Source organism: Pteronotus mesoamericanus, unplaced genomic scaffold (genome assembly GCF_021234165.1).
Source record: "Pteronotus mesoamericanus isolate MK-2021 breed Mesoamerican mustached bat unplaced genomic scaffold, CSHL_Meso_final contig_2, whole genome shotgun sequence".
Lineage (NCBI taxonomy): Eukaryota > Metazoa > Chordata > Mammalia > Chiroptera > Mormoopidae > Pteronotus > Pteronotus mesoamericanus.
In genome coordinates this window covers 14,519,401-14,644,210 of record NW_026555084.1, presented here as the reverse complement: position 1 = coordinate 14,644,210, position 124,810 = coordinate 14,519,401, and the positions used below count along the sequence as shown (strand labels likewise).

The 124,810-nt window shown below is 50.2% G+C and overlaps 3 protein-coding genes across 4 annotated transcripts; 1 reads left to right on the top strand and 2 right to left on the bottom strand.

The window, feature by feature from the left end:
- Positions 1–13,085: 13,085 nt before the first annotated feature.
- On the bottom strand, positions 13,086–61,310 carry ANXA6 (annexin A6). Of its 2 annotated transcripts, XM_054568153.1 has the most exons (26): positions 61,178–61,310; positions 50,346–50,389; positions 45,533–45,623; positions 44,798–44,892; positions 44,148–44,261; positions 43,068–43,158; positions 41,500–41,579; positions 39,705–39,761; positions 38,792–38,885; positions 38,269–38,364; positions 37,666–37,724; positions 36,143–36,265; positions 34,740–34,798; positions 33,399–33,477; positions 31,452–31,533; positions 30,041–30,135; positions 29,281–29,394; positions 26,313–26,403; positions 25,417–25,496; positions 24,782–24,835; positions 19,875–19,892; positions 19,135–19,231; positions 17,890–17,985; positions 16,049–16,107; positions 14,593–14,715; positions 13,086–13,502 (listed from the first exon to the last, which is right to left on the bottom strand). In XM_054568153.1, the coding sequence occupies exons 2-26, from the start codon at positions 50,361–50,363 to the stop codon at positions 13,443–13,445; spliced, it is 2,025 nt and encodes a 674-aa protein (XP_054424128.1). In that variant the 5' UTR covers positions 50,364–50,389; positions 61,178–61,310; the 3' UTR covers positions 13,086–13,442. The 2 variants fall into 2 exon arrangements, with proteins under 2 accessions (XP_054424128.1, XP_054424131.1); XM_054568156.1 differs by lacking the exon at positions 19,875–19,892.
- A 9,686-nt stretch (positions 61,311–70,996) lies between these two features.
- Positions 70,997–81,675, top strand: LOC129066378 (platelet-derived growth factor receptor-like protein). The gene is made up of 6 exons (XM_054567915.1): positions 70,997–71,054; positions 74,757–75,099; positions 75,676–75,827; positions 77,303–77,596; positions 78,049–78,188; positions 81,336–81,675. The coding sequence occupies exons 1-6, from the start codon at positions 70,997–70,999 to the stop codon at positions 81,549–81,551; spliced, it is 1,203 nt and encodes a 400-aa protein (XP_054423890.1). The 3' UTR covers positions 81,552–81,675.
- A 555-nt stretch (positions 81,676–82,230) lies between these two features.
- Positions 82,231–104,430, bottom strand: CCDC69 (coiled-coil domain containing 69). Its single transcript, XM_054568152.1, has 9 exons — positions 104,284–104,430; positions 96,646–96,715; positions 94,266–94,372; positions 93,672–93,759; positions 87,567–87,640; positions 86,407–86,508; positions 85,779–85,898; positions 84,790–84,887; positions 82,231–84,068 (listed from the first exon to the last, which is right to left on the bottom strand). Exons 1-9 carry the CDS (start codon positions 104,302–104,304, stop codon positions 83,891–83,893), a joined length of 858 nt encoding a protein of 285 aa, XP_054424127.1. The 5' UTR covers positions 104,305–104,430; the 3' UTR covers positions 82,231–83,890.
- Between the last annotated feature and the right edge of the window lie 20,380 nt (positions 104,431–124,810).

The window sequence follows — 124,810 nt, the reverse complement described above, 5'->3', positions numbered from 1 at the left end:
CAGCGATAGTTAAATGAGAAATGCGTGTCAAACATGAGATGTTGACTGAAGTTGTGCTCGGTAATCGTGTTTTGTTTGTTGTTTGTTTTTTGTTTTTTTGGGGTTTTTTTGTTTTTTTTTTTTTGGTAAGAAGCAACTAAGCAAGCAGAGTCTATGTTCCTTGCTTCCCACCCTCAGCCTGAGGTCCCGTTTTTAGTTCTCTTTACCTACCTCTCAAATAACTGAATGAGGGTGTAGATGGATAGAATGGCGGTAAGGCAGCCACAGCTGTGCACGTTTATTCATTCGGCACCCCGAGGTGAATTAAACCATATACCCACAATAGCCCTTCCTCCGAGAGGCAAGTCCCGCAAGGGTTAGGGTGTGGGCTCTGGATCAGACAGATCCAGGCCTAGATCCCAGCCCTTGTGATCGTTCTGCGCCTGTTTCCGCTTCCATGATGTGAAGGCTAGAACTGTGCCCAGTGCACAGGGCGGGGCACGGGAAACGCCACAGGGCCTGGCACGAATGAAGCAGCAATGATAACTGTGGTCATCAATCCTATTGGGTGGCAGGGGCTGTTTATCTCCTATTTCCTGCGAGGACCCCACGGCCTAGAGCGGTAGAGGAACCTTACAAACTGTGTGCTCGGAACTGCCTGGCCTAAAAGGTCTTTCCTGGTTTCCTCTTTCCCCATCCCAACTATTTCTCCTGAGTGCCTGGACCTGCCTGTTACTTTAGGGTTTCTCGGGCACCACTGGAAGAGAGCAAAGGGCAAAGTGACACTGGGGGACATTCCCGGCCTATGTGGCCTCGCCAGGCCCCTCCCACAGTTTCCAGGAGCCCCGGCCTCCCCTGCGCCAGCTCTTCTCCTTCTGACCTCCCTGTCTCCAGGTCAGGAGGTCAAGCCCATCTGGGTTTAGATCCAACCCTGCCCCTTGTTGTCCTCCTGGCGTGGGAAGAGGTCAGCTGGCCGGGCGCAGCCCCGGAGGGAGGCAGACCCATGGGGACCCGAGCGTTTTCTAATCCTGGGAAACCCTGACCAGCCCCGAGAGCAACCCTCCTCCAGCGGCCCCCCATGCCCTCTCCCGCTCCCTCTTCCCGGGCCCCTCCTACTTCTCCCACCCAGAAGCCACTGTCAGTGACTTGGCCTCCACTCCCTGCCACTCCTAGCCAGGGACTTCCCTGGGCTGGGCCCCTGACCGGCTTTGGAAAATCTGGACTGTGTGTGATCAAAGAGGAGGCCGCATCAGTGCTGTCTGCCAGCCCTTCACCCACTCCTAGCGCCCCAGGCCCTCGGTTACAGGTTCAGCCACAGGAAAGCCTCGGCAGCCCCAGGAGTAACGCAGGCGGGGGAGCGCTCGGGAGCCCCGCTTGCTCCAGCGCTAGAGGGTCCCAGCCTTCCATCCCGTCCTCAGGAAAGGCGGGGGTGGACTCCTACCTGGTCGCTTCCTGTCTAGCCTTAGATCACTAAAGTTCCCAACACACCCACACGCTCCCTCTCACACAGACACACACATACTCACTCACGTAATGACCCAGACACTCACAGACACTCTCACAAACACACCCACACGCTCCCTCTCACACAGACACACACACTTACATAGTGACCCAGACACACACCGCACACTCCCCTCACACACACATTCACACACACAATGACCCAGACACCCAGAGACACATACAAACACAAAAACATGCTTGCACACCTCTGCTCACACAGACACACACATAGACACCTCAGAAGATCTGACACACACTCACAAACACAGACACACATCCTCACACACACCAACATCCACGTTCATACTTATGTATCTACTTTCTTTTCATGGGGACAGAATGAGACGAAAATAGCCCTTTCTTTTCCTTCCCTTTGGAAACACTGGAGGCGACTAGAGAGAAAAGACTGGCTGAGAAGGCTCGGGGAGAAGAGGAGGGCAGGAAGAGGAAATAAAAGGAGGGAGAGAAGCGAGAAGAGAGCCCGGCCAGGCAAGGAGGTGGAGAGGCCAGAGCCCGAGCCCCCGGGCGAGTGGGGAGAGGGAGCTGGGCTTGGAGCAGCTGACCCCAGCTGGCAGGAAAGCAGAGAGCTCTTGGCCCAGAGGCCAGCGGGTCCGGGGGCTCCCACACGCTTGTGCAGGGAGCCCTTCCCCTGTCCCACTGGCTCACCGCTCCCAGCCTGGGTCACTCACCTGGAGAAGGGCAGCCGAAGGCAAGGGCGTACGCAGAGGGGGCTGCCGGCCCTGTGAAGGCTCCTCCGCTCGCTGTGCTTCTGCAGGAAGGAGGGCTGGGCTGGGCTGACTTTTAGGCAGGAGGGGAATTCCCCGAGATGGAGGAGCGAGGCAGCCACACAAGGTTAAGCGGAGGCCCCTTCCCACCCTGCTGGCAGAACACAGGGCCCTTCTTTATCAGTCCCTACCTGTCACTTCCCAGACTGCCTGCTGCTTGCTAGGAATTCGAGGGAGGCGAGAGGGCTCCAGGGAAGAGCTGGAAGCCTGCTGATGCTGTGGCTGGTCTGAGAGCTGGCACAGGGCAGGGTTCCACCTGGCCGCCCCCCTCCCCACCCGGGTTCACCCAATGACCTCTATTTCCTCCTTTGCCTAAGGTGGGGGATTCCAGTGCCAGGGACCCTGAGGACATCGCCAGGTACCCAGCCCACAACCTCCTGCCCTCCGTTCTACCCCGTCTGTTCCCACTTAGTCCCTGTGGACTCTCCACAGGGAAGGGAAGTTTGCTTCTTCCCTCTGCACCAAATCTCATTCATCTGTCGAGTGGGGCCCTAGGGACCTACCCACCAAGGAACAACCCAGCTCTGCAAGAACCAGCAGGCGCTCTGGAGCCTCACTTCCCTACCCTAAGCCTCAGGGAGCCCGGCTGTAAAATGGGGATGATAAGTTCTGCTTTGCCTGCCTCCTGCGATGGTAATTCAAAGAAAATGAAGGTTTGCAGACATCCTTCGTAAACCATTAACTACTTCACAAACAGAAGGACTCGGTTCACTCTCTGCTGACGAATGGGGAGGGGGCAGGAGGGGGCCACCTGGATGAGCTGGTCTTTCTTGCTCTTTCCTGGTTCTAGAGTTTCTTCACTCTTACAGTTTCTTCAGACCACTTACAGTCTTACAGACCACTGAGGATACAGGAACGGACAAGTCAGACCTGCTTCCTGCCTGCTCAGAACTCACAGATTTGGGGGTTGCCCTGTCCAGTACAGTAACCATTAACCACATGCAGCTATTTACGTACAACTTAGTTAAAATTAAATAAAATCGGTAATTCAGTTCCTCAGTAGCACTAGCCACATTTTAAGTGCTCAACAGTCACATGTATAGAACTGCACACGTACAGAACATTTCCCTCATTGCAGAGAGTTCTGTTGGAGAGCCTTGCTCCAGAGACTGTAGGCAAGAGCGTGGGTAATTACACTAAGGTGTGGTAAGGATGTGTCCCGGCAGGAGAAACACAGGGAACTACCGGAGCCTGGACGAGGGAGTGTCTGGTGAGGACTGGGGGGTCTGGGAAGTCGTCCTGGAGGAAGTGACTCCTTAGCTGAGATCTGAAAGTGGCCAAGCAAGAGCATAAGAAAGAGTGTTCTTGGCAAAGGGAATAGACCCTGCAAAGGGAAGAGGACTTTCAGGGAACTGAAAATTGTTCACTCTGAGTGGACCATGGAGTTCGAAGCAGGCAAGGGGGAAGTAACATAGGTAGGGCCTGGGGAAACAGGCAGGCCAGGTCACAAGGGGCCACATTCGGCCCTGGACGGGGAATGTGAAGGGGGGCTAGGAGGTGAGGGAGGGGGAGAGTTCACTGAATCCAACCCTCAACTGCTTCCACGCGCTGTCAGATTGGGATCCTGGGGGGAAGGCTAGAGGCACTCCTGGCTCAATGGCCTCACTTTACAGATGAGGAAGTGACAGCCAGACGAGGGAAGTGACTGTCCGAGTGAGTAAAAGGAGGGACTTCCTGACTCTTACTAGTCCAGTGCTCTGTCCCATACCACACTCAGCCCCTTGATGGCAGATGCCACTTTTTGAATGTTCCAATAGCCACATGTGACTAGTGGCTACCAGCCCAGGCTGTGCAGATATCGCCAACATCCCAGAAAATTCTAAAGACACCAGTCCTTGAGTTAGACCAGGTGCTAAGGATGATATGCTTCCCTCCACGTAGACCCTTTCCTCTGCTGGGAGGAAAATACACCCTCCCACACGCACGCTGTCCGACGCCCCGCTCTGCCCTCTGACACCAGACTAAAGGGCCGCCCTCACAGCTCAGGAGCAGGCGTGTGGGCTGGTGGCAGGACCCGTCTTGGAGAGACATCTTATCTCTGGCGGCCTTTGTGAAATCTGCTGGTGACCTGGGTCAGTCAGAGCCTTCCGGGAAATTGAGGAATGGGCCTTCCTCAAGGAAATGGAATTTTAGATTCCTCATCAGCAGAATGCGTCATTCAGCCTGATGTTCTTAGATTGGGACATTCCCTCTAAACACGATGTTTTCTCTCCAGCAACCACAGTAATCTAGGTCTTCGGAGAATTCACAAAGCCCAGCTTAGACCGGTTCCTGCTCGTGGAGCCTTAAACAGCAGGGGGACCCTGAAGAAACAGCAGTGGCTGAAGAAGCTGGACCCACCTGAGCTGAAAGGTCCAGTTAGGAATACTTGGCTTGAATGTTCTAGGGAAGGATTAGCCCTGGGTTTCTCTCCCTGCTGAAATGCTGAGAGCAATTAGCTTCCCATACTTTCTCTCTCCCCTCTTCCTTCCTCCAGCAGTGAATTCCCTGCAACCGCTTTCCCCGTTCAGGCCACGGGATAGACACTGAGGGAGAAGAGGCCCTTCTGGGCAGGGCAGCAGAAGAGCTGAGCCTGAGTCCTGGCTTTGCCGTGTGGTCCCCAGCAAGCCGTCTCCCCCTCTCATCCTCAGTTTCCGCTTCTATCATGGAAAGGAGTCAGACCAGGTCATCACCAAGGGACCTTCCATTCTGACACTGTGAAGACATCCAAAAGTTCCGGAGAAGGAGAAATCAGGGCTGGCCAGGATGGTCAGGAATTAATAACACTAACAGCTTATATTTTAAGATTAACATGTATCAGGCTTGGTACTAAATGCTCTTAGATGAATTATTGCATGCGTTCCTCAACAGAACCCTATGAGATGGGTACTACTATTTGACAGGTGAGGAAACTGAGGCTCATAGTGATTTAAACCAACAGTTAATAAGTGGCATAGCTGGAGTTCGGAGTCAGTTCATGTCTCCAGAGCTTACCCAGAGGGGATGAGAGCTCTCTGCTGGACCTCAAAAGATGAGTGAAGTTTGGGTAAACATGAGACACTCTCACAGGACCATGCCTTTGGTGCTTCATTATCCACCCCGCCTCTCCCACCCTGACATCTCTGGTCTTCTTGTTGACATGTGGGAACAGCACTGGGCCAGCCTCATAGCAGTCCACCAATCAAGATCTGTTCAGTGCATGAATGGACTGGACCCCACGGGTTTCCTGATTCACCAGTTTTATTGAACGCTCCCCAAGGATGGGGATTCCTCATGCCGTTAGGGCCTAGCCTCAGACTCTGGGCATGATATCTGGGCCCCACCGTAGGCCTAGGAAATCAGACTGTTTGGAAGGGGGTGGGCCCGGAGGGCAGCATTTTTAATAATCTCCCAGGGGTGACCTTAGTATTTAGTAGCGTTTGGGAAACCCAAGCTCCTGAAGCTGAGTCTTCCAACTCCAAAGTGAGAATTATCTGTGTGTAAACAGGCAGCCAAGGAGAACTCACCGTCATGAGCTGTGAGGAGGTACTTCTCTTGGTCCCCAAAACATCCAGTCCATGGATTTTGCAAAAACACTTTGAATCTCTGAGCATCCGCTGGGTGCTAGGCCCACGGCCATCCCTGGGCTCACCGTGTGACCTCAACAAGTAGTTTCCTCTCTCTGTCCCTCACTTTCCTCTTCTGTGAAATGGGGTCAACTCTTATTGCCCATCTATAATCCTGGGTAGAGCTATGTGCCTAGAAGTGGTACCCGTTAGGATAATTTCATAAAGAATGGCATAGGTCAGAATGCCGTCAGCTTAGGTGTGCGTCAGAATCACCTGATCCATTTGGTCTTGGGTGGGTCCTTAGACCCGCGGGTGTACTGTAGCATCACCTGGCCAGCTTTGTAAAAATACAGATGCCCAGGTTCCACCCCAGGTTAATTACAGCAGAATCTCAGAGGGTATGGCCTGGGATTGCTATTTTAAAAGCTCCTCGAGTGATTCAAAGTTGTGACTCCTGCCCTCGAAGCTGCCACTCTAACAGTTGGTTCTGCTGCAGGTGGTCCCAGGGCCTCACTGTTTCAGGTGGTCTCGCCTCATCTGTTTCCCTTTTTGTACCAGGGAAGGTGCCTTCTCAGTACCAGGGGTCAGAGACTGTGAGAACGACAGATTTTAGAATCTGGAGACGAGAGAACTCTATCCCACCTTTTGTGGGTCATAGAACATTATGCATGGTGGAGGTGGAAAGAAAAATTCAAACTCAAACCAAGTACGATGAGGAGAACTGGCACACGTAACTCTATCAGCATCTGAAAAATGGGATTTGGGGATGCATTTTGCAAAATTGTGCTCTCCAAGGAAACAAATATAGGGCAGTATGTTGCAAGATTTTGGCAAAGGAAGATGCTCCAAGGACGAGTGTTGCAAGACTGTGCTGCGAAAGGAAGTGGCTTCTTGGCCCATCAGATCTGGAGCAAAGCTTAGAGATTGTCTTAACCAATCCCCTGGCTGGACAGAAGAGGAAACTGAGAACATGGGATCGGGAGGAACGTGCCCAGAGTCAGGCAGGGAGTTGTTGATGAGCTAGCATCACAATCCCGGCTTTGCGACCACCTTCTGCCTGCTGCCCTTTCCTCTGTTCCTCAAGTATCTACCATGTCTATTTTTGCCCCAGGTCCCCAGCCCACCCTCTACACCCACACTCTCTTGAACAGCACCCAAAGTCAAAGGACGGGTCTAAATCTATGAGCCTGGATGTACACCTGCCAGATGACAGGGACCAAAGCCAGCAGGAGGCTGGGGCGCGCTAGAGAGGAAGGAGCAGTGTCTGATGATGTGGCCTGACCTCAGAAAGGAAGCCTGGTCACCAGGGGGAATTTCCCCGGGTGAGGCCTTTTGTCTATGCAAATATTGTACTCCAATTAACCTGGACCCCAGAATGGGAGAGGGGCGAGGGGAGAGAGGACCCTGGGAGAGACGCAAAGACGTGGGGAAGGCAAGGGATAGGGTCTGAGCCTCCCAGGGTTTCCAGATTGTTCCAGACTCCTTTGTAATCTCATTTTGCCCCTGAGACGTTCTCCTAAGTAGGAAGGCATCCTGAGGCCAGTGAGTGGAGGGTAACTTGGCCCAAGAAAACCAGTACATTCCAACCCCAGAGGGAGACCAGGCCTCAGGAAGCGGCAACAATGATGATGGCATCGGTGCTGCTGCCGCTGCTGCTGCTGACAAGGGTGACAGTAATGAGGCTGGAGTCCGAGAAGTCTGACAAAGTTTCATTTTGGGTTTCCATCTCACTCACTGGGGAGTTTTATCCTGGGAACAGCTAAAAGGCATCTGGTGGGGAGGTAGTGACCCTGACTCCCTTTGGGCAAATCCCAGCTGTTGCTCAGAATGCTAGGGGTGTGGCAGCTGGTGCCATTAACCCTTTCACCGCCGGCTTCCAGAACATTCCTAGAAACATGAACAGAATAGGAACGATGTTTTTGAAGGAAAATCTCTCTCTCTCCTGACTCTTTACATTCCACACATCTTGAGCCCCCCTGCCCCCAAAAGCCTTCCCCAGGGATCCTGCTCCCTTCCAAGCCTGGTCTCATTACTGCCTGATTCTCCAGGGAGCTGGTCTTGTCTCCCCAGGGCAGGGCAGGGCAGGGCAGGTAGGCCTGTGTCTGCCCTCCACTGAGCCTGGTTGTTTCTCCTCCTATCGAAGAACATACACAGGAACAGGGGACTCTCTGATTTCTGGAGCTGTGTGTCGAGAGTGAGTGTGTGAAAAGCAAGTTTGTGTACCTGTGTGAGGCATTTCCTGTGTGGTCAGTAATACATATATGGACCACAAGGTCTGTCTTTCTGTCTGTTACCAGCAGTGTATTTGTCGACCTAATCATTTTATGCTTTTCTATATGGCCACGAATGTGTGTTTCTGAGTCTGGATGTACATAGTGTGTGTCCCTGTGGGTGTGACTGGCAGTGATTTGGAATCCGATGTGTCCCATAAGTAGGATTTATAGGCTTCGAGTGAACACCAGCTCTGTGGGGAAGTGGGAGTGGAAAGGACTGGCCCAGCCCAGGCTTAGCGTCTCTAAGTCCATCCCCCAGGCTCCAGCAGCTACCAGGCCCTCCCATCTCTGCCCCTGGCTGTCTCCATCTAGGTCAAGGCCGTCTCCATGGCCAACTCAACTGGCTGCAGCCGGTGGCACAGTAGGCAACTGGTGGCAGCTGGAAGGGTTGGGACCCTCCCGTGGAAGGAAATGTATTCTCTGGGAACTGGGCCTGGGGGAGGGCTCGTTCCTGGGAGGCTCTGATCGAGGGCTTCCTTGGCCCTTGCTTAGCTCAGAGCGCGGTGGGACGGCCTGTACCAGGCACCTCAGGCCTCACGTCCCGCCTTTAAAAGCACTTCCCGCCTCTGGGTTCCCCGGTGATGACTCCTGGCCGCCCCTCCACCTCCATCTCCCCTTCACTCCCCATGACCGGTCGGGCACTTCCCTTGGTTCCTTGCTCCCCCACGCCTTTCTTTTCTTTCTCCACGTCTACTTCCTCCATGTGGGCTTAGACCCTCATTCCTCCACATCCAGGGAATAACTGCAAGCCTGTCCAAAGGCTCCCGGGCGCTGGGCCCACCTCCTCCACAGGGGCGTCGTCTTTCTAAAGGACATCTCTACTCATACTGCTCTCGCCCCTAGCACATTCGGGGGCTGGCCAGAGCCTGGCGGGTCAGGCCCACAGTGTAGCCTGGACTCTCTGTGCCCCCCAGATGGTGTTCTCACACTGGGTATGGGGTAAGGGGCCCTGCCCATTGCCTCTACTTCCCGCCCCTGTGCCCCGCTCAGGCTGCTGCCTCTGCCTGGAACTGCCTCCCACCTGCAATAGCTTCCATTGTTGAAAGCGTTATCTACCCACCTTTCGAGTGATTAATCTGTGGCCTCCGCACTTGGTACCACTTGCCGCCGTGTGCTTGGTTGACTTTTGCTAATAACATTCTTCCCCACCTTAGCTCTCTGAGGGTTAGTGGCGCAGTGTAGGGACTCAGGAGTCCTCAGAGGCTGTTGAAAGAAACTCCCCCAACCCTTTCTCCTCCACGGAATGGAATCTGGCCTAGTCAGTCATAACAAAGAGCTACTATTTACTGAGTCCTTATTATGTTTTGAGCAGTGTGGTGAGACACACGTGCATTGCCTTATTTAATCTTTGCAACACTGTGATATAGAAACCTTTATCATTCCCATTTTACAGGTGAGGAAATCAAGGCATAGCGGGGTCAAGTGACTTATCTATGTCCAAGCGGCAGACTGGGGTTCGAGGCCAGCCTGCCTCTGCAGACCTAGTTAGACAACTAGAATTTCCCACTGGTCTAACTTCAACTGTAAAGTGGGGGAAGTCTGCCTTGGGAAACCTGAGGTCTGAGGGGAGTGGAGAGGCCTGTGAGAGCACTGATTTACCGCTTTTGGGTGCTGTCACTTGGGTTGAGCAACTTGACACTTTTCCCTCCTGTCGTGAGCTTGGTCTGGCTTCCGCATCATGAGGAAGAGAACAGGTCAGCAGAGAGAGCACAGCAGGAGTCAGGAGCCCCAAGTGCTGGCCTCAGACCTTAGCCCTGGTCACAGTCCTGCTCTCTGGGCCTCAGTTTCCTAACTTACAAGACAAGGGGGCTGCTTTGGATGACCTCCAGCACCATTTCCAGCTCCGCCAATCCGTGATGTGTTCCCCCAGGACTGTCGGCACCCTCATTAAAGGGGTCTCGCGCCCCTGCGCTACCCCGAAGGGAGAAATGGTGTCCCTCTGGCAGCAACTCGTAGCTCTTGGCAAAGCTGGGGCACAGTGACTACCGGGGGGTTTTACAACGCCAGCAGTTCCCACACTGCTCTCCAATGGCAGGAAATGTGACAGTGGCAATTCCCAAACAGCTGCTCTGTGCCCCCATTAAAGGGCAACCCCCTCCCAACCAGCCACTTCCTTCAGACATTTCCTTGTGGCTCCAAAGACCAAGGTTGGCATATTTCAGTCCAGAGCTTCTGAAAAGGGTTTGCCCTGACGGGAAGCTGCATAGCTCAAAGGAGGAGGGGAGCAGCGAGGAGTTAGAGAGATGACTCCAGGTGAATGAAGAAGGTGGGAGAATGTTCAGGGCATTTACATAAAAGCACTGAGCCCAGCTGAGCCAGGACTGCAGGGTTCCTGTTCTGTCTGCTGCTCAATTGCTGGGACCCTGGGCCCGTTGCTTCCTCTCTGTGGAAGAGGCAGTTGTCTTTCTGTAACAGAGGGAGGGAGGTGAGAATTTCTTGAGGGCCCCTTCCACACTCAGAATACTCACAACCATCATCCTCCTCTCCCACTTTGAGACAGCCGCGGTTTGGGCTTCTGCTTTCTCTTTCCTTTTAGCTTCAGTTTAGTCCCCACTTCTCTCCCTTGAACTCTGGCCGCAGAAGCAATCTCCGGCGCGTTATCAGTTATCAGTTGATACAGGTGTTTTGGAGGCGGCTGGGTGGGACACTTGAATGGAAGCTCTTAAGGGTTAGGACCATGACGGTCTAACTGTACATCTTTAGGATCAAGCCCACAGCATGGCACATAGGAGCCATTCGATAAGTATAAGCTGCATGAATGAATGAGTGAATGAACGAGGCACCCCAGATTCAGAATAGTAGCCACTCCTCCCTCTGCTGTAGCTCCAGGGAAACAATGTGGTTTGTCCTGTAGGCGCCTGAGTCTTCACAGGATTGTTGCAATAGACTTCCAATCAGCCACCCTCCCTCCATGTCTTTCTTAAAGGCATGGCTGGATGCACACTTTCCTTACCCAAGAAAGGCTCCCCCTGGGTTATAAGATGGAATCTGGACATACAAGGTCCTCTGCCATTGGATGCGAATACCTATTCCTAATCGGGTCTACTTTACACCACAAACCCCGAGGGTCCTCTACTACTAACAAATCTCAGAACACAACACACCCAACTGAATGAAAATTAAGTGAAAAATGCACATTGGGAGATTAGAATAGTATCTTGTCCAGCACAAGTGCTCAGTTGGTGCTTTCCTCATTCCTAGTTTCTAGGAATTCTCGATTTCCTAGTTTCTCTGTGTGTGAGTTCTCCTTGGCCTCATTGGGGCCGCTGGGCTTCTATTCCCTCAGGTCCCATCGCTCTTTCCTTCCCACTTCCTGGCAATTCCCACCCCTCCCCCACCCCATACCTATTTTTAAGGAAATCTCATAGTTATCTTTGGCTGCCTCTGTGATTTGCAGCTGACTTGAGAACAAAGTCCAGAGAACATCCTGGGACCCATTTTGCAGCTCCTATGGTGGGGCCTGGCGCAGGGCAGGTGGTGTCGGCAGGTGAGTCCAAGCCAGCTAGGACCCCACTCCGCACTTCCATGCATCATCTTTCACCCCACAAAGGCTACAAGATAAGCAGAACCAGGGGACCTGTTTTACAGGTAAGGAAACTGAGGCTCAGAGATGACATGCCCATAGTCAGCTAATGGCAATGGCCGGACTCCACAGCTCTGAACCATTCTGTTCAGTTCTTTTGGTAACAGTTAAATTAAGTTGGGCAAATACCCAAAAGAGCTCAGCTGACTCTCATGGGGATTGGGCTCACAGGCTGGTGGAAGGCAGGAAGTGGAGAAGACACAAAGTAAATTGTCTTTTAGACTCGTTTTGTCAGAGATGAGAAAGGGCTCTTTAAAGGTGTTGGGTCCAACCCCTCATTGTAGAAATGAAGAAACTGAGGCCCCGGTGAGTCCAAGGTCACACACTGAGGGAGGGTCAAGACCGGACCCAATGAGTGTCCCAACTACCCACGGTCCCTGCACAGCTACTATGATAAAGTGTGTGGCCAATGCATAAGCATACAAGAAACTTTCAGGCCAGGCCAGGATGGCCAGGACAGGGCGCAGAGCCCTCTGGCCAGCAGGCACCCGCGTGCCACGTCACTGGACAACTTCAGATCCAAGTCTCGGAGTAGAAGCAGAGCTGGGGGAAGGGAGACTGAGAAATTGCAGTTGAGTCTACCACTTATCAGAAATCTTCACCAAGTGGAAACTTTCCACGGGCCTCCCCAGATCACGATCACATCTGTGCCCTTGAAGAGTTCAAAAGAGGAAGTTTGGGTTTGGTCGTGATGGATGAAGAGCACACAGACAGACATCGATGCAGCAGGAGATGGGGCCCACGACCCAGGGCTCAGACCCACTCCTGGGCAGGCTCCCGTGAGGATGCTCCGGGCTGCAGTGTCTAAGTCAAATCCACAGACCCTTGCTGGGCATGTGTTTATGCGTGTCTTTTCGTTTAAAGGGAGACGTGTACAGAAAATGATTCCGAGGCACATCCTAAATGTCAATGTCAGAAGAAAAAGCCAAGATCTTTTTGCCCAACTCTCATTTGTGGATGAGAAAAGAGAGACTCGGGAAGGGAAAGAGATCGACACAGGGTCAATTGTCTTTCAGCCTCCTTTTGTCAGAGATGTGTGTGTATTTAACACATTTAAAATGGTGAGGTCCAACTGTCATCGTAAAAATGAAGAAACTGAGGCCGGATGAGGGCACTGGCTAGTCCAAGATCACACACTGAGGAAGGGTTAAGATTAGACCCACTAGGTCTCCTAACAACCCACAATCCCTGCACAGCTACTATGATAAAGTGTGTGGCCGATACAAATTTGAACCCAGGGATCCAGACTCCCGGTTGGGTGCTCTAGCACAACCACCCGGATGGAGGTAGGAGGCGAAAAGGTGGCAGACCCCACAGTTGGCCGGAAGACATTTACTCTTCCCCCATCTCCCCTGCACCGCCCCCCAATCCCAAGAACACGCAATTGGCACCTGCTATCACACCCCGCCATTCAAAGCACAGACATTACTCATTTCCTAGACAGAGGCTCAGCATGTGTTTGGATTTGACAAAGCCCAAACCAGGGCAGGGGCTGTGGCGGGGACAGAAGGGTACAGGAGGCGGGTGGGGAGGGGAGATGGGGAGGACAGAACCTACGGCTACAGTTTCTCAGCCGCTCAGATGTGAGGAGTGACCATACTGAGCCTTCAATGGCCCCTGGGAGTAGGGACCTTTCTTAGGCCCCGGTTGATGACAAGAGCCCACCCCTGCCCTCTTCCCCCACCCCCGACCCCTCCTCAGTCTCTGAAGTTGGAGCGATCAGGCTCGGTCACGGCGGCTGGTGCTGATGACCATTACTCGGCCGAGGTGCCTGCCGAAGCCGGTGGCCCTAGTCCTCGCCACCACAGATAGCCAGCAAGGCCTTCATGAAGTCTCCAGAGGTGTCGCCCTGGCAGAGGCAGAGGGAGAGCTGAGTAAGTGACAATTTTGATGGTCTCCATGCCTCCTCCCCCAGCTGCCCATTTTCCAGAACAGCCTGTGCGCATACAGATATATGTGTGTATGTATTTAACATCCCTCTTCTACACAAAAATGGACATGCAACAGTCACACTAGTGTGAACCACACTTTTCTGAATCAAGAGATTTCAAACCAGCACACAGAGCCTTCCCATGCTTTTTCATGGCTGTATCGTATTCTAACGCAAGGATACATCATCATTTATTTAACAGTCCTCTATGGAGGGCTTCCACTCTTGCTCCTATAAACAATGCTGGCACAGATATTCCTGTATGCTTTCAGGAATATGTATGGCTATGTTTGCAGGATAAATCCCTACACACAGAAATATCAAGTCCAAAGGATACATGTTTAAATTTTGAAATCTCCAAACTCCCCTGTAAAGACGTACTACCAAGCTACCCCCCGCCCCCAAGCCTGCATGAAACTGCCCAGGAGATTTCCCAGTCTTGTCACCCAAGGACAGTGTCAAACTTTAAGATCTTGGCCAGTGTCAAAGACAAGAAAATGGGCTCCACAGTAAAAAAAAGTCGACGCAAAGGGATCACGTTCCATGATTCCATGTATATGAAATGCCCAGAAAGGCACATCTACAGAGGTAAAGTGGCTTGGTGGGGGCCTGGGGCTAGAAACCGGTGAACAGGTACAAGGATCGCAGGGGTGTGATGCAATGTTTTAGGCTGGATTGCGGTTGCACAACTTGCTACATTTACTAATGTTTTTAAAAATTATACCCTTAAACAGGTGAATTTTATGGTATGTAAATTATACTTCAATAAAATTTTTTAAAAAGAAAGGCTCCTGTTTTATCTGGAAATCTTTAATTATAAACCTTTGCCCCATCTGGAATTTATTTTGGTATAAACAATGAGGCAGGTCTTTCATTTAGCAACATCCTGGCTGTCCTGAGAGGTAACTCATTGGGAAAAAGATTGTGGGAATGAAAAGGACTTTGATGTTTATTTTCAGGGACCCGACACCTACCCTCTTCCCCGCTGACCCCCGGCCCCACCCCTCACCTCAATGGCTTTGTGTAGAGACTTGTCATATTTCTCAATGAACTCCCGCCGGATGTTGAGCAGGTCCATCTCACTCCGGGAGACCATGATCCTGGTGAGAGTCTTCTCATCTGTGCCAGCACCCTGTGGGGGAGGGGCAGGCATGGGGGAGACACAGGGCAGAAGAAACAGGGCCATCAGGCAAGGACTAGCGGGTGTCCCTCTGCCTCTCTCCCCTTTCCCTCTAAAACCAGGGTGGGATGTTCTGTTTGTCATGAATAGTCCCAACCCAAACTCCCCTGGGCCTAAAGACTGGCCAGGCAGGCAAAAACGGCTTGTATGAGTTGGAGCATGCGCCCCCTAAATTCATGCCCACCTGGAACCTTACAATGTGACCTAATTTGTAAATAGGGTCTTTGTACATGTAATTAGTCGAGGTCCTACTGGATTAGGGTTGGCCCTGCATCCAGTGACTGGTGTCCTTATAAGAAGAGGACACATGGACGTGTACACAGAGAAGGCAGAGGCTAGAGGGATTCGCCACAAGCCAAGGACGCCAGGATTCCTGGCAACCACCAGAAGCTGGAGAGAGACTCAAGCGAGTCTCTCCCTCAGAACCTCCCGAGGAAACCAATCTTGCCAACTCCTTCCCTTTGCACTTCTGGCCTCTAGAACCGTGAGAGGATAAATTCTGCAGTCACTCGGTGTGTGGTCATTTGTTGCAGCAGCCCTAGGAAGCTAATACAGGGCACAAGGAGCAGGCCCAGGACAGGGAGAGTGGGCAGCCAGAGCCCACGTCTGCCCCCAGGGAGCTCGGGTCACCAGCTGAGGAGGCAGAGTGGGCACAGGGTGAGTGCTTGATAAATGGGGTCACGTGCGGGGACTGCAGGCTGAGAGGCGTCTCCGGCTTGCTCCCACCATGCAGGCTGCCCAGGCTGCCAGCGGCTGAGACGCCACTTGTTGGGCTGAGAGCGTGGCCAGGGTGGCCTGGTGTTCAGGCAGCCAGGGGCCTGACCCAGAGCTGAGCACTTGTTAGCTTTTGTGATCAGTAGTCATAGGAGGCACTGGGTCACCTGCTAGAATGTGAGTTCTGAGAGGCCAGAGACTGTGTCCCTCTCACTCAGCTCTGGGTCTCCAGGGCAAGATTCTCAACCTTGGCCTTTGAAACCAGCTCATCCTTTGTTGTGGGGATCTTTCCTGTGCGTTGAAGACTGTTAGCAGAATCCCTGCCCTTGACCCACCAGGCACAAGCAGGGGTCACTCTCCAAGCTCTGACAACCAAAATGTGTCAGAACATTGCTAAATGTTCCCTGGGGGGGCAAGGCCACCTCCCCATCCCCAGGCTGAGAATGACAACCCTAGAGCCAGACACAGGACAGACGCCGGTAAGTATCAAGTGGGGGCACGGCTGTCACAAGTCCTGACCTGAGGGGCGGCGAAGTGCTGGAAGGGAAAGGAGCAAACCAGCAAGTCTTACCTTCATGGACTTGTACAGTTTGTCGGCAAAGAAGAGAGGCTTGTTCTTGACACTTTGAACTGGCAGGAAGAGGAGAGGGATGCAGGGAACTGGTCAGAGGAGCTGTGCCCAGACTGTGGGCGTGGCTTTCTGCCCCACCTCCTCTCCCCAAAACCTGGGCCTGCAGGTCACTGCCAACCCCAGGGTCATACTCAGGGCCTGACACACTCACTGCCCCTTCCTGATGCCATCTCCTCTGGGTCAGCCCTAGGCCTGGCTTTCACTGGTTTGCAAGTCACTCCCAGCTGAGGTGCTTGCAGCTCACCAAGGTGAGTAAAGGGCTCAAAGAGAAGAAACCCTCAGGAACCTAAGGCACAGGGCCTCAGACTTCCAAGTGCATGAGTATCGCCAGAGACCTTGTTCAAAACTCAAGTGTTAGGCTCTGGCTGGTGTGGCTCAGTGGATTAAGAGCCAACTTGTAAACCAAAAGGTCGCTGGTTCATTCCCTGGTCAGGGCACATGCCTGGGTTTCAGGCCAGGTCCCCAGTTGGGGGCGTGCAAGAGGTAGCCAATTGATATTTCTCTTTTCTTTCTCCTTCCCTTCCCGTCTGTCTAAAAATAAATAAATAAAATGTTTTTAAAAATTAAAATAAAATGCAGGTGTTAGGCTTTACCCCAGGGACTCAGATTCCAGGAATACTCCATGCAGCAGGTCTCAGAGCCTGGCTCCTGGACAGCTGCAGCAGCAGCATCTGGGGGCCTCGCTACAAATGCAAATTCTCGAGCCCCATCCCAGGTGTGCTGAAGCTGCAGCTCTGAAGGCGGGCGACCAACTCATCTCGCTTCGCCTGGGACAGCCCTGGTGCTGGGGTGGCAGCCCCTGATCTCTCCCACCCTCGCACGAGCGTGCCTGTCTGGCTGTACTAACCCAGCCCTTTCTCAAGGCCTGGCGCTCTAGCCCTCAGCAGCTGGTGGATTTCAAGGCTCTAGAGCTGACATGGGGGAGTCTCGGCTTAAGGAGGAGGACTCAGACGCCAGACCCAGAAAGCCAGATAGATGACTGCATGAAAGCATTTCTGTGAGGCGGGCAGGAGGCAGAGGCCGTGCACCCTGAGGGCACAGTCACACAGAGACAGTCAGGCACTCTCCCCTGTGACAGGCTCAGGAACCCATGGGAACAACTGCATCATACGCCGACCTCCCCAGCTCCTTGGCCCGAAAGTCAAACTTCCTACCTCCCTTTGCTCCCCTTTCTCCAAACACTCTGTCAATTCCTTTTACCTTTGTCCTCCTCATATGGAAGCGTTTCCCGTTCGCCCTCCACTACTTCACCTTACCAAATCCCACCCCCATCTTGCAAGGTTGTACTGCAGTTGTGCAGTTGTGCAGTTGTGCCACCTCCTCCAGGAAGCCTGCCCGGACTCCAGGCCCAGGATGCAGTCAATCTGGTTAAGGAGGAGAGATTGGGCAGAAACTTCCCTCCTCTGCAACCAACCCAGAAACCTAAAGCCTGCTTCAGACAACCCGGGGCTTGCCATGGGTGGAGTGATGCGGTGTGCGCGCATGTGTGCGTGTCCCCGTCCTGCAGGGCACTGCACCTGTCCTCAGCTTTCCTATTGCCCTCCTTTCTTCCCCAGGGGGAGCCATTTCCTGTTCCTGCCCTGCAGCCTGGAACTAGCCCTCACATTACTCCACCAACCACACATCGGCAGGGCCCCCGGAGCCAGTAAGGGGCAGTGTTGATTTTCCAGCACTAATTCGAAAGCTGCTACAGCCACTGTTCAGGGAGCCTGCCCATGTTTCCAATGCCCCTGGTCTTTGCCCTTGACCTCCAGCCCCTTCCTTTGGTCCCTGCCAGTTACCAATGGCCACAAACGCGTCCTTGACGTCCCCAGACATTTCCTTCTTGATGACATGCTCCACGTCATAGTTGGTCATCTTGATGAACTCCTGGAAGACTGGCCCCAAGAGAAGCCCCAGAGGTAGGGGGTGAGCTTCAGTTCAGAGGGAGGGAGTAGATCACCCGTCCTGCCCACCCAGCTCCACCCACAGGCTGTGCCTGGGAAAGTGGAAAGATGCAGCAGGTAAGGCTGTGCCCAGGTCTAAATGCCCTGGGCTCAGAGCCTCACCCATATCAAGTCAGACACTCCCCCAGGGCCTTGGACAAGTTCTAGGAACCGGGGCTGGGGCAGTCGATGAGTGTGGGTCCCAGTCACCGCTCTGTCCGAACTTACTGAATCACCCTGGAGAACCCCCTCCTCGTATTTGGGCGCCCCTTCCGCCCGTGTCAGGCTGGGATAGAGATTACCCTAAGTACTCGTAATGACAACACTAAAGTTCCTATGTGCCGGGCATTGTGCTAAGTGCTTTTCATGAATTGTATTTTTTCTATCTTCACAGCAATCATGTGTGACAGAAGTAAAATCCCAAGTTATAGCTAAGGGACTTAAGACACAGATATTCATTAACTTGCCCAAGGCTTCAGGGCTGGTAAGTGGGAGATTAGAATCAAGACAGTCCAGCTCCTAGACTTCTTCCTTTAACCACTGTGCTGAAGCACTTTACATATTTTACTGAACAGTGTCAGGCAAAGGCATGTTTAAAGGTCTCAGTGGAAAGGACACCTCATGATCACCTAATGTCAGGGCCACCAGGAGCCATATATAGGTGTGCCCTGTGCATGTGGCAGCCTGTGGCTCAAAGGCCTTGAAGTCCTTATGTCATCGCCACCCCTCATTGCTTTGCTCCTGGCAGACGCCCCAGTGGATCATGACGCAGAACCTCTGAATGCTTCTCAACACAGAATCACAGGTGGCCACCGCCAACCCACCAGGCTGGCTGGCAGTGGAGGCAAAAACCATCTGCTTCCCCTGATCCCGGGAGTCCTGCCTGCTTCCCAAAAGAAGTGAAAGGAGTTGGCCCAAGGCTGAAAGATACCGGGGCTAGACCCTGTGGCTCCCAAGTCCCGATCAGCCACCATACTCCATTGCTGGGGGAGGGAGTGGGTGGGCGGGCAACTGGCTCCTCTGGTCACAGAGGCCTAACAGATTCTCAACAGATTTGATGGTCTTCCTGCTAAACTGGAAAGGGGAGGGCCGAGGCCTCACCTCTCCGGAGGTGAGCATAGCTCCGCGTACACAGGATGGTCATGAAGCGCGTCTCCAGGGAAGCTTTGTCTCCACCACTGGACGTGTCTGCTATTTCCTGCAGAGCCCAGGTAGAGACAAGGATTTGGGAGGGAAGACACAAGAAAGCCTTGGTTTTTACTCACTTTCAATGAAGTTGCCCTGACCCAGCCACCCAGGAACACGGACACCAGCCCCTTCTTCCTTCCTCGGCCTCCTCAACCCCCTCCAGCTCCCAGGAACCCTGTGGACTGACACACAAGCGCTGCGCCTCACGACCACAGGACTGTGACCCAGGGGAGGGGCACACAGGCACTGGGCGTGGGGAAGCCTGTCTGTGCACATGGGCTAGGAAAAATGGCCTAGCCAGTGTTTCCTCAGGTGTCAGCAATGTCGCATGTATTTTAACACACCACACATATGTTTCCACAATGCTCTTCTCGCCAGCTACCTGTTCTATTTACACTGATTTTAAATTTCCCTTTAAAAGAACTGATTTCAGGTTGAAAAAAGAAAAAGTCATGCAGGAAGTGAGTGGCTAATGTCTGGGAAACACTTTGGCTCATTTTTACCCAGTGGGGTTCTTAGAGGAGAGAGAGAAGCTGTGGGGCAAACCCCAAGTCACTGCCTGACTCTGCCCCGCTCAGCTCCTCCCAGAGGCACGGCCAGAATCAGACTCCACTCAGAGGCCTTAAAATCCACGGGGACACCATGACACTCACCAAGATCTCAGCCGCCACCTGAGAGCAGGGAGGAGAGAGAGGGGGAGGAAAGAGTCAGAGGTGGCCCAGAGAGGGTGGCTCTGGGCTGCCAGGGGAGGGGCTCGCTCCAGGTGGCCCCCAGGGGACTTGGGACCACAGTGGGAGCAGGGAGGAGGCAAACCACCTTTCCCAGACCTTTGGGCTGGAGCTTGAAATGGGGGACAGGCCTGGGAATGAATGATAAAAATGTCCATCCAAGAAGTAAGGGGAGGACACAGAACAAAGCATTCTGCCCTTCCTCATCTCGGGCGACCTAGGGTGACGCCAGACCTCGTGTGCCCATCTCCAAGGCCACTGGGACGTCAGAGTGTGAGAAGTGTTGAGTCTCCTACCCGCTTCACCATTTTCAGAGTTGGAGGGTCCTCAGGAGACCTGTCACTGTACTCCCTCAGGTGACAGAGAGGAGACGGGAAGCTGAGGCCTGGAGGGGAGGGGACTTACAAGGGGCACAGAGCCAATCAGGTGGGACTAGGCCAGCTGGTCAGTCATTTTACAAGGGTCTGTTTTAATGGCTGTCTTATCCCAAGCACACAATTTTGTTGTGACATGACTTTGTTAGGCGAATACTGTGACTTGGAGTGCCTGGGGACATATAGCCAGCCTTGTGCACTCCAGAATGAGTTTTGGCTTTGTTTATGTCCCCAAAACTCTGCCGACCACTTTAGTGCTGGATGGACTAAAAACATCCTCTTCCTCACTTCCCAATAGTTTTATGCTTTAGAAAACTCCTTTTCATTCTATAAGTTGGCGATGTCTATCAAAATTTAAAATGCACATGCCGTTTGATTGCACAGTTGTGTAGCTACGACTTTGCCTTACAGAGAGACTGGCAGAGTCTTCCAAGATATAACGCCAGGGCGTTCGCTGCAGCAGTCTTTGTAACAGAGAAAAGCTGGAAATTGCTAACAGATAACTTGTTAAACAGGCCATGTAAATCGTTCATTTACTACTAAAAATGAGATCCACACAGCCATTAAAAAAGAATGAGACTAGTCTGCAGTGCTGACGAGGAGAATCTCCCTTTAAATTAAGCAAAAAACTAAGGTATAACATGAGAGCGTACAATTGAGTATAACAGTGTTTCTTTTATCTAGCTAGGAAAAGATGAATTCCAGTTTCTGCTTCTTATGTTTTCTGAAATTTTATGTTTACATTTTCTCAATAAGCAACTACGTTTTTATTTTTTATTTAAATGTCTAATTGGAGTTATTAGGGCTCCTAGGATTATGGGATGCTTCTTGGTTTTTATTTATAATTTTCTACATTAAAATCACCCTAGCTGAACCCTGAGCCCAGCATGCTCAGTGAAATGAGCCAGTTACAGAAGGACAAACACTGCAAGACGGCGACCACACAGGGGACCCAGAGCAGTTACATTCAGAGACAGGAAGTAGAACGGTGGTTGCCCAGGGCTGGGGAGAGGGAAACGGGCAGTTACCACTTCGTGGGCGCTGGGCTGCAGCTTTATAAGGATGGAAAGAGTTCAGGGGACGGATGACAGCGATGGCGGCCTAACAGCGTGAATGTGCTTAATGACACTGAATGGCACACTTAAAAATGGGCAAGGTGATAAAATGTATGTTACCATTACGCACACTTTTATTGTGCTACTGTGTTACAATTTTAAAAAATAATTATGCTAAAAAATGTCTAGTATTTTTTTTTAAAGGTAGATGTTTTCAAAGTTGAACAAAAAAGAATTAAGGCATCAAACTTTTTCACTTATTTGGGTCAAAGAACCCCGGACATATGTTTTTTCAAAGCACCTTGCAGACAATAATATTTGTAATATGGAAAATGCAGTGGGCTACTAAAATAATTTTCTAGATAGTCAACACAAAAGCTGCTCCTTATCAGCTCAGCAACTTCATGCAAAAATTAATCTGGGCGGTTCCTCCAAAAGTTAAACAGTTTTATCCACTCCTAGATATAAGCCCCCCCCCAAATGAAAACATACATGTGCACCAAAACTTGTACACAAATATTCATAGCAAGCATCATTATTCATAGAGCGCTCAAAAGTGGAAACAACCCAAATATCTTTTAGCTGATAAGTGGATTTTTAAAAAGTGATATATTCATACAATGAAATATTATTTGGCAATGAAAAAACGAAGGAATGTATATGGTATTAATATGGATGCACTGTGAAAATATCCTAAGTGGAAGAAACCGATCACAGACGACCACACACAACATGCTTCCATGTATATGAGATGCCAGAATAGGCGAATCCATAGAGACGGAAAGCAGATCAGTGGTTGCCCGGGGCTGGGGGTTGGGAGGGAATGAGGAGGAACTGCAATATGTACAGGGTTTCTTTCTGGGATGATGAAATGTTCTGAGTTGACTATGGTGATGGTTGTGCAAGGCTGTGAAGACACTAAAAACCACTGAAATGTACCTTTTAAATGAGCTGATATATGGTATATGAATTATGTTTCAATAAAGCTGTTATATTAAAAAATAATAATCTGGGGACTGAATTATCTAAAACTGGCCACAATTCTTCATTTCACTCTGGATAATAATTAGATTATCCATTTGATTTATTGCTCAAACTGGAACACTCAGAGAGAAAGCGAAGCTATTAGCAACTACTGTTGGGCAAGAGGTGAACACTGAACATATTTCACCTTGTTCATAGCAGACCCAGACTTCCAAGAGCCGGAGAGTGTGCCAGCTGCCCAGGGCGAGGGCAAGGGGAGGGCAGACAAACACCACCGGATACTAATGTGCATTATTTAGAATTCTTAGGAGGGAACCTGGCTCTCCATAACAAATGCCTTCCATTTTTGGATACATTTTCCAGCATTCCCATTTCACCCCTAGAAAATGATTCTAAGGCAAAAATCACGCATGTGATACAAGTGATTACTAGGGAGAGGGCTGGTTAAATAAAGTTTGGTAAATTCTTAAATGGAATAGTCTATAACTATTAAAGGATGTTGATTTTTAAAAATAATATGCAAGTTTTAACAGACTATTAACTCAACTATTATATATCAGGAATTTTATATATATATATATGACAACTAGAATGATATATTCTGAAGTATTAACAATGGTTATTAATAGCAAGTTATGGATTTTTTTTTTTTTGCTTGTCTCTATTTTCTAAAGTTTCTACAAAGGAATACATATTCCTTTTCTAATTATAAGAAAATGAACCCACACTAAGATCAGAGTCTAGCATCTGTGAATCCGGAAAGGCAGCTGAGTTGGGCAGGGCTCTTGGCTCCTTTGGTGGTTTCCACCCAGGTTCTCTCTCACCTTCTTTTCTGTAAAGGCTGCCGGCAAGGTTCACCACCGCCCCCTGCTGGTAGCAACTGGAAGCACAGCCTCATAGACCAGGCACCAGGTGAAAGCAATGGGGTGGAAGGTGGATTTTAGGATGACCTTTAAGGAGCAAGCCAGGTTCGAAGACCCTCAACAGCACAATAGGGCCACTCTATTGAATGAGTGAATGAAATACTGCCTCAAATAGCCACTCGAGGGGGCTGGGTTCCCAGGCTAGCCCCCCCTCCAAATATACCCATAATGCAGCTGAAATAGCCATGAATGGAACCCTGAAGCTTCTGACGGCTGAATTCCAAACCAGGGGCTGGACAACTGGACAACTGGTGTGGAAGCTGTAAGGAAATAACTATACTGGGTCTTGGAGGCTATTAGATGGTGTTAAATGTGGGCTTTGGAGCCAGGCAGGCCGGGGTTCAAATCACACTGAGGGCACTTAGAAATTGTACCCTCGGATAGGTATGGAGCTTCATTTACCTCAGTGAGAAACAAGAGGGGCAGCCTAAAAAAGTATAAAACAGTCTTAATCATGCTCAGTACTTAGTCAGCATCCCCACAGTTTTATAATTGTCAGGTTGCAGCTAAGGACCCTTCCAGCTCATCCCACACCTCTGCTGGTGGAGCTGGGAATAGCTGCTGCCTTGACTCCTCATCCATCAGCCCTCTTTTCAACCCAGCAGCTGTAAAAGAAGAGGGCTGCGTCCGCAGGCTGCGGCGTCGGTGCCAACTCCCAGACCCGGAGTATCGGGGGAACTGGGGGCGGGTCAGGCAGGAGAGACAGACACCCGGACCTAGGCCAGGCCACAAGGTGCAGGGAGTAAGGCGCAGGTGAGGGGGACAGTGCAGGTGGCCTCAGCAGGGACTGCCCAGGCACAGGGACACTTAGGGACAAAGGATTTGGGCTTGTCTAGCCTCCATGAGAAGCCATGCCCAGACCTCAAGCTCCCCAGCCTCAGGAGCAAGGCAGAAGCCGAGGAGCCAGAGACCCTAGAGGACCCTTGGTCCCCTTATTCATTCAATAGCAACTATATATTGAGTTCTGACCACGTGCCACTTCGGACACATCAGTGAGCAAAACAAAAATCCCAGCCCTTGGTAAACTCACTTTCTAGGTTCTCCCAGGATGTACCCTTTACTTAGTGCCATTTCTTAGATAAACTGGGAGCTGTAGCACTCAGGCTCCCTCCCCAGCAACCCCTGGGCCTGTTCCCTCTGGTTAATTTCACCCAGGCTACGGATGTGCTGTGTGGCTTTCGGCGGTCATTCATCCTCTCTGGGCCTCTGTTTCCCACGGTAACAGGAGGAGTTTGACCTGGATGATCCGTAGTCCCTTCAGCTCTGAAGGTCCAGGGCTCTCAGCCTAACGCTTCTCACAGGAAACACCAGTAAGACCAGCACTACCTTCTTGAACATCACTCTGAAAGCTCTGAGAACCTTCAAAGTCTCACTTGCAAGGGTGGAGAGGTGCAAGGGGCCGAGAGTCTAAGTGTCCCCTGCCGGGAGCCCCCCACCTCCCCGAGCGCTAGGGCCTGCCATGGACGGGTGTCAGCGGGAGCTGCTGGCGGCCTCACCTGGGCATCTTCCCGGGCCTGGTCCCGATTTTCTCCTCCCTCCTCACGGTTCCCCTGCAGCAGAGCCAGTGAGAAAAGTCAGTCCCCAAACGGCCACCCACTCTGTCCCCCAGCAGCCACAGGACCTTGCTTGGCCACCCTGCCCCCCAGAACCCCTTTTCTCAGTTGTAATGTGGGGACAATGGCCCTGCCTTCACAGGGCAGGCTTCATGAGCATTAAATGTGAACCTTCGGAAGGCACTTGCCCAGGGCCTGACGCAGACGCACTGAGCTTGCATCAGGGTCTGGCACCTGGGTTGTGAGAATTCAAGAGATGGTGGTGGCAGCTCTGGGTAACACCGCAGGGAAAGGACGCCCACATGGCTTTGTCCTGCCAGCTGGGTGCCCAAAAGGCCAGACTGAGGGCCATCAGGGGAAGGCTGCCCAGAGAAGGTGGCACCAAAGGAGAAGTGAACAATGGAGAAGGCACTGCCTGAGGCAGTAACTACCTCGCAGGGGGACTGAGTTGGCAAGCCGGGAAGACACCTTCCCTTCCAGGGCTGGGCTCCTGTCCCCTCCCCCCAGGCAGCAACCTGCCTGCCTTCCTCCCAGGGCCCCAGGAGGCCTAGTAGGCCTGGGGCCAAGAATTCACCCACCGTAGCCAGAGAGATGAGGATCCTTTTGAAGTGGCCAGACGTGTCTGAGCTCAGAGCATCCTCCAGAGACTTGTGATAGTCTGAGACAAAGAAAGGGGGTGTGGGCAGCTCCAGGCCAAGGGAACTGCTGGGTGGGGGTCAGGGGGGACCTGGAGGCTCAGACTTGGTCCAGAGCAGTGTCGAGGGCAGGGGTGGTGGTGTTGTGGAGATTAAGGAGTTTGCAGTTGGTTCTCGAGGGCATCCAACCATCTGCTGATGTTGACACTGATACGCCTATCGGTCCTTCCCCTCCCTCTGCTCCTGCCCTTGGCGAGGTCTCCCTCTCCCAGGTAGCAGCCTCCCTGCCTGCATTTTCCCTTCCACCTTCCCTCCTGCAGGACAGTGGCAGGGCCCACAAGCACAGCTCTGGGCGTGTCACTCCCCAGCTCACAAATCTTAACCATTTTAAAGCTGCTTACAAGAGAAAAAACTTAAATGCCTGTGATCAGTACTCAAGGTTCTTCAGAATAATATGGGGTCAGTGGTGAAAAAATTAGTAAGAATTTCAGGACGGCGATGGTGTGGCATGCCATCGAGCACGTGCCTTCTGAACACAGCCCCGTGTGGCGGCCCAGGCCGCCCCGCCCTGGCGCTACCCCGCCCCCCGCCCGATCCGGCAGCCTGGGTGCTCTCTCTCCCCTCGCTCCCAGACAAACTCTCTTCTATCTCCAGCCCTTTGCCAGGCTGGGACTCTGTCTGGGGTGCCCCTTTTCCCAGACACAGGGCTGGGATCGCCCAGGCACTTATCAAAGCCTCATGGCCCGAGAGCTGCAGGCGAGGCTGGAAGCTGGGGGACCTAACTGTTCGCTCACCCGCGTCCCAGTGGGGCTGGGCCCCAGGCCTTCCCGCGGACTCACCTTCCTTATAGGCTTCATTGATGGCCTGGATTTCAGCGTTGGTCCGCGTGGCTAGGATTTCGATGAGAGCCTTTTCATCGGTGCCGGCTCCCTAGAAGGTCAAGGCAGAGCTTCTGATGACAGCCCTGGCCCGCGTGCCCCAAGAAACCACCCAGGAGGGGAACACTCAGGCCACCAAGCCCTCCTGGATCATCTCCTCCTGCCCGGATGAGGCCCCCAGACCACAGACCATGGTCCAAGCAAGGCCACACATGCCGGCTTGTTAAGACTTCTGGAACGTCCCACAAAAACGGCTTTGGACCAAAAATTAAAAAGAAAAGAACACATGGTCTATGCGTACGCATCAGAACTACATTTATACCTCACTGCATTAAAAAGAGCAGAGGACACGCGTCACAGCCTCAATGACTGTGGTCTCTGGGTGGGTGAGGGGTCACGGATGATTTCTATTTTCTTCTCTTGGGCTCTGTGCCTATTTTCTCAAGTTTTCACAGTGAACACATAGGATTTTGTCTGAAGAAAAAGTCTGGTGCTTGGAGGAAAAACTATGCTCTATTTGTTTATACTTGGCTGTGATGACTGAGCCACTAGGTCTTCTAGACTGAGGCAGCTTGGGGAACCCTCTACTCAGAGATCCCCACTTTGAGGGAGGTGGACAAGACTGACTGACTGACTCATTGGTAGGTTCAAATGTCTGTTAAATGTGCCTCTCACCATGCAAGCTGCTGGGGCTATGACTATAAGGACAGGGAAGCCGTGTTCTCTGTCCTGAGAGGCTACTGCCCAGTGGCCAGCTGGTCCCTGGGCTCTCTGCCCGGAAGCAGATTGAGGCTGATTGAGATCTTTAACAGCCTCTTCATTAAAAGCTGGCATGTGGTGAGAAGACAGCTTGTTCCTCAGAGTGTCCTGCGACCCAGCGTCCAGCCCCATCCTTCTCCTACTTCGACGTTTTTAAGTCATTTGCTTTTTTCATCTCGGAATTTCAAAAGGACAATAATCTCAACTTGCTTTGCCCAGGGAACGTCTGTTCTCCTCGAAATCCTTCAGAGACCAAGGCCCTTAGCGATTTTGAGGCAGGATATTGAAAGCTTGGAAAATTCCCCGGCAAGTGGAATGAGGGAAACCGAGACAAGATAGTTAAACAAGGCTGAGCAATTAACAGCCTGTGAACAAATTGCCAAGATCTTTACCTTCCCCAACCAAGGGCACTTAGGAGGAGGTGGTTTACACCTCTCCACCCTAGCCAGGGGGTGGGTAGTTTAAATCGCCCAAGCCAGGGAGATAGATAACAGAGACCTCAGTGCTAGCCAAACCCCAGATCAAGTCAGGGGAATAAACAACAAAAAAGCCAGTGAGAGCCAGACAAATCCAGGATAAAAGCAAGGCAGTGAAGCTGACTAGAGCGCAATCCCAAACTCCCTTTTATGCTCATTTTGATGCATCATGTTAAAGGACATGCCCAGAATGCTACTGAATAGTCTCTTGAGGATCTCCCCTGAGAGCTCCCCTAAAACTCTCACCTTTACAAAACCCAGTAAGAACCCTCAAGACAAAGGACCCAGGGCGCACTCTCTCAAGCATGCCCGCGGACCCCCTTTCCTCAAGTGTGTACTTTTGCTTGGTTTCGCCTAAACTGTAAGGGTCCCGATGAGACATGGAACCAGGGGAGCGGTGGTCTGCGGCAGCTTGTCCCGGGCTGACCCCCCAAACTTGCCTCTAAGGGCCCTCCTTTTGCCGCTGTAACTTCCTTTCCTGTGTCCACACAGCCCAGTCTAGACTCACTCCTGTTGCTGTGGTCTTGCCTCTTCTATCTTAAGCCCTTCCCTTATTCCACTGTCCCCAGTTTTAATAAATGTACTCTCAAAATGACATGGACTTGTGTAGTGAAATCTTTCCTGCAAGAAGCCAAGAACCCACACATTCCAGACCATGCTAGGGCAGACCCGCCGAGGTCCTGGTCCCTTTCTGGGGATAATGTAATGCAGTTGTCAAGCCAAGCTCTAGAGCTAGACAGACTTGATCCAAATCCCAGCTCTGCCACTTCATAGCACTTTGACTGTAACCAAGCAACTTAACCTCTGAGCCTCAGTTCCCTCATCTGTAAAATGGGGACAAAAGAAAAGCCTTGCCTTGTGGGTCAATGAGACATGTCACTGGGCTAAAACATGTAGCCCAAGCTAGGTTACTGTACACTCTTACTGAAGGACAGTAGCCCCTGGCACAACTGGAGCCTTGGGAAGCAAAGCAGTCCCAGGAGCAGCGCGGCCAGGAAATAACACCCTTTCCTGCTAATTGCAGGGCCAGGTCTTCAGAGTTAAGTGCTTGTCATTCCTGTGACCCCGTTTCACCCTCCCCCACGTTTGGAGGGCAGGAATGACTATTCCCACTTTACACCTGAAAGCACACAGGATTGGAGATGTAAGTGGCCCAAAGGCACAAAGTACACATGTGGCAGGGCCAGAGTAGAATACACACTCCACCTGCTACTGCTGTTCCTTCCAGGTCCAACCTGCTTCCTCTCGCTGTTCCATGAGACCGCTCTGACCCCTCTGGTTACTGGGTATGTGACCCCAGTTGGATCAACCTCAGTAAAAGCCAAGACGTTGGCAGAAGTCCTGGGAGGAAGGAACTCTTCACCCTGGAGGTGCAAGCTGCTAGGAGGTACACAGGCCACCGTGCCACCACAGGGAGAAAGGCTGGCTGAGAGTGCGGAGCCGCAGGAAAGGAGAACCACCGTGGGGGAGAGACAAAAGTCCCCGTAACATGTTTTTCAACCCTGGATTCAGCCATGTCTAACACCAGACAGAGTCCTGTACTCTTCAGTTACAGGAGGCGCCGTTCCCTTCTGAGTTTAGGACAGCTTGAATTGAGTGTTGAAGGGGCTCTCCCAAGGAGTTACAGCCAGCCCATCTAGACCCTGAGGAGCACCTGCAGACCAGACCCCAGCCATGTGGTGCCCGCACTGTACCTCCATGGCCTTCTTTAACTGCTTGGCATCATAATGGTCCGGGGGCATCATCAGCCCCAGAATCAGCCTCGCCAGGTCTCCAGAGAGCTCAGACTTTAGGTCAGCCATCAAGTCCTGCAAAGGGCAGAGCCAAAGTCACACCAACATCAGCACTTGCCCACACGTGACCCGGGTTGGGGAGGATATATGGACTGAGGAACCAGGGGCTCCACGTGGATGCAGGGAATGGTAGGAGCCAGCCTGTCTTTGCTGATGTTGGGTTTACAGTTTAGAGGAAGCCAAAATGGCTGGGAGAGAGGAAGGCCTTCTCTCCTTGTAGGCAGCAGACAGGGGAGGAAAGGGCCGTGCCATTTCAACCTTGGGGGAAACTTGTCAGCTGAATATTTGGCGCCACTAAGGCACAGTGATGACTGACGCTCAGCCTTGAGGCCTTGAAGCCTCTCTGTGCAGGGGGACCTGGGGGGCGCCCAAAGCACTGTGTGAAAACAATTCACATCCTTGATCTCACCCCAAGCTGAGCCTCCAGCAATGCCGAGCCATTCACACAGGTGTTGCTGATCACAGGGACTGGGGGAGTGGGGGGGACGTGTCTGCAGACAGCCCACACCCAATAATGGAGACACTCTCGGAACACGTGACCACGTGGGGGCCCGCTGCCGGGAAGACCCAGCTGCCCCACTGTGCAGAGCTGGCTGTGACAGGCCAAGCTCCCTTCGGGGAGTGCGGATGCAGGGCCCGGTGCCCAGGCGGAGTCCCTTACCCGGCCGAAGTGAGACTTGAAGGTCTGCCGAATCTGTTGCCGCTGGGCGTTGCTGCGATGCGTGATGATGTCGATGATGGTGTCCTCATCAGTTCCTAAGTCACCAAAGCCACATGGCTCAGGGGCAGGCCTGTGGCCCAGCTTCCCCCCAAGCCCCTCAAAGATGGGCCCTGTCAATCTTTGTCAGAGTAGAAGCCTGGCTAGGCAGCCATGCGCTCCCAGGCTCCTCAAGGAGCGCTGCCTCCGGCCCCAGCCACTGATGTCCCCCGGACTCCGCCCAGCGCTGCCTTCTGTCGTGTTGCTGGAGCAGCGAGCACTGGGCCGAGAGTCAGGGCCTCGGAGTTCTCTTCCTAGCTCTGGGGATGGCTGAGGACATCCTGTCCGCTTCCTGGGTCTCAGTTTCCACACCTGTAACATGACTGAAGTCCTGCTGGGCACCCTATGTCCTTTCTCTTCAGGTCCCTGAAAGCTGGACCCCAAATCCTTCTCACCACAGCAGGTGGACTCTGAAAGGCACTGGAATACCACTTCCCGCCTCTCGGAATAATGCCATTGGCTTCAGACCTGGCACAGGACTCTATCTTTCAAAAGCATTTTTATCCCTGTTATCTTTGCATCCTAGCTATGCTCAGCAGATGCTATCATTCCCAAGAGACAAATAAAAATGAGTCCCAAAGAGTAAGGGATTTAACCCTAGGTCCCAGGGAGATGCTCTTGGACAGAAGGGGCAGGGGATGGAGAAAGGGCACTGGAAGCCCAACCCTAGATATTCTGTCCCCAGTGGCCTTTGCATTCGTCCACAGCACCGTTCTCCCACCGGGCAAACGGAAGCCTGGAAGTGGGTGGCCACCAGGGGGCGCTCCCATCTGAGAATCAGGACTTGGATTAGCAGGGGTGTCCAACCTGTGGCCCAACACAAAATTGTAAATTTACTTAAAACCTCTCTTTTGCTCACCAGTTCTTGTGAATGTTTGTGTATTTAATGTGTGGCCCAAGACAACTCTTCTTCCAGTGTGGCCCAGGGACGCCAAAAGGTTGGGACACCCCTCGTGCAGGCTCCACTTCCCGTATTTCACACAGGAGAAAATTGAGACTCGGGCGCTGAAGGGTTTGCTCAAAGGCACACAGTTGGTGGCAAGGCCAGGGCAAGAACCCAGGCCTTTTGACCCAATACTTTCACCTGCACTAAGATGTTGCTCCTGAGGAGCTGGGGACACCCTGGTCTCTGGGAAGGGATTGTGCCAAGTCCCTCACAAACCCCTCCCCCCCTCCTCCCTGCACTCAGGGAGCCAGGAGCCTCCTCAGGAGGGTGGAGACTCAGGGGCCCTAGTGTGAGCCCTCTGCTCGTGCCCTGGCCCGCCCCACTGTGAAACCCCAGAGGCCACCACGGCTCCTTTCATGTCTCCCTTACCAAGTCCCTTCATGGCTTTCCTTAGCGCTTTGGCATCTGCGTCAGGGTTGAAGTCATTGGCTGGACGCACAGTTCCATTCAGCTGCAAGAAGCAGAAATAGACTCAGCAGGTGTCTGGAGGCCCCCCGGGGGGCCAGGCCAAGAGAGGAGCATGCGAGGGAGGGGGGAGGCTGTCCCCAGAGCTCCAAACCAAGCAGCTTGAGGGGGGAAGAGGCAGAGGTGAAGGCATAGCAGACAGACCCGTGCCCTAGAACTGAGGAGGAGAGAGAGAGACAGACCTAGCACACGTGCTGGGCAAGGGAAAAGTGGCCAGGCTCCTGCCCCAGAGTCAGCTCTGTCCTAGCTCCACTGGGGCCTCCCTAGTCCCTCAGAATCTTGTCCTGTCCCCAAGACCCTCTTGCCTCTTAAAGAGCCACTCCCCCCGAAAAGGCAAGATTAATGTTCTGAAATACTAGGACAGGGTTTCCCAAGTTTTAATCACTCCTGAATGGCCTTCAGTATGTTTTTCATATTTGCATATACCCTATTAATATTTTTACTTAATTCAACCTCTTTTCTGTTTTACTTAAATGCATTCATTTTGAAATACATTTTTTAAAGGTTTATTTTATTCTCATTGGAGGGAGAGGGGGAGAGAGAGAGACATAGATTGGGTGCCTCCTCAAGGCACGGCCCTGGCACGTGCCCTGACCAGGAGTCAAACCCGCAGCCTTTTGGTTACGGGACAACGCTCCACCCAACTGAGTCATGCTGGCCAGGGCGACTTTGAAATACATTCAAATACTCCTCAAAGGCAAGACTTTTTGTCCCTTTTGTTCTTTGACATATCCTTCAACAGTGCCCAACAGAGTCAACACTTAAAAAATACTTGTTAAATTAATGAATGAATGAAATAATTTTATATCACTATCATAAACAGGAACTTGGTGTCATGTTCCATAAACAGACAAGAATAACCCATGAAAGTAAATGTAATACAAACAACAACAAAAAAACCCATGTTGTCCAATACGTATCCCCACATTTAATCAAGATGCTGGTCTTGCCAAAAGCAAAAACCCTGAACTTGAAACTGGCTGTCTCAGCTCTCTGACTCTGTGGAAAAGGAAAATCAGCATATGTGACAGACATGTGGCACTAAACTGGGACTCTCTCATTGACATTATCAGAAAGACTGAAGAGACTGAAAAGGAGGAGCTTTCTCACCACGTGAGGTTCAATGTTATTTAATGGAGGTTAGCCATGGAGGTCCCCCTCCCCCAAACTAACGTCTGATATAAGTTAAGATCGTATGTTGTGACAGTTCTTGCCTTACAATTTGGGAAACACTGTCCTAAGACATCAGAGCTGAAGAGTCCTTCAAGGGCACCGAGACGGCCACGTCTAACACCCTTGTTTTAAAGATGGAGACAGAGGCTCAGGGAGAAGCCGGGGCCTGCCTAGTATCCAAGGTTCCAAAGATTTTTGGTGGACCAAGTGCTTCCAATCTCTGGAATGGTTTCTCCAAGCACTTCTGTGAAAACTTCCACTCTCACCCTTTGTGGAGTCTGGGTCTGAGGATGGTCAGGACAACCTTGAATCTTCCAGTGCCCCCCGGGTGCCCACCTGTCCTCAGCTTTCAGGCGTCCTAAGCCCAAGCATTGGACCTTGGCTTAGGCCAGGATGGGACAGGCGCCTAACGGAACCAGCCCGGTTAGTAGGGAGTGTGCCAGAACACTTCCCGGCGTGTTAGAAGTAAATGTAGGAAGCAGATGACCACCCTAGAGTGCCCACCCCCAAATCAGCACTCCGAGGAGGAAAGAAAGCTTCAGATGCGAGAACTAATGTCTCAGGCTGGCCACCAGGGGGCAGCTGGGGGCTAACCAGAACAGCAGGAAGGTGCAGGTGCGAGCAGAAGAGTGGAAGCTTGTGGTCAACAGGTCAAGCGGGAGGTGGGGAGCGTCTGACCTCTACTCGGGCCACTGCACTAAGCTCCCACATCTGATAGGCCACCTGCGCTGCTTCCGGGAAGAACTGGCCAGCAGCACTGGAATGGAGGGGGTTGGGGAGAGGATGGGGGGAAAGTCACCGTTGGCACCATTCTACCCATACAACACACAAAACACACACGCGGACATGCATGCAAACACACACGCTTTAAGTAAACCTGTCCGCCTTCTCCCCAGCCTATGCCTCATCCATCCACCAGACCCCTCACTCCACTTTTCAGGGCCCTCCCTTGAGACCCCCGTGCAAGGCTGGCAGTGCCCAACAGCCTTCCTGGCCCTGGGTCCCAATCAGGACAGCATTTCTCCCATCCTTCAACCTCCCCTCTCTTCCCTGTAATTCGAGTGATTCCTGCCTGTTCCAGTCTCTCAAACAAGTAGGTGACCAGTTTATAGCCACACCACCTCTACAGCTCCCTCTGCAGGGCACCTGGGCATTACAGGCACTCAGCAAACGCTGAACTAACTCAGCCCCCGCGGCTCTTAACCAAAGCGGTACCAGGAGGTCCTGTAGCCCTTACTTAACTGGATCCTCAGAAGCCCCAGAAGGGAAATCTCAGTACCTATAGTCCCCCCCGGAGCACACAAATCTGGCCAAGTCGTGCTCCAATGGCTCCCACTACCCCAAGGAGAAGGTCATTTGACAGGAAGAGGCCCCCAGGCCCTGCTCCCCGCTGGCCTCATCTTTGTTCCCAGCATCCTACAAAAGCGCGACCTCAGTTACACCAACGAACCAGGACCTTTCCTCCACCCCACACACTCTTCCCCAGACCCTGTCTCCACCGCCAGCTGCCTCTGCTTCCTTCTTGGGTCTCAGCCTCATTATCTTCGGGAGCCTCCCCCAGTCTGGGCGATGCACCTCTAAGTGCTGTCATAGGCTCGTGTTCCTTCCCCACCACAGGACTGCCCCGTATCTATGGCCAGTGTGCCTTCCTCGGCTGTAGACATCACGGGTGCTTCCCATGGAGGTGCTTAGCACAAACATGCTGAGTCATGAGTAGGGAGAGCAGGCGTCTGTGCTTTTGCCATTGAATGAATGATGAAACTGAGAAGCAGCTATGAAGTAGCAGGCCCTGGCCCACACCCCCAGACTGACTTTCCAAGTTCACAAGAGCAGACATCTCCAGGTACGAGAGACCACGTTCATGGTCACACACACGGAGACGTTCAGGCATTCGCCTGCGTGGAGCTCCTGCCTGGGAGGGATCCCCAAGCTCAGCAATCCACCCGTTAGGATGACGGCCAGGAGAGTCCTGGCCTGCCACCCTGCAAGGCCCCTCCCCCGGGCCCAGGAGCCACTTACTCGTCATCCCCCCCACACAGCTTCAGCAGAGCTTTCTTGTATTCGCCGGAGGTGTCATTCTGGGGAGAAGGAAAGAGAGAAAGGTTACCTCTCACCCAACCCTGGGGTCCTCTCAGACAAAGGGGGAAGGTTCTGAAGGGCTCCAAACAGGGGAAGGCTAAACATTTCTTCATAGTGGCCCTGACTTTCCTCCTGTCTAGGGGTGACTGAGACCACCAAAGAAGGGCGTGCTGGTAAGTATTTAACAAATGGGTCTCGGGAATAGGGGGGCGGCATGCGCGGAGAAAGCCCTGATTTGTAGCATTTGCCAATTTTTGTGGTGTAAATACAGGGTCCAGCACAAATAATTACTCTTTTTTATTACAACATCATAAGCAGGTAATTCTGTTACACAACAATAACACACTCAAGGACACCATATGACATTTTAGGTGAAATGTTCCAATTAAAACTATAAATGATTTCACCCATGTTATTACCCTACGACCACACCCAAGCAGGCCTTACTTCTGCCAGGCCCTGGGCTTCCAACAGACAATTGCAAGCTACCGATGTGATTTCACAGAATGTGAAGTTTAGAAGAGATGCTCACTGCTCTGCTTGCTGAGCCAGTGTGAGCCGGCCGCGACCACCAGATGACCCCCAGCCCAGCCTCCCCAAGGGAAAACAGTCCCTGAAAACAGGGCTCCGGGAACAGAAACATGGGGAAAGGCGAGAAATAAACAAATGGACATTTGATAGATGTGGCATATTCTGTATCCCTCCTGGAGCCTCATAATGGACCTAACATATTAAAAGCTATGAGAAGTTCTGAGATAAAGAAATTGGCTTATCTTTGCTTATTCTAGTCTTTTCCAAACACTTCCCCATGAAACCTTTTTGCACATAATGCTTATAAAATTCCTCTTTAGAAATATACTTTGGAGAACACAGCTTGAACTCAGAAAGCCTTATCCCATTCACCCTCAAAAAGAAGAAAAGAACCCCAAGTCTACATCTGTCTCTTGATCAAGTCTCAAGCTGGACACCCCGGAGTCACCAACTGGCCCAGGGCCAAGGGGTCCCGAATGAACTGATTTGTGTCCTTCAGGGTCGCCCCCTTCCTCCAGGAGACTGAATTCTCACCACCCTGGGGATGGAGCCCTCGTCTTGGATTCAGCCTGCGGGCCCCGCAGGGCCCAGCCCTGCCTTCCTCCGAAGAGGTGCCTCACGGGCCTCACCCCTCACAGGCACCGCCCAACACTTGCTTCTCTGCTGAATGGCCTTCAATTCCCTGAATGTGCCATGAGGCAGGGGCTCCTGGAGTTCCCAAGAGACTCCAGCTTTCTGGGACAGTCGTTCCCAAGCCCCGGGTCTCGGCAGAACGCCCTCGGGCCCTCTGCGTGTGCATCGGCTCCGCATACCTTGATCATGCTGTACAAGGACTTCTCATACTTGGTCCGGAATATCTCCCGAATATCCAGCATGTCCAGCTCACTGCGGGAGACCATGATGCGGATCAGGGTGTTGTCCCGAGTCCCCAGGCCCTGGAAGACAGGTGGGTTTGGGAGGACAGGGAGTTGAGAGGAGGCTGACAGCCCCCAGCTTATTGAAAATACAATTTTGCTAATAAAACGTTACAGTCAAGGACAAGAGAAGCAGAACATTGGCCGTTCCCTCCCTGTGCGTCCCTCCTGCTTTTATCCCCCCTCCCCCCTCACGTCACTCCCATCCTTGCCTCTCCTTATTTTACCTAGCTTTGTACCTCTAAGCAATACATTGTTTTGGCTTGCTCATTTTTATTTTTATTTTTTTAATTTTTGATTTTAGAAAGGAGGAGGGGGGAGAAAGACAGAAACATCAATTTGTTGTTCCACTGATTCACGTAATCATTGGCTGATCCCCATATGTGCCCTGACCAGGAAACAAGCCCGCAGCCTTGGGCCATGGGGATTAATGCTCCAACCAACTGAGCCACCGAGCCAGGGCGAGGTTTGCACATTTTGTATCTTTTTTTTTTTTTTAAATTGATTTGCAGGGGAGAGAGGTGGGGGAAGGAAGAGAGGGAAAAGGGGGAGGGGAGACAGACACACACGTAGGTTTATTTTTCCACTGCTTTATGCATTCGTTGTTGCTTCTCGTATGTGCCCTGACGGGAGACTGAACCTGCAACTTTGGTGTATCAGGACAATGCTCTAAACAACTTACCTGGCCAGGGCCCAGTTTGGATCTTTGTCACTAGGCCACTATGTATTTATTTTTCCTGCTACTCCTGATGGACACTTGAGTCTAGTGTCTTCCTAACACAGACAATACTGAGGTGACTGTTAGGACACCACACCAACCCCTTGCCAGGGTCAAGCTGCGGCCCCAAATCCGGCACCGGAGGACACAGGCTCAGCTACCGTCTGCCGCCTTTGTGGGGTGGCCACGCAGGGGCCTCGGGCCTAAGGCCTCTGGCAACAAACGCCCGTGTTCATTTACCCTGTGTGCTATGGAAATCTCTTCGGTTTCTCTGTGTCATGTACATAAAGTCCTGGGAAGCAGTGTTGTTGGCACGACCAGAGTGAAATCTCTGGGTCACAAGTGAGCGTGACGACTCTCAGCAGACAATGCCCAAGTGCTTTCCATTTACCTGTGTCCTCTCCATATCAACGTTTTGATTAATTGCTATTTTCTAAAAGTGTGGCCTCCGACCCACCTGGCTGCGTGGATTGGGTGCTGGCTGTCACAGGGCAGGTGTTTGGTGGGAGGCGTGACCAGGCAGCATCCCAGGCTCTGGAGCTCACCTGGGGCAAAGGGCCCTCACTCTGACCTGTGGCCCATCCTTGGAGGCTCCTTTTGGCCAGTGGACCACAAGGACATGCTCAAGAGTCCCCACAGTCCTGGAGGGGTAGGCGGGGACCCCCTTGCCCCCAGCCTTGTTCACATCAAACCCATCACGCACCTTCATGGCCTTGAAGAGCCTTTCAGCAAAATACTCCGGGACGCTCCGGATACACTTCACTGAGGAGAAGAAGAGAGAGTCATCCTGGCTGCCTCAGAAGGAAGACGGGGTGACCTGACCCCTTCTCTGCCTTTATGCCTTAGGGGCCTTCAAGTTCAAACCCAGGAAGAACCCCGGTTCCTGAGAACCTGCAGCCACAGAGCATCCCAGGTCTGTCCCCTTGTATCCCAAGCCCAGGGGATCAAGAAATCAGGAAATGGGCCTGTTGTCTGGGTCCTTTTACAAGATTAAGCCCTCAACACAGTTCCTGGCACACACTACATGCTCCACAAAGCCTGCTCTCCTGGTCATTATTTCCTGACCCCTGGTCCAAGGCTCCCTCCTCGTCCTACCACAGACATCAAAGGAGGGAGCAGGAGACACTCAGCACCTGAGGCTCGCCTCCCTGCCTCCCCAGCCTCAGCCAGCTGTTCTGGCCACACCTGTGGAGTTCGCTGCCCACCTGGCTCTCCCCTTTCCATCTCCATACCACGGAAATCCCCTTTTCTGTACTCAGCCCCTTGTTCCTGCACTGGGATCCCACAATGCAACAGCAGGACATACCCACAGCCAGCATCAGCTTCTCGAAGTCCCCGGACAGCTCCCCTCTGATGCTGACTTCGATGGGCTTCCCCGTGGTCTTCAGGTACTCATCGAACACTGAGTGAGACAGAGAGTCGGGAATGTCGGGAATGTCCCCACGGCACTGAGGACAATCAGGGACATCGGAAGGGGAGGGCGCAGTGGCCAGAGCGGGAGAGCCAACACGAAGGTAGGGCTGGTACTTTGGGAGGTGGCAGGGAGGTCATGTCATGCATATCGCCAGCCACTGCTGTCAGGCTGCGGGTGCTGTGATGGACTGTGTACACCTCATGCTCCAACATGAAGACAGGCTGGTATTTAGATGACAGGGCCAAGCACCCTGTTAATGACTTTGGTGAAGGGCCACATAAACCACTAATAAAATCGGGACTAGTTTAGGGTTGCTGCAGAAATAGCTGTCGTGCTCTACTAATAGAAAAGGAAAAGAGAATGGAATCCTTGGCACAACCCCAAGGGGGCAGCTGTAGGCTCTTCTGGTGCTTACCCAACCGAAGGTGCTGCTTGCTACGATTTCCCAAAATGTAAATGAACTGGGCTTCATCTGTTCCCCATTTCAGTTCCCCAGCCTCGTACAGGTCCTGAAGGGGAAAAGAGGGGACTAACTGAAAGAGGAAACCTCAAGGGATAGGAATCACTGACCATGCTACTCAGAGTTGATGCTAAATCCCTGAACACGCCAGGAACTGGTCGCCTCAGGACCTTTGCACATACCTTTTACTCTTTCTTTCTGGGAAAACTACTCAACCTCAAGTGCCAGATTAGATGTCCTATTTGTCCTCAAAGCACTTCTTGATGCTCCCAGACAGAGCTCCGTTCCCCTCCCCCCTCTATCTTCTAGGATCCTATAGCTTTCCGTTTGTTTATAGCTTTGACCCATTGTATAATACAATGATTTCTTCGTAAATCATTCAGACATGGACTCCTCCAGGACAGGGACTGTGTCTCAGCATTCTCTGCATCTGCCCCTGCAGTGTTCCTGGTACACAGTGGGGCTGAAAACACCCAGAAGGTACAGTGTATCCAGGGAGAAGGTGTTCATGTGATTAATATAAGCCTGTCTCTCCCTGTACTGTCTGAGTTTGTTCATTAGTGACTCCCCAATGCTTGGCAGAGTGTCTGGCACACAGTAGGTGTTCAACAAATGTTAATTAACTGAATACATGAAAAAATGATGAAAGCTCCAAAATACATCTCATCAACTTTACCTCTGTTGTGTAGCTTGGAAGATAGCAGAAATCCTTTCTTTAGCAAAGCACCACAGAAGTGATGGCTGTGAGTCAGTCATTTCTGGTATTTAATGCAAATGACTTCGCCTCTAGCCCTTCCCCAGCCCCCAACCTTCCCCTCTCCCAGGGCTCCCTCGCTGAGCCTTGGGACCTCCATTGGGGCTTGTTTACCTTCACATCCTGTTGCACCAAGTCCTCGCTCACTACATCATCTTCCTCCCTGGTGCCCTGGGCAGAGAGACAGGGACATGTGGTTCCAATACCTGAGCCAGGGGAAGACCTGGGTGCCAGGTAGAGACAGGGAACACTGGGAAAACTGTGGTGGCCCGTAAGTGTCCAGGAGCAGTGACTAACAGCAGCCACTGCCATCAAGACTGCAACATCTATCTTGTCCGGAATCATAGTCCCTCCCACCGGCTTTTCCCTTCATGCTTGGAGCTGGGGCCAAATGGGAGTGTCCTTCCAGGTGCCCCCATCCCAGAGGAAGCCAGAACCTAATACTGAGAACATCTCTTGAGGGCAGGGCCCCTGCCACAAGTCCTGGCATGGCTCCCGATGCCCCCGACAATATCACAAGCCCTGCCCCCGTGTGTGTTCTAGTAGAGGCTCCCATACCTTAACCCCAAGAATTCACCAATCAGGATCTGAGCCCATAAGCTGTGAAGGCACCAAATCCCATTGGTACTCGTTGCTCCACCCAGGCCTTCTGCCCCACGTGACAGAGGAGGACTCTTCTGGGGGACAGGGGACAACCCTACTGGGCTGGTTGGTTATGTGGGCAGAGGTCAAACTATGCTTATTTCCTCTTCCCCCTGTACTGTGCCTCTCAGAATCTCAAACCCTTGGTTCTCTTTGGGACTGGGCCCAAGCAGACAGAGCCGCGGGCTTACACTCTGTGCTGTGCCACCGCCCCGTTGGCACCCGATGTTGTCAGAGCAACATCCTGGACTCTAAGGTACAAGCTGGAACTCTCCAGAACATGCCCTTTCAAAATGGGAGCAAAGGTCATGCTTTCCTACTCCTGAAATTTTTGATAATTCCCCAGCTGCTTAATATGGGCTGTGGATTGTCATGGTAATAGCAGGAGAGCTGGTATAAAATGGGGAGGGGGAGGAAGTGACAGAAGCAAAGAGGTGGCTTAATTTACACTTGTATATAACGCTTCCTAAAGGTTTGGTCCTTGGAGCTGGGTTTGGGGCATCTCGATGCCTGTCCTCACTGGGCTTGCGATCGGAGATGGCCATGTGGCTGGACAGGTACAGGTGAAATGGCAGCTGAGACCGACTCTCCAGCACGCCGAGTCATGCAAAAGCAGGCCTGCTGTTGCCAGGACTTGCAATTATTCAAAAGAACCCATAAATCTGGTTTTCTGACAAAATCTCTCTATTTGTAACTAAAAAACATTTAAAAAAAAAAACCCATTGTGTGGGAAAACGAAGGGATAAATCTCAACTCGGCAGGCTGAATTCAGCGGAGGACCCCAGCTTGCAGCCTCTTTACGGCCTGTTTTAGGTGCTGCTTTCGGGGGCGGGAGGAGCAGACGTGCAGGCAGCCCCAGGAATGCGCAGCCCTGGCTGGGGAAGCGGTGGCAGGAGGGAGGCCTGGAGAGCGCAGGGGTGCGTGTGGGGAGAGGAGAGAGGTCCCGGGAGAGGCCACTCCTGGGCACAAGGGAGAGGGGTGTGTGCAAAGGCGAATGTGGGGTCACCTGCCTACGCAAACCAGGGTAACAGAGCAGACACCTGGACACTCAAATTCTACACCCGGTGAGCCAGAGAGAAACCATCTCAAATTCAAGGATAAAATGGGCAGAAGGGAAGGGAGTGGCCACAGTCTATGAAGACTTACACCCAAGGAGCCACCAAGAAGCCCCTCACAGGCTACCGGGTCTGTGGGGACAGGGAGGTGCCCACGGCCCTCTGCCTGCGTGCCGGTCGAGAGCTCCAGGAAGGGCCCCAAGTGAACCAACCTGGAGCAGGACCACGAGCATCTTCTGGAAGTGGCCAGACGTGTCGCCAATGATGTCAGCCTCCAGGTCTCGCTCGTAGGCTGCAAGGTCAGAACACAAGCTCTAGTTCCGTACCCAGGAGACCCCGGGGACCCAGGAGGAAGGTCCCTGCTGGCCCCAAAGAATCAGATATTGCTCACAGATCCCATAACTCAGTCCCCAGGACCGGCATGGCAAGACCCAGGGTGTGTTTTCAGAGTTCCTGGCACTGATCCATGATGGGATGCAATGGAATCTGTCCACTTCTCTGTCCTCACCTGTGCCACCCTCCCCCGGGACCATCGTCACTCCCCATGGACAGCAGCTACAGCCTTCTGACCCTTCCCTCCGCGTCTGCTCTCCCTCCCTCTCCAATCCACAGCAACAAGGGCAACCACCCGAAAGCCCACATATGACCGGAGGCTCCCCTGCTTCCCACTGGACTTAGAATAAAACACGAGCTCTTCCTCTTGGCCTACAACGTCCTGCGCCCAGCCCTCCACAGCTCCAGCCTCACACTGGCTGCCAGGCTCATTTCTGCCCTGGGGCCTTTGGACCTGCTGGTCCTTCAGGCTGCCAGGATCTCCTCCCCACACTTCACTGTACTGGCTCCTTCTCATGTCCTCCCAACACAGGCTTTCCCTGACCACCTGCGCGAGGCAGGTCCTACCCAGTTAAAGTGTGATTCTTATCTCGTTTGTCTCCTTCATGACACAAGCACGTCATCATATTCGCCTGTTTATTGTTTGTATCCCACATTATCGCATTAGTCTACAAGCTCGGAGAGGCAGGGACTACACGGATTTTGCCTCGCACCGTACTCTGAGAACCTGGCACACTGCCCAGCACAGAACTGGTATTGGCTTGGCCAAAAAGTCCATTATGTTTTTTCTGTAAATTAAAAGACCCATTTTTCATTTTCACCAGTAACTTTATTGATTTGCATATTCTGAGTATGTCAGCTCTCTCCTGCTATTGACTTCTAGTGGGTAGAGGCCAGGGACGCTGTTAAACATTTTCCAATACATAAAACAGCCCCACAGCGAAGAATTATTTGGCCACAATGTCAGCAGTGCCAAGAAACTTAGCAAAACACTTTTGACACGTTCAATCAGTCATGGCACCTTCTTCATATACTGTACAAATCTTTTTTTGCATTTCAGTTGTGGTTTTACCCTTCTTGAAAAAATAAAGCATAACATTCCAAAAATGCTGCATATTTCCTTCCATCTTCAATATTAAAACAGATGCACAAAAATTCACCAATTCTGATTTTTTTTTTTAATGCACGCTGATATGACAGCTGTCATAATACAATCTAACAAAACTGTTTCGAATGAAGTTAAAGACTAGCACTACCAGAGCGACCGTACGGAAAAAATGTGACAGACTTTTTGGCCGGCTCCATACTTACTGGATGGACAGACAGTTAAACAGAGGAAAGGGAAGGAGGAAAGAAGGTGGCTGACTAGGTTCTTAGGTCTCCACCGTTGCAATCACCCCCCATTTCATATCTAAAAATCCTGAGCGGCCCCTCCTGCCCATCTCACCATCTTTGTACGCTGCCACCAGCTGGTGGATCTGCTCATTGGTCCGGGAAGCCAAGATCTCAATGAGGCATTTCTCGTCAGTGCCAATGCCCTGGAGGAAGAGGAGGGGCACACGAGTCAGGTAAGGGCTGGGATGGGAGGTGACCAGCCACAGGCTGGGATCCTGGGACAGCCAGAGCTACAAAATGCCCAGCATTTAGGGGGCTCCTACGGCAGCTCGTAAGCACCGATTGGGAAATACTGCCCCAAGAATCGAAAGCCATGGGTTCTAGTCCCACCTCTGCCTGTAGCCTGCTTTGTGACCTCTCATTAAGAAACTCTGTCTTTCTGGGTCTCAGCTTTCTCATCTGTAAAATGGAGAAGTTACTAGTTGTTCTATAACCTCACGGGGAGATGGAGAATGTAATGATCTCTCGCATCGCTAAGTTGATCAGTTTATGAAGTGACTTCATGTCTAATAGCTCATCCGAGACAAAGGTCACAGCACTTTATCCAGGGTAAAGTGCGAGGTACACCGAAGGGCTTCCGATCTCTCCTCCCTGCTTCCTTGGGAGGAACCTACCACCTCAAGCAGACTGAGCTGCTCCTCACATCTTGAACACCCTCTACAACCTCTCCTGCCACTTTTTTCTCCAGCCTGGAAGAACCTTCCCACTCTGATCAACCAAATCCTCTCCAGGCTTTTGGGCCCAACTGGATCCTCTCATCTTAAGCCACCCTGAGCCCAGGGCTTGCCCTTCTAACCTCCTTTAGTATCCCGCTGGCCTTTGGGTATTGGATACAGTTTGTCTCCATGTCCTTACATGCTGCCTCCTCAGGACTGGTAGCTGCTGGTGTGGGTGTCTGGGCCAAGGGACCCCTTTCATGGGGTCTGCCTCACCCTGACAGCTGTCCCACCTCTGTCCCCCTGAAGGAGACTGTGGTACCCCTCTGAGATAGGGCCTGTGCAAGCCGCCTCTTGAAGCAGGGCCCACCCACGCGTGAATGCAGGGCTCACGGAACACTTGCTGGAGAAGCCAGAATCTTCCCTTAACCACGCCCACACCCCCCCACATCCACCCACCCATCCACAGTTCTTACCGAGAGGGCATCTTTAATTTCTTTGGCATCACAGTAGGCAAGTGGCCTCATCAGACCCACAATCAGCCGTTCAAACTTCCCGGTCAGCTCATACTTCAAGTCTGCAATGAGGTCCTGACGGGGACAGGGGCAGGGGAGAGCAGTTATAAGAATTTTATTTAATGAGCACGTACTCTGTGTAGGCTCTGGGCTAAGTAATATTTAATTGTCATGCGTGGAGCTATGTGCTGTCATCAACCCAAAGAAGAAGCAGGCGTCAAGGGATCTGGGAACCTGCCCAAAGTCACGCAGCTAGTAAGGGGCGGTGCGTTCCAGCCCACAGCGTCCTACCTCTTCCCTCCCATTGTTCATTTACTTGTTTATTGTGTCTCTCTCCCAGGATCTGTGAGTCCACGGGGCTGACACCTCCCTCCCAGGCCTAGTTCACCCGCGTGGCCCTGACACCCGCACAGTGCCCAGCACACGGCAGGTGCTCTAGGCAGCTTGTGGCTGAATGGTCTCTGACTGAAGGGAAGAGACAAAGAGGCCAAAAGTGCCAGCCCAGTGGCTGACCTGGAATAAAACACACAGGAAAGACCCTGAAGGAACACATGGGTGAATGAAATCATTCCCCCAGCCCCCCAGCCCTGCCCCCTGGTTGCCACGGTTACCTTGCCATAGAGGGACTTGTAGCTCTGGCAGACCTCCTGCCTCTGCCTGTTGCTCCGGGACGTGATCAGCTCCAGTATGGCCTCCTTGTCGCTGCCTGGAAGAGGACAGGGCACCGTCACCCTACACCTTCTTGCTTCCAGGGAGCCCCCCAGGGCTGCTCCCTGCAGTCCTTGGCATTATCCTTCTACTCACGAGGTAGTGGCATCACAGAGGGGGATCTATGGGGACCTGTCGAGCCCCCACTAAGAGGGTTCATAGCCCCCGCAGTATGTGATCTCAGGGGGCCCGCCATTCAGCTCCTCATCACACAAATAAGGAAATTGAGGCCCGGATTGGGGGCAAGGACTCTCCCAAGGTCTCACAAGGAGTCTGGCTTAGAAAGGCTCAGGTGCCCGGACGGGGTTCTTTCAACAAAGAAAATAAAAGAGAAGAGTGAGAACCGAATTCCGGGCAGTGGCAACCCCCAGACGGTTATCAGCAGGACCTACAAGGAGGTTCCAGCCATAAGAGGAAGCAAGCGCCATTTCTCGAGTTGGGTGGCAGGTCTGTGGGGGAAGCTTTTATTATTGGTCTGGACTATTTCATTATGAAAACTTTAAAAAAGGAGACAAAACAATGAATGAGGGCATCTTACCATCTCACCCCCACCCCCAAAAGGGCTCTGGGATGTGCCCACATGGGGGGTTCCCCCAACCCCCTTCCTGTGACCCCACTCCCCGCGGCCGGGCACCCACCGATGCCCTTCATGGCGGAGTACAGCGCCTCGGCGTCCTGGCTGGGGTCGAAGTCAGGGAAGTCATGAATGGAGCCGCGGTACTTGGCGCCCTGGGCAGAAAAAGCAGAGCGTGAGCTGCTGACCCTGGCCCTGACCCTGGCCCAGAACAGGGCTCCCCGTCCCGACCCCAGGTCACACTCCCAACCCTGGCCCCAGGCGGAGTCCACGCCAAGCTGCAATCCCCTAAAATTGCGCGTTGACCACAGAAAGCCTGGGCCACAGCGGCGGCGGCTCTCCAGGTACCTCCTACCACCACCTGCCCCGAGGACGGTGCCTCTTCCCTGCCCGAGGGAGGGGGCTCAGCCAGGCCCACGGCCCTGCACCGCTTTCCCAGGACCCAGGAGAGAGAAAAGGCCAGGCTGCGTACAGGCATGGAGATGACCCCAGCAAGAGTAGCAAGAGCCCCTCCTATTTTTATGGCACTTTCAGACTTAAAAAGCCCTTTTGCCTCCATTGTGATTATTTTAGCAACTTGGAGAAGCACTTAAGACAATCTTCTTCACAGGAGCAAAGGAACCGAGCCCCAAGAAGGGAAGCCAGGTCACTGGAACCCAGCTCTCTGGCCTGCTCCCCTCTGCTCTCTGGCTCCAGAAGCCCCACAGCTGCCAGTTTCTGGGATGGGGGTCTTGGCCTGGATGGCCCAGAGCCACCCATAGTATCAAAGCCAAGACAACGCGCCGCCCCTCTGGGACCAGTAAACTGAGCTGTGAACTGGTATCTGAGGACAAGCTGGCTGGGTTCTCGGGGCAAAGGGGCAGGAGGCAGAGCTGGAGGATCTCAGACATGGAACCTGAATGCACAATAGGCTGGTTCACAGGAAAGTCTGATGTGGGTCAACTACAGGGCCCGAGAAGCATGGGGTCCAGGAGAGCGAGCGCGCAGAGCTGTGAGAGCCGAAGGTGCTGGGGTCCCAGGCCCTGAGTGCCCAGCTGGGGGGCAGGGCACTTGACCTGGGCCAGGTGTGATGTCACAAGCTACAGATTCAGGAAGAAGGCCCAACTCTGTCTTTCATAAGCTTCTGACCCAGTGGTGAAGAGAGACAAGCACACACATTAGCATAAAGCTTGTAGTAAATACCTAAGACAGAGGCAAAGCAATGTGGGGAAACAGCAGAGGTCAAGTCCAGCTGGGGGAGGGAACCAGGGAAGGCTTCGTGGAAGCGGTGGGGGTGGCCCACATAGACTGTGTCTTGGAGGAGGACGTGGACAGGCTGAAACATGCCTCCGATCAGCTCCTGAGTCTCCCAGTGCCCGCACTGTGGACCCAGCCAGGCACTTGGACGCTCTTTGGTTTACGTCTGCTGTTGCTGGCTCCTGTGAGGTATGCACGCGTGGGCGTAGGGTTGCTATTTAAAGTTCTGACAGGGCAGGTGACCAGAAAGGGACACGGTCCTCTTCCCGCCATCCGTGAATCCCTTGCAACCTGATCACAGCACTGGGCAGAGAGGGAATGAGTAACACATGCCAAATACTGGGAACAGAGAAGAGATACTCCCTCTAGAAAGCTCTGTGAGTGTTTGTCCTGCTCACTGATGTATTCCTAGCACAGGGCTGAGCACAAGACACTCACTCCACGCATGTTTCCTAGATGAATGGGTGCGTGAATGGATGATGACCAAGTATGTTCCGAGCAGACTGAAGACTTCCTGGAGGTGACATCTAAGCTGCGTCCTAAAGGGTGAGTAACAGCTGGCCCCAAGAGGGATGGGGGTGAGGGTGGCGTAGGGCTTCATACAGAGAAAACGGCACGGCAGAGGCCTGGAAGCAAGAGCGAGCAGCATTCAAGCAAGCCCAGATGCTTCAGTGCTCAGGGCAGTCGGCCAGTAGCGAACAAAGAGAAAACAGTAGCGTGTCCCCAGCATGAAAGGGCAGAGGTCTCCGCGACAGCCGCGAGCTGACCACCCTCTCCTGTTGCTACTCTCCCATCTCCACCTTCTCTCCCCCATACACTTGGGTGGTCAAGGCAGTGTTTGGGGCAGGGGCTGCATCCTGGGGGGAGGTAAGTCTAATGACGGACAGCAGGCTCAATCAAAATGTTCCCTTAGAGACAGGCTTAGCGAGCAGCAGGGCCAGTCTCCGCCGTGCGTCCTTGCACAACGATGGTAAAGTCTTCTGGGGGACTGCCAGCCACATTCGCTATCCCAGGACCCCACCGGATCACCGCCACTGGAAGAGGGGGACGCGGGGAGCTTCAGCCCTGGTCACATTTAGAGACACAGACAGTCCTTCAAATCATCCAGGCTCAGGTGTGCCACCATCGGTCACTGTCATACCACGCTAGTGAATTCTGCTTCTCCAAGTGCTACCTGTGCAGCTGTCCCCAGTTCTCCTCCGGCAGACAGGTTCCTGGCCTCAGGTGCCCACGGTCGAGGGGAGGGGAGAACAAAGGTGAAGGGACTTTCCACCTTGAAATATTCAGCAGGTCCTGATGCCAGCTGGTAAGCAGCCTGAACTCTGGGGCTCTGAGGTCTTGGGCTCCATCCAGGCGGCTGCTGGAGTAGGAGCCCCAGGGCCTCTCAAGAGCAGAAGTGGCATCACCCAGAGAGAAGGCTGCCAGCCAGAAGTCTGCCTGAGAGCTGCCTTGATCAGACCTGACCCAGGTCCTCGTCTCTGCACCTCTTGGAATTCCAGACACCAGCTCCTGGCCCCCTTGCCCTATCCTCAAAGTGCTCTTATGCTGACCATCACGTTCAAACCAGGCATGCTGTGTAATGGAGGCCACAGAGCCATCCCCCTGGGAAACCACACTATTTCTTCACGTCTTTGGGCTTCAAGTTCCCCTCTTCTGAACAGAAAGAGAGGGAGGATAGCAGTAGCACAATCATCACAGTAGAAGTAACTGGGGGCGATCTGGACCCGAGAAAAGAGGGAGCAGCTTGTTCTGCGCGTGTGCACATGTGTGTTGGCAAGGGGGCACACCAGCAGCAGAGCGAAGGTGCTAATAATTGGGAGCAGCAGACACAACCTTGCAAGACCTCTGTATGGCTCCTCTGCCTTTTGGCTAACATCAAGTGGGGAAGACGTTTGTCACACTCCTGTAGTATTGTCTTCTGCAACATCCTCCCCGCCCTAAGCCTTTGTCCTCCGAGCGTGCCAAATTACTGTCGCTGCCTGCACACACGCCACTCTCTCCCTCCAGGCCTCCTGCTCCAGCATCCCCTCTGCCTAGACATCTCCACCCCTCGTGTTTCTGGGCAGCTTCCCCAGGCAGTTGCCCCCGTTCCCTCCACCTGTGCGCCCCCAGAGCTCCTTTACAGCCCCTCCAGAGCATGAGACCCGCGCATGGGGGATTCCAACTCATCCCACTGGACCAGGGACCCCTGAGGCTCTGCTACCCTGGGACTCTCACTTGCAGGATGTCTACTGTCTCCTGACCCATGACAGGGACCAGGGGTCTGGAGCACTGGACGAGGAGTCCAAAGATCTGGGCCCTCGGTCCTGGCCCCTTTGATCTCCCAGGGCCTGGTCGGTCCACTTCAGCCACCCAGGACCTTGCAACTCGAATGCCGCTCAGGAAGTACTCAGAGAATGAGTACATATGGGAAATGGGGAACAGCAAAAGCTCTGCCCTGGGTCTTTGCCAATAACCACTAATACTGTCTCCTGCTGGTCACCCAGGCCACTTGGGTAAGGTATACTCCAGACGCTGTCAGGGCGGCCAAAGCTAGGACTCATTAGCGTGTACTGGTCCTGTTTTACATGGTACACTGTGCTCTTCGTTGGGTGGCAAGTCATGAAGACAGGGACAGAGTTTAGTTTTCACTGAACTCAATCACTTCGCAATGGAAACTGAGGCCCAGAGAGGGTAAGGAACTCAGCCAAGGTCACACAGTTTCTGTGTTAGTATGTCTGCGGCCAGAAGCTCTGTGATTGAAGTGAGGAACAAAAGGGGCCAAGTCGGGTGTCCCTGAGCTGTATTCTCCCTTTTCGATTCCATCGTTGCAATGACGACGTAGTGTGCATGTCTCTCTCTAAAGCCTGCAAACAGCGCGCCATCTCAGGCAAACTCTAGCACCATGACACCCAGCTCTCACCCAGGACAGAACCCAATCCTGGCCACACACAGGAGTAAATGCTCTGGTTACACCTCAAATTCTACTGCCCAGCCAAGTGGTCACACAGCATGAAAGACGGGGGTCTCCTAAGCCAGGGGAACTGAATTCCAAAAGCACATGACAGGGAAACTCCAGAGCAGAGAGGACCCTCCAGGGCTTCTGCCTGCCCAGGACCCATTTCCCTTCCTGGGGAAACCATTCTTGGGCCATGGAGTTCAGGTGCAACCAACTCCACTGTCTGGATCCAAGTTATCCAGGCCCAGCCAATGAGAACCAAACCTCTGACTTTCCCTGGAATCATGGGGAATAAATTACATTGTTTCCTCCCGGCTGACCAGGAAGCAGAATGAAGGCCTGGAGCTGCTGGTGACTAGTGTGCCAAACCAGGGAGGGGCTGGCTCAAGAATGAAGCCACTCAGAAGAATCCCAGTTCAGAGGCAGAATCCTGACACGATCAGTCTGGCCGCTGGATCCAGCCAGACCTGAAGGCCTGAGCTCCGCCGTCACGAGCACCAATCCACATTCCATCTGCTGTATGTTGCCATGAGCCACTCGTCTGAAAGAGCTGTGACTTGTAACAGGGGCGACAAAGCCTGCAAACCTCTCCTGCTCCTCTCAAGCTGAAGGTACCAGGTATCTGTGCGGCGCACCGAGTGACTCTGGGAGCGCAGGCCCGTGGAGGCAGAGCCCAGCTCTCAGGAGGGGAGAGGCTCCTTACCTGTGCTGGCTTGGCCATGGTCTCAGGTTCTGCAGCAGACAACACTGTGGAGAAGAAAGAGACCCCATGAGACTCCTTTGCACTCTGTTCCCCTCCGTTCTTTCCCCCAAACTTGCTCACCCTCCTTCCTCCCAAGGGAGAATACATTCCTTCAGCTCTTTTCCAGCTGCCTCCAGCCTTTCAGGTTAAATGACGCCCCCAAACCTGGCTCAGGGCCAGAGGAGTTCTTCAGAGGACAATGGCTAGACTAGCCGGTGTCCAGGCACTCACACCAGATAGGAAAGGGACTTGAAACCCCAGGGGAGAGAGGCCACGACCGCTGACCGCGCGACTCTTCCAGGCCCGGCAGAGCACCTTCCCAGGTAAGGTTTTGCTCAGTCCTCACAGCGACCCTTCCCAATGGCAGACGCCCCTTCCTTAAAGAGGAGGACACTGAGGAGGGGTGCTGCTCGGGGAGGCTAAATAATTCGATCAAGGTCACACAACTTAGAATCAAATTCAACAAAGTCCAGATTCCAGAAAGTCCATGCCACCTGCACCGTGGCTGCTCTCTTTCCAAGTCATCGGTTCCAGAACCCAGGGCTTGGCGGTCTGCACATGAGAAGACTCGGGGGGCTCCCGGTCACCTGCTGCAACATCTGAAGGGCTATGGGTCCTGTATCAGCCGATAAGCACTTCCTTAGCGTCCACTGTGATAAGGCACTGCTCTCGGCACTGAGGATACAGCAGCAAGGACAAGCGTTTCCAATCCTGCTCTTCTGGAGCTTACTCCGTAATGGGGAGGACTACACATGCATGTGATAAAAACTAGGGAGAGCAAGCAGAGAAAGCTTGGTCGGGAGAGAGCGACAGCGGTCAGGGGTCTCATGGGCCATGTGGATCCCCGGATGCAGTGTGGCCAAGGAGCTCGGTGTGGCTGATGACAGGGCAGCAGGAAATGGGGACAGGGATTCCAGGAGGACGTGGGGTCAGGGGACCCATGCCTGAGGCCACTGTGAAGACTTGGGAATTTTTTCTGATGAAACAGTCATGGTGGGGGCGGCGGGGGGGCCGCTTTGTAAAATAGATGATTGTCTAACCACTACGCTGCACACCTGAAACTAATACAAAGTAATACGGAATGGCAACTGTAATTGAAAAATAAAGTTAAAAAAGAAACCAAGGTGTATTACCTTAAAAGAAGTGAAAAGAGGACGTAGCTGGTTTGGAAAGGGGAAGGAAAGGGAGAAGGGGCTGGGCTAATGAGCTCCCCAGCAGGGAGGCAAAGATGGAAGTGAGACAATCTTTTCAAAATGAGAGAAAGGAAAACCAGTACTTTCCATTTTATGGAAATTATTTTTTTTTAATCTTCACCCAAGGACATGTTTATTGATTTTAGAGAGAGTGGAAGGAAGGGAGAGAGAGGGGGAGAGAAACATGGATTTGAGAGAGAAACATCAATTGGTTGCCTCCCGTACAGGCCCCCGACCAGGAATCAAGCCTCAAACCCAAAACCTAGGTATGTGCCCCAACTGGGAATCGAACCCTCAACCTTTTGGTGTACAGGACGCCGCTCCAACCATCTAAGCCACCCGCCCGGGGCTATATTGCTTTTTAAAAGTATGACTAACAAACAACTCTATCCGACAGACGCAGTAAGGCCAATGAGGAGCTGAGCTGGGGGAAGGGGTGGACACCAAGGGGACATTCCGGCTCCGCGCCTTTCTGTTCTGCACATCACCTCCACCCCCTTCAAAAGAAGCCCAACCTCAGTCCGTAATCCTGCTCTGATTGGGCGTCCCTGGAGACAGAGTGACACAATGGCGGAACACAGGTTTTGGAGTCACACAGACAAAACTTGGATTCAAGTCCACTTTGTCACGCATTAGCTATGTGACTTTGGGCATATTACTCGTGTCTGAGTTCCAGGTTCTTCAAGTACAAAACTGGGGCCAGGAAGCTCTGTTCCCTGTAGATGGTAGCATTCACTGTACTACTGGGACGCTCTGAGGACAGGTTCTGTCATGCTTGCTCACAGGTCCGCGCTGCCTGCCTATGAGTTCCTCAAACTACAGTAGCAGACAGACACGAGACGGGGTTGGGAGCGAAGAGCAGAGGATAGAGATCTGCTTGTAAACACACTGCTGTTTCCCTGACAACCAGGGGCCCCTTGGTAAAAAAAGCATGTTGCTCTCCCCAGGAAATGTAAATCTCCCTCCCCCACCCCCACGCAGGAGGCGGGGCCCCATCCACCCCAGGGTCTGACCCACCTCAGAATTCCCCGGGGCCTGGGGAAAGCACGGGTAAAGAAGCCCCAAGGCCAGCAGAGAAACAGAGACTAAGGAGGCCCATGGCCTGTCACCTGCAACTCCAGCCTGGAAGCATTTTCTTTTGGCCTTGGTGATGGAAACTTCGGCAGCTGGCTGCAGCCCAGGCCAGTCTGGACCACAGCGCCTCTCCTAGGAGCGCCTGCTCCGAGGAGGGGCCTCCACGTCTTTGGGAAAACACTCTCAGCTCTGAGAGCTGTTTCTGTGCATGTCCTGTGAGCATGCATCTTGTGTGTACGTGGGAGCGCAAAGCTTCTTCCGGAACTAGAGGTTCAGATTGCAGTTCGGGGGGCCCATCGCCAGCAGCCCCTCCTCGGAGGGCTCAGGGACACTCTGGAGCTAAGGGTGGAGGCGCCGTCTACCCCAGCTTTACAAGGGGCTCTGCTTCTTCCCGGAACAACCCCAACTGTACTTCCCAATTGGATGAATCAATGTTTTACATGCAACGTTTCAGAAACCCAGAGGGCCCCTAACGATCCACTACTCTGAGCCCCTCGTTTCTAGAGGGAGGATAAGTGACTGGCCAGGATGCAGACAACAGCCAACGTCTCCGCCTCCCAGTCCTAAGTCCTAACAAAGCATCCACACAGGCCTGAGCCCTGGCTGCAAGGAGACATTAGGAAGAGGCCACAGGGAAAGACCCAGGTTCTTGTTCCCAGTCTGCCTGTAAACTCAGACAAGCCAGGTTCCCCTCTGGACTTTAGCTTCTTCATCTGTAAAATGGAGTATGATCACCGCATCTTTGGGAAAATCCGGGTTGGATGTGAGAGGCCTTTATAGTTTTTTACCAGGAAACTTCATAGCAACATCTCAAGAGTATCGGTCCTGCGAGGGTTCTCCCGCAGGCCACAGGATTCCTCTCTAGCACGGCCCCACCTCCACAGGCAAGTTTCATCATCTTGGTTGAAAAAGTTTCTCAAAACTGACAGGTACAGCCCCTCTAGACCTCAACCTCTCTCCTCCTAAGAATCCTGAATCTCTTCTGATCTGGCTGTCCAAGAGAGCTCCTCCTGGCTGATCATTCCAGAAATCCATTCAAGAGGAGCAGCCTGGTGGCTCTGTGCTGCTCTGGCCCCACCTGCCTTAGTCCTTCAGCCTGCAAACAATCATGTTTCCTTCCTTCCTCTTTGGGAGCTCGGGACTGCCTCTATGAAGAATGTTCTGGGGTAGAAAATCCATCAGAGCTGGCAGGGCCTGTGGCTCGCTGCTGCCTAACCGCAGAGCGGGGCAAACAGACAGCTGCGTTCTAGCAGGCAGTTAGACAGACGTGAGCAGAGCAAGGACTATGAGCCGGGTACAGAAGATCAGTAAGGCAGAAAGCCCCGGGTGCCTAGCAACGGGGAGAACTGAGAAAACAAGGCCCTCGCCCCCAGGGTAACCTGACCTCTCCAGCCTATATCACTGGTCATGTGGTTTAGACCCCCTGACTTCCCCCCCCCGCCCCCCGCCCCCAAGATAACACCTAGGCCTCAGTCGTGTTTCAGCTCCGGGCCCGGAAAAGCAGCAAAACCAGACAAGCGAGGCCACAGCTGCCTCGGGTCCAGCTGCATGGACTAGTGATCCCCTGCCCTGGTGCCAACCAATCAGTGGAGACCACGATCCTGAAAGAACACACCTGGAAAGCTGATGAATGTTCTATTGGGACCCTCCCCTGAGATTCCCACCAGCAAGACAGAAATAAAAATTCAGGACAAAGGACCCAGCCTGCGCCCTTGAGCCCCTTGAGACCTAGTGCCCTTCTCCTCCCCGCTTCTGCCCCCACGGGCACACCTCCAGACTTACCTACGGTTCCCCACAAGGGGAGACTGGCTGCCAGGGAAGCAGCGGCAGGGGGCTGCGCCAGCCCCCTGAGCCTGTCCCGAAGGCCGCCTTTTCTCTGACTTCCCAGTGAGCCAAAGCAGCCCCGCCTGGGCTCTCCTGTGCTTCTGTGCTAAGTCCTTCCTTGTTTCACAGTCCCCAGCTTTAATAAATGCATCACCTGAGTGTTCTTTTGCTGTAGCCAAAAAATTACTGCACTTTGTCTCTAACTGAAATCCTTCCTTGAAGAAGACAAGAACGGAGGTCTCGTTTTCATGTTGGCAGCAGCTGGACAGGGGACAGTCATGTCCAAGTCGTGTGAATGGAATGGGCTTTGAGGTCAAACGTGGCTGTGGGTCACAGCTCTGCTACCCCCACCAAGTTGGGATTGAAGTAAGTTACCTAAACTGAATCTCAATTTCTACATCTGCAAAATGCATTTAAATATCTCTGCATACTGAGAAATCAATGAAACACTGAATGAACAGCTCTCACGCGATGCTGGGCACACAAAAACAGAATAAATGACAGCTGTCATTGTGACAAGCCCAAACATTTTCCAGGGAGGTGGCGTGGCATCCTAAGGAAGAATGCACGTTTTGCTCTCATGGCCTGAGTTCAAATTCTGACACTGTAAATTCCTAGTTCACAACGTTGGGTAAGTTATGTCATTTCTCTGACTCAGCTTCTTCATCTCTGAAATGACAATCTCATAAGGTTTTTGTAAAAACTCAAGGAAATAGGGCAGGTAAAATACTGAGCATGGACAGATACAGATGAAATGTTTAGCAAGGGGTGGCTTCTGTCACCATAGTCGTCATTATTAGAGCGGTGGTCTCCACTTTTGATCTTTGCTATACATACATAAAAATTACAGATATGCATTAGAGCCTCAGGCCAATAGAGGTTCACACTCAAGAGTGTGGACTCGTGTGGAGGAGGAGAGAAGGAGATGTCAGGCAGAACAGAAATACCAGCATCAGAAAAGGCATTTCTGTCCTCAAAAGGTGGCTTGTGGGCTTTGGAGGAACAGGGTGCCCTTTTAGGGGAGGAGGACATGGTGAGTGTAAGGGTGTGAAACCAGGAGTGTGGGGAGGGCAACTGGAGAAAAATCAATAAATAACCTGGAAGATCATGTAAAAAACACACATACACACACATTTACACACATATACATACATGTGTATGTGTGTATATATCCCACCCAAACTCCTGCGCCCCGGGAGTGCCCAGGGGACTCTAACTTGAGCTGTGTCACTGCCCTCAATACAGGCCCCCTCCAGCCCCACATTCAAGGCCCTGGACATCCTCCCTGATTTATCTGCCGCCCTCCCGCCAAACCAGAAATCTCACCTACCAGCCTTTCTATCCAGCCTTCTAGCTGCAAAACCAGTGCTTTCTCACTCTGACTTCATTAATAGCCGCTGGGGAGTTTTTCCAAACCAACCAATGTATACATAAGGTCAACCCCCAGAGATTCTGACTCGGCGGTTCTACGCTTTGGTAATTTTTCAAAACTCTCCTAAATGGGCTTGCCAACTCTTCTAGGAAGCCAGGCAGGATTTCTCCGGCCTTTGACGCCCCTCGGCTCTCTGAAACCACCTACACTTGGCTGCCTTGGGTCAGCCCCTGCGGATTCATCACTCCTCTGTTAGACGGAGGCTGCTTGTCTCCAAGGTACTGTGGGAGGAAATCTGTACTTCCAATTCTCCAGGCTGTCTGATTTTGGTCTTTGTTTTTGAGCTATTCTACAGCTCAGCAATGTTTGGATATCTGATGGGAATGCCAAATAGTTCTTAGAGATATGCTCATCCTGTCCTGTCTGGCAACGGTCCAATCAGTTTCTCTCCCCCTCTGATGGAAAAACCAGTGTGCCTCCATTTGCACACTCCTTTCAATATAAAGGTGTCTACTGATTCTCTTTGGGGCTGGTTATAACATCTGCCTGGTCCCGTCATTAATTAATGAGTACAATAAAATCTTTAGCACGTGGTCATTTTTCTATCTGTGAGTCATGATTCTATTTTCTTGAAAAGTTCCGTATATGCGTCTTTGCTGTACCCCCTACCATAGCGTGTGGCTCATAAGGATTGCTGGATAAAATGCACTGAGTAGCTTTAATGCTGTCTTTAGGGACCCCCATTGAAAAATCACAGTGTAAGGAAGGAAAAATAATTCCCCTTTTACCTTAGACCTTCTGGCTGGTTTAGTAAATCAACATGAGGCAGCTTAATAAGAGAATAACCAAATTTATCATGTATGTGCATATGACGATTCCATGAGAATATGGAACTCAAGGACAAATCTTTAGTTGAGGCTTATACACCATCTTGAACGAAGGAGAAAGGTGGGAAGTGGCTCGGACTTCAGAGAGGAGGCAGGCAATGTGCAGGTAGACAAGAGGCAGCAAGCATCTGGGCCACCCAGGAAACAATGGGACTCTAATGAGGGGAGTCTAACAACTGGACTCCGCTGGGTTCCTCTCCATCTGCCACACTTGGCTCACACTATGCTCAGGTGAATGTGGTGCGGTGAACGCTGCAAGGTGAGTTCCCTTCCAGGGGTAGGTTTTTCTATCTGAATTCTTTTAGGCAAGTAAGGGGGAGGTAAAAGCCTCTTCTTGAGTCATTTGTTTTAAAAAACAACCAGCTTAAAATAATCAATATTCTCCCCCCGCAAAAAAGGGCATATTTGGGGGTGGCAAACTCCGCTCCCCCTCAACAGAATAAAAGACACCACCCAGCCTGGTGGTTTTATTCCTTGTTATGTAGCCAAGAGAGGGAATAACCCAAAAGGTTAAGCGACTTGCTCAACTCATAAGGAAAATTAGTAATTAAGCAGGGGCTCATTTTTCACACAGTGTTTATTGAGCACCACTTGCATGCCCATTGGTAGGAGTTGGGGACAGAATGAAAAATGAGACAGACGAGTCTCCCCCCACCCACCACCACAAAGCTGGCAATTCAGTGCGGTGATGTGCATTTTTTGACCCTATACACCATCGGTAACGAAAGAAAATAGTTGTGCAGTCATCGTGATAAAAATACACTTAAGCATGAGATGAAAAGCACATATAATAAGAAGTCTAAAAGTTTTTCCCCAGACCTTTCTGACTAAAGAAAGTCATCCTTAGTGTGTAGATGAACAGGGGCCACATACCAACCCTGACAACCTCAGGGGAGGCCTGTGCGGTGAGACTTACAACCCAGAGACCAAAAATAACCACACAGGATGGTCTGAAAAGGCAAGTCATAGCAGGCAGTCCTGTTTTAGGCTAGAATCTTCCCTGACAAAGGTCAAGCTTAACCTTAACTGATCCTGCCTATTGTCTTTTTTGCATCTGAGATAACATACCTTTGGAATGTCAAGGTAATATCCCTTTTTCTGGACCCCTCTGGGCCACAACCACCCGAAGGGAGAGGGTGACTACAAATCCTCTATTATTGTGTTAATTATTGACTGTTAACTATCTCACATCCACAAATGTAAAAGAAGTATGTGTCTCTTCCAGCACTGCTGTTGAGTTTGGCTCAAACTCAACCTCAAAAAAATTCTGACAGGTCTGGATGTTTCTTAAGTTGACAAGTGCCTCCAGGGGTGTGCACACTCCACTTCGGAGGCCCCTAGCCTATAAAATCTAGATCTTTTCCTCTCCTCCCGCCTGATGGCTCCTCCCCCCACCCCACCCCCACCCCAAGACACCCAGGACCAGCCCCACGGCCCTCCAGGGTAAATGACGTTAATGGCCCCTAGCATGGGCACGCCCAGCTTGCGCACTCAGGTTTCTTAGAGAGCAGTATCTGTCCCTCTCCTGACCCAGAGTTGATGACCCTAAGGCTGGATAAGGCCCCAGGTCACTGGGGTGTCCCAGGTTGGAACTGGACAGCCCCCAGTTTGAATCCCAGCTCAAGTCACTTTCCCGAGAGGCAGCGAAGTGTAGTATCTCACAGTACAGAGGCCGGAGCCGGATGGCCTGCCACTGAAGCTTGACCTGCTATGCAGGAGCCTTGGGCAAGTACTTAACATCATAGGTAAGATGGGAGGTAAATATGTGGTGAGGATGCAAAGAGTTAGGACATGTCTAATGCTTAGAAGGGGCCCTGATACTCTGGACACATTAAATAAGCGTATCATTTCTTCCCTCAACGTTCCAAAGCTGAGTTTCCACATCTGCAAAACGGACATGGTAACAGCATCTCACATATCAAGAGCTCAGCCAGGGCCTGGCAAGATGGAAGAGTTTAATAAATAATAGAAGTTACTATTTTATTATTATTTAAGGAGCACCAGGACACCTGTTTTACAGATGAGGAACCTAAGGCTCAGGTCCCCCACCTTCTAAAGCACCCCACTCTTCTGAGATTGCAACAGTAACACTTGCTTCTCTGTGCATGGCACTCTACAGTTTACAAGGCGCTTTTGCATCTGCCACTTTAAACCCTCATGAGGGCGGGCAGCAGACTCATCCTCATGTGCAGGTGGGGATCCGAGGCACCAACAACCCAAGGACAGTCATTCCTCCTTAGCCAGCCTCTGTGGGGGTTTCTCATCCTCAGGAAGAAATGACATGGAACATGGCTGATTCTGAGCCAAAAAGTTTATAAGCCATACCCAGGGGGATGCTTATAAAGACATCCCCACCACACAGGTACAGACTTTCTCTCCTCTACGGGGAGGGGCGGCGGGAAGGGGGGACATGCACACTCAGAAAACAGGGTAAAGACCACATCCTGTCCCCACCCAGGAGAGGCTGGGTGTGGTGAGGCAGGTGATACAAGAAGAGCCAGCAGCCCCAACCCATCCTACCAGCTCTGTGCCCTGGGTACAGCCCTTATCCCCCTAGAGAGGAAGGAACTAAGGCCCAGGGGGCGGGAGGTGCGCCCAGGGCACCCAGAGGAGAGTGGCTGGGGCTGGTGGCCCAGGGCTCCCTCTGGATGCTGCAGTGCAGAGGCTCCAGACCCTGGCAGCCGCCCATCACTGCAGAGCTCCCCCACCCCGTCCCAGGAATCAGCCCCAAGATATTAGGCCGGACTCCCCAGGGGCAGCCCCCTGCCCTGGACACACGCGAACACGTTCTGCCCCAGCGACAGCTGTGGCCCTTGCCCAGAAACCACAGCTATTTTCTGTATCCCGACAGCCCGCCTTGGAAACAGGAGTGGAAGGCAAAGGAAGATGGGTGAGTGACTGTCACAGCTGCAGAGGAGGAACGGAGGCCTCTGCCTCTCCCCAGCCCCACCCAGCTCCCAGAATTCTAAGTCTTCGAACAGTTGAATCCTAGAATACCGACCAGCGCTGGAAGTGGCGGCCCACTGAGCACTTTGCTACAGCCGGGTAACTAAAGCCCAGAGAGTGGAGGGGCTTGCCCGAGGACCCCCCGGCACCTGGAACTCTACCACTGACCCCGAGGCCTGTGCCCTCTGCATGGGGCAGGGCCTGATGGCCAGAAGGGCAGGGTCCGTGGGAGCTGAAGCCGGGCAGGTCATTCACCCTGAAGAGGAAGGACTAAGAGGTCAGGATATCCCATCTGGGTCAGTGGGGCCAGTGACTGAAGGTGTGCGCATGGGGCAGAGGAGGAGGGAAAGTGAGAGAAAGAGAGGAATCCCGGAAACCAAAGTCCGTTCCCAACCCGGGAGCCATATGCCCAAATTTGGAATAGTCCTGGAAGACCCACCAGGCTTTAGACAAAAGGAGGGGGAGGGAGACCAAACCAGCATTCCCAAAAGACACCCTGCCCCTTCCCCTCACAGGGCCTACACAAGCCTGTAATCAAGGCTTCCCAAACCTGTCGTTATCCCTTGCAGTTGACAAATAAGTCAGTTTTCACAGCCACTGTTTCCTCGGAGGGGGGCTGGGTCTGTCACCTTGGGACCTGGGGATGGAAACTGAGGCTGAGACGGAAAGCCACCGATTCAAGGTCACACTGCGAGTTGTTGCTGGAGCTGGGATTCCATTCAAGGAACTTCGTCACCGTGTTGGTTTTCTAGGGTTATCTGAAGCCCCCACACTTCGGGAAGGCCTACACGAAGCTTGGGGAGGGCAGGAAAAAGAGTGGGGCCTAGAGCCCCCTTTAGAGGCAAGCAGGGTCCCTGGGACCTTGAGGTGTGGGCAGCCCGGTCTTCCTCGGTCCACACAGACAGTCCTCCCCCCAGTGACATACTCAAGTCACTTCAAAAACGTCTGGAGGGTCTGACTCTTCAGGTGTCCTGTCTTCGACCTCAGCCACACGCCTCCTACAGAGTCCGATCCTTAGATCCCCGATCGAGCTGCCCCCAGCCCCGGGCCTTCGAAATCTCTCCAGCGCGCCCCTCCCCACCAAAAGCAGGGCCCGCAGCTGGGCGTCCTCAGGCAGGGCGCCCCCAGCCGCTGGACCACACCCTCCGCAGAGCCGGCCCTCCCCTTCCCTATGTCCCCTCCCTTCCCCCCAGCCAGGGCGCCGGCCGCCTCCGCTTCTCCGCCTGCAGTCCTTTATTTGCAACACTGCACTCCCCCAGACACACCCAGCCTGGACCCTCTCGGGTTACCGCGCCCTTGGGTTCCAGCTCCCTGCGCCTCCCCCCGCTCGCCCCCGCCCCCGCCCCGGCTCCCGGACGCCCCCTCCCCGCTTCTCCGCATCCCCGCGGGAGGCATGGGTATTGGATGACTGGGCGTTTATTGATCCGCCCTGAGTCCTTGCAGCCCCAGTCGGGGGGTTCCCTAGAGCGATCCCCTCTTCGGCCTCGACCCACTCACCTCGCGGCGAAGGCCTCCTGTCGCAAACCGGCGGGCGGGCAGACGGACGCGCGGAGGAGCTCGCTGGGTGGAAGCCCGTTAGCGGAGCAGCAGCGGCAACCGCAGCGTAGGGCGGGTCGGGCGGACAGCCGTCTCCTCCCGGGATGGACACGTGGCGCGCAGGGGCCAATCGCGCCCGCCCCACGTCCCCTCCTCCAATTCCTCCCCCCCCCCGCCATTCTTCCCCGCCTTCCTTTGCTCCAGGAATCTTAGAATGTCACCAGCCGGGGTCCTCTCCTCGAGAACATCTGTTCCAGCTCAGACCCGAGCTCAGACCCGGGACTTGAGACCTAGAGAAGGGAGGAGGATTTGGCCAAGATTACCCTGCCGTTCAAGGATAGAAGTAAGGGCTCCCGATTTCCAGTTCTGGATACTTTCCCCCAAATTCCTAAAACTTGCCAAAGCTTTGCTGAGAAACAGAACATGGAGGCTTGACATAATTGAGGCCGAGCACTCTCTTCACCTGATCAGATTCCATTCCTCAATAGCCCCACTGATCTGAGACATCCCTTCCCCACTTCCCCGGAGAGCAGTGCTCAGAGAAGCCCTCTTCCTTGGCCAATGTCCTACAGCTAGTAAGTTGTGGAGTCAGGATCGGAACCTGGATAAGGTGACTTATTTGTGCTTATTGGTGCTTGGCTCTGGGTAGTGCATTGTCCAGAAGAAAGGGAGACAAAGAGACCAGCAGTCATAATCCAGGGCTGTGGGGAAAACAATAGATTTTTTTTTTTTTGAAACAATAAACTCGTTGGCAATCCAGAGGAAACTGAGAATAATTGTCCCCCAGGGGATTTGTAAAGACTTCCTGGAGGAGGTGATGTTGCAATGAAAGTACAGTAGTACCTGCCATCTTCTGCCCCTTTAGAAATTCTGCTTTGGTGAAAGGATAGAAAGGTGGCAACTGTGGGCTGTCACTCAGCTGCAGAGTCTCCCTGGGCAAGACATTTAACTGCTCTGATGGTCAATTTCCTCATCTGAAAGATAAGGATAACCAAAGGTTTTGCAAGGATTGTCCTCAGTCTGTCACTATTTTGGAGGTCTCTCAGCCTCCACCAAGGAGGCCTGGTTGGAAAGTCCTTTCATCTCTTCATTTCCCAACGAACATTGAACACCTGTTGTAGGCCAGACACTGAGCTGGGAGACAGAAGAGAGCAAATGGGAGGAAGGGCCCTGACCTGCCCTCATGGAGCTTCCGCTCTCGTGGCAGACAGATGGTTAAGTCATTGTTACAACAAACTTCAGCCAGTCGTAATCTGGAAACTGTAAAGTGTGGTAATGGACCATAAGAGGTGGACCCAGTCTAACCTGGGCTTCCAAATGAAAGTGATGCTACGTTGTGACCATATAGGTAAGCAGAATCTACTAAAAGACTAGAAAGAAATTAAAATAATTACCTTAAGCTCTGACCAATGTGGCTCTGTTGGGCCTCTTCCCACAAAGTGAAAGGTTACCAGTTTGATCCCCAGTCAAGGTCCATGCCTGGGTTGTGGATTTGGTCCTATTGGGGCATGTACCAATGTTTCTCTTTCACACTGATATTTCTCTCCCCTTTCTTCCCCTCTCTCTAAAAATAAATAAGTAAAGTCTTTTAAAAAATAATAATTACCTTCAGATGAGGAGGGACCAATTGTGGGGGTGAGGGGGGGGGCAGCTTGTGGGCCCTTGTGAGACCTTGTCCTTTATTTTGAGGCATTTGGGGAACTGGTGCAGAGTGTTGAAGAGAGGAAAGTCATGACTCACTCTCTCTCTCTCTCTCTCTCTCTCTCTCTCTCTCTCTCTGTAAAATCCACAAAACATACATTAGTGGCATTTGGTACTTTCATATTGTGCTGCCACCACCTCTATCTAGTTCCAGAACATTTTCATCCCCCCAGAAGAATCCCCTGTAAGCAGCCACTCCCCATTCTTCCCTCCCCTCGGCCCCCGACAGCCACCACCAATCTGCTTTCTGCCTCTGTGGATTTACCTATTCTGAATATAACATGTACAGGGAATAGAAGTACATGTGGCCCTTTGTATCGGGCTTCTTTCACTTTAACATAATTGTATTAGGGTCCTCCAGAGAAACAGAACGAATACAATGTTATGGAAATAGATGTAAGAGGAAACTTACTATAGGAACTGTCTGAGAAGTCCCACCACCTGCCATCTGTCTGCTGGAGAACCAGGAGAGCCAGTGGTCTAATTCAGTCAGAATCTTAAGGCCTAGAACCTGGAGCTCTGAGGTTTGAGGACAGGAAAAGATGGACATCTCAGCTCAGTAAGTGCCGGGGGGGTTGGGGGAGAGAGACAGAGAGACTGTGTCCTCACGTGATCTTTCGCTCCATTCAGACCTTCAGTGGACTGGGTGAGAAGGACAGATGCCTTTACTTAGTTTACTGAATCAGGTGCTGATCTCTTAGCCAATCAATACTAACCCTCAGAGACACACCCAGAAATAATGTTTTACTAGCTCTCTGAGCACAGTCAAGCTGACACATAAAATTAACCACCACAATAATGTTTCTGAAGTTCATTCATGTTGTAGCACATATCAATACTCTCTTCTTTTTATAGTGGAATAGTATTCCATTGTATGGATGTGCCACATTTTGCTTCTCTGTTCATCAGCTGATGGCCATTTGGGTTGTTTCTTCTTTTGGGCTACTGTGGACAATGTTGCTACAAATATCTGTGTACAAATATTTGTTTGAGTATATGTTTTCAGCTCTTTTGTATATTTACTGAAGAGTGGAATTGCTAGTTCATATAGTGATTTTAAATTTAGCTTTTTGAGGAACTATTGAACTGCTTTCCACAACAGCTGCACCATTTTTCTTTTCCGTTTATTTATTCATTGTGGCTCCTCCAGCCCTGGAGCGTTCCCAGCTCCCGAAAGGCTCTCACGCTTCCCTGGCCTTCTCTGTGCAATCTTAATCTCTGTTTTGCTTCTTGTGAAGAAGCTATTCAATTGGCCCTCAGCTGTCTCTCAGGAAGAAAGGCTCTAAATATAGGTGTACATTCCCTGTGCTCTGGGGGAGGGACAAGCTCAGCCCCTGCCTCCGCCGCCATCTGGGACCGACCTCCAGCTGCACCCGCCAGTTCATATTCCCACCAGCTCCGTACACCGTTCTCCATATCCTTGCCAACACTTGCTATTTTTAGTTTTTAATGTCGTTCTAATTGGTGGGAAATGGTATCGCATTGTGATTTTGACTTGCATTACTCCAGTGACTAATGATGTTGAACATCTTTTCAACTCCTTCCTGGCCATTTGCGTATCCTCTTTGAAGAAATGTCTGCTTAAGTCTTTATCCATTTTTAAATTGCGTTGTTCGCCTTTTTGTTGAGATGTGAGAGTTCTTTATATACTCTGGAGATGACATACGTCTTAAAGGGTCACTCAGACCCATGTGCTAAGAATCCTGAATACCACGGAGGGGCAAGAGTAGATGCAGATTTATTAGGAGGCTTTTTCAGTAACCGGGGCAGCAGATGCTGGTGGCTAGGCCAGAGAGCTATAGTTGGAGGTGGAGAGAAATGGTCAGAGACTGGATGTATTTGAAGGTGGAGTTAACATGATTTCCTGAAGGACTGGCTATGAGGTGCGGAAAAAAGAGAGGAGTCAAGAATGACTTCAGGGATCTTGGCCTGAGCCACTGGACTGAGATGAACATGAACTGAGTTGCCAAGAATTCAGATGAGCAAAACTGCAGGAGGAGCCATTTTTGGGGTAGAAGTGGTAAAAAGATCAGGAGTGCCATTTTGGATCAGTTCATTTAAGATTTCTATTACGCATCCAAGAGGAGACGTCACAGAGGTGGTTGGTTAGACAAATCTGGAGTTCGGAAAAGAGGTCAGGGCTGGAGATATGAATTTGGAAGTCATAGGCATATAGATACTCTCAAGGCCTGAGAAGGAGATGAGGTCATCAAAGGAGAAGAAAACCAAGGGACATTTCACACTGAGTCAGGGAGAAGAAGAGAATCCAAGAGGGTGGCTGGAAAGAGCTTGCTGTGACGTGGAAGGACAGAGTGTGGTATCTTAGAAACGATGTGAAAAAAGTGCTTTGAGGGGTGGGGGAGTGATCGGTTGTGCCAAAAGCTGCTCTTGGGTCCAGCAGGACAGGACCCGAGAATCCACCACAGGTGTAACACCACGAAGGTCAACGTTTCTCGTGCTCTGAAGAGCAGACGTGGCGGAGTGTTGGGGTAAGGGCTGGATAGAAATGGGTTTAGGAGAAAAATGTCAACTACTTATTCCAGTTTTGCTGCAAAGACCAGCAAAGAAATGGGGCAGTGTCTGGCAGGAGCGATGTGCAATTCTTCATTTACAGTGAAGTTAATTGAAGTTCAGAGAAATTATGGCCTTTGCCCAAAGTCAGCCCACGTGTGGGAGGCAGGATTGAAAGCTGGGTCCCCTTCACTGCAGGACCTGGAGTCTTATTCCTGAGGTGCAGAAAATGGCGAATGTTCCACTCATTCTCTTTGAATTGATCATCTCATGTCTGGGAGCGAGTCCTAAGGAAATAATCTGAAACACAGAGAAAGATTTGAGGCCCAGCAGTGTATTTTTAGCCACAAAAAAGAAACAGTCTAAATATCCAGGAAGTCATAAAAATAGTAAGGAAGCATGGTTATGCAGACACACTAGCCCGTAGAAGAAGGCCGGCACGGGGGAGAAACACACTGAGATGACTTCATCTTTCTGGCCCTGTCCCAAGCCCCTTCCTCCATGGCACGACCCTTCCAAAAGTGTTTGTAAGAGAGACACAACAGTGTGCACCAGAACAATGGACTGGGATTCCGGGCTTTTTCACCTCCCCACTCTGGGCTTTTTAGTTCCTCTGGCTTAAGAGACAAGCCAGATCTCCAGGCTGCCTTCTGGGGAAGCTGGAATAGTCAGATACTGCCACCTGCTGGCAGGTTTTAGTTATGCTGGCCCCCAACAGGAGAGGGTGCCTGGTGTTAACTCATTCTAGAAATGGGTCTCACTTTAAGCTCTCCAGAGAAGGAGTCCCAGGCACTACTGTTCACAGGACCACCAGGAAGCCCCCTTCCTCCAAAAGACCCCTTAAGACCTGTCAGTGCCTGGCATTCCTCTGTAAGACTTGAGGATTCCTTTTCTCTATGGGAGAGGACGTAGGAGTTTCTAACCACTTGGCATGTGGCAGATTATTTTCTGCTCTTATGAGGTCTCAGCCAACATGAGGACACTTAGTTTGGGCAGGCAGGTCCCTCAGAGGGTGGAGAGATGGAGAAGCAGTGTATAAATAAAAGACAGGCTTAAAAAATCACAGAACCACTTTTCTCATGACTTACTGTTTTATTACTATACAAATAATATGTAGCCATTATAAATAATCACAAAATGAAAAAATTTAAAGTCATAATCCTACAATCCAGAGATAGCCTATATTAACACATAATTCTTTTATTACGTAACAGTAACCACAATAATATAGCAACATTTAAGGAATGATTATGTGCCATAGACGTACACTTTTCTTTGCAAAACATTGAAGCACATTGCCAGTATCAATTTATCTTTTATAAAACTTAACTTATTGTGAACATCTTTTTATATGATTAAATATTTTATTTTTTTAAGATTAGGTTTAGAGAAGAGAAGGGAAGGAGAGAGGGAAACATTAATGTGTGGTTGCCCCTCATGTGCCCCCTACTGGGGACCTGGCCCACAACCCAGGCACGTGCCCTAGACTGGGAATTGAACTGGCGACCCTTTGGTTCTCAGGCCAGCGCTCAATCCACTGCACCACAACAGCCAGAGCTGATTAAATATTCTTTAAAAAATTTTAAAAACTATCAAATTTGATTGTATGATTAATAGTATAATTTATCTAATTGCCTATTATTAGACAATTAGGCTGACTCTGAGTTTTTCCACATGGTTTTGAGATTGTTTTCTAAAACTTGAAGGAGTAACAAATATTTTTTGAGGCTACTGATAAGAAATTGCTAAATTGCTCTCCATTCAGAGGAAGTCTCCCTCACAAGGCAGAAGAGAAACCATTGCATCTTAGCATCATTACCTATATTTCATACGTCACGAAACATCTCTGCATCCATTATTCCTTCATAGGGGAGGTAGACAGAGCAGGCACTATAATCCCGTCTACAACACGTGGCCTCGCTGGCTGGTGGAAACTCACTGGGATCCAGGGAGGCCCCGTGACGTAGCCTGCATAACAGCTATTTCGTGCCTGAACTCAGACTGGACCTCATGCTTCCTGACTCCATGCTGCCTCTTGGACCTCATAAACAGATACTTCTTTTAGGTTTAACAGCACATTCAGGTCTTCAGGTCACTTTTCTTCTCGGACATGAGAGTGTACTGAGGACCTTCCAGACAGCTCATCACCCCACAACAAAGTCAAGCCAAGAGATGACCTTGAGCCCTACCGGGAAAGTAGTAGGAAGGCTGGGGTTGCTGTGAAAAGGGTGAGCCTGTGAGCCGCTGTACTCAGAAAAACAACTGTGTAGTCAGGTGCTTTAGTGCACCGTCTTTAAATTAAAAAGCAAATAAGTAGAAAAAGACCTAGGGTCTGGTTCCACTACATTTTAGTTGAGTAACCATTCCCCCATTCCCTCCCCTCCAAAATTCTGTTTTCTTAGTTACAATACCTAGGTAGTACAAAAGTATCTACCTCACAAGTTCATTGTTGGAATTCACTGCTATAATGATACAAATTACTTAGCAGCAATGAGCACATAGTAATGAGACAATAAATATAAAAATTGCTGCTATTATTAAGTAAATGAATAGAGTCCCGATCTATTAATAATAAGAGGTAAGAGCTAGTTCTGGCTGGGTTATATGCCCTCGTAATTTTGTTTTGTTCTTTCTGTACAAAAGTAGAGAGAAGGGATAGGAACAAAGAATCCCTTAAGATTCCCTTTGTTCTTACATGAGAAGAATCTGAGTCTCTAACATTCTAGGATTCCATTTACCTTTGAAGTGGTTGTTTTAAGATTCTATGAGATTAAGAACCTATAATTCTGAGATTCTTTTTCTGGGCTTCCAAGATCCCATGCATGACTCACTCAAACTTCTGTTGAAAGATTCCGTTTGCGTGAAAAGAAACCTCTTCTAGCCTGGCAGAAGCTTGCCTGGCTAGCTCTTACTATTCTTGTGGGTTTCTCCTTAAATAGCACTTCTTCAGAAATTCCTTCCCGATCCTTCCTCCAGCGCACTCAACCCGCCCCTTCCCATGTCTCTGCTGGAACCCTGTTCTTCCCCATCCTGACACTGTCCTAACTGGTGACCAGATGTGTGATTTGGTTGATGCCTGTCTTTGCGTTTCCATTGCTGGGTAAAGTCGGTTCTCAAAAAATAGTTGAGGAATGATAAATCAATGAATTAATGAATTCTACAGGTCAAAGATTCCATGAGCATTTATTCCCAAAGTCTACCATTCCAGATACTCCCCATCCCCTGCCCCCTGAGGATCTGAGACTACGAAGCGAGTGACCTTTCTAATTCCAAGATATTGCCTGGCCCATTTGTGCTCCGCCCCTTCTGCTCCCCTCCCCTCCCCTCCATTATTTGCCTCTTTGGAAGCCCTTAGATTAGAGAGAAGCCTGGGCTGTTTCTCTGCTGTTGAAACCAGTCTGGACCAGTTCTTTCATTTGTTCACTCATTCACTCATTCAGCAAATGCTAGGCCAGTGCCCACAAAGCTCCAGGCACAGAGCTAAGGGACTGGGACAAAGGATGAGCAAAGTAGACCTGGTCCCAGCATTCACAGACCTCACGCCCTGGAGGGCTGGATGTGGGCATTCGTGATTCGTAAGTGCTGTGGGGATGAGGAAGAACGGTGTGCTCTGGGACAACAGCATGCGAGCTAGGCCCAGGGCCTTGGGCTCGATGCCACCGTGAGGTGTTCTGTGGGACATTGAACGGGTCCTCTGTGCCCATTCTCTGGGACACCTGGACATTCTCCCTGTGAAACCTCTCCCTGGGGAACAATCAGCAAGAACTTGGGTTCAAAGTGGTGACATGCCCAGCTCCCAGTACCCCTGAGAGTATTTGCGCCCATCTGGCTGGAGGCTAAACCATTGCCTCTTGGAACCCCTTCTTACAGGACTTGGTCACTGAAAAGGGAGCTTTAGGTGCTCAACATCTTCCTTGAACAGATGAGGAAACTGAGGCCCAAAGAGAGGCAGCTGCTCAAGGTCATCCAGTGAAGTGGCAAAATGAGAACAGAACCCCAAGCTCCCCATTCTCTCTTCTTACCCATCCCCCTGACATTCTCTCTTCATACCTCCCTCCTGCCAAGAATGACCAGTAAACACATGTACACTAGAGGGAATCCTGTTTCAACCTGAAGCCAGGAGGGCTTCCCCTGCTAACTGCAGTAGTTAGAATGTAAACAAAGCTCCGCAGGACAGGAAGAGATTTATAGCTACATTTGGAGGGATATGCGCTGTAGCTGTGGTGTTTCCTTAGGTCATCTGGTGATGTGTCTGTATTGAATACCATACTTTCACTTAACAAACAACTCCAAGGAAATGTAGCTATTTGAGCCAGGAAATGCTAGTTCTTGCTCACTGCAGCTTTGTTTCCAATAGCAAAAAACTGAAGACAACCTAAATGGAAACAACCTAAAAGTCCTACTGTGGTAGATCTGAGCCACAGAATGTAGCACTTTCAAAAGTATAAAGGTAGGCCCTGGCTGGTGAGGTTCAGCAGATTGAGTGTCAGAACCAAAGGGTCGCTGGTTTGATTCCCAGTCTAGGGCACATGCCCGGGTCATGTGCCAGGTCCCCAATAGGGGGCGCTCAAGAGGCAACCATACATTGATGCTTCTCTCCCTCTCTCCCTCCTGGTAGGTCTACATAAGGGACCTGGCACACTGCTGTGTTTAAAAAAAAAAAAAAGAAGCAAATTTAAGAAAAATATGTACAGCGCCAAATCATTTTAAGCTTCATCTGTGAATTTTTTTTTTGTTTTGAGAATGAACTTTATTGACCTATTATTTACTTCAGTAAAATTTTGCTTAGAAATCCCGTCCCTTAGAGCAGGGGTTAACAAGCTCTTTCCGCCAAGGCCCAGGCAGCAAATAGTTGGGCTCCGTGGGCCACGTGTCGCAGTCATCATGCAAAGCAGCCCAGGCCGTACACACGACAGTGAGCATACCATTTTCCAATACGACTTATTTCTGAATGCAGCGATTTGAATTTCATGTAATTTTCATGTGTCACCCAGTTTTTTTTAATCACTTAAAGATGTTAAAATTATTCTTAGCTCACAGGCTATGCAAAAGCCAACGGCCAGCAGATATGGCCTGGGCGGGGGGGGTGTGTGTGTGTGTGTGTGTGTGTGTGTGTGTGTGTGATAGCCAAACCCTGCTTTAAGTCCAGTTCATGCCCCACCTCCGTTCCAGCCACGCTCACGTATTTTGTACTCAAATATTCCTGTCCTGTTCCTCCACGACCCCCCTGTGACCTTCAATGGCCCCTCCAGTTGCCTTGAAGCTCTGCCTGTCTGGCCTTGGGGACCCTCGTCTCCTGGCGGCAGGACTGTTTTTTCCTGAGCGGGGCTCTGAATAGCTCCATTCACCTTGGCAAGAGGGAATCCAGAGAAAAGAATTTTGTTTGGAGTCCTGGAGAAGCCAGGACTCAGGACTTTGATTTGCCTTTGAAATCAGGTCCCATCCCCTCCCTCCCTTTCCCAGGGGTCCTGTGCTGCTACGTTTCCTGCTTGCACCCTGCCAGCCCCGCCAGTCTGTCCCCTGCAGCAGCTACGGCCGCATCAGCATCCCTGCTCCAGGTTGCTGGCCATGGACCCCAGAGCCCTCTGCTTCCTGTTCTGTTGCCTGTTCATCTGTGTCATTTCAGGTATGGACCTCTCCTTCCATTGCGGCAAGTTGTTTTTACTCCCCTGGGATGTCCTGAGCTGTCCCCTGTCCCTCGCCCCTCCTTTCTCAGGAGTGCCCTGTTGGCAGTGTGGGGAAGGGGAATGAGCGCTGGACCCTGGTGTCAAAGCTCAAATCCTCCTCTCACTGTGCTACCTTTCCTGGGTCCTGTCTCCTCTGTGAGCTCAGCTTCTTCACTGGTACAATGACAAGGATGGGCTGCGTGAGCTTCCAAGCCCTTTCCAGAGCCAACACGCCTCTCTGATCTGAAGTCAGCGGCTATCAGTCTAAGTCTAGCAGTGACTCAGATTCGTGGGTGGTTCAAGCATCGGAACTCTGAAATTGGGCAGAATGAATCCTGGCTCCTCGGCTCACCGGCAAGCTTTGATAAAATAGTCTCTGAGGCTCAGTTTATTCAGAAGTAAAGTGGGGATAACAGTAACCTTAAAATTATGGAGTGGTTTTGAGGATTAAATGATGTGATATATATAAACGTTTGGTCTGGAGCCTTGCGCGTAAATACTCAATAAGTGGTGGCAATATTATTTTACTTGTAAAGACCCTGATTATACCTGGTCACGCCAAGATTATATAATTCCAAAAGTCTGAGTGTTTATTTCTAGGTTCTTTGACCGTAAGGGCCTATCATTTTGCTCACAAAGAGCAACCGATGGGACAACCATCAGGAGCACGGTCTGAAGAATTTCTAGCCCAGAACCTAATAGAAGACAGATCCTTAGGGGAGGAGGGGGCCCCAGGAGACTTTTCCTCCACCTCTCCACTTCCAGCCACCCCAAGGAGAGGTTGGGACTGGAATAATCTCTGCAAGAGAATAGCTGTGCTTGGAACAGGATATGGAGGGATGGTGTCATCCCAGACTTCCTCTTCCAGATGCTGCCTGGGCAATGGAGATATTCCCATGTGGTGCTATCAGATGTTCTTTAGGGAGCTTCAGATGGAAGGGAAGGGGCAGGCATCTTTCTGGTAAGAAAGCAGCAGCCTAGCAAAGGGTTGATAGTTGAAATTGGAGAGTTACTTGAAGGAGAAGTTGAGGGGTGGGGGATACTGGAGGCGATGTGATCTCAGACATTTAGAATATGGGCACTGAGAAGGATCCCTGAGAGTCGTCTAGCCGAGGGATTTTAAAACTATGCTCGTCCTGGCTGGTGTGGCTCTGTTGGTTGGGCATCATCCAGCAAGCTGAAAGGATACGGGTTCAATTTCCGGTCAGGGCACATACCTGGGTTGCAGGTTCAGTCCCCAGTTGGGGGCGTGTGCGAAAGGGAACTGATCGATAGTCCTCTCTCACATCGATGTTCCTCTCCCTCTCTTTCCCCCTCCCTTCCCCTTTCTCTGGAATCAATTAAAGAAAACAAAAATTTAAAAAACCCAACAACTATGCTCTAAGGAATAATTCTGTTGTCTTATTGCCTGTGCTGGGGTGGGAGAAAGAGGGGAAATAGTGATTGAAAACTGGATGGGTGGATTTCCAGACCCCGTCCCTTTAGTAAGAATAATGCTGTTATTATTTTTTATCATTGGCCTTTCAATATTTCAAGAGAGGGCTCTTCTATCTAGACTTTATCTATTGATTGGTTTGCTTTTACACTTGAAAAGCTTTGGTTTAGACCAACCTCTTCATTTTATAGATGCAAAAACTGGGACCTAAATACAGCAAGAACACAGGATTATAATATTAATATAACATTATTATATTAATAATGTATTACTCTTGGGCAAACTACATGACACTCAGTTTCTTCATCTGTAAAATGGGCATGTCCGTGAAAGCTTTCTGGTGGGGCTTTGTGAGTATCAGAGAAGGTACTGCATGGATAGCACTCTGCAGTGTCCAGGGGCCCAATGATTTTTACTTATGATGATGATGATGATGATCATCATCATCAGGTCCTGAAATGAAACTTGACATCTTCCTGAAGTTTGCCTAAATGACCTGTTGGCTTGGCAAACCCAGAAGCTCCAAAGCTGTCGACATCTTGCGATGGCTCCCAGGGAGCTCTGCCCACAGCCCACGGTCCTGGGAAGCAGAGCCTCCGCTAATGAAGAGGTGTTTGCAGGCACCCTGTAATCAGGGCTTGCGGTGTGCCCTGTTGGATACGGCCAGGACAGCCCCAGCTCTGCGAGCCACTCTAACCCAGCCCTTGGTCAGGTTTCAACTCCAGACCGAATAGGGTTCCAGACCCAGAATCCCCGGACTTCCTCCCACCCGCTGCTCTGACAGCAGCCTCTCATTAGGGCAATCAGAGAACCAGGGGATACTCCTGCCCTTCTTTTATCCTGCCCTCTGATTGGCTTGCTTCATGGAAGGCCTCTATGGATGTTTGGCTATTAAAACATTAGCTTTTTAGCTTTATATTTGGATTTTAAAAAATACAGTATTTGTGGCAGACTGAATAATGCGCTCCCAAAGGTGTCCACATTCTGATCCCCAGAACCTCCCATGGCAGAGAGGAGTTAAGGCTGCAGGTAGAATGAAAGTTGCTAAGCAACTGACATTAAAATAGAGTATTCTAGACTCTTCACCCAGTGTAATCATGAGCATCCTTAACAGTGAAAGAGGGAGTCAGACAAGAGAACCAGGGAGAGACGGCCGCGTGAGGAAGACTTGATCTAATTTTGCTGGTTTTGAAGATGGAGAAGTGGGGCCATAGCCAAGGAGTATGGGCAGCCTCCAGGAGCTGGAAAAGGCAAGGAAACAGGCTGTCCTGCTGACACCTTGGTTTTAGCCCAGTGAGACCCACGTGAGACTTCTGTTAGATTATGAATTTGTGTTGTTTTAAGCCACTAAGTTTGTGGCAATTTGTTATAGCAGTGACAGAAATGAATATACTATTCATGATGACTATTTATCGACTATTTTATGCCAGGCACTGTGCTAAGTGCTTCGATATATTCTCACTTAGTCTATACAGTATGGGCAGGCCTCGGGGCTATTGCGCATCTGGTTCCAGACCACCGTAATGAAGCAACTATCACAATAAAGTGAGTTGCAGTCTTCTTGCTGGTGGAGGGTTTGTAAAAGATGCAATGTCTGTGAAGCACCTTGAAGTGAAGCGCCATGAAACCAGGTATACCTGTAGCCATGCAAGGCAGGTGTTCTTGTTCTCATTTTCTACAATAAATGAAGAAAGTGTGGCTCAGGAAAATCAAGTGCCTTGGCCAAGGTCACACAGCTAGTGTGAGGCAGAGCAGAGATGGAAATCTCCAGCACCACTGGCTCTGAAATGCCTATTCCATCCACTTGTCCAGGGTCACCATCTCTTCTCTGGAGTGGCCTAGATACCGCCTCAGAGAATCTTTGTTTTTAGATGTCAAACTTCAGTGTTCTAGGTCACCTCATTAATACGCTGAGTCTAGCCGTTCTTTCTGAGGTTTGGTTTCTCAACCTGAAAAGGCGGGTAATAAACGCTCACGGGGTGGCCTTTGGGGCCATGGCAAGGGTTAAACCAGAACGGGTGCGCGCGAGTGTGTGTGTGTGTGTGTGTGTGTGTGTGTGTGTGTGTGTGGCGGGGTGTGGGGGTGGGTATTCTCTGAGAGCTGTTAAGTGCTCTTCCCATGTACAGAATTCTGAATAAACCTCACCCAAAATACCAAAACTTCTTAACATCATTGAAACACCCTTTCCCTCCATGGTGCCCCCAACCCCATCCTGTCTTCCCCGCAGCTGACCTCCAGGGGCGTGGCAGAACCACAAAGGCTCAGAAGAAGGAGAATGTCAAAGCAGCCCGCGCCGGTGGGGGGAGGCCCTCAGGAGGCCCAGGCGGGAGAAAACCCAAATCAGACGGGAGGCAGAGGTCCCTGCAGATGAAGACACCTGTGGAGGCTGCAACTCCCAGCCCACCGGCCCCCTCCATCCTGACCCAGGCGTTAGGGAGGGGTCGCTTCCAGAAGGTGGGGGACTCCCTGAGCCTGAGGGCTGGGGAGTCCCTCGAGCTGCGCTGCCAGGGAAAGGTGGTCCACTGGAGGGTGCCTGTGTACCTGGAAGAGGAGGGTGAGGGACGGCTCAGGTACGGGCTGGAGGAACTCCTGCGGCAGCCTGGATGGGTCCAGGGGTGGGCCAGTTTATTTGCACCTAGACAGTTTTTATAGGGATTAAAATAGGCCAGGACCCGCACTGGGCATCCCATTACATACAGCTACAGGCACTTAAACCGTAAAATATCCTCGCAAGACCCATCAGATGCATAGTGGTTTTACAGAATGGGAGACAGAGCTTCCCATTATAAAAACGGGTTCAAAAGATTTGTCTACGTTCTTTCAATTTAGTCTCTTAAAATGAGAATTCCGGGGACTCTGCCTCCAGCAGGTGGAAGTGCTTAGAGGGCATTTGCAGACCTGAACAAACAGGCACAAGGAAGCAGTCTAGGAGCATAAAGGAGTTTGGGGATCCCACTTACGTGTGGGATAGGCGAGCCAATCAGAAACTGTGGGTGGAGCCAATACAAAGCCGGACTTCTCCATTGGGGAAGGGGAGGCTAGGTGGGTGGGGTAGTGAAAGCTGGGCAGGGCTGTCAACCAACCAAATGCTGCCGCTAGGTGTCTCAAGCCGTCCCCGTCTCCGGCCCCCCGCGACTGTCTTTCAGAATCAGGCACTTCAAGCAGCATAGCCGGTTACAGCTGGTGAACTCCACGGGCGCAGACACGGGGGAATACAGCTGCTGGGCTCGAGCCTGCGAGGACGCCACCTGCCCGGGAGACGAGGGCCGCCTGGGAAAGACCTTCATATTCTTCACAGGTGCCCTGAAGTCAGGGTCTCTGGGGACCTCGGTGCAGGAAAGCCCTCCCAACATAACTGTCTTAACTCTTTCCCCTTAGTTCCCGCTGTAAAATGTAGCAATTGTGCGAGTGGCCCTCCAAGATCCTTCTCGTGACATTCTGGGATTCTATGGCTAATTTCATGGAGAACTGAGGAGTCCGACTCAGTTCCACCTTGGAAATAGATGCCGCTTCTAGAATCAGCTGGGTCTCCCGTTACTCCAATTCAGGCATAACAGCGATGATTACCCAATCTAGATGTTCCTGACCGTGACTCAGTGTCACCTGGAAACCTGTTAAAAACACAGATTCCTAGGCCTCGTGCCCATTAAGCCCCAAACCCTGGGGTGCCAAGTCCTGCAGGGAAGCCTTGTCTCTGGGAAGATTTGGGAACCAGCAGCCAGCGCTTTCAACCCTGGTTGCCCATGAGGGTCATTGGGGAACTTTGAAACTGCCGATTGCTCCCCCTGCAGTAAGGTCCTGATTGCCTTGGTCTGTGGGTGCTGCCGGCACTGGTTATTTCAAGAACACCTTTGGCCGATTCTAATGTTCAGCCAAAGTTAACCGTTGCATTTGTCTAGCCCTAGAGCCGCTTCATACAGAAGCCATTAACCAATGTGGCTTTTTAAATCTGAATTAATTCAAATGAAGTAAAGTTTAAAATTCAGTTCCTCAGTTGCACTAGCTACATTTGAAAAGCCCGAAAGCCACAGGAGGCTAGTGGTTGCATATTAGACAGCAAGGGTACAGAACATTCACCATCACGACGGAAAGTATTATTGGATGGCACTGCTCTAGAAAGTTGGTCCCCAGATAATTCACTGCACCATTGTGCACCCAAGAATCTGACTGGAGACTATGTTGCTAAAAGCACCTTGAAAGAGTTTGATAACTGTGTGCCTCCCCCAGGCCTGATGCCTCATATCCAGTATCCTTTTTGCTTCTCATCAGCTCTGCAAAGTAGGCCAAAATGGGATTATCACTCCTACTTGACAAAGAAGAACAAAGCCTCAGAGGAAGAAAGTGATGTGCTTATGATTGCACAGCTAGTGGGTGGCAGGATTGGGAATCACACCAGAAACCTCAACTTCAAGTTCAGTACTTCCTGTGATACTTTTCACATGGAAAGGTTCTCGGAGACCAAGCCACCTGAACCCTCTCAATGTACGAATGAAGGCACTAAAGCCCAGAGAGGAAAAGAGATTTGTTTAAGATGCACAGCAAGCTAATGACAAAAGCTGAAACCAGCAGGCTGATGTTTAGCCCCCAGCAGGCAGTGAACTTTCATTGTTTGGCTTTCATTGTACCCTTACCAGCAGGGAAAGAACATGGAGATTGGAGACGGGCAGGGAAGGTGGGACTTTAAGGCCACACAAGGGACCTCATGCTCATGAGTGGTGACAGAGCATCAGGGGACAGTAAATCTCATTCTTCTCTCTCCTCCTTCCTTCCCAGACCCAGAAGAGCTCTTTGTCCCCACAGAGAATTATTATGAAATGGTACAGTTACGCAGCCATCAACCAGTCCTGCTTCCCTGCCAGGTGACCAACCCCCAGGCCCAGGTGACGCTGCATCGAGAGTTCCCCCCAGAGGAGGTCCCAGTGGATGGGACAGATATCTCCTTTGATGTGAAGAAAGGCTTCACCATCCACCGGCCCCGAGCTTCCTTGGCTGGCTCCCTCTTCTGCTTGGCCAGCCTAGGAGGCATGAGACAAATCTCTACCAAGTACATGCTGATCTACATCAACTGTGCGTAAGCCTGGGGCACTGGGTGGGCCGGGCAGGGCAGGGGAGGATATGGGGAAGGATGCCTCCTTTGGGAGCCTTGGATTTGGGATCTGTGGATTATGGAGCTCTGAACCACCAACCACCTTTCAACAATATTCCGAGTATTCGACCATCCTGTCCAGAAATAGCCAACCAATCAGCTATTGAGCTGCCCTCCATCAGTTCAGCCTTCCTGTTCATCCACTTCTGAATCAAGTCATATTATTCCATTCATCCATCCTCCCTCAAATCAACCATTCCATTCACCCATCTTCCATTAATCAACTGTGCCATCATCTACCTTGAGTGCTATCAACTCAACCACCTCAACCATTCATCTTCTGTCAATTTCACCATTTCGCCCATTCCATTCAATCATTTTAACAATCAATTCGGTGTTTGTCCCCCTTTTTCTCCCATCTTCTCCATGGCAGACCCATCTTCATCCCCCAAACCCTCCATCCAAGCTTCGGCAACATCAGTCCGACTGGGAGAGAACTTCAGTGTGACCTGCACAGTTCTGAGTGAGCCGGAGATCGCGGTGGACTTCAGTTGGGAGTATCCAGGGCAGAAGGTGAGCAGAGGGTGAGAGGAGGCTGTATGTGTGTATGCGGTGGTGGTGTGTGGGGCAGGGTGTGGGAGTGAAGGATTAGGACGAGGGTCAGGAACAGTCACAGCAGAGTGGAACCACCAATTGACCAGGCATCTGATGAACAGCGATCCTAGTCCCAACTCTGACACTGCTCCTCTGAGTGACCGTGGGCAAGTCACTTCCCTTTTCTGGACCTCAGTTTCCTCATTTATCAAATAGAGCTACTCCTCAGGTTACTGTATAAAAATGTATAATGTGTTCCTTTGTTAATTTATCCAACAATAATTATTGATCACCCACCACATGCCAGACACTGTACTAAGAGCTGAGAATGTAATGAGGAGTCAGTAGACTGCTATCTGCGAGCTTAGAGTCTAAACAGGAAGGGGGAAGTGAACAGACGTGATCACTTGGAGAATACAGTGAGCTACATCAAGGGTAAAACAGAAATGTGATCAGCTGTACGTAAGATAGATGGGCAGGACATCTTCTTTAAGGTATAACATTCAAGCTGAGACCAAACTGGCTCAAATCACACAAAAATGGGGCTTGCTTCTGTTAGTCTTCTTACTCAAAGTTTTGTATACTTTTGTCTTTTTGTTTCGGGTAGAAGAGCTCCTTTCAACATTTCTTATAATGTAGAGCTTGTGGTAGCAAATTTCCTCAGCTTTTGTTTGCCTGGGGAAGCCTTTATTTCTCCTTCATACCTATAGGATAACTTTTTTGGATGAAATTCTTGGCTGATTTCACTCTTTCAATATTTTGAATATTTCTTTCCACCCACTCCTGTCTTGTAAGGCTCCTATTGAGAAATCTGATGATAAGCTAAGGTCTCCTTTGTAGATGACAGTCTTTTTTCCCTGGCTGCCTTGAGAAGTTTTTCTTAGTCATTGACTTCTGACAGTTTGAATAAAATGTGTCTTGGGGAAAGCCTTTTTCTGTATAATTATGTGTTCTATTAGCTCCTTCAATTCTGAATTCCAGTTCTTTCCATAGACTTGTGAAGTTCTCATCAACTATTTTGTTGAGTATGCTTTCTGTCCCCTCTCCCTTTCTTCCCCTTCTGGTATACTTATTATCCTCGGGTGCTCTTTCTAATGTAGTCAGGGAGTTCTTGTAGAGTGCTTTCATCTTTAAAAACCCTTAGTTCTCTCTCTTCCTCTTGGGTTATTCCTCGTTTCTACCTTCGAGTTCACTAATTCTCTCTTCCATCTGATCTGCTCCATTTCCAGTGCTTTCTGATGCATTCCTCACCTCACTTAATGAGTTCATCAGCCCCAGAATTTGTTTGGTTCTTTTTTGTAGTTTCAGTCTCTTTGGTAAAGTACTCCCTTTGTTCATTAACTTTATTCCTGAGCTCATTTAACTGCCTATCTGAGTTTTCTTGTATATCGCTGAGCTTCTTCATAACTGCAATCTCGAATTCTCTGTCATGTAAATCTGTCTTTCACAACTTTCAGTTGGTTTCTGGGCTTTTCCTTTTCTTTCTGTGCTCCCAAGTTTCCTTGGTTGTTTATGGTGTTTGATGGGTTGTTTCTCCATCTGAGCATTTGAGGCAGTGAACTCTTTCATTGTTTGGCTTTCATCAACTCAGCATGTTTACAGGTACGGTGCTTTCTTTTGTTTTCCAGTAGAGGTGGTATAGGACAAGTTTTTGTTTTCTCTTACCTGCACCATTTGCACGTCTGGGCTAGTGGTGGAGTAGCATCACTTAGACTGGGGAAGATGCTGCAAGCCCACTGGGATGGTGGGTCCACTCTGTGACCAGCTCTCCTCGGTTACAGGGCACCACCACTGTGGTGGGGGAATGTGGCGGGTGGAGAACAGCTTTTGGGAGCTCCCAGACCTGCCTCCTTTTCACTCATGGCCCATTCCCTGCTGTGCTTTGGGGGGCATCTCACTGCCTTTGCTGCCTCTGCTGGGATTGGTGGAGCAGGGGCAGGGGAGGCAAGTCCTTGATTCCTGTCTCCGCCCCCTGCCAGCAATGGCTGCTGGCACTGCTCTGTTGTTGTTTTAAGGCTTCCCAGAGCCTCTACCCAGCTCTGCCGCGATGGGGAAAAGAGAAGCGAGATGCTTTTTTTCTTTCCTCAGAGGGAAACTGCTTCTGCCCCTCTTACGCTCCAGGCCCTCATGTGAGGGCTGCAGCTCCACCCTTCCCCCGCTACCTGGAGTTGCAGTAGGCACCGAACTGCAACCGTTGCCACTGCCCTGTCCTTCCCCAACTGTGCTCATGCCAATACCCTGCCCTGAGATGTCCCGATGGGTGGGTCTTTCAGGAGTGTTTGTATACTGAGCGAGGGATCCTTTGAGGTATAAATGTCCAACTTGTCGTAAATTTAAGGGGAGAAACAAAGGAGTCTTGTCGCTCTGCCGTGATGGAGATGTTGCTTTAGGAATTCTTGAAAGGGCTTTCTGGAAGAGCTGGAATTTGACATGAGCCTTGGAGGGAGGGCTGGACCCAGCAAAAATGTGATGAAGGTGAGCCCGTCCCCAGAGGCTTTAGGGCATAGAAATAGTGGGGGTCATTTTCACACTTGTCAAAAGTGGAAGCTGAGACCCAACAAGGGGAAAAGAACATGCATATGGTTGGGAGACCACAGTTTCCCTCTGCCCACATTTCCCCAAACATGTTCCTTGGAATGGTAGAATACCACCCAACCCCCCAAAATGTCTTCTTAGGAAAAGCCACCTCTTAGAACCATCACCTACATTGGCGATTCAAAACCCACCTGCACACGTGACAGACGAAGTGGCCTGTCTCCCCAGTTTAACTTTGCTTGACTCAGTGTTTCCCCAGAAATTCTGCTCATGGGTCCCCCATGTCCCCCTTTGAGGAAGGAGTACCCATTAACACCCCCCCAGAACCAGATCTAGGAAGTGCTGCTCTGGGCTGCGCTACCTGCTGCCTCTCTGAGAGCAGGGAGGGACCCCAGCTGCTCTCCGGGGACTTCAGAAGCTTCACATTTTCCACAAAGAACTGGACTTTTCAGGTGCTCTGACACTGAGGTGTGGTCTTGGGCAAGTCATTTTCCCTTTCCCTGGGGATACATGGTGCCTCTCACCTGCGAGCTGCTGCCTGAGTCAGAGATGGCACTTGGGGAAGCTGACAGTTACTTTTGTGTCCTACAGCTGGGCCGGCCCCCCTACGTCAGTGAGCGGGCGGACGTGGTCCACCGCAAGGGCCAGGTGCAGCAGAAGGTGGGAAGCACCCTGTACGTGGAAGAGGCCCGGGCTGGGGACGCTGGCACCTACACCTGCCGGGCCACCAACCTTCAGGGCACTGGGACTGCCACCACCCGCATCCGTGTGATCCGAAGCCCTCGTGCCTCCCCTGCCCCTTCCTAGCTCCTTCGCTGGCTGCAGAGCAGCGGGCAGAAGCGGGAGTGGGTCACTGTGTGAACTTGGGTGTTTTTTATGCCAAGAAGGCGCCCCAGGGGGCAGAAAGAACCTCAGCCTTCATCCCTGACACTCTCCCGCCTCTGCTTTTACCCCTCGCTTCATCCTCACTGCCTCACTCCAAGCCCTGACCTGGTCTGACAGCCAGCCCCCATGCCAGCCCCGGGTGCCGAGGCTGAGCCAAGCTGGGGTCCGTGGGGCACCGGTACCGAAGGAGGGATCCCGGAAGCCACTAAGGCCCCAGGGCTTATTCCTCCAAGATGCCCACCCTGGCAGAGATCATCACGAGGACCCCTTCCACCCTCTCCCAGGAAAACACAAGAGGCCAAATGAACACTACCGGGAGCTCTATTTGGTTTCCACAGCTTGTCTGCCGCAGGGTGGGGCTCTGACCACAGCTAGCTCCTCGTGTGCGCCCCAGGCCGCATGAGGGACACCCTGCTCCCCGCAACGGGCCCCCTTTGCAGCCCAGGCCTTCCCATTAAGGCAATGGTTTCTAAAGGGTACTCTGCAGCCTCAAGGGCTCTGGCCCTTAGTCCAAGGAGTTCAGGAAATTCTGAATGCTTTGCTTCTTTCTTGGGAGTCTGCAATGGACGTTAATAGTTATTAAAGGTTCCGAGAAGCCCTGCAGTTTGCAGATCTATTTAATCGGACTGAACCTGGAGTTTCTCAAATTCCTTGGCCACCAATTCTTTTCTTGGTTTCTCCTCTTAATGTCCAATGAACCAGTGCATCCCAGACAGGCCTTGGGAAAAGTCAGGTGAAGGGTGTGTGTGAAATTCACTCCAGAGCTGCCCCCAGGCTCCTGGATGCCCTGTTTGCTCCTCTCCGGAGAAGCAGCCCCATGTTCCCCAGGCCCTGGGCAACGCCCAGAACTAGAAATGGATGAAGAAGGCAGCCTGGGACGATGCAGGAAACGTTAGCTCCAGTGGGCTAACCTTTCCTAGGTGCTCGCCCAGGGCCGGGGCTGGAGCTGGGGGCCTTGGGCAAGACCCTTTGGCTCCTATGATCTCAGCCTGCTTTGATGCTGAAGAGGGGTAAGAACCCACATGAAGGCAGTTATGCGGCTCAGAGGAGGGAGGTGTGTCTGAAGGCTCTATGCAAGGGAAGGCTGTTGTTACGGCCTCCAGCTGACCCGAAGCTTCCTGAGAAGAATCCTAAATCCACAGATGCCAGGGCTGGACAGGCCTGCTGTGGTGAGTTCCTCCAGTCACCCCTTTGCACTGTGGGGAGGCGGAGAGCCAGGTTCTAGGGGCCTGGGATCAGGGGTGGGAGGAGTTAAGGTGTGAGTAGGAGCACAGGAGAGACCGGAAGTGGGTGGGGGCCAGGTAGGGAGAGAAAGGAGGAGAAAGATTGTCATAGATCTGATCTTCCCAGAGCCTGGGGAGAAAGAAAAAGCACAAGATGACGCCTGGGTGACAGATGAGGTCCCAGTCCTGGCCTTGTGAGTCCCACTGCCCACCTAGGTTTCCTCATCTGCACAGAGGTGAGGTTCCAGCTTTGGCCGAGGAGTGCACTCAGAGCCACCAGGGGGCCCCGGTGTCCACGCGGCACTGAGGCTGAGGGACCTGGAGGGCCGAGGAGTGACCTTTGCCTGGTCTAGGAGGAGGCGCTCTGGCCATCAACCCAGGGTTGACCAGACTCTGAAACCAGAAGCGGTGGCCTGTCCGACGCCCTGCCCAGCCCCTGCTGTGGCTGGCTTGGCCCCTGGCACTGCCAGACCCAGGGGCCTCCAGTGACCTCCTCCCGGCCACTCACTTCCCCTAGTTGACCCACAGGATTTGGCCCCCTTCTTCCTGGGACACTGTAGTGACGCAGGAGTCATTTGTTCTGTCTCCCCGACCGTTTTGGAGGAGGAGTAAACTGAGGCTGAGGGAAGGCCAGGGCACAAGCGGGGTCATCTGGGGGGCAAGCTGATGAGCTGGCAGCCAAGCTGACCGAGTTAGGACCAGGAGGTCGTGCCCCCTTGGTCTCACATCAAAGCGGCACAGGCTGCCCGGACAAAGCCTCAGAACTCCCTGACTTGAACAGAGAGGGGAGGGAGGAAAGGCCTCCTCTTGCTCGTTCCCTGGGCCAACTCAGTGGAAGGCTTCCAGGGGCCTCTGAAGCCCCATGGGTGACTACGCGGCCCAAGCCCCCGGGGCTCACCGGGCACACACCCGGGCTCCCGCTGCACTCCCGCCCACGTCCCCTCCTGGGAACTGAACGAGAGGCTCCCGCTGTCTTCCCTGGAAAGTCCCGGACAGGGAGCTGTGACCACAGGTGTCGTGGCTGCTCCGGCCCGGAGGCTATGTGGCCAGGAAGGAGACCTCCGTGGGGGTGACGGAAGCCAGGGGGTAGGCGGGGGAGGCATCAGCCCCAAGGACCCGGTACAGCAGCTCCTCCTTCTCCTGCTGGAGCTGTCGCCTTAACTGCAACTCCTTCTCCAGGGCCTCGTGGGCGAGAAGCAGGTCCTCTGAGAGCTGCCTGTGGGTGCACACAGAGGCCGGGGTTCCCTTTCAGGGTCTCCAGCGACGGCAGAGCCCAACCCCTTCCTCTAGGGGGCCTTCCTCCGATGGGCCGCCAGCCTGCTCCAGGGTCCCCAACGCCCCATCCTGCCCACCTTGAACACCAGAGGCGATTTCATCTGTTGACCAAGAAGAGTGGCCCCCACAGGCAGACAGCTCTGCGTTCAAATCTGCCCCAACACTTAGCTGTGTGTCCTTGAACAAGTTATTTATTTACTCTGGTCAAACTTCAGTTCCCTCATTTGTGAAATGGGAAGGAATATAAAGGGACCCAGCTCTTAGAGTAATGAGGAGGATTAGAGGATATGAAAACTGTTCAACAAGTTATGTCTGACCCAGGATACTAGCTCTCGTTTACTAAGCCCTTAGATTCATTCATGAACATTCATTCATCTGGCCTCCTGAGCTCTATGTTTCTGGTTCCCTCTTCTCAGATTGGGCTCCCATGAAGCCCACTCAGCAGGGATGAGGACAAACAGGCACTACTAAGGGCCTTAATTTAGGTTTCTAGGCAGAGCGGGTCTCTGGGGACACCCGACTCTCAAAGAAAGAGGAGGCCCCTTCCCTGGGGAGGCCTGCGCCTGCCACTCTACCCCCCGACTGGGGCTTCTCTGGGACTCTGCACTGGAGATTTTGGTAAAAAGGGTGGGGACAAGAGGAAAGGAGGCGGGGACAGCTACCTTGACACAACCGCCTGGTTGCGGCCTCGGACGAGGAGGTCCTCATTCTCCTGTTGGAGGGTGGAGATCTTCTCCTCTAGCAGCAGGTTTTTTTCTTTCTGCAATAAATCAGAATGAGCTCAGAAAGCCACCAAACTCCCATAATGCAGTGTGCGCCATCACCTCCCTCTTATCCGTGGTCACTGAAACACTGATTCATTCTAGACCAAATGTTACATTTCATGGAGCAATAAGATGACTTAAAAAAAAAAATAAATAAAACTAAGGCATGAACAGAGGATTGCCAACTTTTATTTCTGTTACAGGAGAACATTAAAAAAAAAAAAAAAGGAATACAGCCACCCCCATCTCGTTTTGCCATCATTTCAAAAGAAAAAGGATTTTCCTGGTTTTCCAAGTCAGGGGATAATATATATATAAATGAAGTTAACTGTGTCTGTTATGCTATGCCATAGAAATGGTTGAACAAAGTTTATACGGGACATTTGAGATGGTCTGATGAAAATATACGTTGTGTGGCACACCCAGGACCAGGGAGACATCTTCCAGATCAATGTAATCTCTGTTCAGATTCAACCCCAGGTTTCCAAGGGCCCCCTTCCCCTGCAGACAAAGCCACCTGTGCCCTAATGTCCACTGCTCCCCAGGCCTGGCCTCTCATATCTGTCTGACTTTACAGCCTTCCTTAGCCCCAGCCTGACCTGTGACATCTGCCAACTCCCCCGATCAGCCGGGCTACCTGCCCTGGTGTCAGCTACATTACAGGGGCATGAGTAATAAGAAAAGTACAGGACCCAGGTGACAAGGGCCCACTGCTTGACCCAGACTGGCCAGAGACCAGCCTCAGCTGTCTCAAGGGCCAGCATAGGTGGTGGGTCTAAACTGGTGGGGGCCTCATCAGAGTGCCTATGCTCTGCACACTCTTCAGAGGAGACTCTCAGAAAGCAGAGGCCTGACCTGCCTCCCCGCAGCTGCTTCCGCCCACGTACCACTGTCTCCATGAGGATCAGCCGCTTGTCCAGCTCATGAATACGCTCATTCTTCATCTCGATGACAAAGTGCAAGCTCTCCAGCTCCTGCTCCCAGAACTGACTGGGGCTCCCGTAATCCTAGACAGGGACATGGAGTGACTTCATCAGACCAGCAGGCAGAAGGACAAGGGCTATCTCCCTCCTCCCAATTCTGCCTCCAACTCACTAGTTGACTTAACAGAAGTCCCTTCCCTGTCTTGGCCCATGGTAAGTGCTTAATATGTCTTATCTCATTCTATTCCAACAACACCCACTGAGGCATCACGGATGAGGAAACCATGGCTCAGAGAGGTTAAGTTGCTTGTGCTAAATGGTAGGTTTGCTGTTTGCACCTAGTTCTCTCTGAATCCAGAACCTGAGCACTTTACTATCCCATAATCCTCTCTCTGAGCCTTACTCCCTCCCCCGTCCCTGCCCCCCTCCCTGCCCAGTGACACAGGAACCCTGTTTCTTCCAGACCATTGTGAAGGTAAGAATGTCAAGTCTGAGCCCTGTCCTTGAAGAGGGACTGGCCTTTCCTGGGGCCTAGACCCTGACCTCCCTGGAGATTCCAAAAGGAAAGGCCTCCAGGCATACTGCCGCCTACCTGGATGTGCTTCTTATAGTCTCGGCTGAGAATGGACTCCTCTACCCTCTTCATCTTGTCCCGGAAGTCCTCCAGCTGAGAGGTCAGCGCATCTACGGTCTCCTGGGAAGGGAGCAGGAAGGAGGTGATGGAAGCCTGGTTCATGGAGGCAGAGGTGCACCTCTCCACACCCCAGAGAGAGATCAGTCTTGGTTTCTTCAGTCTGCCTTTGCTCTGCCAAACCCAACAAGGCAGGCTGCACCCACTTCAACCGCTGCTTGAAGCACACCAGTCCCACTTCTTGTTCTAAAGCTTTAACAACTCTCCACAGCCTGGGGACAATGTCCTGGCATTCAAGGCCTGTGTTACACCCAAAACAGGCTCAGTCCACGCTCCCGCTCCCAGTCTTCTCTCCCACTGCTCCCCGCCACACACCATCTCCTGCAACCAAATATCACATCACTCCTCCCACTGCAAGGTGCATTCTTTCTATTTTTTCAAGTGCATTGGCAGTCGAGTCTCTGACCATCACCATTTATCTCCACTACCCACCTCCATAGTTTTCCCCTGCCAAGACACATTCTTGTCACCATAGTTTTCCCCTGCCAAGAATTTCCTCCACCAAAACCTTGCCCATTACCTTTAGGATAGAATGCAACCCCTTAGTAGGATTCACAGGCTCCCCCCATTTGGCCCTTGTCTGCCTCTCCAGCCTCAGCTCTCGCTCCCACTCTATCCTACACCCCAGGCATCTTGGACTTTTTCTAGGTCCCCGGTCTGGGTTTTTTCCTGCCTAAGGCACCCTTCCTACTGTTCTTCATCTGAACAGTTCCAACCTATCCTCCAGGTACTGGCGTAGATCTCACCCCCTCCAGGAAATCCCTGACCAGCCCGATAGCGTCAAATGTGTTCTTTCAGGCCTCCACAGGTCCCTGTGCATCCACCACCAGTCTAATCACACAGTGGCACCTGGCCCCGTGAAGTTTCCAAGATCTCCCCAATAGTCCTTCAGAAGTAGGCCAGTGCTAATCTCAAGCCTGGTTGCCACATCAAGGGGCTTGGAGACGTGGAAGATAATCAGCTCTGTCACCGATGCCTTTGGCTGCTTTGGGGCTCCACACTGCTTTCCTGCGGGCCGTCCCCGCCTCCCCCAGAGACTGACATGGCCCAACCCCTCGCACCTGCAGGGCCTCCTTGGCCTCCTGGAAGGAGTGGGTAAGGGCTTCTTTCTCTTGCTCAAATGAGTCACGGAGGGCTGTAGGGAAAGGAGACAGAAAAGACCTCTGTGAGCTCAGACCTCCAGACACTTCACCCTAAAGCCTTCTGGCAGGTCCCATGAGGACCAGAGAGCCCCGGGGACCAGCTGGGGCCCAGAGAGGCCATGAGTTGGGAATGAATGCTCTTCTCCATCCTTCTATCTCATGGGCTTGGGTCTATGTCAGAAGTATAGTAGATATTGAATACAAGCTCATGGGAATGGAAACAAGTTATATCCCGGGAGGAACCACGAACCCTCCAAGATTGGGGTTGCCACCCACACCTTGCTGAGGCCAAGATCCAAAGATCTCGCAGCAAGCTTGTTCACCTCCAACCACAGCGAGCCACGGAAAGTACGTACGGCCAATGTTTCGTAAGCTGGGTTAGCCAAACGATGAAATCCTCAAGTCCTTAGGAAGTCTGCCTGGTCCTGATTCTGCTTGTTCAAAACTGAGAAACCTCAAGGAGATCGCCTAAAATATCTAGAAGTCCTTTTGCCTCGACTGTGCAGTGGGTCAGTAAGGCGGACCTAGTTGTCTCCCAGGCCTCTCCAGGCTGGGCCGCGCTGTGCAGAGCTGGGTTTGGCATTCCCCGGATCAATACAGTTATATTTTTCATCCCACCTCTTCTACAAAGTATCTGCTGGAAAATTCCAGCACGGAAGTGACCAATTAATGGTGGGATGGGAAAGAGGACAGAGAGGCCAGGAAAGTTTAATACAGTCAAATGTGCGGCCATAAGGGGTCTGCGTCACAGTGGGCAGTGAGCAGTGACGCAGACAAAAGAATGTGCAGTAGTACAAATGTGATGGAGGCTCATCTATATTAAAATTACAGGCTTAATTTCTTAAGGTTATGGGCCTAATTTGCCTAATTAACTTGTCCATCAAGACAAGTTCTGATCCCAGGTAAGAGGGAGGAAGCATGCCCCGTCCTCTCTGTCTAGCTGAATGTAGCTATAAAACCTGGATGGAATAAACGAAGCAGCTACTTCCAGACTCTGAAAAGTAAATGGTGGCAGGCAGACTGGGCAAGAAGACAAGAATTAGAAGTACCACTGAACCAGGAGATTTAAACAAGATCCAGAATCTCATGTAGCTCAAATATTCAAAAGGTCCAGGATACAATGCAAAATTGCCAGCATATGAATCCAAAATGGCTCAGCACACAAGTCCAAAATTGCTGAGCACACAATCCCAAACACTTAGCATACAAAGTAGTGGAGAAATCTCAACTTGCCCAGGAAAAGCAATCCAACAGATGCCAGTGCTGAGATGCCACAGAACCGTTACAGAGACTCTAAGACAGCCATTATAAAAATGCTCCATGAAGTAAGGGTGAACACTCTTCAAAAGAATGGGAAAATGCAAGTCTTAGCAAATAAACAGAAGGTATTCAGAAGAAACAAAAGGAAGTTTTAGAACTAAAAACAATGCAATAAGTGAAATAAAAACTCACTGAGTGGTCTCAATAGGAGAATAGAGATGACCTAGAAAAGAGCTAATGAAGTTGAAAATGGATCAATAGAAACTATCCAATCTGAACAACAGAGAGAAAATACTGGAAAAAATGAACAGGGCCTCTGAGACCTTTAAGGTAACCCCCAAATGTCTAACATTTGTGTCATCAGAGTCTCAGGAAGAGAAGAGTGTAGTGCAGAAAAACTATTTGCAAAAAGAATGGTTGAATGCTTCCCAAATTTAGCAAAACAAACCTACAGATTAAAGATGCTCACTGAGCCCTGGCCGGTGTGGCTCAGTAGACTGAGTGCCACCTGCAAACCCAAGGGTCGCTGGTTAGAGTCTCAGTCAGGGCACATGCCTGGGTTGCAGGCCAGGGCCCCAGTAGGGGGCGTGTGAGAGGCAACCATGCATTGATGTTTCTTTCCCTCTCTTTCTCCCCCTCTTCCCCTCTAAAAATAAGTAAGTAAAATCTTAAGAAAAAAAGATGTTCACTGGGTCTGAAACAAAGTAAACCCAAGGGAATCCACGCCCAGACACATCATTTTTGAGAAGTAATGACAAAGAAAAATCTGGAATGAAACCAGAGAAAAATAGTGTATTACTTAGAGAAAATTGTAACAGTTTGAATGACTGTGGATTTCTCATTAGAAATCTTAGTGACTAGAAGGAATAAGAACATTTTAAAACTGCTCAAATAAAATAACTATAAATCCAGAATCCTATATCCAGTGAAAATACCCTTTAGGAAAGGAGGTAAAATAGACATTCTCAGATGAAGGTGCACTAAAAGAACTCATCACCAGCAGACCTACTGCAAAAGAATTGCTCATGAAAGTCTTCAGACAGAAGACAAATGATACCCGAGGGAAACATAGAACTGCTGGGTATATGGGAAGAGCAACAGAACGGGCAAATACCTGGGTAAACATAATAGGCTAGTCTTCTTCCCTTGAGCTCTTTAAAATATGTTTGGTGGTTAGAAGCAAAAAGTGTAACGTTGTCTGATGGGGTAGTCAATGTATGTAGATGTAAGACATAGACAAGTACAAGAAAAAGTGGGAAGGACAGAGGGGCCTACAAGATGGTAAGGTTTCTACATTCTACTTGAAGTGGTAAAATATTAATTTAAGTAGATTGTTACATATATTGTGATTCTTAGAGCAATGATAACATAAACACACAGTGAAACATTAACAGTAAAAGAAACAATAGGTAAGTTAAAATAGAATATTAAAAATATTCAAATACTCCAAAAGAAAGTAGGAAAGCAAAAATAGAGGATTAAAAAACAGAGGATAGAAATCAAATACCAAAATGACAGACTTGAATTCAACCACATCAATAACAACATTAAATTAAATGGTCTAAACTTACCAAATAAAAGACAGAGAATATCTGAATGGGTTTTAAAAAAACCACTTTATTTTTTAAATTTATTAATTTGACTAAGAGAGAGAGAGAGAGAGAGATTTGTTGTTCTACCTATTTATGCCTTTATTGGTTGATTCTTCTATGTGCCCTGACCGGGGATTGAACCTGCAACCCATGGTGAATTGGGACAACACTCTAACCAACTGAGCTACCCAGTCAGGGCCTTATAAGAAACTCACTTTAAATACACATCCCAGGTAGGTTAAAAGTAAGAGGGTGGAAAGCTGGAGTGGCTATATAAATTTCAGATGAAGTACATGTGGGAATAAGGACAATTATCAGGGATAAACTACACAATGATAAAGGAGTCGATTCTCCAAGAAGACATAATAATCCTAAATGTTTATACACCTAACAATGGTTCTTCAAAATGTATGAAGCGAAAACTGATAGAACTGAAAGGAGTGACAAATACACAACAATAGTTGATATAATTATATACTATAATTATAGTATAGTATAATTCTATTCCTCAATATTCAACAGAAAAGCAGAAAACCAGTAAGAGTATAGAAAAATTGAAGGCGCCCGTGAACTAGCTTGATTTAATTGATCCATTTATAAAATATTTAGCCTAACAATAGCAAAATATGCATTCTTTTCAAGTGCACATGAAACAGTCACAAGATACACCATCCTGAGTCATGAAACAAACCTTAGCAAGTTATCAATGTATTTATAATGCTAAAAATAATATCAAAGCAGTGCTTGGAGAACAGAGCTGTTTTCCCACAATAGCCTTGTGAGGCAGGGAAGGTAGATTTTAGATGTATGGAAAGTGAACTGAGATTCAAGGTAGATTTCAGAGATACAGAAACTGAACGGAGGTCAAGTGACAGACCCAGTTTCATGGGGCATGTTAGTTTATAACAAGATCCCAAGGCAAGGGACTCGATTTCATTTCAAAACATTTTATGCTAACGTTGCAATATGTTTCAAGATTATTAAGCTTGTTCAGACCTATGTTCTAGTTATTCCATTTCTGGGAATCTAATGACATCATGTGAAATGTGGGCACATCGCTACGCAAAAGACATTTAGTGCAGTGTTGCTTGTAGTAGTTAAAACCTAGATGTCTAGACTCATGAGAAATTAGGGAAAACCACGCATGCAATGGCCTTGCCTTTATAAACATTTCAGTAGCTGCATAATTACATAGGACCATGTTTGACACAATGTTAAATGAAATGAACAAAATTTTACCTGTAAATAATCATATTTTTAAAAGATAAATAATTCTGGGGAAAGGTCATGCGAATACTGATGATTAAAGGGAAAACTGGAATAACATTTTCTAGGTTAATGTCTATAGCATCAAACATGTATGTAAACTTTTCCAAAAGACATACAAATGGCCAAAAGACACATGAAATGATGCTCAGCAACATTAGTCATTAGGGAAATGCAAATCAAAACCACAATGAGAAACCACGTTGTGCCCAATAAAATGGCAATAATAATAATAGTATCAACGACAACGGAAAATAACATGTGTTGACAAGGATGTGGTGCATTGGAACGCTTATGCATTTCCGGGGGGGAATGTAAAATGGCACAGCCACTGTGGAAAACAGCTGGCAGTTTCTTAAAAAGGTTAGCATAAAATTACCGTATGACCCAGCAATTCTAGTCCTGGGTGTACACCCAGGGGAAGTGAAAGCAGGTGTTCAAGCAGGTGCTTGTACTAGTGGCACTATTCCCAGTGGCCAGAGGGTGGAGAGAGCCCATGTGTCCATCAGCCAGTGAATGGAAACAAAGCGTGATGTCTCCACGCTAATAATAATGAAATACTATTCAGCCATAAAAAGGAGTGGAGTAAATTGTAAAATGGGCAAAACTGCAACCAAGGCATGGAGTGCAAATGCCTGCTGCAGTCCGGATGAGCCTTGGAAATATTATGCTGGGTGAGGGAAGCCATTCGAGGAGGCCACAGGTCGTATGCTTCCATTTACGTGAGTGCCCGGAATAGGCGAAGCCATGAGACAGAAAGCGCACTGGTGGTCACCGGAGGCTGGGGGTCAGGGAGGCGGGTATGTGGAGTGACCGGTGAGTGTGGGGTTTACTTTTTGGGTGATGACAGTGTTCTGGAACTGGATAGTGGTGATGGTGATGAGTGGACAGTGGTGATGAATGTGGCCAAGGTTTTACAAAACAGGGTTCACACAAAATAGTATCATTACTACGGTAGGAAGTGGCAAAAGTCTGAAACTACCTAAATGCCTAACCAAAGGGGCCCAGTTAAATGAACAAGGGTACACATGGGAGTGTTATGTTGTTATTAAAACTTATATCACAGACGTTGAATGACAAATGGTTAATACAATTCAAAGTAAAACAACAACAACAACAATTTATCTTCTCCATCTAAAGTATGTATGTGTGTACAGATTTATGTTCTAGGTATAAACAAAAAGTGAAGGGGACCTACATCTAAGGGATAGCTGACGAGTTCTGAATGGAACTGCACACACTTTTAATTTTCTCAATGATAAAATAATAATGCTAATAATTATTTGCTCAGCCTCTTGCAAAATATCAGGCACTGTTCTAAATTCTTTCTATGTAAAAATTAAATTAAATTAAATACCCTATGAACAAAGCTAACTAACTTCTTCAAGCTTACACAGCTGATAAGTGGTAGAGCTGGGATTCAAATCCAGGGCCTATGGCTGTAGAGCCTGAGATCCTAACCACTATGTTTTAAGATCTTTTTGTTTAATCTATAGATTCTAAATTTTCTATGAGGACCACATTTGGTGATGTAAGAGGAACTAAAGCTACTTGAAAAAAAAAATTCGACCTAACCAGAAATTGTAAACACTGTCATTATTATGAGGAAGAAATATGAATATTTAAAAATTCTCCTATATGTCTAGGTTTTTCAAATTTCCTTTAAGAAATAGGAATTCCTCTTTAAAAGGAAAAGAAAAACCTCCCAACTAAGGTAAAACAAGGCATGGTGTCAGACTTTTAAAGCAATGCCCCAAAGGACAAGTCCAGCCCTGCAGCAGCCAAGTGCTTATGAACCAGAGATAGGAGGGCGGGGCCAGTGGGAGCCCCGCCCACCCACTGTGAACTTGGCAGACAGTAGGAGGACCCTCCCACACCCTCCCTAGAGCAGCCTCTCCATCCTTACCTTGCAGGGCTGCTTCATGCTCTCCCTCCAGGACCCTTCGCTGCTCCTCCAGTTTCTCTTGAAGTTCTAGCTCCCTCTCCTTCTTCACCTGGGGGTGAGGGTGTAAAGCCGGCTGAGACTGAGTAGGTTCAGGTTCAGCAGAGCCTTACCTACCCATTCACTGACCCTTAGAGCTACGCGGAGCTAGGTGATCACAGTCCCCCAGCCCTCCCCCCACCAGACTGATGGAAACGTGCTCAGAGCGGGCCCAGGACCCCTGAGACACAGCAGGTGTGGCTGACTGCCTTCTCTTGGGCTTGGGGCGGGGTGGGTCCCAGAGAATTATCTAGGTGGAAAGGGATTTAGGAGTCTTCTCATTTTGAAGCCCACTCAAGGCAGGAAGCCCTTCTACTTTGTTAGTGTTTCCCCGGCTTTCTTTGCATATAATAGATATAATGAGTCACAGGCAAGCAGTTACAAATATTGGTTCAACAGGTAACTTCCCTCTTGGAAAAAAGAGTAACAGATACCACAACAATAAAATCAAAAGTTGGTTCTCTTTCTTGGAGTTTGCAAGGGGAGCTGAGCAGGAGGAAGACAGTGGTTGGGATTTACCTGTTGTGCCCATTTCTTCTTGTCCTCTTCATGCTCCTGGAGAATCCTGGTTATATCCTTCCGGCGCTGCTCAGCCTCCTCGGATGCACAGAGCTGGACAGTTGTGGCTACAGGCGAGGAAGAAAACAAAAAATTAAAAATTAAAATCATACTGAGCTGGAGTGGGGCAATCACACCAGCAGAGAGAATGTGGGAGGCTGGGGCTGAGCACCTCAGGAATGGTTTCAGCTGGGGGTCAACCTCCCCAGCAGCCCCCAAGTCTCCCTGGCTTTGCAGATCTCCTTTGGTAGAGGGGCCGGTGGTCTCGTGTTGCCCTCTGGGATCTACAGCAGGGCTGATAACTGACAAGACAGGTTCAGCCCATTTGCACTACCCAAGACACTCTCCCTCCAAAAAAATTAGTTGCTGGTATTTAATGACTGGGCAGCTTTTACTTAAGACAGATTTTTCAGCTTTTGTGAAGAAGCCAAAGAATTGGCAGTGTGTGCCTTTGTGTCAACCAGGAGCTGGGGTCAAGGAGTAGCTGTTTCCCACCCTGTCCAGGAAGCGACTCTCTTGTCTGCCGCAGTTCCCACCTCTCCTTAATGCGGTGTGGATAAAGGCGGTCACTCAGTCGTGGGCTTTACCTGCTGGGGCCTGTGAGTGTCTGACCCTCGCTTTTAGCACGTCCTCAGCCGGAAGGTGAGGCTCTGCGTGAGCAGGAAGGAGACCAAACAGGAAGTCTGGCCCTTGTTTAGGGAAAATCCAAAACAGGCCCTGCTGATGCCACTTGGAGTCTAACAGGATCCGGGAATGACCTGAGGCAGTGACCCATCCCCTCTGTGCCTCAGTTACTCAATATGGGAAATCAGGACAATAATAATACATTTCTCATGGGGTTATTGAGATAATTAAATCAGAAACAATGGCCACAGAAAAATAACAGCAGGAAAGGAATACTGAGAGCTTAGCACGCCCAGGATCATGCCCAGCTCTGTTCCAAGTGCCTCACAGGTATTACTCACATAATCCTCACAACCACTCGATGGGGTGGATACCATTATTATTTCCATTTCACAGGCGAGAAAACTGAGGGACAGAGAAATTAGGCAATTTGTCCAAGATCTCCCAGTTCACAATCAGAGAGAAGGGTATGAAGCTACACAGTCTGAATCCACAGCGAACTCTGCAAACTACTATCTTATTCGCCTGACTGCACATGAGAAGCAGCAAGGGGGTGCCGGGCATTTGGAAGTGCTCCGAGTTCTCTATTGTTCACTCCGTGGCCTCTCTATGTTCACCAGGGCTCATGGCAAAGCATTAGAGGCCAACACTAGTGCTGTTAGCATTATAACGCATGTTAGTACTATGATTACAGACCTCCCTAGGCAGGGCCTGGCAAAGGGTATGATGAGAAACGTGGGAATAGGAACTGCTGAGCGAGAAGCCAACACCGCGGTCGGTTGATCAGGACAGAGGAAGAGTGAGTCAGTGCCCTGGGTCCTGGCGGATGGCAGTGGCCGAGATCAGAGAGCCCACATCCTCACAGGTCATCGGGCTCAGGGCCCCAAACGTTTGTCCACCAGACCCGTAGCAGGCTGGCTCCAGCCGGGGAGAAGCTTATTCAAAAACTATGTCATCACGAACAGTGCAGGTTCTCCAGCCCCACTCCCAGAGATTCTGATTTCACTGGTCTGTGGTGGGGCCCCAGGAGCTGTGTCTTTGAAGTTTCCCCAGGTAATTCTTCTGTACAGAGAAACTCTGATTTCTGGTCCAATCGCTTATCTGGTACTTGAACTTCATCTACAATACCCCCGACCGCCTCCAGGTTGTAATTAAACACTTTCGGAGGTGCAGAACTCATTCTATGGCTGGGCAGGGCTGATGGTTTTACGCCAACCACCACACAAAAAAGTCCTTTGAGACTGAACTGAATTCTGCCTGCCTGCTCCTGCTACCTGGAGGCCCTGGCTCTGACCTCGGGATCACACCGTACAAGGCTTTTCTTCTCCAACGAGGGCACTTCAGACACTTGGAGAGAACTGCTGTGTTTTTATTGCAACAGCCTCTTTCCAGGTAAAACATCCTTTTCTCCTTTAACTGCTCCTTACAGGACCTGGTTTTCAGATCCGTCATAAGCCTGATTTTCCTTCACTGTACTCCTTCCAGTTTTTTTGGATTCCTCTGGAAGTGTCCTTTGCAGAGATAAACTCAGCACTCCAGGTGTGGTATCAACAGCCCGGAACACCAGTTAGGACTGTCACTTCCCTAATTTCAGACACGATACTCCTATTAATGTAACCTATCTAAAATCTCATGAGACAATTAAGTAGCGATATGGCCTTTGTTAATTACAAAGTAGAAAACCTCATGGAAGGTATTTATGGAGCAGGCTACTCACCTGCGTCCCCATTGAGGGGACCTAGTTCCTGGAGCTCTGGTCTGGGCAGCTGATCTGGTTCTTGGCGTCTCTGAAAGAAATGGCACAACAGTGAGGCGGAGGTAGAGGGTGGGAGGTCGGTGAGGAGGGATGCCGCAGCAGGCCCCTTCCAAAGGCCAGACAGGACTTCTGGTTGTGCCAGACCACTCAGGCTGCCCCCTCCCCGCCCAAGGCAGCACACCCTCTGCATGGATGGGGTTCCCAGAACAGGACCTTTTGTCGTGGCCAGGGAAACCCCCGCGAAGAATCCAATGCTGGCTGAGTGTCCCTTATATTCTTGTGGTTTGGCTCCTGCCAGAAACCACAGGGCCCTCCCCACCCTCTTCTTCCTTCTCCTGGGACTTGACCAGACTTTCAGCTTTTACCCTCATCCTAGTTATGACCTTATGGGGCCCTAAAACTTCCCAACCTTCACTTCAGACAATTCCCCTTTCTTCTCAGGGCCTGTGGCTATCACAGGTTCCAGCCAAGTTTCCCTTAAAGTTCTGTGGTGTTGGGAGCAGAGCATTAGAAGTCAAGGCCATGGTTTTACCTGCTTATTATTTACCTTCTAACAAGAAGGGGCTGCTTCCTCAACCACAAGGAGGCAGAAGCACTTACCTTGTCTCATGGGCTAAGACACTGTCATCGGGATGTGCCGGGCATTATGCTGCTGTATCTACACTAGTTAGCTAATCTTTAAAGCAACCCTGGGAAATGGGAAGGATCCCAGTTCAGAGATGAGAAGGCAGGTAAGGACCCCATCAAAGCAGATTTGGGGGTAATTGGCAGAGTCAAGTATTTGAGCCACACCTACTGGGCCCTTTCCCCAGCCTTGGTCAGTGTTGGTTGGGGCTGATTGGAGGAAGCTGATGGATGCGAAGGGCCTCCCTGACCGCAGTGTCAGCGGCTCCCAGGTTTTCAGTTTTCATAAATGACTAATATTTTTAACAGGGGAGTTGATATGGCTTGACAAGCAAGAGTGCTGGAAAAAATATTTGTAGGCTATCATTCTCATTTCATAGAGGACATTTTAACCTTCCAAAATACAGTAACGCAAACTCAAGACCACTTCTTCCAGGAATATGGAATGTTATACACATGCTCACACCTTTTATTTTCTCATTTCATCCCAGGTGAAACGAGAAAATTTGGTTAGGATCTGGCACTGACCACTGGACCAGAATTTGGGGTGAAAAAAATGTCAGCCCTTTTGTGTACTTCTCAAGATACTCTTTAAAAAATAATTAAAAAAGATAATCTAGACCCCCATTTTGAGAGACTTTACAAAATAAGTCAGCCTATAGAAAGGCTATGAAAATGTTCAATTGCGAGTTACCACTGTAAAAGAAAAACTTTAACAGATTTTAAAAAGTAATTATTAGAATAAAAATTATTAACAATTTCATGAACTCAAGAACCACTGAAATGCTGCTAGAAAGCATACTTCTGGTTGGGGAGGGAAGATAAGTGAAGAGAAGGCTTCTAGAACATTCTGCTCCTGGCACGGTGTGAGCCCCTAGCAAACTGAGGGAGGCACCATGCCTCCCCCAGGCCCTAGCGCCCCAGATCTGCTCAGTGGCTGGCCAGTCCGGCCTCCACCCTGTGAAGACTGAGCCCTCCCTTCCCAGGGGAGAGGGAGAGAGGGCTGGCCCAGGCACAAGCCAGGGAAGCTGTCAACACAGGAATCTGGGGAAGTGACAGGAGCCAGCCTCTCCACTCTGGGCTGGAGGAAGGAGGGAGATAAACATAAATGGTTGTCTCATCCCTGTTGCCACTACTGGCTACACTAATCTGGGCAATGTTTTCATGGGAGTGAGAATTCCTGAACTCCAGTCACGGCTCTTGCACGAACTTGGACAACTCCCTTTCCTCCTTTGCAAAGTGGCATCGAGGAGGTCTAATTTAACCCACGGCCCTCAGGGCATTGGAGACTGGAGTGGCCTGATCATCAACCCTGTGTTGCCCAGATCTGAATTCCAATCCTAAGCCCAGCACTGAGCGGCTGTATGAGCTCCCCATGCCTTGGTTTCCCCCTGCAGCTGGTTGAAGGATTAGAAGACATGGTGCACCTACAACACCTGGCATATTCTAAGAGTTCAAACAGTGACTAAATTTATTACTTTATGTTTGAAAAAGATGGCAAGAACACAGACTCCACTGAGCTTTGGTAGGTCTCTTAGGCTGCCATGGGCCTCGGGTTGCCTGAAATAAGATCATAAAGCTCATGAAAAATGGTCTTCTTCCCAAGATGCATCATAGAAAGGATGGAAACACTCCTTCGCTGACAGCTTCCAGACCACAGGCAGGACACGGCCTGCACCCAAGTCCCCAGATCCTGACAAAACCAGCCCCGGGATCACTCCTTCAGAATGACATTCAAGGCCTGTCATAGACTGTCCTCCGTCTACCATCCTCTTCCTCCTCTCCATTTTGTGTTTTTGAATTGAGGTAAAATAGAACATTATAGACGTTTCAGGAGTACATATTAAAATTGGATACTTGCATACACTACAAAGCGATCACCACCATAAACCTAGTTTCCACCCATCACCATGCAACTGGCCCCCTTGCCCCATTTTCCCCTCCCCCCACCCAGCCCCTTCACCTCTGGTACCCACCAACCTGTTCTCTTTATGCATGAGCTTTTTGTTTTGCTTTGTTTATTCTTTTTTTTTTTTTTTTTTTTGGTTTTATAGGTTCCACATATACGTAAAACCCTATGGTATTTACCTTTCTCCTCTGACTTATTTCACTTAGCAAAATACCTTCAAGGTCCATCCACGTTGTTGCAAATGGCAAGATTTTTTCTTCAATGGCCAGGTAGTATTCCATTTTACATTTGTGCCCTAACTTCTTTATCCAGTGGAAACTTAGGTTGTTTCCCTGTCTTGGCAATTGTAAATAATGTTGCAATGAACATAAGGGTGCAGGTATCTTTCTGAGTTAAGAGTTTCTGTATTCTTTGGATAAATATCCAGAAGTGGAATAGCTGGATCATTTCTTAGTCCTTTAATTTTCTGAGGAATCTCCACACTGTTTTCCACAGGGACTGCATCAATTTACATGCCCACAATAGTGTACAAGCGCTTTCTTTTCTCCACATCCAACTCAGGTCATTTCTTCTATTTCTGGTAATAGCCGTTCTAACAGGTATGAGCTTATATCTCACTGTGGTTTTGATTTGCATCCCCTGATAATCAGTGATGTTAAACATCTTTTCATGTGCTTGTTGGCCATCTGGAAAAATGTCTATTCAGATCCTCTGCCTTTTAATTGGGTTATTTATTTATTTTTAATTGGGTTATTTATTTGGGTTATTTATTTATTTTTATTGTTGAGTTATATGAGTCCTTTTTATACTACAACAATAAAAATAAGTAAAAATAAATAACCCAACAATAAAAATAAATAACCCAATTTTTAAATATTTAAGTTTTTAAACATTTAAATTTAAATTTTTAAATGTATAAAAATAAAAAATATTTATTTTTATTATTGAGTTATAAGTCCTTTATATATTTTAGAGCCCATTTTCTTAATGTTTAAATATTTGTAAACATCTTTTTCTAACTGTAGCCATATATATAGATATAGATACAGATATATTTATTTATTCAGCATTGAAATATATTATTTCCTTATATCTTAATTTTTCAAGTATATTATGAGCATTTACTATAGGCATTAAATATTCTGTAAAAAACATTAATTTTAATGACTCTAGGTATTATATCCTTATGGATGAATTTAATCAATAACCTACTGTTGAGTATTTAGAGCATTTCCATTTTTCAATTCCCAAATTATGCTTTAGTTAACATACTGATGTGTAAGATTTTTTTACACATCTAAAAGTAGTCACCCTACTCTCCAATAAGTTTCTAAACCAATTAACTCATCCACTCATAGCACACAAGTCCAGTTTCACTGCAACCTTGCCAACATGGAACAGAATCACTTGCTTAAAAATATTGGCAAATTAGCTGGGCTAAAACCAAACCAAAACAACCTACTGCTCCCCAGCATGTGCACCCATGCATTCAAGACCATCCCATGCTGCTCAAGATGACCCCAGCATGACATGCAGGCGTCCCTCGGAGATGCTGAGGGTTTGGTTCCAGACCAACCCAATCCAGTGAGTTGTAACCTCTTTCCTGGCGTAGGGTCTTGCCTTCAATTTGTAAAATATGCAACATCTGTGAAGCGCAATACAGCGCAGTGTGACAAAATGAGGTCTGTCTGCACAGTCGACAATTTCTCAGGCCCCCCGGCCCCCCTCATGTATCATTTCTCCTCACCTCTCCCCAGGACTGAGTTAGTTCCTGTCACCTCTAATCTTTAGGGCGTATTTGGGCACCCACGTGAGGACCTACCTGGTAACCTGTGTATCTCCTGCTAGTCCAAGGGGCTCCGGGAGAACGGGGACCATTTGCGAAACCCAACGCGGATTTGCCCCATTAGGATGCCCAGAGCAGTATTTGCAGGGATGTGGCCCATGGGCCTGCTGTATTAGAACCACATGGAGCACTGACTTAACACGGCTGCCCAGGCCCAGTTCCAGGTCTACAGAATCTGAGGGTGGAGTGTGTGCGGGGAGGCTCCAGTCTCCAGTCTCTCGGGGATCCTGGTGCTCGTAAAAACCTGAGGATGCATTGCCCAGAACTGAGTAGGCACTGATAAGCAGCCACTGCGTGGAAAATCCCCAGGTGGGGCCTTGGCTCTGGCTGCCTCCAACACAGAGGTCATGGAGCAGAGTTCGCCCTGCAGTGGGAGAGAACAGGACCTGGGAGGGAGATGACAATTTCCCGTCCAAAAGCAGTGCTGGCGGAGGCCTAGGGCAGGGGTGGGACGGCTAGATTGACCTCTGAAGAGGGACGGCAGCTGGTACCTGGGTTCCAGCTTTGCTCTGTGACTTTAGGGAAGTCCCTTTCCCTCTCTGGACCTGTTTCATTATTTGTGATGGGTCAGGTTTGGAATAGACATTCTCTGACCTGCTGAACTCCAGGACAGCCCTTCAACTAAGAAGGCTGGAAACAGGACACCTATATCTTGGTAACATGTGCAGTTTTGGGGCTCAGGTCCTCACTGTCAAGCAGATCAGAGCTCTGCTCTGGGTTCAGCCTGAAGCCAACCTGGTCTGAATAGGACGCGGCTACCCAAAGCAGACACAGAGTCAGGGTACAGTGGGAGAACAGTGTCCCGAGCTGTGGAGCCAGGTTGTTCAGGCTGGGGATGGTGGGACCCCCTAGAGAATGTTTGCACTTTGGAGGATAAACTGGCAAACTGGAATGCGTGGAAAAGGAACTGATAGGATATGGAAGGAGACCCCAAACCAAACTATAGGCCAGACTGTTAACAACAGTCTGAACAGAATCGACAGAATCTGAGGGTGGAGTGTGTGTGAACAGAACAACAGTTGGTCAGTCTCAAGAGCAATAAAAAAACCCTGGCTACCCTCTTCAAATCTCTGCAGAACTGCAGAAACTGCTAGCTTGTGGTCCATAGCCTTGGAGGGCAGGGTTGTGGCCAAGGACTAGGAGATTCAAGAAGTTTCACTACAACCTGAAGAAGGATTTCAGAACTATCCCAAACAGAGGCAGGCTGCCTTATTGGAGAGTGGCGGTAGTGAGCTCTCCATCACTGGTAGCATAAAAGGAGAGGCAGACTTCATTTTGCAGGTTGAACCGCGTGAACTCAGAGAACCCTCAACTCCAACAGTCTGTAATTCTATAAGGTATCCCTGATGTACAGCAAGTGAAGATTTCTGGTAAGCATTAAGTGTTTAGCTGGTGCAGATGGTATGTAAAAACCACCTGCATTAATAGGGCCTCAGAGGGCTCTGTTGAGTATTATTCATGTTGCAGCACTTTGGGTGAATTACCACAGTTCCATAAGAAAGCCTCCGGGGTAGACTCCTCAACTTCCCTCAAATGCCAGGCCTCACCAGGGAAGAATGAGTAAGGCAGGAGCTACTGGGATAGAAGCTGCCCAGGTCTCCCTCACCTCGGGAACCCTACCAGGACAGAAACCCTACCAGGACGGAAACCCTACCAGGACGGAAGCCCAGAGTAGCCCTAAGGATGGCTCAGCCTCTCCTGAAGACACTGACTGGGCCAACTTTGCTTCAGGGACCATAACTCCATCCCTTCTGTGGAACTCCAAGGCTTTGTCTATTTCCAACTGAGTGCTTTCATTTATGTCCTCAGTGTTAGGGCTTAGCTTACAGAATTTAGTGATCAAAGCGACGTTAAGAATTTACCTAACTCTTTCCCTGTCCCCATAAGCCACAGCCCTGGCTACCCTTGGCCACATAACTCCATCACACCCATCTTGACCCAAAAGACAGGATTGGGAGGACCCCTGGAGACAGTTTATTCCAATCCCCACCTCCTATTTCCAGATGGAAAACATGAGGCCCGGGGAGCAGAGCCTTAATGAGAATCCAGATTAAAGGTGGAGCCTGGAGTCCCTTCCGTTTCCTTAGCGCATATACAGATGGATCCAAGTAGCTCACTGTTTAGGGGACGGGTGATTCTGAGCCTCAAGGGACTCAGGTCACACACCCCTCTGCAGTATCAGAGCTGCCTTTCCGGTGTCTGGACTCAGTGTGGGTGGGGCCCTGGCCCTATTAGTTTCAGGATCTGAACAACCACAGTCAAAGCTGATTGGCTGGGGGTGGAAGCAGGAAGGAGGGGGGGGGGCGGAGGCCCCAGGGGCCCCTTCCAGGGCCTTGTGAGGAGCAAAGGCAGGGCCTAAAAGCTCAGAGCTGTTGAGAAATGTTAGCGTTCACACCCAAAGGGCCGGGGCTCAGACAGAAGAACACCCTCAACACAGGCCTCAATTTCTCCATCTCTAAGATGGGCAGAAGAATTTTGCCAAAGTAATGCCTGAATTTGATTTCATTTTCACATTATCAGGGATGTTTAAGATTTAGTTCAACTCATTCTGTTGCACAGTGCGGCATCAGCATCACCCACCACCTGTCGGGGGTACAGACCAACGTGACTATACTATCCACATAAAGGAAGCCGAGCCAGCCGGCACCACTCAGCTGTGCCAGGGGTGCCGCCTATTGTCAGAACACCTGTAGCACCCCCAGAGCACCCCGAACAGGGAGTGGAGGTGAGCAGATGTGGTCTCCAGTGCTCCCGTCTGACTGACTGATGAAGGAGACGTCAGCAGAGGACGGAACCACTCCCCTCTGAAGCACCTGCTGAGCCAGACCAGGGCACACATCGTGAAGTCCTTGTGTGCAGGGCCCAACCCCAAGTTCACAGATGGAGAGGCTGAGGCCTAGTGAAAGGCTTTCCAACAGACCATATTCCTTCGCTTCCTCCCTAGAGCCCACCTTTTCCTGTCCCCCGTTAGCTTCCTGGGGTACCTGCCAGTTCTGATCACCTTAGAGGGCCAGGAGCTGGCAAAGGACCCAGCACCATTTCTGGCATTCGGTTCAGCCTGGCAGGCAGGACCCTGAAGGAGCAGGACAGAAAACGGGGTCAGTGGCTGGGGAGGAGGAGGTCACAGATATACTGCCCAATATCTACCTGTCTCCCTAACCCAATGGCAAACTCCCCAGCGGGAGTCCAAAGTGGAGGCCCGGGCTTGCCACTTGCTCACTGTGTGACCTTGGGAGGGCATCCTCCCCTCTCTGGGCTTCTGGTTCCTCCTTCCTGTGGCAGGGAGCTGGGCAATGGGTAGGTCAGAGTCTTCCTGGTCTTGACGTGCTGCGGCTGTGGAAGAAGGGGTGGGGCGAGGTCATTCTGGCACCTCAGCCTCTATCAGTCCGGTCCTGTTCATTTGCTCTGGGCAGGACAGGCCCGGTAGTTTGACGCATGCAGCTGTCAGCCCCTGCGTGAGGAAGGCTTCTCTGGAGGACAGGAATGGAGGGGCCTTGCTCAGGAGGGCCTGGGTGGGGGTCCTGAGCCCTTCCCCCGACCCTCTGTCCTGGAGTAGCCCCATGGAGAGGAAGTAAAAGGGAAGGCCTGGAGCAGAGGATGACAGCTCAGCGGCCTGGCCACCTTCCAAGTTCCATAAGCATGCTCACCGCCGTGCAATGGCACTGCCCGCAGAGAAAGGTACCCAACAGTAAGGATGATGGCACCTACAAAGATACTCAGGGCAGAGACATTTGTAATAGGTAAACAACGGAAACTAGCCTCACATCCACAATTGGCTCGATACACTGAGGTGTATAATACTATACGATGTTACTCATATGTTTAAAAATATATGAAGTAGATCTTTACATACAAAGAGGGAAAGGTTGCTCTGGAGAGTGTGGCTCAGTTGGTTGGAGTGTTATCCCATAAAGGTTGTGTGTTCGATCCCCAGTCAGGGATTTTGTACCTAGTCACAGCATGTTTGAGAGGCAACTGATCAATGTTTCTTTCTCACATAGATGTTTCTCTCCCTCTCTCTCCCTTTCTTCCCCTCTCTCTAAAATCAATAAGCATGTCCTCAGGTGATGATTAAAAAAAAAAAAAAGGATGGTAAAGTATTTGGTAGAATATCAATATGCAAAATAAATCATTCTATTAGTACCTAAATGCACAGGAAAACATACCTAGAAAAGCACAAATGGAAGGCAGTCATCATTTCTAGAGAAAGAACTAAAATTGTGGTCAATTTGGTTTTATTTGAATCCTTAAAGTTTTTATAACAATAGTGTATTCAAGTTTTACTTGTACAAAGACATTAACAGGAAACAAATGCCTCTCTTGGAACCTTAAAGCAGCCATGGCAGTCATTGGACAGAGGAGAAAGCAAGGCCCAGAGACAGCACACCAGCTATTCGATATCACACAGCAAGTTAGCCAGAGAGGCAGAAGTAGGACCCACTCTTGACTCCCATTCCAGGCTCTTTTTTTCTGCAGGGGCTGCAGCTGCAGAAAATCCACCGTAATCCAGTATGATCTCATCTTACCTGGATTATATCCCCAAAAACCCTATTTCAAATAAGGTCATACTTATAGGTTCTGGGCGTACATGAGTTTTGGAGAGACACTACTGAGCCCAGCAGAGATAACTTGTCTGCTGTCAGGCTGCTTCCTTAACGAGGGACAGGGGTCGGGCTGCACGGGCAGCGGAGAAATGGTCAGGAGGTCTGCAAGCTTCATGGGCGCTCCGTGAACAAGAACTCCCTCTCTGGGGGGAAGAAATGCTGAAAGTAGGTCAGTCTGTACATCACTTATCTGGGGGGAAGCATGGATGGGGATGGATGTTTCATGTATTGTATGGCATTTGGCCTAGTTGTTCTGGAAGATTCAGTTTTGACAACAAAAAGGTGACACAAGATAAATGATTTTTAGGGATTAAAATTCACTTGCTGAGAGAAGTAGGATGGCTGGTCTTCAGGTAATGGACAGATTCAGATCCATCTGTGGTAAAGATGGATGGATTTCCGCTGCTCCCTCTTGTCTCCTCTCCTCCACATGGGCTCCCCTCCGCTCACCTGCCAGCCCTGCTCCCGGTCTGGCCCTGTCCTCCCAGGTGGTTTGGGAAGGTCCGCAGTGCTCTGAGGGTAGAGGACACTGAGAGGACAAAGCACAGGGCCTGGAAACCCCAAGCGCACCCCAAGTCACCAGAGCCAGGACTCGGGTCATCTGTTAGACTCTTCCTTTTATTGGGGGGGTCCCCTACTTTTTCCAAGTTGATTTTTTTAAAATCCTCACCCAAGGACATTTTTTTAAATTACTTTTTTAGAGAGAGAGGAAGGGAGAAAGAAGGGGAAAGAAACATCAGTGCGAGAGAGAAGCCTCCCATATGCGCCCGGACAGGGGATCCTACTCATCCAGACTGGGGGCTGCACGGGCCCACGCTGGTGCCCAGACCAGGGGTCGATCGGCAGCCTAGGCGTGTGCCCTGATCAGGATTGAACCTGCAGCCCTTTGGTTATCAGATGACATTCCAACCAACTGAGCCCCACCGGCCAGGGCTCCAAGGTGACTTTTTGAGCATGACCGTTCATGAATGTGATACTGCCACCCCGCAGGGCCCTTCCCGGCAGAGTCCAGGCTTTTCTTCACTAGCTGACCTAGGAACACTGAGATATCGGGGGGCAGCCCCTCCTACCAGGGCCTTACCATCTTGACTTGCCTGCCTCTCAGCAACTAATTTGAAGTTTTACCATTTCTGCCCTTTTAACAACAACCACCACCACAACAACCACCACTGCTACCACAAGTGCTAACATGAAGCTTGGGCCCCGAACTCAACACTCCGTGGAGGCAAAGACGGAGTCCTTGGGTGACTGGGGCATATCAGGCGGTCAGGGTGCCTACACTAGACACCTGGGAATTCAGCTACAAAGGAAAAGAACAGAATTAAAAACATGTACATATGCAGAACAGGTGATACCAAAGGTTGCGTCTCCGAGGCAAGGATGATTAGAAATATTTCTAATGGGTTTTATGTCACAGAGTACACAGATGTTCCTTTATAACACAGAAATCTGGTTCAACCTCTCAAGGTTTCAGAGGGCATATGTATGGAAGCCTGTATTGGGTTTAGTGGGGATGACTTTGTGTGTGGCGGGGGGGGCGGGTTATTTTCCAGGTTGGGCCAAAACCACTCAGAGGCCACGTAGACACCAATGTCCCTGCGATGTCTGGGGCCGACGGCTCCGTGCCCAGGGAAGGCAGCTTGTTTTCACAGCCCCTCACTGCCTCAGCCTTGGCACACTGAGTTAAAAACAGAGATCTGCCCTGCTCGTACTAAGCAGGCGTGAGGGGTCCAGCCTCTCATGTAGCTCGCTTGCCCTAGCCCATTGTCAAGTCCGTTCACCTCCAAACCCAGCAAAGATGCCATCTACCTCGGGAGACCTTCCCTCGTCCCCTCCTTTCCCCTCTGAATGCAAAGCCACACTACCCCAGAGTTAGGATGAAACACAAGGATGCTCATGAGTAACGTAAACACTCACGCGTCCAACTGATTAAATAAGTCACAGGACAGCCACAGAACATTAGGTGGCCAGTAAAAATCATGTCTCCATGAACTACTTGACGTGGAAAAATGCCCCAGCAAAATGCTGAGTGACTAAAATATAACCATGTAAAATAGTCACACTTGTCTATATTATATAGCAGGAAAAGAAAGACACTGAAATGCACATAGCCTATCTCTTAATGACGGGTTTAAAAGTGACTTCTAAGTTTCTTTACACTTTTCCAAATTTTTATATTCTGCCTTAAATACTGTGATAATCAGAATAACTAGATATCTTACGTGGAATCCTAAATATTTGCTAGTCCAAGGCTTGCATCCCCTCTTCTATCCTTGCCAAAATATCATCTGACCTCTACTAGAACTCCTCCAGAGATGGGGAACTCACTACCCTTCTTCCTCATAACGAGTAGAATCAGGCTTCCTTTAGCTTCCCCTCACTGACCACAATTCTACCTTCTGGAACAAGAGAACAAAGCTGCTTCTCATGCCTCTTGGCAAAACTCCAGAGGTTTGAGGGCAGTGGCCAGCCTCCAGGCTCCATGCCCCCGACCCCAACGGACTTTCAAGGACATTAATGTCCCCCTGGCTCCCACATCTCTGCTTGCTTTCCTTGGGTACAATCTGGGCAGGCATGTCCTTAAAGTATAACTATGTTTCCCTTATGCCATTACACTTCCCTCTTATCAAGGGTGTGCCGCTTGCCAGTCAGTGTACGAGGGACGAGGGACGCTATTACGCACATTCTTTCATCTAATCTTTAGAACAACCCTTGACCCAGGAGCTGATATCATCCCTATCTTACAGATGAGGAAACTGAGGCATAAAGAAGCCAAGTTCCTTCCACAGCCACTGAATAGATCTGTGATGGAGCCAGGACTGAAGCAGCCCCGAGCCCAGAGCCTCATGCGCCAAGTTAATAAACGGATAAGTGAATCCAGCCCTAAAACCCTTGCCCTCAGTTTCTCTGGTTGAGTTTCATTACTATTTACGCCCATGCAGGCTCTTCCATGTCACTCACTTCTGCATCTCTCCCTGTCTCACCTGGCCTGCTACGTGGGCGTGATCACAAAGAGCTACTGAGAGACCGACTCACTGAGAACTTGAGGCCCAGCTTTGGGAGCAGTGCTGAGCCAGGTTCTCTGTCTACGAATGTCTCTGCCTTTCACCCTGGTCAGGGCTGTGGAGCTGCGGCCAGAGCAGAAGCCCTGGGGACCATGAAATTCAGACATCACGCCGGAAGCCCGCAGAGAGGGTTGACCACGAGGTGCTAGGCGCCCCTCCCCACAGAGGGGGCTGGTAACGTGGTGGGGAAGGAAAGGCCCTGCGTACTCCCAGAACACTCCACAGGCAAGTCTACGGACACTCGTCTCCTGGGCCCTCCGCTGTCTGTCCAGCCTTCTCCTGAGTCCTCCCAAGGGACATGGCCACATCAGCCGTGGTCTTTGCCAAGACAGTGTAAGAAGGACCACGCGATGCGGACATTTCCTCAGTACCCACCCCTGGTCTTCTAGGGATCTCCATACATTCATTCATGAGGATTTCAATTTGTTCCCATAAGGCAGTGACATGGCCTCTCAATGGAGTCTGGAACAGCTGGAGAGCTGAGACCACCAGGCACTGTGACAGAACTCAGCAAACCCTCAGATCCGTGAACCTGGAGGGACTTTGGGAAGTCCTAGTGGTCAAGCCCCTGTCCCTAGGCAGGGCAGGCCCCACTGAAAGCTCTGGCCTCGTTCCTTGCTACCTGCCACCTCCAGTCTCCATGATGAGCCCCATGATACTGAGCTTTTTTCTGGTTCAGCCTTTGCTCAGGCTGTTCTCTCTGCCTCGGCTGGGGCACTCCTACCAAATCTTCTACACTCAGTCAAGGCATCACCCCACTCAATCCAAAAAGCCTTCCTGTATCTCCCAAGGCTGAAAGAGCAACTCCTTTTGCACCCTGGGCTAAGCCTTAGCCTGGCTCTTATTTGGCCCACATTTACTCATTCAAACACTTAGATAGCACCTGCTCTGTACCAGGTGATGAGCACTGGACAGGATGTGCAGAAAACCAGGCTCAGTTGCACAGCTTTGCTGCCAACTGACTCTGTGACTTCGGAGATATCACTCCTCCCTAAATCTCGGTTTCCTCATCTGTAAAGCAGGGAAGATGCTGCAGCTCAGCCTCACTTCCAGGGCTTTTGTGAGCTCAGCAGGATTTTAAGGTACTCTGTAAGCTGCCACTGAGGTTGAGTCACTGTTGTGGTGACCTGTCCCTCTCTAGTCTGAGCTCATTTTCGTATATCTCATCCTGAGAGCTCTTTGCCCCCACCCCCCACCGGGGAACGGGTAGCCTGTTGGGGATGGGCTTGGGATCTCAGGGGCTGGTGCCTGGGTGAGAACCTGGGCGTGAACATGAAACAGGCATGAACTTTAAACAAAATCGACTTACAAGTCCTGTCTTACAGGGGCAGGGCCCTGGCATTGCTGGGGCAAGGAAGACATGCCAGGTTGCTCTGAGGCAACAGGGTGAAGGCTTGTATGCCAAAGGGCTTTGGAATCATTAAGAAGCCACCAGAAGTACAGGGTAGGGGTGGAGGCAAAGAACTGTGGACCAGGGGACTAGACACCGGGGTTCTGCTCTAAGTTGCTCTGTGTGACATCAGTCAAGACCCGTCCTTCCTCCAAACCTCCCCCTCCATCCGTACCCTGGGTGCTTCAGCCCAGGTGGTCTCCAAGGCTCTTGCTCACTCGGATAGTCTGTGTTGACTTTACTTGCCCTTCACAGTTTGGTACAGGGGTCCAGTTCAGGCTTTGCTAAGGACAGACGGGGACAGCTGTAAGGCTCTCAGAAGGGCCAGGAGGCACAGGAACCATGCCCACGGTGGTCTCCTCTTCCAGCCTGTGGAAGGGCATGTGGGCCCAGGGCTCCCCCTCCAGTCTCCTGCCACCACCGTGTGGATAGAATTCACTGCTGGCCCACTTTGCAGACTGAGAGGTTACCACAGGTCCACAGAACACAGACTCTCAGGCTGTTAGAGACCATTCTGCCCATCCCCCTCCCTCTCCTTAATGAGGGAGAAACTGAGGTCCAGAGAATGGTAAGGATTTCCTTGGGGTCACACATCATGTTTGTGGCAGAGCTGAGACCTAAACTCAGGACCGATGTCCACCTATCACCAAGTCAATTACAAGTCTCAGACCCGATTCAGGTCTATTTGCCCATCACGCCTGTCACCAGCCCTGTGCTTCTGCTGATAGAGCCAAGCCTCAGTTTCCCTGCTGGAGCCAGGGAAGACGTGAGGGTTTCTGGGTCAGAGCTTGGTGAGGTTTTTTTGAACTGGGAGTAAAGGAGGAGCCAGGAAAGCGGGGGAGGTATTGTACTTGGGACCCAAACTTATTTTCTGGAACAAGGCACAGGGCATGGCCACACAGGGAGCAGGCTGGGCACAGTGCTGAAAAAGCTTGTGCTTGGGCACAAGCAAAGCAAGTGCAGAGAGAGACTCAAATTCAATGAAGAATGACCAAATATTCTCACAGTTTGGGTCCTGCCAGGGTCTCCAGGGGTACTGATCATCAAGTTTATGGGACCACCTATTCACACCTGGTTGGAGGGCAGGCAATAGTAGCAAAAAAGGCCAGGACTTGAGGGGTCCTTCCTTTTCCCTCTGTACCTTAGGATGTCCCCTAAGGAGGTTGTCCTTCAGGCTCTAGTCTCTGAACCTTCTGGGCTTGTCAGACCTCAAGGGGCAGCTGGTCCCACTGCAAGAAACCTGAGTAGTGTCTCCTGGGTCCTAACCCAGCTCTGAGGCCCCTTGGGGGACCGGAAGGGAGGGAAGGGCCGCGGGCGGTAGATCTCCTCCCTCTTTGGCCCCTCCCAATGCCCCCCCCCCCCCCACCCCGCCAACCCCAGGACAGTCCACAAGCACCCGCTGGGGCCTGAAGAGGCTCTAGACCAGCGATTTCCAAACTTTAAGCCTTACTGTAGTCAATCACCTGAGCATCTTGTTAAAAGACAGGCTCTGTTTAAGCAGTATGGGGTAGAGCCTGAGATTCTGCATTTCTAACAGGCCCCACATGATGTGGATGCTGCGAATCCGGGGACCACTCTGCGAGCAGCGGCTCTAGAGATGGTCTGCTTCTGAGCCGTGGGAAAGCCGAAGGGCCGGAGAGGTCAAGTCACTTGTCCATTGCCACACAGCCAGCAGCCCCAGACCGAAGGAAAGGGCATCTGCCACAGGCACTAGGGACTCCCTCACTCTGGCACTGGGAATTATCTGCCCTTCCCGGGCCCAAGGGCCGTGTCTGTAAACTCCGCTGCCCCGCGTGGCTCAACCCGGGGCTGGGAGCAAGAGCGCCGCCCGGCCGAGCCTTCCCTACCTCCCTCCGCGCAAGCCTCTCTCAGTTCTCCGCCCAGCACCCCGGGCTGCTCGGAGCGCGCCCTCGGCGCCCAGGGTCCCCTGCGGCGAAGCCGCTCCGCGCTTCCCTTCCCTTGCGAAGGCAAACTTCTCGCCCGGCGCCCTTTACCTTTTGGGGGGCTTTGCAGCAGCTCAGCCTGCTGTGTCTGCAGCCCATCCTCCTCCGGGGGCTCCCGGACGCCGCCTCCCAACTCCGGGGCCCCCAGAGGACCTTGCCGTCCGGGCCCCGCAGCCGGGTCCGCGCCTGCCGGCCAGGGCTGCCGGCGAGACCCTGAAACTGAACCTGAAAGCGCAGACTTAAGCCCTAGCGGCGCGGCAGCGCGCCGTAAATACCCGAAGAGCGGGGCCTCAGAAGCCCGTAGGGTTCGCGGCTCCACCGCTCGAGACAGGTGACTAGAAATAATTCATGTAAATGTAAATGATAGGAGCCTCCGGCCAGGGCGGAAAAGATCCCTACGAGCAATGGCTGTTTTTCTGGGCTCTCAGCAGAGAAAAGGCCCGGAAAAAAATTAAAACAATCTTTAAAAAAAAAATTCAAACACAGCCGCCGCCATTTATTGAGGGCTGTTTCTGTCCCGCTTCTTTATATATATTATTCCTATTTCTTGCCATCTCCTTGCAACAGGGATGTTATAGCCTCCATTTTGCAGGTGAGACTTAAAGATGTGAAGTGATTTGCCTAAACTCACATAGCTAGTAAGTACCAGAGCCCAGGTATAACCCAGTTTTAACTCCAGAACTGAAGCTTTAAACCACTTCCTTATAAATACATAATAATATTAAGTTTACTTGCAATGCCTCTTTCCAGATCACAAGCATCTGTGATATTCAACGCTATCCATTTCGGATAGATGTCCATCAAAACAACTTCGTGGGAAGGGGGGCGTAAGGGCACTAAATGGTAATGGGGAACATATAATAAAGATTTTTAAAAAGTAAAAAAATGTATAAGCTAATTAACTATTACAGAACAATGGGAAAGAAAAACAACTTCATGAGGCAGACAGTGGGAATAAGAAACAGGAATGCCAGTGCCTGGGGAAAAAAAAACTTTTTAATTACCCTCACTCTGTCACCAGCTGAGGTTTCTGGGAGTACAATGCAGGAAAGAGACACCTAACGTTGAAAATCAGTGTGCAGGTGTGCCTGTGTGCCTATCAGGAAATTACACAAGGCCCAGAGGCACTTGGAAAGGTTTGTTGATGAAAGGGACTTACAGTCACGAATGGGGAAAGAATATGAGACCACAAAAGAACTTCCCTGTCCACAGAGTATAAGACCAATTGCAACAGGTTCTAATAAACAAAACTAAGGACTCAGGCAGCGTTAGGTTCTTGGAAGGAAGAAAAATATAGGATGGCGGTTCGCAACATATGGCCCCGAATCAACAGCATCAGCACTACCAGAGAACTTTGTTAGAAATACAGATTCTCAGGCCCCACCCAGACTTGCAGACTCTAAACTCTGGGGATGGTCTCAGGAGTCTGCAGCTTCACAAGCCCTCCCAGTAATGCTGGCCCATGCTCAGGTTTGAGAACTACTTTAGAATGGGCCAAATAGATGTTGAGGAAAGAGTGTCTACTTAAATTAACAATGTTTACTGAAACAGTGCTTGTGATTTAATCAAACCAAAACCAACCAATGAGCCTAAAACCAAAACAACCGAAACATCCATGAAAAGAAGCTTGATTAAATAAATTATGATCTAGCCATAAAAATAGAATGCTATGTAACCAGCAAAAATACCGATGAAGAGGAATGTTTTATATGTTATTAAATGTAATAAATTCATTCGTATTGAAAAAATTATTAGTGACTACCTCTGGATGGGTAAGTTTTGTTTTTTAAAAATTATTCTTCATTTTCTTATATTAAAAAATGACTATACACTTATTACTATTATAAAGAAAATTAGTATTGTAATAAGAAAAAGTTTTGTGGTTTTTTTTTAAACATGATTATAAACCCATGCATGAGACTGAGACCAGTTTTTCACCAGCAGATCATGGGCAAGTATGTGAAATGCCAAAGAAATAAATAATGACTGTGAATTAGCTAAGTAGAAAAACAACCAAAATGGCAAAAATCTGTGGAGAGATCATCTTGAAGGAGTCATTTCCCTGTTTGGAGAGTTTCTCATCTGAACACTGAAGAGTTGAACTTTCTAAATTGCTCTCGAATTGTAATGTTAACAATTGAAATCAATAACCTGGACTGGTGGGTGGGAACTAGGAAGGCAAATTCTGTTCCTGGAGCCTTTTTCTCGAGCGGGCTCGCCTCCAGCGTTCTTGAGCTTCGTGGGAGAGCAGGCTCAAGTTTCCCACTTTCACACAACTTGCCTTTTTGATTATGTGCTTCAAAGTTCCTGCCGGTTTTTTTTGCTTAAGTAAGGGTAAGCAAAGTAACCTTGCTTAAGTAACTTGAGTTTGGATATGTTGCTAATGAGCTTTGAGATTTTCAGCAGTTGATATACCAGTCAGGTTAGGTGAGGCTTTGCTGCAGTAATGAAAAACATAGACGTTTCAGTGGCCTAACACAAGTGAAGGTAGCTTTTGCTCACTCTACATGTCCAGCATGGGAAGCAGCGGGCTCTGCTTCACAGTGACATTCTACACCATCCTGTGATGCAGCCATCTCAACACCATGGTTCCAGGGTTGGCAGGGGCAAGAGGAGAGAGTGCACAGAGAATAGTGTATGGAGTCTTAAATGCTTCCACTCAGAAGTGACACCCATTAAGTCCACTCACATTTCATTGGCCACAGCAAGTCACACAGTCATGCACAACTTCAAGGGGATGGGGAATTGCACTGTGTTCCCAGAAGGAGAGGAGAACCCAAAATAGTGATGAACAGCGGTAAAGTCTACCACAGTCAGGTATCGGCAAGCAGATACTATGATGTGCCCATTTCTTGGACAAGTTGCGTGAATAAATGCATCCTGGTTTGCTCAGGATTTCTCCACTTTAGCACCGAAAATCGTATGTCCCGGGAAAATCCTAAGTCCTAGGCACATCAATGGTTGGTCACCCTGTGGACAAGGTATAGTGAAGGTGCAAGAGAAAAAGGCTAAGTTCTTGTCCTTGAATTTGTTACAGTCTGGTTTGGGTTTTGTTTGTTTGTTTGTTTGTTTTTTGTTTTTTGACATTGGACCTATATCTAGGAAAAGGTGGGAAGCAATGCAAAACACTTTATAAATCTAAGCTAATGTCAAGTTGTGTACTCCTTGTGGAAAGTGTTAGCATTAAAAGGAGACAAAGAGACCACGGTGGCTGGGGATGGGGAAGGAGGACTTCTTGGAGGAATATTAAAACCAAGGACATTTATACCCAAGGGAATCCTAGAATCTCAGGTTGGGATAGGATCTGATGCTTCTCTTCTGTTGATTGCAACTCAGACCTCTTTTATAATTTCTCTTATAAGTATTTGTGGAGCCTATGTTCAAATACTTTTCAGTGATGGAGAAATCACTACGTACCTTGTCTTTTCTAGGGGGGAGAAGAGAAGTAGGGAGGGGTAATTACAAGAAGGAGGAACAGTGTGAGTCAGGCCAGGGTAGAGTGTGGAGGTTGGGGAGTTTGGGAATGAAAAATTAGTGTTTGCAGCTAGGTTGCCGGTAAAGGGATAAAAGTTGAGGGTGGAGTGGGCTCTCTTGGGAAAGATTGTAAAGAACAACACAGGGATTATCCAGAGCCTCTTCCTTTAGAAAAGCACAATGTACCCACACATAAAAAGTTTTGCATAGAATTTCAGGCAGTTCAGGGCCCCCTGCAGCCAGTGGTGGTTCTGCGTGGATCCCAGGTTAAGAACCTCTCAATTCAGTGGCTGCTAAACATCTCTCTAGTCCTGAAAGCTTTTCCTGTTCAGATCCTTCTGATTGAGCCCGACTGTTCCCCCAAAATATGTTGTCTGCCCAGAGTGTCTTTCTTCACCTTCCATCTCTGTGGATTATAATTCTACCTGTGTATCAAACAGCAGCTCCAATATCCCTCTTCCGAAAGCCTTGCAGCACCTGTTCTATGGTTCTCATAGCACTCTTGGCAGTTTTCCATGGAATTACACTTGTTTGTGTGCTCTGTGTATCCTCCCTAATGGACTAAAGGTTACACAGCTCTGTCTCCTCCCTCCTCACCCCACCCGATACTTAATAGATTGTGGCAGAGATTTCTAGTCACCTTATTTAACTTTCATTCTCCCCTCTCCCTTAGTTACAGAATCCTGATATTCTCTGAGCCAGAAATGTGCTTGGGCTAACAAGCTACTTACCCGGCTCCCCTTGCATCTGGGGGTGGCCTGTGATATGTAAGGGGAAATTATGGTTGGTGCTTCCAGGAAATCTTTTAATAGGAGAATGACTCAACTTGGAGCAGGGATCCCCCTTTCCTTGCCGCCCCCCCGCCTTTCCTGCCTGGAATACAGACTTGATGGCTGGATTCCAGCAGCTATTTTGTTTTCCTTATCAAAAAGATGGGAGGTGCCATGATCGCTGATGAATTTATGGAGCCCCTATATCAGCCTTGATCAACTATTTCGTAACTTTTTCACATAATAGAATAAATAGCAAATTTGTTTAAGCCACTGTCATTGAGATTCTGTCACTAGAAGCAGAATGAAATTTCTAACCAATTCACTAATTAAAAATTTGTTATATTGAATTGAATAAGAATAATTTTCTCTTAAAGACACTGTGTGTAGCCCCAAGCTTCTGCTTTGGAGGTAGAAAATGAAGTTCTGCTGAGAAAGGTACCTTGGACTTGCCAGACTCTTGGCGGAAATGCTGATTTTGACAGCTTCCTCTTGGAATATGCGTAAGAGAAGGAACTGAGAGGACACCTAAAACTGTTGAGTACTTATGCTTCTGTTGGAGTGTTGCGGAAGGAATGAGCAGGCTCATTTGCTTCAGAACCACCTGGGCATTGCTGGTTAGAATGCAGTTTCCCTGGAGCCCTCTCTCCTTTCCCATCTATTGAACCAGGACCTGAGGAATTTTCACACTAAAATTTGAGCCTTATTGGGTGAATGGTTGTGGTGGATCATCTCACCAGGGAATCAAATTGCTACATTAATTATACTGAACTGTGCTGAATTGAATTAATGGGGGAGTCCTTTGAAAGGTGAGTGGAGTCTGAGTAATGCTAATTAGCAAGAAGCCATCCCTGCCTATTTTCCCAGGAGAGTGTGGTTTGGGAGAGGTGGCAAGATAAACGTGACCACTTTTCTTTACCAAGCAAGCATCAATTCCTGTCAATAACCACTGGATAATGTTTCCTCTGTTCAGTGGAGTTCGAATGGAGGTCCTCCAGGAGCTTGTCTGGTAAGGCAGAGTAGGAGGGGCACAGAGCCTCACCTAGGGGTTTTCTCTGGGGAAAACTGCACAACCCCTCTTTAAGTGGATGCTACTAGAAACAGGCAGGTGTGGACATTTCTCTATGGCAGTGGTTTTCAAACTGTGGTCCAGGGATCAGCAGCATCAGCATCTCTTAGGAAGTTGTTAGAAACCTAAATTCTTGGGCCCCACCCCAGACCAGCTGCATCAGAAACAGCTGGCTGTGGGGCCTGGGAATCAGTGTTTTACAAGTCCCCAGGTAAGTCCAACAGGTGCTTATGTTTTGACCTTTCTATCCTCCTGTTGTCTGACAGCCAATTTTTTAATGGGCACAGGGACAAAGGATAGAGTCGAGTCCAGGGCTCAGTGGGTCTATGGGTGAGCCCCATGTTCCGTGTTTGAGACGTCCTTGGCTGGGCTGGGTGACTGGTGTCTGGGCCACCCCTAGCTGCACCCTCCATGTGAAACACAGAGGACTGTTCCATGGCCTCTGAGTCATCTCACATTTGGGACTAAGACTGACATTCTGAATAGGGTCCTCGATGAACAGCTTGGTGATTTAAATGCAATCGAGTGAGCAGGACGCCAAAACCAACCGGGGGCTTTTCAGACCCAGACCAGAGATGGGTATTCACTTCTCTGGCTGCCCCTACGTCCATAACCTACTTGTCCCCTGCTACACGCCCTCTATTCATACCCCTTATCGGAGGACTGTGTTTGCAGCTTTGCACGTCCCACCCGACATCACATTCTCAATGCCGTTCAGGTCCGGGCATATTTACTGTGGATCCTCCCCAGCTCAAGGGAATCAGCCTCCAGCAGCCCACCTTGCTCCTTGGTTTAAAAAATAAATAGTTTTCCACCTCTGTCACCTGCTATTTAATCATAGTTTAAGCAACCCTTTTTCATCAGATAACTGCACTAACCCCTCCCTTTTGGAAAATCCAGTGTTTCCTAATCCTGATATTACCTTCCTTGCTCCACTCCAATGGAGCGAGTGCCTTGCCCACATGCAACTAACTAAAATGAGGCTCTGCAGATGGTAAGGACAGGGACTTTGTTTTCCAAGAAAAAAATTGGAAAACATGATTTGGCTAAGGAATGCGTGACGTTTATATTTTTTTTATTGACTTGACTTTATTCATTCATTTCTTTTTTGCTGACATATTGGAATTCTGGAGCATCTAAACAGTTTATGGGGACAAGGAGGTAGAATATCTGTCAATGGGAGGGACCCAGAAGATATGGGAAATACGGCTGAGGTCCAAGCCTGAAAACCTAACTGCCTGCAGAGCCAGTAGGTACATGAGTGAGGAGAGGGCGGGTGTAAGATGGGGAGGGGCGCAAACTGGGAACCATGTACCCTTCCAAGGGAGAGCAGGCAGGTGTGTGGCAGTGGATGGGTGTTAGGAGGAAATGAAGGGCTAGGCTGGCCTGACCTTCCAGTTTTTCAAGAGAAGCTAGGAATTGCTTTTTTTAAAAAAAAATGTAAAATCTCTCTCTCTTCCCCCCTCCCCTATGGTTGCGCGCGCACACACACACACACACACAGTCCTGTAGGCTACCCAAACATTTAATATTTGCAGGAGATTGCATCACCTGTGATCCAGGTATCCACATAATGTAACAAGGGATATGGAACAATAACCATGACAGCAAAAAGAGTACCTAATTTGATCTGGGAGAGGAAAGGGAGGAGCAGGCTTCTCGGAGGAGGTGACCTTTGAGCTGGGCTGTGTAGATTAAGCAGAGGTTCTTCTCAAGAAAGCGGGGAAGTGTAATCATGTAAGGTCATGGATGTGTTAACTGACCTTATTGTAGTGATCATTTTGCAATATATACATGTACAATTTTTTTAAAAAAAGTAGGAAGAACACTCATGCCCAGTGGCTTTTCACAGGGGCTCAGTGGCTTAATGTGGCTGGAGTGCTGGGTGAAATCAGGGAGTGAGAGAGACACAGATAGATGGGGGGGAGGCCTGGAAGGCCTGGCCAGGGCGGTTTTACTTTATCCTGTGGGCAGTGGGAGTGGCACAAACTGATTGGCGTTAGATACGGTCACGCTGGAGCTCTGGGGGAGGGTGGATGGATAGTGCTGTCCTGGAGCCATCGAATGTGTACTGGAATTGTTCCTGAGGGATCTGGTGCAGGTCCAAAAGTCCCCTCGGTCTGCAAGGACAGCAGCCCTCAGGTCCAGCTCAGGTTCCGCCCTCACTGAGCTCCCAGCCTGATATAATATAGTAACTACGGTGGCTGGCGGTGCGTGCAGGGCAGAGTGTGGGGTGCTGTGGGGTAGGCGGAGAGCAGTTTCCTCTCCTCTCAGCCTGGGAGGCGGCAGCTAGCAGCCGGCAGTGTTGTGGTTACCGGGGCCTTGGGTTACAACACATGTTTGTTTTTAAAAAACGTTGCAATACCTTTTAAATCAGGGCCCTGGACAGGATCCAAGGACAGTAGCAGGACCAGCCCCTGTGACGCTTCTTAAAGAAGCAGCTGCAGAGGGAGGGAGCTTTGGGAATCTGGATTGCTGGGAGGCCCTGGGAGTTCAGGCAGGGCTTGGAAGCTGGGCAAGGCTGGCAGGAGATCAAATCTCCGATTCACCCTGTTGCCCCTCTTCCTCCAGGCACTGTTGGTTCTGGAGCCCTTGAAAGAGATGATCAGTCTTCCAAGCTGTCTCAGAAAACTAGAAGCAGTAGGTATAAGCCCTCAGGAATGGGGTGGTCTATGTCCTTCAGAGGAAAGTCCTCCCACATGATCCAAGATTCAGGGGTCCACCTTGACAGGAAGTGAGCGCCCCATTTTGGGAGGTATGCAAGCAGAGGCTAACATTGGTAGGGGCCTGCTGGAAAAGGCATGCGGGGGCCTGCTGACCTAGGGGTCCCAGGGGAATGAATGATCAGATCCATTTTGATTGCGACTGCAAGGGATCTTTTTTCCTTTTCAGAGACAAAAGTTATTCTGCAAAGGAGTCAAGATCAGGATGCAAGAGAGATATTCATTCTGGTGCACCGTTGGTGGGAATGTAAAATGGTGCAGGCATTATGGAAAGCAGTAAGGAAGCTCCTCAAAGAATTTAAAATGTGGTAATATGACCCAGCAATCCCACTTCTTGATACATCCCAAAGAATTGAAATGAGGATCTAAACTCTGAGATATCTTCACTCCCCTATTCATCACAACAGTATTCCCAATAGCCAAGATATGAAAACAACCCGAATATCCACTGACTGATAAATGGATAAAGAAAAGGTGGTATATACATACAATGAATGGAATATTTTTCAGCTTTTCAAAAGACGGAAGTTCTGCCTTTTGTGACAACACAGATGAACCTGGAGGACATTATACTAAATGAAATAAGCCAGTCCACAGAGAGACACACACTATATGATTCCACTTATATGAGGTATCTAAAATAGTCAGGCTCATAGAAGCAGAGAATAGAAAGTTGGTTCTAGAGATCTGTGCTACATCATAGTGCCTATAGTTTGAATACTTTATTATGCATTGAAACATTTGCTAAGAAGGTAGATCTCAGGATAACTGTTCTAACCACACAAAGAAAACTGCAAACAACTGAACAAAAACAAAAAACAAAGGAGTGCAAGGAAATTTTTGGAAGTCATGGGTATGTCTGTTAACTTGATTTTGGTGATGATTTCTAGGGTGTATGCATATGTTCGGACTCATTGAATTGTATACATTATTTTTTTTAAAAAAGATTTTCATTCTGATTCTTGGCTTGCTATTGATTTGCATTTGACCCTGGATAATTCAGATACATTCATTTCTCTGGCCTCACACCCTCACCCTACCATTTACCCAGTGTCTGGCCTAGAGTAAGCTCTAGCAAAGGTTTATTGAATGAATGAGTGAGTGAGTGAGTGAGTGAATGAATGAGTGAATGAATGAATTGGTTAGATTGGGTCCAAAGTTGGATTGGGATCAGTGAACTTCAGAGTTTACATTAACCTCCTGAAATTATATTCACAATTGTGTGCATATAAGTGATAAAACTTTTTCTGGGAAGAGGGTCTATAGCTTTAATCATCGTCGCCATCATTTCTTGAGGATTTATTATGGTATACTAGGGTCTTCACATGTCTTTTCATGGTTAATCTTCAGAAACCATGAGGGAGATTGGATGGGTTACAAATTACACTCTACTAAAGTGGAAACTCAGGTTGGGGAGTGTAAGGAAGGACCTGCTTAGGGTCATATGCTGGATTTGAACCCAAGTCCAACAGACTCCACAACCTGGGCACAAGATAAATTACTACAGCTTCTCAAAAAGACCTGTGACCCCAGACGGTAGACAGAAAACATTCTGTGGCCGCAGAGTTCTCTTTCTCTGAGGGACTGTGGGGAATGGGGAGAAAAGGGTGGAGGTGGAGGAGAAAGCAAGCCAGCTAGAGCAGGGCAGCGCCCACGCCAGCGAGGGCTGCTATTTAGAGCCCCTAGAAAGGATGATAAGGGGGCGAGCAGGGAAGAGCAGTTGAAACAGAAGCCCCAGGAGGGGGAGGGGGCTATCTCCCCGCCCACCCCCACCCCCGCCCCTGCCGCCTCCAGCTCTCCCTGTCGCCTGATGTCTAAATAAGGCTTAGAGGCACATTCTAGGCAGCTAAAAATAAACGCCGGCTCTCCCTCCTGCCCTTGGGCTCTGGCGACCTCCCCAGCCCCGCCAGGGCTCCCCTGGGCAGGACCAGCTCTCCGGGGCGCGCCCTCGGAAATACAGAATCAGATCTCGCTGGGGACCCCCGGGCTCTGGTAGGAGTGCGTCCTGCTGCAGGAAGACCTGGCCTAGAAGTCAGGATGTCTGGTTTCTACTCTTAATTTGCCCTAACAGACCTGAAGAAGTCCCTCTTTTCTCTGAATCTCAGTCTCCTCATATATATTAATAAAATGCGGACTTTAGAATAATGATGTAAAACTCTGGCATTTTTGAATGAAGTCAGAATCCCACACTCTGGGATCCAACTTCAGAATTTGCCCACTGGGATTCTCTAGGGTACATCTGTCCTGCAGATTTATTTTTAGCTCACGCAGTCTTTTATAACGGTCTGAGTTAGCTGCTCATCTTTAACGTTTTAAAGAATTCACATAAAAGTCTGAATTTCCAACGTCTCTTGAAAAATCTGTCTGTCCACACAGGGCCAGTGTTTTCCGACAACTTGAGTCTGAATTGGGTAGTGGCCGCCCCCCGCCGGCAAGATGAGGGTACTACAGGTGACTGCCGACGCCCTCACTCAACGTTTCAGCCCAGTTCAGGGGCAGGCAATAGACAGTGGGCGAGCAGAATGAATGAGGCCGCTAATAGAAAGCTTTGGAAACTGTAAAGAACTCCGTGAATAGGGTTTGATGATGGTGCCGTCTAGTGAAATCTGAGGCCAAGGCATTGCTAGTCCCTGTCCTGGAATCCAGGTCCCAAACCCAAAGACATTCTTAGAACCTCACTCTAAACTCCACCCCATTGGGAGTCATCTGACAATTCAGGCTCTCTAAGGCATTGCCCGGGCCTCTGGAGAAGTCAATGGGATTGTCCTTGGTTGGAAAAATATTAGCAGAAACAGCCAGGGTTTGTTGAATTCAAATAATCCTTCAGAGCCAGTTTGGAGGCCAGCAGAGGGGTTCAGGGCAGGGAAGAAAGCAGATGAGAAGAGGGGTAAGAAAGGGAGAGCTGAGCTGTTCCAAGAACAGGATTCTGGTCATCTTGCTTGGATTCTTACGGCTCCTCTAGGGCAGCTCATTGGAGCCGGACAGTTCACAGAATCGAAGGTGCTGCATCTGGGCTGGCCCTCAGACATCATGGGTTCCATCCTACCTCAGCAGTAGGGAGTAGGGGAGGAAGAAATTTTACTCCCCTTCTAGGGCTCTTCTGGCTGGCCTAATAAATACCCATGAGACAGATTAACAAGAGAAAACCAAATTTAATTACATACATACCTATGGGAACACCACATACAGGAGAGGTTCAGCTATAGAAAGGGAAAATACATGGCATTCTGAGCTAAGGGTAAGGTCAGGCACCTGGGGCTTCTGAAGGAAGGAAGATCATTCACAGGATAAGAAGAGCAGATGTTCAGTAATTAGGTTTTTGCCCTGCTCTATAGATAGATCATAAAAAGATTTTTTTCTGGTGATAACTTATTATGGGCAAGGCCCCTGATTTAAATTCTTTAAAGGAGAGGTAAAAGGCTTTCACCAGAGCTGCAGGGTTTCAATTGCTTTCAGCTCAAAATAAGCCTCATGCCAAAATAGCACATCTTGGGGAGGCTGAAACTCTTCAAGGGTGATGAGAACCTGGGAACAACTGAGGCTTTGTCCTTCCTGGTCTGTTTCACCGGACACCTTCCTTGGGAGAAAATAGTGACTCCATATGTATCCCACGTGAGCCACTCAGTGGTGGAGGAAGTGGTTCTAGTTCAGACCCTTGCTACTCTGTGGTCCTCAGACCTGTATTGTTGGCCTCATGGGTAGCTTCTTATAAAAACAAATTCTTGAGTTCCAGCCCAGCCTGCTGAGTCACAATCTACTCTTTAAAGGGGATCCAAGGTGTTTTGCATGCATATTACTATTAGATAAAAGCTACTTTAGACTAGTGGTTCTCAATGTTGGCTGTACCTTGGAATCCCCTCAGGGACTTTTAAAAAAGCTGGTGCTCTGTCCCACCCAGGGGTACAGGCTGGGTGCCTAGGTTATTTGTTTAAAGCTGCCCAGGTGATTCCAATGTGTAGCTAGCATTGAGAACAAAAGCTCTAACAAAGGCTGTAATAAGTTGAAAATCTTTGGGAATCAAAGTGATGCAAACTTGTATAGGGCCCACCCTGTGCCCTCGGACTGAGGCTGGAGGCGGAGGCTGCTCTAGAAGCACGTCCCCCAGCCCTGTTTGTCTGGCCAGACCAGTCTAACCCCTGATCCCCAGGGCATTTCCAGGCCTCCGGGTGCTCTCAGGTTTCAGAAGGGTAAGGTGAGAAGGGAGTGGTGCTTCTGTTAGCTTTGCAATCCTGCCCTGGGATGTGGCCCTGAGCTGGGAGATCAGAAACCTGGGTCCTCATCCTACCCTCTGCTGGGTGGCCTTGGGCTTTAGTTTCTTGCTCTCTAAAATGGGCTAGTCAGAGAGGACTGAAATCACTGCTAGTTTTCCTTCCAGTTTATACACATACACATACTGCCAAAGTTGAAAGGGACCTTGGAGATCATCTAGTTTGATGTTATCTTCCTACAAATGGGAAAACTGAGGCCCAGGGAGATGAAAGGCATTGGCTAAAGTCAGAAATATCATTACCACTTAAAGAAAACTTGGGCTTAAAGAACAAAAATTCAACTGAGTAAATTTGAAGATCTAATTGGCTTTATTAAGCGATTCATGAATATGGTAGCATTCTATCTAGCAACTAAAAGTGTGCTTCTGAGGGGTTGCTTTTATAGGCAGAAAGGGAGTGGGGCTAGGGAGGTAAAAGAGTGAATTATTTCGGGCAGCAGTA

What these genes read in the sequence shown, in the direction of transcription:
- CCDC69 (XM_054568152.1), bottom strand. Translation starts at nt 104,304, where the DNA reads ATGCCCTCCCAAGGTCACACA. An exon ending in AGAAGAAATGGGCACAACAG is followed by an intron (nt 93,760 to 94,265) that starts GTAAATCCCAAC and finishes CCTCACCCCCAG; the next exon opens with GTGAAGAAGGAGAGGGAGCT. An exon ending in ACTATAAGAAGCACATCCAG is followed by an intron (nt 85,899 to 86,406) that starts GTAGGCGGCAGT and finishes GTCCCTGTCTAG; the next exon opens with GATTACGGGAGCCCCAGTCA.
- LOC129066378 (XM_054567915.1), top strand. Translation starts at nt 70,997, where the DNA reads ATGGACCCCAGAGCCCTCTGCTTCCTGTTCTGTTGCCTGTTCATCTGT. An exon ending in GTTCATCTGTGTCATTTCAG is followed by an intron (nt 71,055 to 74,756) that starts GTATGGACCTCT and finishes TCTTCCCCGCAG; the next exon opens with CTGACCTCCAGGGGCGTGGC. An exon ending in CATGCTGATCTACATCAACT is followed by an intron (nt 77,597 to 78,048) that starts GTGCGTAAGCCT and finishes TCTCCATGGCAG; the next exon opens with ACCCATCTTCATCCCCCAAA.
- ANXA6 (XM_054568153.1), bottom strand. An exon ending in AACTGTACAAGTCCATGAAG is followed by an intron (nt 14,716 to 16,048) that starts GTAAGACTTGCT and finishes CCTCCCCCACAG; the next exon opens with GGTGCTGGCACAGATGAGAA. An exon ending in CTCTACACAAAGCCATTGAG is followed by an intron (nt 13,503 to 14,592) that starts GTGAGGGGTGGG and finishes TGCCTCTGCCAG; the next exon opens with GGCGACACCTCTGGAGACTT.